The sequence below is a fragment of the Dryobates pubescens genome, chromosome 24 (assembly GCF_014839835.1).
Source record: "Dryobates pubescens isolate bDryPub1 chromosome 24, bDryPub1.pri, whole genome shotgun sequence".
Classification (NCBI taxonomy): Eukaryota; Metazoa; Chordata; class Aves; order Piciformes; family Picidae; genus Dryobates; species Dryobates pubescens.
The window spans coordinates 8,456,541-8,577,342 of NC_071635.1; the positions used below are offsets into that span (position 1 = coordinate 8,456,541).

The following is a 120,802-nucleotide window of genomic DNA, read 5'->3' on the forward strand; positions in this document are numbered from 1 at the left end:
AAAGGTATTTCTAGGTTTTTCTGTCCTCTACTACCACTGAAGTCTTCCTCAACGTTGCAATAATAGACTAATAGGAGTGGCTTCCCTGCATCTTTTTTGCTCTTCTCTTGCCCTGACACAGAGACTATTCAGAGACTACAAAGTGTAATGAACTTTCTGGCAGCATTATCAAGATACATTCAACAACCTAGAGCAAGATCAGCAGCTTGCATTTCAGAACTATGCATGTTAAGCATTAGCAGAACAAGTCATTGACAACACATTCTAGACCAGCACTAATATTTTTTTTTCTTAAATCACTAGTTACAAAGAAAAGAAGAAGAAAAAAGTACATGCTATCTTATTACACAGATTATTTCTAAACCCTCCTGAATCATCACTAAACTTTTCCATATGACCTTGCATCAAATTATTTGACCTACCTATGCCTCAGTAAAACCAGCTGGAAAAATGTGTAAAAGTGTGCTATAAATCTGGTAATGTATCTGAGCTGAGCCCAGGGTAAGAGAGTTGTGAAAGCAATGAAAAGATCTCGCTGCTGCCTGGAGGCAGCCTCCTGCTGCCTTTACTCCTGGGAGGCCCAAGATGCGAAGACTACAGCCAGACTGCTGAATTTGGGTGTTAGGCAGATGGAACTTCATTACTGCAAGGCAATGTCAGAAAACAATAGCAGTAAAAGCTCTTTTTGTTGCAGCAGGTCTGCACCTAATCCTGAAGTTATTTTGCAAAACAACTTCATCAGTCTTTACCTACAGTAGGTAAGAGCTCAGGTAGGAAATAAAAGCCCTTGGTTCTACACTCCAAGGATCACAGGGCTCCTACTCATTTGAAGTGCACCATTACTTGACTGTTGGGCAGATTTTCTGGTCAGCCATGACTTAGAGAAGCTGCTTTAAAATGACTTCATCTTTAAGACCTTCTAGCATATTTTTGATTGGTTCATTGAATTTTTAAACTGGATGTGTTTCTGAGCAATGCAGACATTGAGTTTAAGTTTAGAGAGCTGAACATCCTGTTGTGGCTGTGTAGCACAGGAAATTCACCCCATTAGTTTTCCAGACTTCTAGTAACATGGAACAAGACCTTTAGAGAGTCCCAGCTCTTCTGAAGGCATTGAAGGGGAACGGGAGTGCACAGATGTGTACGTTGTGGGGAGAGAGGGAATTACCCCTACAATGCAAGTGAAGCAGCCTGAAGCCAGCTCTAATTTCAAAAGCCATTCCGCTAGTGAGGATCATAAGACAGTGGTGGTTTTATGACTTCTGCACTCTGCTGCTGAGTCAGGAGACCAGAACCAGGTGGTGTAGGAACAACAGACTTGATCTATATCTCTGAGAAATTCAGCCCCAGAAAGAATTCTCATCTGCCTGAGAAATTCAAACACAGAGGTAGGAGAAACATATAGTCTTTCCAAGTTCATTACAGTCAAACTAGCTCTTCAAAGCTATAGAAATCACTCCTTAAGTAGCTTCACATCACTGATACTGCACAACAGTATTTTGCTACACCCTTTGTGTTTGTAAAAGGCAAGAATAATAAACTGGACATGTACAAGGGTGGCTTTCCTTTCAGTCTTAAATTTTAATCCGTTTCAATCAGCTTGGGGAGAATTTTGCAAGCATACAGCTTTATCAATTCCATTTCATTTATTATTGACTCCTATTTCAGAACTTCAGCAACCTGTTCACACATCAAGAAGAGATGCACCTCTTTCCCTCTGCCTGCACTTTAGCCAAGTACTTTCTGGTTATATTGACATTGCTCCTTTGATCTAAGTCCAGCCACCAGCCTTAAGAAGCTTTATGACTTTCTCTTGGTGATTCCAAATCAGTATTAGTTATCTTTTTAGGTAATGTCTAATTCCTTTACTTACTCATTAACACCTGCAGATTATTGATCATTGTTGGTGTCATTACAAAAAAGGTAAACATGAGAGAAATGTTTTAGACATATGGATCACGCTGGAGGAAGTATTTTTCTCAACTGCAGCACTGTAAACTCTATAGTTTGGATGAATTATTCAGTTTCAGGTCTGAATTCTACCTCAGGATATATGCAACTTCCATTAACTTCTTAAAATAGCCATTCCCCAAAAATTACAGAAAATAACATTCCTAAGGAACTTCAAATTCATCACACCATCATTTTCTGTCTACTTATTAACTAACTTTCCTTCCACTGAAGTATTGAATTAAACTTCCATACTGGAATACATTAAGCCTGAATGATACTTCACATTCAAATAAGGAGAAACCATTTCCTTGCTGAGGATTTGGCTTTACTTCTCTTTATAAAATGAATAAGATAACATTCCTTTAAGCAGGTTTGAGGGGAAAATATGAATAATTACTCTTTACAGTACTGAAGAGGTCAAAAATACTATTGCACTATTTATAGTGCCCAGAGGAGCAAACTTCAAGATTTGAAGTTTCTTCCTTGGTGCACACCAACTGTTAGATCTGCAGACATTCTGGGTCACAGCAGCTGGTGCTTTGTTGGGCTGGGAGCAAAAGAAGGGGGCACAAGGAGAAAGGAGCATTTTAGAAAGTATAGGAACTGAGCTAGCAGCTCGATGGAAGGAGCAAAAAAGGGTCATATCCTCAGTGTAATTAAATGAGCATAGTCTCATTGATATTCATTTGATGTTAATGGAGACAGACTGGGAATATAGAAAGAGAAGTACAGTGAGAAGGCACATAACAGGCTATGTTCCAGGAACCCAACTCCTAAATCAAATTCACCTTCTTCAGTAAATTTCAGCTGTAATAATGACTATTTTGCTGACAGAGAGATCTAATCATTTCACACAGCAGACATCTCTTCTGTCACTGGGTTTGCAGCTTCATTCTATCAGTTACAGTCATCAGCATCCTTCAGTATCTAAAGCCATTTTCTCTGCCTTTCAAGCTGATTACTGAAAGTAATCCCCCATCAAGACCTGGAAGATCACTAGTGCTGGACAAACTCCTGACACAGCCCCTTGTCCAAAGCAATCAGAGTTTTTATAAAGGTGCTGCAGTGTAATTTTGTCTAACTTTTAATTTTCTGATTTGCATTCTGTGGATCACATTACCAGGAAATAAAGGCTCTAACATAGCAGCAGCCTCCTGAGTGTTACAGAGGTTGCAAATAGTTGCTGAAATGGAGTTTTGGCTTGTGCCATGTGCTCTGCTGTCTGATTAGAAACAGTTTTATTGCTGGATTCATGTGCTCTTGGGGATATTGTTTTATGGCAGACATTTCACTGGCTTCTAGTTCATCCAAAAATAAATAAATAAATAAATTGTGACTGTCTCTGTTGACAAACAATTCTGTTTAATGCAAATGGAGCAAGAACCTGTCAGAAATACATCCTTTTTTATTCTAACCTAATAAGAAACACTGTGATATAAACATTCCACAGGAGTAAACAAAACTGCTGTTTCTAAACACTCAATTTATCCCCAAAAAAAGTTCTTTTTAGCCTGCAGGCTGAGACTTAAAATGCAGAAGCTACCATATTACTCTGGAGTAGGGTGAATGCGTGTCACTGGCTCTGGTGTCAGCTCAAGTGTCTCTGTGTGCCTTGGATGTGCCACATGGCAGGGAGCTCACGCTTCCAGTTGTTACCTGTGGAGGCGGGAAACCTGAACCTCTAACTGGAAATAACTGATCCCCCTTGGCTGCCAGCCCGGAGCCATATAGTGTCCCTCTGTGGGCTCCTCTCCACTCCTACAGATACCACAGTGGTTTGTCAATACAGACAAGAAAGGCCAAATGAGACTATAAAATGAAAGCCAGTCAGAGAAAGGAAGGTATAAATAAATGGCATTCAGGCCATTAGTTGTGGCTATATGCCAATACTTTGCACCTGGGTGTAAAGTGAGTGCAAACAAGCTTAAGTTCCCTGGGTACGCTTCCCTATGCTTATTTGCTTGTGCCCCCAGCTACTTCCTTACCTCCTGGAGATATGTCTTCCACATAGATAGCTTCAGAGGCAAAAATCTTACATTCAAAAAGTTGAGTTTCTGTGTTCAGTCAGTTCTATGTGTTTCTATTCAAAGCAAAGAAAGGAAGCACTAATGAAGGGACTTTTCTGGTGGATGAGAAACTTCAAGAAAGAGAGATGGAATTCTTACCCCTAATTTCACACCAGTTCAAGTACATGTTAGAAGGGGAATGGAGACTGTCCTTGGAAAAAATATGACTGGAGCTCAAGCAAAGGCACATAAAAGAAGTTGTTGCAACCATTTCAATCATGTGGGGGAAAAGTGATAAGGCAAGGGTAAGTATACAGAAATAAAAGGAGAATATGCAGCTTTCCAGTGTCAGCCTAAATGACTCTTCAAAAGCAATCCAGTGCTACAGCAGTCCTCTGATGGTTCACACAGCCTGGGATTTCTTTACTTCTCTAAGTAGAACACACTGATGAGCCAGAGCAGCAGCATACATTGACATTTACTTTTCAATTTGAACATGTTCTCTATTTTCCTACAGAAATTTAACTTTTTTACTAACTCCCTGTAGAAATACTTAAAGAAGTATTATGCAAAATAGTCATCTTTGCCTCTCAAGCAATACCAAGTTTAGCTTTTACGTTGGGTTTTATTTTGGGAGCAGGATGGGGTGGTGATTTTTTATTATTACTATTAATTCATACAGAATCATAGAATTGTTTCAGTTGGAAAAGACCTTTAAGGTCATCGAGTCCAAACATTGCCTAACTACCAAGTCTGGAGCTAATCCATGTCCCTCAGCAACACATCCCTCTGCCTTTAGAATGTCTCCAGGGGTGGGCATTCAGCTGCCTCCCTGGGGAGCCTATTCAAGTGTTAGGAGAACCTTTGCTGTGAAAAAGCTTCACCTAATATCCAACCTAAACCTCCTCTGGTATAACCTCTAACTTTGTCTTAGCAGAATTCAATAGTATATGTGCCTTTGCTCAGTGGGATCTAAAGTCCCTTGTACAGAATGCAGAACTTCAACAGATAAGCAGTGCTCCTGAGCACTTAACAATAATATGCTCTAGATCAGTGGCTTGGATCAAATCCTGCTTCCTTCTTTCCCTTGATTCAGTTTCTGCAAACCAGTATTACTCAAAGGCAAAGTAGGCAGTTACTGTGGGTAACTGATGAAGAATTTAAATTCTACAGCCCTGTTCTCCATTTTATGTGCATTGGAGCCCTAGAAAGCCAGACAATGCTATAGATACCATTACAGGAGGGAGGTATTTCCTATGGGACAGCTGTTACTACAGAGACAGGCTGCCTCTTCTACTATTGGATCTCCATATCTGCCCCGCTTCCTCAATTCCAGGTGTTGCAGAGGCAGCTGTGGCTCTCTGGCCTTCCCTCATTCTTACAGGTACAGGAAAATCTGTGTGAGGAATTAAGTATAGTGGAGAAAATGGAATTCTGGGTTTTGGTAAGAAAATAGATTTTAGGACTCCAAAGAAGGAGCATGGGTGCAAGGGGCAGGGAAGGCTGAATACTTTCAGGAAGGCAGGAGAGGAAAAAAACCAATTTTACAGCCCTTCACAGCCCCTTAAAATACCCTTGATTTCTTAGCCTGCTCAAATTCTTCACCACTTCTCTCTCTCCCTTTCTCTCTCCTTCACAACTCCCCTCTTCTCTTTGGCATTCTTCTCATCTGAACCCTCCTTATCTCCTCCAGCTTCCATTGATCCCATCCAACAGATTTTCATCCAACAGATTTTCATCCAACAGCTTTTCACCACTCCTGCCAGAATCCTATCTCCACAAAACTGAACTTTGCTCACACTGTGGAGAAACCCTAACCCAGTTTTGCCTGTGCCATTGAGGAGCCCTAACCCGGTTTCACTCTCACTATTGAGGATCTTTGATCTAGTTTGCAGTTTCCCAAATTTGGGAATGTTTAGCTGGTCTTCAGTTATGCCATATCTATCACTCTGCCCCATACAAAATTATTTCTGCCCAAATAGAAGCCTAAGCCTAAGCCAGGCATTAGGATAGTGATTCACCCTAACAGAAAGCAGGTGAAGTTATAGATACCAGCTGGCTCCCTAAGTCTTGAGTTCCTTTCTTATTCTGTCTTTTAAATTTAGCTTTGACCCTCCTGAATTTCTTTCTCACAGGGACACGTATTCAATCAAATAACTTAGTGTTTTGCTTGGTTAAATAAACAAAGATAATAAATTGCTTTTAATTATAACAAAATCAGGAAGTTGACCTGGCACCTCTTTTTACCAGCTTTCCGACTACATGTGAAATTGTCCCCTCCCCTCTCTCCAGTGACAATACTGGAAGCTTAATTTGCATTATTATTTTCACAAATGTGTGCGTAGATATTTAGATATCAATCAAACCTAGTGCTGTGCAACAGATGTTTCAAAGAATGAAAGCCAAAACACTGAAACTTTTGCATTCCTAATGAACAAACTGTTCCTTTTTTATTGTCTTAGTTATGGTGCACTGCTAGATCCAGATAGCTCTGATGAATGTAATGATCCAGAGATCAGTGTGTACACTGTGCAGGTGTACCTCATTAATGTCAGATATGGAAAGATGGTTCCTGAGAGACTAGAGATTTATATAGCTGAATGCTTTACATATTCTGTGCTGAAACAAGCTAGATGCCATGACTCTAGGCCAAAGCAAAGCCAAAGTTTACAGCTAGACTCTACAATGTAACTAGCAATCAACTATCTTCAAATGGAAAGCAGAACTTTTATTTTAACAGTATCATGGGACATAAATTCACATTTACTTTCAAGTTTCTTTGCAGCCTGAGTCAGAATCTTTTCAAGTTTCTTACAGAAAAAGGTAAAAACATTATTGCAAGGAGAAAAAAAAATAGTGGATTCTCAGAGGAGGACATAACATGCAGTTGTCAGATTTATTTGAACACCAGTTCACTGGAAGAGGGCAATGGGAAATTTAGCCTCCTGTTACTGCCAACTGGTATAACCTGAGATTCCACATCATATGGTGCAGTCACAACCCCATCCTTGGCTTCCTCAGACATGGGGGCAGTGGGTCCTGGTGTATGTAAACTTGTCTGCATTCCTGTCCATGTAAATTGTAAAATAAACAACAGAACAGGTTGTGCTTTTGAACTCACATATTATGACTGCTCCTCCCACTACGGACTAGAATTTGCTGGTCTTACTGCTGAATTTTCCCATATGCTTCAAATCAGATGACTCATGTAGAAAGTTAATAGATCTGATACTGTTTTAGTGGAAATTCCTTCACAGGCCACACATTAGCTCCATCTCTAAGTCACACAATAGTTCAGTAAAGTGTTCATTTTAAAATTCTCTCATCATTTCCAAACACAAGCTCTTCAGCCTGTTTGGGGTTTTAAATTACAACAATTATCTCAGTGGCTGCAAATAATTCAGTTGGACTTTTTGGATTTTAAAATATTCCTGATTCATTTTTGCTTCCAATTTTTCTGCTTCCCATCAAGCTTGCTCTTCTGTTTTTGAGCTGACAGAACTGACAGGCTAAGTGCCATTGAAATGAATGCTTCGGCAAGACTTAAGTCAGTAAGAACTCTTGCAGGCTGTCAGTGCACCAAAATATCACCAATACACCCAGATATTCCCCACTGAAGCAAGTGAGACACAGCAGGTAGGGAATGTGAGAATGTTTTGTGTACTGCTTAGCATGGTAAGGAATCTGTGAGAAGGTGCTATTAGTCTGCAACTGCCAGTCAAGTTATCACTTGTCTATGGTAAAGGAAGGAATCAAGGATTCTTAAGCACTTCTGTGCAGTTCTCCCCCTTCCCTATCACTGCCTATAACTTTTGACATAATCTAGCTGTTAGTATAACTGAATTACTGTGGCTTATATTTAATGCAAACATCTGTAAGTACTCCTGTAAATATTAGAAATTTCACTGCACATGTTCTGAAGGCTGACCTCTTCAAGAAGGCCAAAAAAAAAAGGAGGTTAGATTCCAAATATAGAAGGTGTTTATCATATAAATTCTTAATAGGGAAGGCTGCAGTTGACAAAAATATGCATGTTTTTCACACAGATGCATCCCTCATGGCTATTTCAAGACACATGGCAATGTGAATCGTGTTTCAACTTCAGGAGTGGGCTGGAAGGCTGAAATGTTATTGGTAATATACACAGAATCTTCCTCACTTAAAGAACTATGTCCAGCATTTATTCTGCAGTGTCTGTACATATGCTACAGAAGTTAGGTTTATGCAAAATCAGCCAGATTAGGAAAGGTGCCAGAGATTCATGTAATTTTTAATTCGCAAATTGAGGAAATAATTCCTGTGACAGTGTTCCTGGTCAGTTGGCTGTATGGTTATGACAAATTCAAAGGAATCTGGGACAGATGAATGGTGGATAAGATTCTCCAGGTCCACTTCAATGCTCAAGGCAAATGTCAATAGGGATTATAATCTGGCACGTAGATCCTTGAAAAATTGCTGGAGTGGATGGATCTGTTTTGTTCACAGTTACTTTATGCTGTGTTACTATGAAAGACCAAAGGTGCACATAGTTGGGTTTTTTCTACCTGGTAGAAGCTCATAGTTCTAATTCATTAACTTTTGTAGTTCAGTGCTCTTTTTATAGCTGAGGAAAGAGATTCCCAGCAGGAAAAATGGATCACAAAGCCACTTTCAAATTCTGCACTTAGAGTCCTTTCCCAACCTTTCCTCTGCTTTGCTGTGGTTTTTGTGAGCTGCTAATATAGAAATGGAGTCTTTGTACAAGAGTACTATCTCTAATGCAACCTGAGAAACTCAACTGTTCACACCAAGACCAGCAATTTTTTAAGACTATTGCCATCAGCAGATCTTCTTTGCCCATGTCAGGAAGCACACAACTTTGAAGAGAGAATGTGGAAACAGCTCAGTTATAGAAGAAAAATAACACAAGAAAGTAAAAGAGGATTAGGAAACAATGGGGGAAAACAAAGAGTAGAGTGGGAAAATAATGGGCAAAAAAAATAATTAATTGAGTATGCCAATAAAGAAAAATGGAACAGAGAGAAATTAATTCATCTGTCAGCACCCATCAGAACAGAAAGAGTAGCAACCAGCATCCTGAAGAATAATGCAGGTCTTCCCTGCTGGTACTAACATGCAGTCATGAATGTGGAAACCATGGGAGTATTGATACATTCAGTAATGTGGATCCATAAATTAAACTGAAATTAATCTGAGTGAGATTTCCAAAAGTGTTAATCTCAAGACACAATAAGTCCAGTGGGCATTCTAGTACTCGTGTTCAGAGCAAATTAGCTGGACAATGAGATTTTCTGGAAGCCTCACACATGAGATTTAACTTGTAGCTCAGTTATACTCCTGTAGACCAGACATTCACTCCAGACAGCCAGATGACATTAGATCAGATTCAGCCCCTCACAGCTCTGACTCCTGCCAAGCATACCATTCATTTGATAATACAATCCATAGCAGATTGGGAACTTGGGAGGCTATTTGATCCACCCCATTGCCAGTAGGCAGGATCAGATACACATAAACCATCACTCAGACATGTTTTTCTAACCTGTTCTTAAAAACTTCAGATACACTCTCTCTGAGACCTGTTCCACGTTTATCTGTCTTAGGTACAAGTTGCCACTAAATGCTTCATCTCATAAAAACACAGCCTCCAATTACCCCTAGCTAAATGTTGTGGGGTTTACACATCATGAGTGAAATGTATTTTTTAAATACTTCAAAACTTTGCTGCAATTGGTCAAAACACTTCGAAATTCAAATATTATCAGCTAATTCTAGTACTAAATCATTAAATCTAAGATTACTTTATCCACAGGAACTTTAATGAAACATTCCATTCCATCATTCCATTTATTAATGAAACCATGAATAATGAACACGGGAGAGCCCCCTGAAGAGCTCTAGTTGGCATGTTTTTTCCTTTATTGGGAACTTTTGATGGATCATGTCTTTCCATGGTAGTAATTTAATCAATACCAACTTGTACTCATTTGTTTAGCTGAATGTCATCTGAGATGGCACCAAAAGCTTTATTAAGGTGCATGTGACATGTGCTGCTTCTAATCTACACAAGGCATCTTGCCAGAGATGAAAACTATGTTGCTTTAAAATGATTTACCATGACAATTCTATGTTTGTTCTTTCTAGATGCTTAATTATCTGTAAGGTAACTGCAAGCAGATTAGTTGATTGTTTGTTCTATTATTTTTCTGAGAGTTTTACTTTGGGATATCTCATGTTAATAATTTCCTTGTGAAGACAGGCATGTCTTCACCATGAATTTCATCTCTTCTTTATGAGTCCTCAAGTAGAGCAACCAAAACTTTAATATTCCATTGATATTATATTTCTAAAACAATTTTATATTCAGAAAGAAACCATGAGAAGCTAAGGTACAGCTATATGAATAATAAAAGACATGAACTGTCATTTCATAGCATAAAAGCATATCTGACAGCGCATTCTACAGCTTCATGAATCCCTTTCAAATGCTTACTTACACATTTCAGAAGATCTGTCAGGGTGAGATGCTTTTTCTCATGATGATGAATATGGGTTGCTCACTTTTAATCTTTAGTGTTGCACACAGGAAGTATCACATATACAATGGTTCTGTCAATGTTTTACTCAGAGTGTCTGTTCTAGAATGACTGACAAGCATATAACTCAGTACAAAAGTTTTCATCTTCTTTGCAAGCCAGAGTGTAGCTAATAGCCAAGTAAGAGCTTTTAAGAAAACAGGGAAAAGCAATGTTCCAGGTGAAAGTCTCTCCACATCCCCGAAGTCTCACCCTATTTCTAAAACAAACTCCACCTGAAAACACATTAACTCAAACTGATGGGCTACAGCCACTTGCCACGTTTCATGGAAAAGAGAATCCCAGGTCTGTTCCCTGCAAGCCCCAGGCATCCTTACCCAACAGAACATTTGCTGAAGCAAGGGCAAGCACCAGATTGCCTTCTCTTTCTCCAAACCTTTTGTATTTCGTACTAGACAATTTGTCTGAAACTTAATCAAATGGCTTTCTTTTTTCCCCTTTGGCTTGTAGATCAAACTCTCAAATTGCAGTCATCTCTTAATTCCAATTAAACAAACAATAGCAACAACCATGACCACAAGAGCAACGCCAGTATTCTAGAAAAGATTATCTGCCACAGCCTTTTGTGGGAACACAACAAAAGACTGTGGCTGTCCTCTCAGTGCAACAACTTTGATCAAGAAGTTAATAAATCATTTTTAAATTGTGAAATTCAATGCATACTGTAACCTGCTTTTGAATAAAGGGTGGGGACATGGACAATGAAGTTGAGTGCTACAGACAAACTTGGCCAGTCTCAAAATCAGCGTGTGGAAAGCCTGGCAAAACCATACTTGCTTTTAGGTTTCATAACTCATGAAAAGCCATTCCACCAAAAAATCACTGTCCAAAAGTTGAAATAAAAAACATTAGAGCAGCAATTTCAAATTAAACTGAAAAGCAGATCTCAGATATTATATGACCTGAGTCCATCACAAGAAGGCTTCGTGAATATGTCATTGTCTTTTTTGCGTGACAGTATCATAGGCACGATATAACTGCAGCTGGCTCCCAGACAAATAAACCTACAGACCTGCTAAGAGATGCTCTGTGGAACTATGTGAAAGAAAGGAAGCATGCCAAAGCAAGCATCAGCACTTCAAAAACACTTTTGGAGATGACTTTTTTTCCTGGATAAAAAGCTGAGTGAAAAAAAAAAAAGTGTATAAAAGAAAGAACAGGGCCATAAAAAGTGGAGGTAGAAAGGCAAGAGGAAGCATGTAGATAATATTGCCAAAGAAGTTGAAGTCGTTGCTGAAAGAAGTGATAGTAAATCACTTTATCAGATCAACAAGGTCCCAGCAAGGCAGTTTACACTATCTGGACAGGTTGTCAAGGATAAACAGAAAAAAAACCACCTTTAACACAGAGGGAAAAAAGAAACAAAAAGTGTCACTTTCCAAGGATTACCTCTACTAGCACCACACAACACTTCAACAAAGAAACCACATTCCCAGAACTAAACATTAAACATGTCACGTCACAAAACGAGGACTGGAAGACCTATAAACAGTTAAAATCTGTGAAAGTGAAGGCAGTGGGGGAATGATAGGGGACCAAGACAAACCTTTAGTATAACAACACTCAGAACTGAGATACTAAGAAAAGTGTCTGACATGAGTGTGACAGTGGAGCAATGATTGAGGGGAGCAAAACTATGGACATAAGTAAAGTTATGTTAAGCACTTCTCTCTCTTTTTTCTTTTCCTTTTTAGAGCTGAAATAAAGCAAAAGAACAAGCTGCATCTCATGTGCTGGCCAGATTTTTACCCTAAGTATTATCATCAAAGAGAGCATCAAATACCATTTACCACTCAGCAAAAACTTCATAGATTTCCCCAGCACATGGAGAGCTTATATCACAAAGCACTGTAGAACATCTTGAACTGTTATTGTATTCTAACAAAAAAAATTACCATCATTACAGGGCAGCTGATATGGTTAAACATAGGCTTGAAAGAATGCTTAATGATACAAACTAGTATTAAATAATGATGTATTCTCCAAGATACCATGTTTGGTATTGCCATTAATTTCAATATTAGAAAATATAGACATACAATATAAGCATTCAGTTAGGCAGCAACGTAGATTTTGAAGATTTAGACTTGACTGATGACATGACTTAAGCACCAGCTCAACAAACAAGCAAAGGCAAAAGCAGTCTAGTATTCAACCCCCCATAAATGGTTTTCTGTTATGAGCAACAAAAAAATATAATGTAATGAAAACCAAAGTAAACTGCAACTCAATCATTTCATTAGAAAGACAAAGTACAACAGGAAGTAAGCCAGTTCCATATACTGGCACTGATGAAAAATTCTAGGGGGTTTTCAGAAGGAAATCATTAATAAATGGCAGGTGCATTCACCAATTTAAGGAAGACTTCATCACTAAAAATCTCTAACTTCAAGACCAATCTGTGAAATTACAACATGCTATTTCCATCACACCAGATGGGTCTGGAAGTTAGACATCAACCAGAGGTGTATATGTTATATATATATATATATATATATAATCTTTAAACATATAAAGACAGAAAATGGAAATATTCAGGATATGTTACAGGATGGTCAGTCAAAATGAAAATGATCAAAAGAAGCTTTTCATAATACTCCTTGGAAGAAATAGTGTATGGGGAGCATGCTTCTCCTTCAGTTTTAAGACATAACGGTGAAGCCCTTTTTATGCCTAAACAAAATTCTGAAATTACAGAAAGAATTCAGATTTCAATAATCTTTTTTAAAAAGTTAGAAACTAGGAACACTTGAAAAATATTTACTTGGATTACATCCCATTTATAGTTCTTGCAACAGAATCACTTGCGAGAATTCAGCATAATAAGTACAGAAGTACAACATACTGTGTCGTAAGATATAAAAGAACAGGAGTCCATCTGGCAGCCATGTAACAGATATTAAAAGACTATTTATAAATTGAACTTTAATTTAAACTGTTCCTCATATTTGATCCTTAATTTATTTTTTTCCCCAGTTTATTTCAATTGGGCCAAGTCAGCTTTATAGCATGTATGAAAATATGTAGAAGTGCTTTAGATTATTGCCCAGACATGCTGCCAAAGCCATCCATACTGTATTTGGGATTAAACTTTCCAATCATAGTAGGAAGCTCAGCTAACGAAAAAAAATCTTCACTTACAATTCTCTTCTATAGACTCTTGCTGAATAACCAGCAGTGCCGGCAAGAGACATTGGAACAATCCATGTGCCTAAAGGGTGGCAGCCACGGGGATTTTGGGTACCTTAGGGCACCCAGAGATTTTGCCTGGCTAGGTCTGACACATGACAAATGGAAGAGCTGAAAGAGCTGCCCTTCTATAGCAGCAGCTGGAAACCAGATGGGACACCTCAAAGCACTTAAAATAACACTAGATACTAACACTTGAGGTATCTGACTCATTGTTTTATTATTGCCTGTTATATTCAAGTACCAAAAAAGAAGCATCTCAATCTGATCAAAATACCTGCACAAGGATACTGTACAAATTATAGGCACTAGTTAGTAACTTATATAATTACTTCAGCCCATGCACCTTTATCAAACAAACTGATGGAGAGAGAGAGTTTCAATTTCACATTGCTGCTGTTAATCAGTGTATCTGACTAACAGTTTATCTGCATTTGTGGCACATACCATTGTTTAGATAAAAATATTTCATTTGGAGGAATATGGTTTTGAATAATTTCATCCAGATGTTGGTCAGAAGCTCCCAAAACAAAAGAGTTTACAAGTGCCATATCTTCTGCCCCTTATTTATTATCACAGCTGGGAAGCAGAATGCTGTCACCCAAGTATCCAGTGTAGGACCACCTGGTTTGAGACAGGGAGGCATGGAAGTAACAGGTTCCACTATTGAAGGAGTACACCAAAATGGGATTTAAAGTACTGCTCATCTTGTAGCCAAGATAATATTAGGGAAAGAATGAATATAGGCAGAGAATGACAATAAAAGCAAAGCAAAGCAGGAAGGCAAACAATCACATCCCTTCCTCTGACAACCCATTCATTCTTCAAGAACTTGCTATCCATCCAGAAAGTCCAGACTGTATTTCACTCAGTGAACAATATAAAATACTTCACAAAACTATCATGCAGTGTCTGATCACCAGTTTTGAAGCAGACTAAACAAGATGCTATCAGAAAACTGTAGATCTCTTCCTATTTCCAGTATACTCTTAGCCAAGTTGGCACTGTACTGCAATGACTCCTACTGACAGTTTTGTATCAGTAGGATGAAATGTAATTCTTCTGTATCTTTTACACTTATGACTCTGTAATTCTTCTAAGGACAGATATTCCCTAATGTTTTCAGACAAAAGCAGAGTCCATTTCTGAAATTATTTCATCCCTGTGCCTGTGATGCTTCCCAGAGCATTCAGTAATGTAAAATCTAGGAGGATTCTCAGCATCACAAGTGCATTTTCCTTAATTTACCCAAGTCACTGATGAGTTCATCACAGAAATCTTAATTAAAACATTTATTTTTAGCCTTGAAATAAAAACTCTACATCCAAATCACTCCTGAAGAGGAAATAGTGCCATTCCCTCATTTCTTTCACAGTTCCACTGTGTTAAAAAAGTAAAAAAAAAATTTCCTTCAAAGGCTGACAGTCACAGAAAATAGTTTTCACAAATGGAAAAACAAGTACAGTCCCAGATAATAGCCAACTAAAACTTTGTTATTATTGTTTCCCTGTCCAAAGCATTTGCTTTCATATTTTAATGTAGTCGTTTGACTTCCTTTTCTTTATCAGCACTTATGTGACAGAGCCACATTTTATTCCTACGAGTTCAGATAACTCGCCTTCTACTGCAAATTGCAATCATCTTCTGATACCTGATCAGAAAGCTAAATAACATTTCAGTCCTTTAAGGAATTAAATGTTCAAAGCTAACATGGCTGAAGTCCACCCCATCACTACACTGTACATATAAACAATTCTTAGCAAGTAAAGCACATTTTTTTTAACATTAAAAAAATAGGGTTTTTTCTATACAACAGCCTTCCTTCATGAGATGCAAAAACACTGATGGAATAAAATCAAGAGGTACCAGCCAACAAATTCATAATAACTTGGATGTTTGTGTAAGAAGCTTGTGGATGCCTGTTTTCTCACACTGTAACTCTTTCCTTCCTGGTCTACTCGGTTCCAGTTTGCAGGTTTACACTGCTGCTGCTGTCACCTTTTTCTCCAACCCATACACTCTGAGCATAGCACTGAATTGCATTTCTGCTTTCAGTAAAGGCAGTTTACAGAGCTCTAATTCTTGATGAGCTAGGCCACATAAAATCAGAATCTTGTATCTTGTCCTCCAAAATAGTTTTTCTTACTATCCTAAAAACAAAATACCACCTTCCCCTCTCAGTTACACATGTAGTCCCAGTGAGGTCACTGGTGTTAGAAAAGAGAGCACTTGACTCATTCTTTTGAAAGAAAATAAGAGTGAATGGACTAGGCTAAGGTGCTGCTGGGAAATGGGAAAGAGAAGAGATTTTGAGCTCTGGAATCAGCAGAAGGGGAGGCAGTGACTGAGGTGAGCCAGCTGTGCTGTTACACAGAAAGAGCTGTAAATGGGCTTAAAAACAAAAAGTGCCCTTTCTCACATTCAGAGGTGCGCCAGACACACAGCTAAAGGTGAGTATATTATTAATATATGATACAAATGTGTATGCTAGGAATGGAAATTCTAATGAAAACATGTTACATGTGCTTTTAAAATAATTATTTCTGTGATTTCATAACACTTTTCCTTCAAAAAAGGAAGGTGAAGGTTGCTTTTCCTATATTTAATGCATCTAAAGTGAAAATGGCATTGTTACTGACATCTCTGTGTGCAGCAAGGAAGATGCAAATTGGCCTGTGTATAGAAGAGAGTCGTATCTGCTTCATTGTAACTGTTAAAAGGATTTCTCCAGCAATGCCATTCAAAGAAAGAAACCTGGGGTTTCCCCCTGTTATTGCAATTTCAATAGCTATAAAATCAATAGCTATAAAAGAGAACGCCTTGGAGCCCCTCACATTTTGTCTCAGTCTGAAACAGGACTGCTGATTTTTAGGTAGTGGCTTTGAGTGGCTTGTTCAGAATCCCTTGTAGAATTGTGAATATCCCATCTTGTCTCTTACTAATTTGCTTGAGGCAGTTTGCTATGTTTTTAAAACAAATAGATATTAAAATACACATAGAATTGAGCTGAATGGTGAACACAAGGCAGTGGACTCTGTTCACAGCTCATTGTGATGTCCCACAATTGAGACTTTTAATTTTAGGAAATTAATTTAAGTCTCTGTTTATCAGAGAATTTCTATTGTTGTTGCCTTCTATCTAGATCTGATCAAACCATACTTAACTGAAGCTGTTAGGCTGGTTTAAGTCATATTTCAGCATGATTTTCTCCAGATATAATCTGATGTTTCTGGACTGTGAAGGGAGGTGTGGTACCATTTCACTGTACCTGCAAGAAGGGGAATTTTGAAGGAGCTTTTGACAGAGCAAAGCTGTGGCTCTAGTGATTGTATCTTCTGTATACAATTCTGTCTGGGAAAATATCTTGGAAAATGGCAACATTTAAGGTTAGCTAATTAATTTTTTTTCTGCCCTGCATTTGAGCTCTTGCATACTAACCATGCATGGCTTTTACTTTGCTTTCAAGAAACAGTACAAACCCATTAAAAACATACACTAATATAGATAGCAATTTTTCTGCTGAGCTTTAGTTTGGTGCAGCACTAAAATTTGGAGGTCACATTACACTTACTGATGTATGGCTCTCTCTTCACTAAGAAGTATTCACAGCTCAGTGATTTGTCCTGTGAAACAGATTACTTATCTAATAATGCTTTGGTCATCCTAAATTTTTCTGCTGCCTGTTTTTGCTTCACCTGGAAGCTTTTTAGGGGTACATGAACAAAATTAAGAAGGTTCTGATGGTCTCTGAAACACAAGGGACCACAACAGTGAATTTTCACCTGCTTTCCCTCTTGCTAGATTTAATTTCCTAAGCGGACACTGCTATTTTTGAGGATGTTCTAGAATTCCCTTGCTCCCTTGAAACACTTAACTACCAAAATTTCAAAGAATCATTGGAACAGGAACTGGTTTACTCATAAACTAAGAGTTCTAATCCATGCAAGAAGAGTTCTGACTCAGTACACATTTAAGTATCTTACAGAAAATTACACAGCTTCTACAGCAGCATCTTTACTGAGGTGCAAGCGCAGTGTATGGGGTATGACTTTGGGAGACAGATGATTCAGGGTCAGATACAGATAGGGATAGAAATTCCTTCCATTTCTAGTTTTATACTCCATTAGCTTTGCTTTTAAACTCCACCAGACTAATACTAACAAAAAACCCTTGGTGTGCAATACTTACGGGTATCATGTAATATCTGATTTGAAGCTTAAGTGACTGGGTGACAAGTGAAAAGAGCTGCTCTAAAACGTACACCAAAAGAGAGATTATTGTTAATGGTAAGTTTCAACAGAAAAACTGCTACTACCATCTGTTTCACTTCAACCCCTGGTATAAACTTACTGAAAAGTAACCAGGTCATAGTAAACAAACTAACGTGTTAGTGCCTCTCTCATTCCTCTGAAAGAGGCAGCTGAGCTGGCCGGTTTCTTCTGGAGAAGGGTGCATTATTTCAGCAATGCCAAATGAGGCTAAGCTAAACGATAGACCTTTCCTATCAGCAGCTGGTAGTTACAGCATTGTCATTCTGGACTTGTTGCTAAGGAAATACTTGAATGAGGAAAAAATGAAAACCTCCAATTTCATTTTCTCCACAAGGGCACAGTACGCTATTACTTAACTGGTGAAAGAAAAAGCCCCAAGGCTTGCATCTCTGAAGAGGATAATGAGTTACAGAAGTTGACATTTTAAAGTGAGTACAATTTCAGAGGTGCACTTAAAAAAAAAAAAAAGTTGCCTTGTTTAATATGATGAATTAATCCCAAGCTTGTAGAGTTGATCTCAGGACTGACAAAGTCTCTTCAAAGGAATTTCTTTTGTTGTTCTGAGACATGTTTGATAGATTTTTACACACCATTGCATAATAAAATTAAGCTGTGCTCCAAAGAGCACAACTGAAAAGCACTTATTTGAATGACCACTTTCTAGGGTTATTCTGAGTGAATACTTTGTCTTCAGTCAGTTAACCAAAAATGCCCATCGTTGCCATTACCCATTAAGAACGTAGTTTGGTATTTAAAGCACAGCAAGTTACAGTACGTTGCAAATGTCCATTGTTGACATTACCCATTAGAAATGCAGTTTGGTGTTTAAAGCCCAGCAAGTTACAGTACTTTTCTTTCCAGACACCAACACCATCTAGTAGTGATAGTCTGGAGCTTAAACAAGCCCTTAAAATCTGCTTCTCAGGCAGTCCAGTTCAAACTGCTAGTCTAGATTTGTTTTCTGCATATGGTAACTACGCAGACATGTTCATGAAAAACAGGTGGTCAATAGTTTGGGTTGAAAGGGGTTCCTGACCACTTTGAAGAGGCTTAAAAAGACTAATGAGTGCATCATTTTATTAAAAAATATTATCCCTTATCAACCAATCATGCTGCCCTGTAACATGTTAAAGCTAAGCAATTATTTACCCATATGTAAATAATCACAACACTAGAGCACAAATTGTCACAAATACTACATTTGGTGTCTGGTTACACCTATCTTACTCTTTTGATGCAGCTCGGTAACCACCTTGTAGGATCCAGCACAGGTTTTGTTCAAGACTTGGTGCATCTGAGCAAGGACTTCAGAATTTGTTAGTCATTCCATGTGTAAACACCACAGCCTGATAGTATTTGCCCAAGAAAGCTGCTGGTTCATTCAACAACATCAAGCTTTAGTATGTTAATTCAAGGTTCTCAAATATCTAAGACAAGTTGTTTTTCCCTTAAACTTCCTTTTTGACCTTTTCGCTGGCATATCCTTTTGCCTTGCACTCTATTCCAAATAATCTCAACTTTTTCTTGACTCACATCCAAAATAGTCTTTTTGAACTGTCTCAGCAACAATCCCTCCTCTGCACAATTTTGTGTTATCTGCTCAGTTTTTCTTGTTTTCTTTGACATTCAGTAATCAGCAGGCCTGGCCTCTGATCAAATAAGTGTTAGAGCTGAGTACCCCTGAACACATGGAGTGGCTGCTGACATCATAGGGTCAACCGCAGGATAGATTTTCCTGGAGCTTTTGGTTTAGGGTATCAAACAGACTGTTAATTGCTGTTGTTCTGATAAGTTATGTCCATTTTTGTCTTGGTAAATCCTCATGAGGTCCTGGAACATTTTGTGGGCTTAAATAGATGTGGGAGGGGGGAATTATTTACCAATGCAAGAAGTAACACTACTGAAGTTTTCAATTCACTGTTTCTTCATACAGAAGATTTTAATCCTGGCCTGTTAATAGCAAGTCAGATCCTGACTAGTTTTTATGCAGTGCATAACAGGGGTCTTGACCTGACCCCTTATCCTCCACATCTGCCAACACCTGTATGGGCATAGCATTCACCATATAAATCTCTTGTTCATGTCTGCTCTTATCTTGTCCCAGTCCAATTTAAAACATTCAAGAATCAGAAAGTATGGTCAGTTCTAATGAACAACTTGTATCTTAAAGCTATTTAAGGTCTCATTACTCTATATACACAAATCCAAGAGCTCTCCATGGTCAGTTTAGGAATGTCCACAAAATCATCCAACCCAAACAGTCTCAGAGCGCAAAAAACTTGTGAGCTAATGTTTTTCTCTCTTTTGTTTTTCAGGAAATTTGGCTTATTTATGTAAATTAAATTCAGACATGATCAGCTTTTCTGTGGGCATAAAGAATTTGATCTGACATCCCTGTGGAACCAAAAGAGATCACATACATTTTGGAAAAAAATACAGGGCCTTTGTATTTCTCTACTAACAATTCAATCAGGACAAGGCTTTTCTTTTACATATAGGATAACCATACTTCTTGGAGCTGCTTTCATGAAACTCCTAACATAAAAATAGGCTGACAAATTGAGAACTGAGGATATTGCCCTACAAGGAATATCACTGGGAAATTTACAATAGTATTTACAGTTTGGACAGATGTCTATGCACCCATATTAGACACTGTAAACATCAAAGAAGGATAGGAAGAGTTTAGGTTAATACAGGATACTACAAATCAGGGCAATGGGATTAATATTCTTTGTGTGTTTTTAATAACACCTAACTGCCTTAAACTGTAGGAAGCTGAATTGCTACACACTATCCAGACACAGCAGGTCCTTGCCCTATTCAATCAGACTGGATTTTGAAGAGGAGACATAACAAGTGAGAATAGCATGTGGTGGAGGCTGGCAAAGAAAAACAAAGGAAATGTGACAGTAAGGCACACTGCTGTGTTGGCTGTATAGATATAGACGTGCTTCTAAATCACTTACAAATTTAGTGAAATACTCTGCCTTTTGTTAATAAATCTGGATAGTAGCAACCTTCATTGACTCCTTCCTCTTTTGAAATCAAAGAAGAAAAATGGGGATGGGACAGAGGAAATATTTTCCAACTGTGAGTTCTGTTGGGAGATTAAATGCTCAAGCAAACAAAGCTGAGGATATTTTTATTCCTTCGGTGATTTAAAGTGAAAAGAAACATTGTAAAACAGTTGCCAGTGGACAATTGGGATGAACACAGACAAAAGTAATAGCCTGGTACTCTAAAGAGTCATCTTAACATGCAAGAAAGGGGAGCACTAATGAAAGAGGAGAAATGGGAAGGAAAAGTCCTGAGTGTTAGAACAACAAGAAGGAATGCATGTGTTAGGAGTACAGTACAAGGGAACAAAATGGAGGAAGACAAGCTATTAAAACCTCTGCAAGGGAAGTGAGAGAAGAAATAGAATCAACAGCAAGTCTAGAGGAAGGGCTAGAAGACAGGAAAAAAGAAAGACACATTATTTTTTCATAGAAAAAAAGTTGTTTAAGGACTGGGGAGGAGGGAATAATCTGGAATAGAAAGCCATAAAATTATGACTTATGGCCTGGAATTTTGTCTGAGGTTCTGTGACTTGAATTTCACTGTTAATAAATTAACTTAATAGACCCACCCACTATTCTGATAGAAAAATGGCCCCATGGTTTATACTGAGCTGTTTACTCTGTATTTAATACTCCCTGTAGGTGATGGAACACATGAGACCGCCAACTGTCAACAAAGCAATACGACATTCTGGTATTAATGAGTTAACAAATATGCCCTTTTGGTTATGTATAGAGGCCCAAGATGTTCCTCTCTCTTTGATTTTTCCTATTCATTAAAAACACACAGCCTTTCAAAACATTCCCTGTCAAACAGAGAGAATGGAAGTTTCATTGGCCACCGCCTTGCACATGCTGATAGATTTTCTAAACAAGAGTGTCAGAATGTTTGCACAGGAGGAATCTGGCCAGCTGGAGGGTTTTATTGAATAAGAAAATGCAAAATTAAAGCATTTGTAACTGTTGCATTTAATATAAAAATCTGCAAAAGTTAATGACTGAATGGGGTAATTTAAAACAAAAGAGCCAGCAGTCAGAGAAATATAGCTGAAAGTTAGCAAAGGGAATTCCTGCTCCAGGCCTCTGGAGAGCATAGTTGGAACTTGGAGTGTATTTTTTCAATAGAAAGCAATTATGGGCATCTCCAAATAATAAAAATCCTTTCAATATTTTGGTGTTCTGATTATCTTTTCATTAGATAATGCTGAGAAGTTACAGGATCCCACTGCATGTTGACAGCTCTCCACATCTGATGGCAACACTGGGGAGACGTAAGTGCTTATGTCATCAAATGCCGCACATATATGTTTTAATGAAGCCATTATGTTTACTACAGCATCATGAAAATGAGTATATGAACTTGTAAAAATTGAGAACTGTATTTGTCTCTTAAAGAATCAAACTCAGTGCCTGTGGACATGCTGCAACAGCTCCAAGTGCAGCCAAAACAAGATGTGAACCATCACAAAATAAAATTTGGCTTGTAATAAATCATCTGAACTGACTTTTGCAACCTGCTGTTGATGGTGACCAAATTACCCACTGAGAGAAAATCATCAATCTTTTCTTTGCATTCTGATGAAAACTTTAAATACTCAAAAATAAAAAGGATTTCCAGTTGTTTTGAACCCCATGATGTCCTGCTTCCAGACTCACTCTGCAGAGGCTGAGCCATAAGAATTCATGTTTTAAAGTTTCCTCTCATTCAAGTTAATTGAGATGGGTTAAGCTCCCAAGTTCCTAATAAGTCCCTAGTAGGAAAATACAAATATAAATGAAAAGTTGCCATCACACTCAAATAACAAAAAATACAAATTAAAAATAACAGTACAATAAAGAGAATTTCTGTGGTTCATATTTGGCTTTGGAACAATTTTAGGAGGATATTTTAGGAGAGTTAGGACAACTTTACATAATTATATCAAAAGGATATGTGTTTTATGTTCTGCTGCCCTCAGCACAAGAAGGACATGGATCTGATGGAACAGGTCCAGAGAAGGGCCATGAAAATGATCAGAGGACTGGAGCACCTCTCCTACAAGGACAGGCTGAGGGAGCTGGGATTGCTCAGCCTGGAGAAGACTCCAGGGAGACCTAATAGTGGCCTTCCAGTACCTAGAGGGAGCCTACACGAAGGCTGGAGAGGGGGTGTTTACAGAGGCCCAGAGTGACAGGACGAGGGGCAATGGTTTGAAATTAGAGAAGAGTAGCTTTATGTCGGACATTAGGAGAAAGTGAAACACTGCAACAGGTTGCCCAGGGAGGTAGCTGAGGTCCCATCCTTGGAGATATTCAAGTTCAGGCTTGATAAGGCTCTGGGCAATGGAGGATGTCCCTGATCACTGCAGGGTGATTGGGCTAGATGACCTTTGGAGGTCCTTTCCAACCCAAACCATCTAATGATTCTATGATTCGAGAGGATGCCATCTTAGTATTGCTATCAGACAGAAAATGATCTCTTTTACTCAGAAAGCACTGGTCCATGCAACAGCAGTGAAAGGTGCTGTTTCAAATCTTGCTTAATGACCCACAGTATAGAGGAAGGGAATCAGAACTGGCTCCTATCATTTAGGTGAAGTATTGCAAAAATATGCCTTAACATATGAAGTGTAAAATAATTCCAGACAATTCTTGCTGAATAACAATATACAAAATAATTTGCAGTTAATTGTTTCTTGTCCTCTCTCATGGCCTCAGTACTCAAGCAAGGCTCCCAGGAAGGGTCTGGGGAAGCAACTAAGTGGGACTGTTTTCAATCTTTATCATATGAAGCAGAATTTACTCCATCAAATCCTCTACTTGACAAGTACAGTAATATTGGGTGCAAAGCACAAGCTGGAATGCCTAGATTTTATATCAGATGAAAACAGGAAAGCTTTCCAGTACAGAAATATAATTTAAAGGTTAGCTATACTATAAGTTGTTGTTACAGAGAATGATTTGTAAAATTAAAAATCATTTAGTATAAGTGATGAAATGAGTGCTGGGTTTAAATGTTTGCTCTAGTATATTTTCAAATTGCACAATATGTTTTTTTTTCTTTAGTCCTTTGTAAAATGGTATCGTCTGCATTTTCCAGCCTTTAATCAAGAACACCCTGCTGTTACTGTTGGCCTCTTTTGTGGAGGAGATCAAACTGGGATTCCCTCCAGAAATATAATTCCTTAACCTTTACAGAATTCCTTAACTGGCTAGAGGGCAATTCTTAGTGTTCTCCCCTCACAGAGCTGAAGGAGATGCACATGTTGCCCTGCAGAATGAGGGAAGTAATCAAGGCACAACCTCATCTAAAAAGGATTCTGAAAAGTAACTTGTTAGTATTTTATGTTCTTGTGAGGAAGGGGGGACAAAAGAACATCCTGAACTTACCCTCTTACTCCATTCCTCAGTGCTTAGGAGGAAATCAGATAAATTCTTCTAGTCAGATTCTAATGTATTCCTCAAAAACTTGCACACGCTCCAAAAATTTACTTATTGTGGAACTGAAGATATATAAATTACAAAGGTTTATTTCTTTCTTCATGACAGACCTTAAAGCTGAGAATCCATTTCTCCAAGTTTAACAAGGTCTGACCAGCAGCTGTTTTCACAGATCTTTGGCTATTCCTTTATGTTCTGAATATTCTTATTCAGCAAGATAAAGAGGAAAACTGGATATTGTAACAAATATGTATCCAAAGATATGCACAGCCCCACTATGGTACTTGTCAATACCAAAAGAAGTGTGAGAGCCAGTTAAGATCAGGGAGCTTTAAAGTGTGTGTATATAAGATTACTTTTTTTTTTTTTTAGAAGTATTCTTGAAAACAATGTCCACATGTAATACAGGCAGAAATATAGTAAATCTTTCAAATAATACTTCAGAAACAAAATAGGTGTACTTTATAGTTTACTGTAAGATTCAAACTGGTGCATAATCTAAACAATATGATTGCACCTTACCCTTCCAGCAAATGCCAGTAAATTCATAGCATGACTTCATCAGTTACCAATCAGAAAACATAACCCTAAGCTACAGCATGACTTTTACTGCATACCTTGTCCTTGATTTATTGTCATCGTGAAGGCCTGTTATGATGGAGCTGCCTTTATAGATGTTTCTGGAATGCATTGGTATTATTTTGGCATGCTGTTTTAAATTGAAGAGATGTGCTCTGCTGTAATGAAGGTGAATTTTTCTTCATATAAACCACTTGTGCTTAAGAGAGCTCTAGCTAAACATAATCATAGAATCATAGAATCATAGAATGGCTTTGGTTGCAAGGGACCTCAGAGATCACCTACTCCAACCTCCCTGCCGTAGGCAAGGACGCCTGTCAACTGGACTCATCCAGCCTGGCCTTGAACACTCCCAGGGAAGATCCACAGCCTCCCTGGCCAACCTATTCCAGAGTCTCACCTGGAATAGGTTGTCTCTCACCACTCTCATACTGAAGAACTTCTTCCTAAAATCCAGTCTAAACCTACTCTCCCTCAGTTTAAAACCATTCTCCCTTGTCCTGTTGCTAAACATCCTTATGAAAAGTCCCTCCCCAGCTTTTGTAGGATCCCTTCAGGTATTGGAAGGCAGCTATAAGGTCCATCCTCAGAGTCTTCTTTGCTCTAGGCTGAACAATCCCAGCTCTCTCAGCCTATCCTCACAGCAGAGGTGTTCCAGCCCTTGGACCATCTTTATGCCCTCCTCTGGACTAAAGTGAAATGGTTTGTGCAACAGGTAGCAGATATTACAAACAGTTTTAACTTAGTTTCTTCTTTTATGTTCCAATTGAACAGAAGATTTATCTTTCTCACTGCATAGATCATGCCAGTCTCTTTCAACACCTGTGGAGTTTTCATATCACTTTCCTGTTTGGCAGTATGCTGGTGTGGTTTCTCTTCTGAAAAGCTTCCTGATGAATCCTGGTTTGCTTCCTCACTAAACTACTGAATACCACCAGGCACTCAGACAGGTATTTTGTGCATATTAAAGATGCACAAACAGTTTGCAGATTCCAGTATTAAAGACCCTTTCTTAACATTCTCCAGGGAAAGAGACGAGGCATTATCTTAATAAAATGTAAAGGCACTGAGTACACTATGACTTTAATGTTCAACTCACTGTACATCTTTTCTGAGTGAAGACAAAGCTGTTATAATCAGGTTGGACAGCAGCAAGACTAATTTAATTCATATTGGCTAGGTTCTGGTTATGCATCTGACTCTTCAACCTGGCTACAAATACTGTTCCATGTTTTACTTAATCTGTGGCAGTAACACACGTGAAACCCCACATCACTATGGCTCAATGATACATCTCAGCTTACCATAACAGACCTTGAGTATCAGTTACACTGTCTCCTGTTTTCCAGTGGTATAGTACCTAGTAAAACTGCAAAATTAGGCATGGATCATTGGGGCAGCCCCACTGACAAAAGAAGCCATAAAAATTTTCTGATTAGCCATAGCAAGAAATAAGATTGTATCATTCACCACGCTCTGAAATGGACAGCCAAGCACTGTTAAGCTGCATGAGTCCCTAACTACAACTGATTATGAAATTAAAAATATTTAACTGGTAAAGAAAGCTTTAAGACATATATAATGAGAAAACACATGGTATTTCTGGTGCAGAAGGTACAGATACTGTGTTTCAGTTCCTGAAGCTCTCTCATTTAGTAACTTTCACCAGTATGGGGCTGTAGCTCATCTGCCTACATCTAAATTCCCAGTTGTAACAGCTGCTGGCAAAAAGCAGAATCCACAGCATCTGAGACTCTGAACGGAAACATTTTCAAATCCCATGGTGTAATTGTTCTGGTGAAAAGTATAGCTAGTGGCAGTTCCAGCAGTTTGTCATAATGAAATAAAAAGCTATTCAGAAAAGCCTGGACTGGAGAACACAAATCTGATGCTCCTTCAGTGGGAAACACTATGGGAGTTCTGGTCTTCATTTTGTAATCTTCCCCCACAGATTGTCTGTGTTTTCTCAGAACATTTTTGCGTGACCTCAAGCCTTGCACGTTTATATTGACAACTTGTGAAGGATACAGTGAAGTGTCTGCTAGTTTTATAAAGACTTGTGACAGGTAGATCAAGTCCATTTGATGCTCTCCCTTGTTAAAATTTGTTCTTTATTCATGTTGCTACCAGACAAATCTACAGTGTAGCATAACCTTGTGCTGTGGTTATATTTCACTTTGTGTTTACCTTTCCTTTGGTCAGATTTTTTGAAAGTGAATTTGAAACACTAATCCAGTGATAAAAAAGCTTTCCCTTTCTTTCACACACAAAGCATATATTTTTTTTAAGCATTATCTGCATGTAGCCATAGTCCAGAACTCAGATCTTTAAATAATTGATTTGCTATTTGGTAAAGCACAATTTTAGTTGCCATTACTTTATGTGCAGGCCAAGTACTACATTCTACACTGGATTTTGCATAAAGGCTTTAAAATAGCAACAGGCAATTATCCCCCTATGGAACAGATGACCTGTCTACTTGTTTTCTTATTGCAGAACACACTTCATTGCACTCCCATCTATTATGTCTTCATTCTCTAATGGGACTGGTTTAAAGTCATGGATACAACAGTTTCACTGGAGTTGTCTATTTCTCTGCTTCACTGCAGTGATATCGCTGATAATGACATCAATGTGTGGATGTACCCAAGCTCTGGATGAAGTATGCTTCATTTCCTCTGATTTTTCACGAAGAAAATTCAGTCATAAAAACGAGTAATGTCTGTTTCATGATATGGAAATCTCTAAACCCCTCAGAGCAGTTTGGTTGTGACGATGTTAAATAGCTACATGGGGTGGGTAGTTCAGCAACATGCAAAATGACTAAGGAAAAAGCATCCAGGCTTTTCACAGAATACCAGATCAGAAGAGACTTCAGGGATCATCCAGTCCAACCTTTTGGGGTAAGAATATAGTTTAAATGAGATGGCCCAGCACCCTGTCAAGCTGGGCCTTGAAACTCTGTAATGTAGGAGAATCTGCCACCACCCCTTGCGAGTTAATTCCAATGTTTAATAGTTTGAACGGTAAAACAAAATTTCCAGGCTTAATCAGTTTTGATTTAACACAGAACTACATACAAGTAAACCAGCAATAAAAGCCAGTATTTTGGACCCTGGGCTGTGATGGTGCATAGTTCTGTGCAGGTTTACAAAGCTGATAGGATTCAGACAAGCAGGAGGAGGCTGCCTTTCCCTGCACCACTTTGCATCACTCCCACTGACACTGTAGCAGCATTTGGATTTCCTTAAAAAAAATGCCCCCTTTGAAGTCTGCCATATTCAGACCCACACAGACATCTAAACCAGACAGAGAGATAAGGGAGAGTAAGCAACCTTTCTCCGAGGAAGATATTCCTCTATTGTATCCCATATGTGCATTTCTGTCTGAGGAACTCTTTGCATCCTTTGAATTTTTCCTGCACTATTATTTCCAGAAACAAATATTATTGGCATGGATTACACGACACAGAGGTTTCTGAAGAGCTCGTATTTGTTTCAGGAAAATCAAAGAACCATCTTGCAAATTCTGCTCCTATTACTGACAAACAACTTCTAAACCATTCCTACAAATCTCCACTGTGTGCATACTCACTTTGTCTTCAATTTCCTTCTCTCTTCATAAGAACACATACAATTTAGAACTCACAACTGAAATTATCACTATTTTTGTTATATTTTGAACTGAATTTGTACAATGCATGCAGGGGAAAAATAGATACTCTATTTCTCAGACAAAAGACAAACTGGAATATATAACATTACCAGCTGGCAGTCCCAAGTTATACCATTCCATTTACAGAAATGGCTGCATTTAATACTGTTTTGCTTCCATTTTCAGAGAAATCCATGTGAAATTTCATATCATGTTGGTTTGTATTGTGTATGCTGCATGTTCTTGCTGACCAAAGTGATTATCGTACTTGCCATTTAAGTGCCACAAGTGGTTTTGTTCAGTCTGCACATGGCCTCCACGGCTTTTTCCATCATGTTAGGAATCTTTTACTTGTTAATCAAGTTGAGAGGACTGCTGTTACAGAGAGCACTGTGGAGTTACCAGATGTATGTGCACAGAACTTTCAATGCCCTCTAGTGTTTCTTGCTTGCAAATTAAAATTTATAGTCAGAGAAAATTTGTGAGCACGGTTGGTTAGTTGGATTTTTAAGTCCCTCTGTGGGTACTGAAAACAAACCCATTGTAAATACAGCCATTTCACAGAAGATTAAATAAAACTGTCCTCAATGGAGATAGGCTGTGGAAAGTTTTCAGTGTTTGAAATAAAAACAGCAAATAGCAGGCTGCCTCCTGCAGACTGTAAGACCCTGTTTATTGGTAAACCCCTGCATTCAGGATGTGCTGGCACAAGAAAGGTGATATATCTACGGTCACACAGTGAAAAAGAAGCCATGACACTACGTATTGCTAAGGAGTTAATCTTCCTGAGGTTGAGGGCACAGGATTAGATAGTTTTGTGCCTGCAGTGCCATGGTCTCCTTTCAGCTCTGTGATCCTATGCACTGGAAAAGATGCCAAAGTGCATCTGCTACATGGAAAAAAATGAGGAAGCAGAAGACTACATCAGATCAAAGTTTCCTGATAAGGTGGAAGGCAAACTAATAGCTGAGATTTCAGAGACCGGAAGAAACTAAAATTACATGATAGTTTGACTTCAGTTGTATTATCTCAGTAAAAGAGTGTCCTGTCCAAAACAATTCCATGATCGTCCTGCTTTTTATGTGTCCACAGTGAGAAACAGCATCGATGTTGGAAGACAACGGGTAGTTGAGCCAAGTCATGACACAATGCATTTACAAAGTCCTCTCCCAAATGACAGACATCAAAGACCACATTAACAGCAGGATTTGGTCATCTAGCTGGCAACTATCTAAGAAACAACTATTATTTTTAGAGCTGTGAGTGCTTTGATTTCCTGATACATAGCACAGCAGCAGTAATTTATCATTACAGCACTAGGCTCAAGCTAACCAGCTTTGTTCATAACTTTAAGGTCAAGTAACTATCTCATATTGCTCTTACTATAGAACTTTCTTGCTTGGTAATTGAGAGATCTCTACTCTCCTGCTGTGTACACTACTCATGATGATATGTCCTTGGTATCTCTTTACATCAGCTCCTGGTCAGCAATTTCGAACATAAAGGTGCCTATTTAACCTTTAAAATACCAATTTTAGTTGGTCTTAATACTTCAAACAGATAACATCAAACCAAATTCCAAAACATTTTTTGTGACAAAATCAAAAACTATCCACCTATCATATATGATATTTGTGATTTCAAAGGGTTGTCAAGCCCTGGAACAAGGCTCCTCAGTGAAGAAGCTGAGTCACCATCCCTGGAGGTATTTAAAAGATGTATAGATGTGGTGCTGAGAGACATGGTTCAGTGGTGGCCTGGCAGTGTTGAGCTAACAGTTGATTCAATGACCCGAAAGGTCTCTTCCATACCAAATGATTCTATGATTCTGTGACAGTTAACCTAGTAACTGGCTTGTTTGTTTTATTAATGTATTGATGTTTATGATATGAATGTATTTGTTTTAGAAAAACAATGTTATTTCACCCAAAAGAAAAATCATATGTAAGTCATCTTTAAAAGTATCATTCAAAACAGTGACATAGAGTGGTGTATATGAGACAAAGTCATCATAATGATAGTACTGGTCACTGAGGAGGAAAAAGTGGTAAACTGCGACACAGAAAAACACAGCAGCAAAAAATAAACCTCCTTTTTCCAGGTGCTTCACTGTAAGCAATAGTCAATACCAGTTAACCCTTTTGCCAATATACAAAGTTTTGTGGGTTTGTCACACAATAGCTCTGGCATCCAATAGTTTTAGCAGGAACAAAATTAGTATCAGTGGTTTTTCCAAGTGGTTTTATTTTCTGCTAAAGGGCAAGGCAGGTTAGGAGAAATGCAACTAAGCTTGGGGGGAAAGGTTTTCTTTGCACTTTGAATGATGAGATGTTGGTTTCCTTTTATTGTTTGTGTTGTCTTCAGAATCAGGAAGCCTCCAGACTGACAGAACAGCTGGAGACTGTAATCTAAGCTAAGATTCTAGGTAGCTTCAAGATGTAGCTGGAATTTAGGGTTCCTACTGGGATGTCACAAACAGAATTGTTTCTATACTTCTGCAAGCTTCAGCTGAGGACTGAATAAGTATCAGGCAGGATATAGACACCTTAAATACAAGACACTATCTTCATTTTTTTTATTTGCAGAAGTAAATATTTAATGCCTTAAAATTGAATTCTTAAGGATACATCCTCAGGCACTTAACTTCTCGTTGATTTTGACAGCTTTTAGGCATCTGAAGTTCTTTCAAAATGTAGGTCTTAGCCTCAATTATGCTTTCAATTCTGAACATTATAAGGAAGCCCACAAAGAGATAGAGATAGAAACAAAGACAAACAGTGGTGAAATTCACTTTAAGCTGGCGTTTTTCATCATCCCTAAACCTATAGGGATTTGACCTGAAATCGTGATTGTGAAGCAATCTCCAAAAAGGGATGGGAATTGATCGTAAATTCTTTGCTCAGCACCAGGTGGTGCTATTCTGCTTTTTTTAAAAAAAGCTTGCAAGCCACGAAAATATTTACATTTAAAAAAACCAACAAAACTTTGTAGTAAAACTAAATTGTCAGTTTTGTCAAGCTGTAAGTCAGTCGTGACTGCTTTCAGTGTTTTATGTGATTAGATGGTGTTGGATGATGGGCTGGACGTGATGTCTCTTTCAACCTGGTTTGGTCTATTCTATTCTATTCTATTCTATTCTATTCTATTCTATTCTATTCTATTCTATTCTATTCCATCCCATCCCATCCCATCCCATCCCATCCCATCCCATCCTATCCTATCCTATCAAGCAGAGAATTCTCAGCACACCTGATAAGAAAACAAAAAATAATCCTATTTACCTCATGATTAAACTAATTACCTAAATTGTTTAATCCATAGAAGTTCTACGTGTGTATTTTTTGAGAGTCTAACACAAATATTAAATCCAAAAGCACTGTTTGTGAGGTGAGAATATGCTTTTACTTCTTTAAATCACAGACAAACTGTCTAATGGATGCTCCATAACTTTCCTTTCCTTCAGAGTTAAATAAGATTAATAAACAATCTCAACCCTGCTGTTACACAAACATATGACCAATTTTTTTTGCTATGGGTTACCGTCAATGATTGTATGTGTGTGTGTATACACACACATATATACACTGCCTTGCCAGCCCCAAATATTAATTAGCATAAGTTAAATCATTTTTTGAATAGTGAGGTCTTAAAAATAATAAAAGTATGGGTTTGCTTTCTTATTTAGTACTAGGAAAGCTGAATTTTCATGTTCTACTAGAATTAAGTATAGGAATGATTTTCTTCAAAATAAAATTCCTGTCTCTGGAAGATGGACTTGGGAAAAAAGTGGTAACTTCTGTAAAAACAAAACAGCAACAACAAAATAAAGAGAACAAATATGCAAGTAAAGTTTTTGCACACAAAACCATACAACAAGATCAAACTGCTCGCCCAGGATGAGACAGGCAAACAGAACCTACATGTTGTTTGGAGAAAGGGATAAAGGTAGGAGTGAGCGAGCTGAACACCAAAGATTTTGCCTCCAGAAACTCAGACAAGTCCAAAAGGTGGGGATAAGAGGGGGAGAGAGCTTTAAAATCCATTCTAGAAAATAAATCAAATTTCAAGAGTGTTTTTTTTATTTAGCATATTTGCCAGATACACTTTGCCCAGATGTTCATATAAAACACGAGTTGCCCCTTTTCGTGCTTCTCATCTATTTCTCAGAAGACCAAGTGGTCAGAGACCATATTTCTAGATAAATTTATGAGAACTTTATCAGCTTCAGTTTAACAAAATCTAATTATATCAGCCCTTGCCACATATCAAAACATATCTAGCCTCAATTAGAATAACAAACAAATCCAGAGGTGGATGGCCATATTCGATCCTGTCGGAAGGGAAAGGACAGTATTGCCTCATAGTATTAAGACCGCAAAAGCACATTTGTTATGAGCCCACTTAGCAGAAAAGGCAATGTAACACAGCACAAAACAATGCAGTGCTAAATTATCTGTTTCCTTTATGGGTTTTCACCCCTTGTGCTAAGAGCCTCTGCAGACCTACTACCTCCAAAGACAACCAACCTCCAATTTAAAAGTAGAAGGGAAGGTACACACAATCTAGTCAGATGGTGAAAAAAAATCATTAGGCTATCAAATCTTTGTGTCTTCAGATGAGTTGAAAATGTGGTTCATTGCTCCTGGATCCCTTTGGTCACCATAGCTTAATGCAACAGATATACGAACTTAAAACTCCACTGTCAGTTTATAGCCTGGCATAACAAAATAAATCATAGTAGATGGAGGCTTAGGTTAACATGCTGGTCTACAAATTGCAGCTGTTCTGCTGCCTGTGATACAGGGGTAGTTTCATAAGCAAAGAGGTGAGGAAGAACAGAACAATCAGGAAAATAACCTTGCACTCAAGCAACAATTAGCTGTAGCCCTTAGTTTGGGAACTGAGTGCAGAACAGCAAGACTCAGTCTCCCTCACACATAGGTGTCATTGAGGAGAGAGAGAAAAAACAGTTTTCTACAAATTTATCCCCAAGACAAAAAATGTTACAGGAAAAAGTGGATCTCAAAGAGACAAATCTTCCAAATCCTGCCTGCTCAGCACTCCTCATTTCCATCAAATTCTTACAGTCTTGTCACAACTTCTGTTTTATCCAGATGGAGTCACAATCAACTCACTTTCATTCAAGCCTCATACTTAACCCCATCCTGGATCAGCAGGCAACAACAGCCCACAGCTGATTATTGCCAGGATATTGGCCTAGGCACTATGTGTTGCCTCAAGAGGAAAGGACTGATTGACAATTATCTAGTATTTCCCTCTCCACATTCAGTGGAAGGAATGGAATCTCTTCTGAAAGATTTCAACTCCCCCTAAAGTGCTAACTTCTCATGCCTAATGGTATAAATAACAAATGATACACATGAAGGAATGATAACCTGATTTCCATCTTGTGCAGCCAATGAAAGCAGGTAAGTCTTTGATCCCTAGGTGTGCTGACTTACCACCCAACTCAAGGTACTCAAAGGTCTTTGAACATAGCAAAAGTAGCTTTACTACCTCTTTCAGTCTTTTCCAAAAGAGGATTATGATTCAAAAACTTCTGACCCTGTCAGCATAGGAAATAGTTTCATGATCATCAGCCTAACAACTGCTTCTTTAAGGGAAAAAAGCCACAATACAATCTCAGAAAGAGATCTCTTTCATAAGCACAGCATCATAATACTTCAGTTTCTTATTATTTTAATTTTTTTTACACCAGAATTGTTCTTTAACAAAGCAGAAAGGCTTTCCCAAGGCAGTTCAACTGGCAGTAAAAGTACCACAAAGGGAAGGGAAGCTGAGGCATACAACAATTATTTTGTACGCAGTGTGCCTGTTAAAATTATATATTTTTTTTTTATCATTGCTCTGTTTTTAACCTGGTTAAATTTCTTCCTTCCCCAATCCCTAATGGTTTTGTTTCTCTGCATTGCAGAACTGTTTAATCTTTCTCCAGCTGCACGTATTTGACTGGATTCCGGAAATATGCTGTAATGCCATGTTCTCTATGCGTAGTCAAATACAAGAGCTGACAGACTTCACACAGAATAGGGACCTTCCTTTTTATGTACCCATGCTAAAACCTTGCAGAAAACAAAATGAAATTGTACTCTGTAGTGAAACTTCAGTCTGTAAAACTCAACTAAAATAAGCCTTGCAAAGGTCAAAGGCTGGGAGACTTGCAAAAGTTATGCTAGAGTATTAACACTAACTCAAAGTTTCCACTGTATCACTTCTGAATTTCAGCTCCTCTGTAATTTGCCAGTTGTGGCATCCATAAATATTGAGCCTAGACAGACTAAATATGGTAACAGTTGTAAGTGATATGTAGGAAAGTGCTCTATTTGATTTTGAAATTAGCAATTTTGCCAGTTTATCAGCAGCATAGTGCTGTTGCATAGCGCTGCTGGATCTGCCATTTCATAAGCTACACCAAATCTTACATTACTTTTTTTCATTTGTGTGCTCTCTTTATTTCTATTTGTGTGTTCTACTTTTGCTGATTTATAAGCTATTCTAATAGACCTTCACAATCGATTTTAAGGCCATGCAAAAGTACAACATCAGTAGCAGATGATGCTATCTTCAAGCTCAGCATTAGGTCAGTAGCTGTAACAAGCACAAAAGAAGGGTCTCCCGTGAGAAGGATCCCAGGGACAAAGAAAAGCTGACAAGCATCTTGGAAAGGCCTTCTGGCAATGCAGTGTGATACTGAGGGTAACGTTTGTGGGTTTTTGTTGTTTTCTACCAACAAATGCCAGCCCTAGAAGTGTTTTTGCTGTTGTCCTAAGTGGACTGGGAAAACATACCCCTGTTGTGTACAAAATTAAACATCTCTGCTCCCTTGAGGAATTAAAATAGTAGTAAGGAAAAAAAAAATACAGTAAAGCAAATCTCTGCAGCTTTTGCTCTGCTGGTGTTACATAATGGTGCTCTGAAAAGCACACTATACAGGACTGATGGAAATCTAGCATTGAAGTCCCAGATCTACATGAAATTCTATAGTCTCAGTATGTAAGTGTAGGAACTTTCACTTCTCATTTGCTTGAGGAAAATACACACAGTGCTCGCAGCTCTGGCTCCTAATCATACTATTGTCAGATGCTGAGCTGTGGAAGGCCAGCTATGTCAGAGGAATTACAAAATGCTTTTGGATTAATCAATGCTACCTTAAGCATCATCACCTAATCTTTCCCTTTTTTGTTTCTTTTTTTTTTTCTCTTTTTCTAATGTGGCATGCAGATAAGAGTGAATAGCTTAAAATGTCTGTACTGTCTCTTCCCCACTTTCACAGGGCTTATTCACCATAGCACATACATTGTGAAAGCACAAAAGTAGTTGCATCTGTGAACAGGAGAACTTCTGGCATGGCATCTGAACCATACTTCCACCACCATTTGTATATGAAACACTGTAAGCTTCAGGTCACACTTTACCCACTGGCATAGTCACCTAGAAACAGAGATTGTGCTTAAGTGTTTTTTCTAGAGTACTGGGGACATGACCACCATGCAATTTCCATTGGTTTCCTGAAATAAAGATGTATTGCAAGATGTTCTTTACTCAGCACCCACCTCAGAAGCATTTGTTTATTGTCACACTGTACATCCTAAACCACTTCAGCTACTGTAACTTAGACCTAAACCCCTGGTATACCTTCAGCTTCCCTGGTACCATAGTCCTGGTGTTGAAGTTCATAATAAAGGTTTTATGGTCATAATCCTAGATACAGTACTGCTCACCTCAGTGGATAATGGTGGTTCTCACTTCCTCCCCAGCAGCAGAATTCAGAGCAGGTTGTCCATCTCGTAACATTTCTATCTGGTATTTGAAAAAGAAAGTAAGCAGAATTTTAGAAAGGAGAAAATAGTAAGACACTTAGAGCCACACCACTCGGTGAGAATTCCAGCCAGACTTGTAGTGAATCATCCTCCACAAATTACTGTCTATTGTACTGCCACTGTCTACTCAAGCCAAAGTCTTCAAAAAAGATGAAGCTTTTACTCCATGTAGTGGACAACATCCCATGGAATTGGGTGCTAATATATTCAATGGCTTCCAATTTTTTATCTGTTCTGTATCATGATAATGGTCCTCCTCTTGATGGTCTTTCTGGGAAATTACTTCATTGTGCTGCTATAATTATCTCAGGCACAATGACAGAGAAACTAAAACTCATGCTTTTAATAACTGATAGCAAGACTTTATTGATCTTAAATCACTTATAAAAGACAATCTGAAAGACATGAGCACATCTTGAAAAAATCTAAATACTAAAGAAAAATGATGCCTTTGTAAAAGTGGGCAGAGGAAATAATTATGGTAATTGATTGGTAGGAAATAAAAATGGTGAAGATGTGGATCACACCACTTCTATATATTCACATCCCTGTTTATTCAGCATGCTTCCACAGTTTTGCTGATGGGAAACCTGTAAGCAGTCCTGTAAGTCAGTAAGCATCTGAAAGTGTTTGTAATTATGGTTTTGTAGGAGAAACAAAGACTGGATTAGATTCTGTGGGATTGATGATTTTTCACATTAATGCTTAAGGAAACAGAATCAACTGGGGGATTCCATTATTTTAAGCAACAGGAAAATACGTCGGGAAAAAAACTACTTTCTCAAATAGCAGGAGCTGTGGATGCAGTTCTGGGAAAAAACCCTAGGGTTGCGGTCAGGAATGATTTTACTGCTTTTATATGAAACTGGTGTTTTCAGGGTTTGTTAGCTGCTGAGAGAAACAACGGGAGCCCCTAACGGCAGCCCGTACGAGGTCTGGGACAGCAGAGGGCCGACTCTTTGGGAGCCTCACTCTCCACGTCCCCGGTTCAGGCCGCGGATCCCGGGGGGTGGGACGCGTTTCCCAAGTGCCCCGCGGCGTGGCGCCGGCGGGCGCTAGGACCGCGCGGGCAGCGGCAGAGGCGGGCGGGTTGAAGCGCTCCCACCTGCCTGCGCCCGCCCGCACTCCCCGGAGCTGGGGCGGGCGATGAGGGGGCCGCGGCCGCCCGCCCGCGATGTTCGGGGCGGGCAGGTACAGCATCCCGCGGCCTGTCACCAGGAATCTGGAGGACCTGGACTCGGTGCAGAGCGTCCTGCTGCACAGGTCAGTGGCAGGGACAGGGGAGGCGGTTGCTGCACCGGCCCGCTACGGGCTTCGCGGCAAGCGGGAGGCGGGAGCTCACTTCCCAGGCTTGGGGGACCCGGCGCACCCTCGCTTCCCGACCGCTTACCCCGGGACAGCAACGTCCCTGTTCACCGCGCAGAAGGTAACCGCAGCGCCGGCGAGGAGCTGCCGGCTCTGCGGACAGGCCCCCGCGGCAGTCTGCTGTGGAGGCGGGAAGCGAAAGGGACCGTGTGCTAGCCTCCCCGCACCGTCCCCGGGCGGAGGGAACCGGGGCTGCCCCGGCGCGCTCGGGAAGGAAAAGAGCCTGTGCCCGCGGGGTACCAATGGCCCTCGGCATCCCCCTTCCTTCTTGAGGAGCGGGAGCCCTGCAGGTGAAGAGAGTTCCCCCAGCGCAGGGTTCCCTGCAGCCCACAAGGCAGCCCACTGGCTACCTGTGCATTTCCTACGTTGTAAGGAGACGCGTTGACAGAGGGAAACTGTTGCATCAACTCTTATCAGCACTTTGAGCCCTTCTTTCAGTGGAGGAGGGGAAAAACACCCAACCCCAAGAAGAGCACTTCTGAAGGGGATGTGCAGGAGGCAACCTGCACGAGCAGAAAGTTTTCCTTGCCTTCACCATTTCCCCAGTATCACCTCACAAAGAAATTTCGCCAATAAGACCTTACTCAACAGGCAAATACAGGACTTCCAAAGCCGTTTTCTTTGTGCTGGCTGAGAGCCGCTCAAACTTTATAAGGAAAACACAATCACGTTCAGCGGTACCCAACAGAAGCTCATCTCCAGTTGTTCTGTAAAGTGCCCATTTCCTAATGTGTTTTCTCAACGACATTGATTTATTTCCAACTGCAGAAAAAAAGTAGCTGTAGCTTTCTCACAATGCCAGCTCCAAACAGCTCTTGCTATGGAAACTAGCAACTAATTATTAACTCGGCTTCTCTCCAGCCTAAGCATCAAACTGAATAGCAGCTCAAAATCCATTCCTGTGAACACTGAGGGTGGAAACACTTGAGTGCAGCAAGGGGAGTGTGCTGGAGCAGCCTATTTTTGCACTGTGCTCTGAAGCCACTTTATAAGTAACAAATGTGCCCAGGTGCTAGCAGGGGACCCTCTGGTACCCAGAACCCTGTGCCTGCACTTTTCTACTGGTCTAACAGAAAATGCTCTGTTTCAAAGCTGTATTAAAAACATGCTTTGGTACTGCTTATATTAGTACACTCCCAGTGTAATAAGGTGCTGTTCATACTGGAAACATTTGCATGTTGAGTGACTGCAAATAATTGTTTACTTTCATGCTTGACATGCCTGCTATGTATAGCAGGTGATCCTACAAAAAGCCTGTAGATGTCAAATGAAGTAAAAACAGTAAGAAAAATCTTATTTGAAATCACAGCTGCCTTTTATGCTGGAGGGAACTCATACCTTGGTAAGATTGGCTTGCAAAAGAATGAGATGGGTTGAACCTAGTCTTCCCAAACTCTTCATGGCTGTCTTCTGTTGCTTTTATGTTTGCCTTCTAAAATGCTTTCTGTGACCCAGTTGCATAGAGGGAAGTTTGAAAAGTCAGAAAGATCAGTCTATTTTATTTATGGAGCATGGGAGTGTTTTCTCAAAAAAAAAAATCTATTCCTTTGGTCATAAAGGTAACCTCCATTCTCCATTTAGCCTGTTTATGTATAAATATGCCAATTAAAATGCCAGTCTACTATGACTATTCAAGTCATGCCATGGCATGGTACTCTTAAGTATCAGGCAGAACTCGCTTACAGCAGAGTGCCCCAGTATACCAGAGGCATAACACTGTCCCAGTTTTCATTCCTGTGCTGAGAAGAGCTCAGCTACATCCATGACTCACCCAGCACACCTGCTGAATGTGAGGCAGTGAAATCAATCTGGCATATCATCAGTGAATCATGGGTCCCGGTAAAATTGCTAAGATCAGGCCTGGCTTTACAAAACTAAACACGACAAGTCAGTTATAAACACTAATACTGAATTTCCCTCTGCTTTTCCATCTAGCTGCTGGGAAGACTGTAATTCCAGCCTCATTTCTTCATCATCAGGATGAAAAAATCAGCTGTGTGTAACAGTGGAAAAAATGTCAGTAGTTTCCATTGGACAGTGGAGTAGGGGTTCATAAGTATCCATGAAACAGTACCAAAAAATAAGAGTTATGCTCTAGTTATTTCCTCTTTTATCAGAAAGGACTAGTATATTTCTTTGGTGTGTCCTATACCTGTTCTCTTTTGACTGTGATCTATTCCTGAATATAAACGTGGATCAAGATTTTAAAAGCACAATAGCTTTCAAAGCAGGTTAAGCCAAGAAAGTAACAAGGAACTCTTGTTCTGAAATTCATTTCCACACATGGATTTAGTTCCTTGCAGGAACAGCTAATCAGAAGAACCTTAAGGCAAAAGAGAGTGCTTTTTAATTATCCACTTTTAAATGCTCATTAACCAGTTGTCCAGTGTGAGCAGTAGTATTGATGCCAGCGATGCCCTGTGGCAAATTTTTACCATGTGCTTGTTAAGAATAGCGACCTAGCTTAGAAGGCTTATGGGCTCCTTAGAAAGAAGTATCAGCCCGACTACTTGTACTAAGTGTAAAGACTCTGCCAGAAGACAAATTATTTCAAGTCTTTTCCTAATATTTATGCACAAGAAATGAGAGGCTTTCCTCTCAAGAGGGATTGTGTGGGAAAATCTGTGTCTTCACTAAAATAAAATCCTGCTGTGAGATATATTGTGTCTTGCGATCTTTAATTGTTCCCACAGCAGCAAAAATTCCACATTCAGGAAAATACTTAGGTGGCTCCCAACTACTTCTCTCAGTGGACCAAAATCTTCCATCATCCTCTCCCTCGTGATACAGTGATCTCTATAAAATAGCGAGTAGCATAAGACTGCTGCCTCCTTCTTAGGGAGCCTGTCTTTCTCACGTATTGAGCAAACAACTGGAAACAATCAACCAACTCTTCAACTTGGTGAAATTTAACATAACTAATACAGGACCATCTGGCATAGACAATCACTTCAGAAACATTGCAGTGTGCTGCTCAGTGTGTTAAAAGTGCTTGCAAATAAAAACAGAATTAGGGAGGGTGGGACAGCGTATCTCACCTACCACTATCAAAATTCTACCTCCTGCAATGTGCCTCTTAGGAAAAGATAACTCTTTAGGAACTGCTGTTTATGCAGACTATTTTGTTTCTACAAAGTAAACTGTTTGGTAGGTGAGGTACTTGAGGAGTATTTTTTCCACCTGTTCGTCTGGAAGTTGGTGCAAATGTTAAGGTTCTGACGAGTGGAAACAACCACAGATCTGATTGGGGGGTTTTTGTTAATTTGTTTGGGATTTTTGTCTCTCATGCATGGATTTGTATACTTCATGTGAAGTGGCTGTTGCCAGCTAGGATAGGGAGAAAACCCCTTAAATTATCTGCCACATCCTGTCCTAAACTGAATGAAACCATGTTAGAACAAACATTTGTTCTGTCTCCTGTTTTTAGTCTTAAAATCTATGCGACAATTATTTATCTGTAACATCACATCTTGTACAGGCACCTCAGGATGACCACAAAATATAGGTATCTCTCACACAAAATAGGTATCTCTAACTACTCCAGTTGAAACCTTAATCATATCAATAGGAGTCCAAAACATTCCCATCTGTTACTAGACTCAAAAATCACACTTACTGATGAAACACTGCCCTAAAACAGTTTTCAAGCACAGGAGTTGCATACCAGCAATCAGGGAGTCCTACATAGTGCTCCAGCACTGTAAAATCTTGCTGCTGAAGCTGTGCAAATATCCCACTGTGCAGAGATTAAATCCAATGCATTAAAAATGTTCCAACAATTATTCTCCATCACTTTCCTTATTCACCATGCGTGTCCTGATAGGTTTACTGACATAGCTACACAGCAAGTTGTCTGCAGGGTTGCCATGGGTCTTGTTTTTCATGGATGTGAATAATTTAAGTCCTGAAAACTGAGCAGACTTTTTTCCCCTCTCCCAACTGTGCATGATTTTGCATTTGTAGACTGTATTGAATGCTTTAAGGTGCCAAATAAAGCTTATTTGTGTCTGTCTCACATCCTTGCGTCTCCTTCCTAACCTAACAGCTCTCCAGACTAAAAGATAAATTATTTCTCATGACTTCTTATTATAATGAAGCATAACATAAAGCACTGGAGTATTCCACTGTTAGCTATTTGACTTGAAAATTATTATTTGCCTCACGTTTCTTTCTCCAGATCAGGTTTTGATTATAAGCAATGCTTTGAGGCTCCCCTCAGGAGTATGAGTCTCATTTTGGGGGGACCGTTGCTGACACCTTTATATCAACCACTAAATAAATCGTCTGTCCTGCATTACATGTTTGAGACTCACCTACTGCAAGGATTTCAAGGGACTGGGGAGACTCAGCTGTTTGTTTTGAGAGGAGGTTGGGCACTGGGCAGTGTTTCTTGTTGCCAGCGCAGGGAGGCAGGCGGGCTGGGTATTGCCCTTACCGCGACGGGCGCCGACGGAGGCCTGTGGTGAGGCGAGCTCGCGGCGAGCGCGGCACCGTCCCGCCCGGGCACGGGGCGCCTCCAGGCTTCCCCTGTGTCCATGGCACCCGCCAATGGGGAGGGCAGGGTCGGGTCACGTGGCCGCCCGGCGCGCTGCGCTGCGGCTGTCATGGCGTCCGGGGGGCTCGGCGGGATCGTGGCCGCCGAGGGGATGGAGCCGGCCAAGGGGAAAGACGCTGACCCTGCAGGCGCTGAGCATGCCGGCATCGGCAGCGAAAGCAGCAGCAGCGAGAGCGGCTCGTGTGCCACTTCGCTGTCCGCAAGCTCCGAGTAAGGGCAGGGAGGTGCGGGGGAGGGTGGGACGGCCGGGGTTCCCCGGGGCACTCGCCGCAGCCCAGTGCCGAAGCTTCCTATTGCAGGTCGCTTTCTCAAAAGCGTTTCTCTGACAGAACTCTGAAAGTCAGGTGGTGGGCGGCAGCGTGAGTTCAGCTGGCAGGCAGTGCCTGGGGTAATGCCCTACCCCAGCTGGGCACTGCCCGGCGCAGAGAGGGACTTGTCTGGGACTTGTCTGCTATGTGCCAAATGTTTTAGCACTGGGGCTGCAGCCTGCCTGGCTCTTGGGAGACGATGGGTGAGGAGACAGCTCTGCAATGCCAAAGAATGTTTTAAGAGTCAGACGTGCAGCCACTGAGGGGGAGGCGGAGGTGGGGGGAGGTGTTAATTTGTTCCTATTTTTTAATCTGTATAAAAAATTGCTCTCTGTTCTCTACCTTAAAGCAACTCTGCTTGACACCTCAAGTGTGTATTTCGATGTCTAATCTATGGCATTTTATCCATCCTGTTGTTTCCGTTAGGTAAGGCAAAGAAGAAAAATATTTCAGTTCAAGTGAGGTTTGAAGTGTGTTTAAGTACTCTTCAGTTTGTAATTTCCCATACCTCTGGCTCAGTGAGAGTCAAAGCTGTTGGACATACACCTGCATTATTCTGTTCCTATGCTTATAAGCCAAACTCAGCTATAAGCAAACTCAGCTATGCTTATAAGCCAAACACATCTGCCTGAAGCCTTGCTTTTCCCACCTCACCTGCAAGTTTGGGTTTCCTTATCCATTTCTTTCATCTAGAATAGAATTAGAATTAGAATAGAATAGAATAGGAATAGAATAGAATAAACCAGGTTGGAAGAGACCTTCAAGATCATCGCGTCCAACCCATCAACCAATCCTATTTACTGGTAACCATTTATACTTGTTCAGGTGGTAAAACCATGTCCCACGTTTCATAACAGAACACAAGGTATAATGCTATTGTAGGAACTGAAATCCAGCTTTTCCATCACTGTGAAGCTCAACAGAACTGCAAAGCTTTCATTTGAGGTCCAGGTAACTTCTGTTGGATTTATAACACTCCAGCCTTCTGCATAGAGATACAAGAGGTTAAGATGTGTCTTGTAATGAAAAGGGAGGCAGAAGCAAGACAGTTTTGAAAAGTAGCCATTTTAAGGTAATAGCATTTGTTCCTGTCTAGATAATCTGTGTGTGGTTTTAGAATGAGCTATGTTTTATTAAAGAGAGAAAAACCTGTGAATGGTTTTCTGAATTAAAGCTTACTGACTACCAGACCAAACATCTGACAGTTGAAACTGTGCTAGATACTGCAGCTAGTGTGACAAACCCCAGATAAACTGAGGAGCATTCATGCAAGGGTAGAAATAGGGGTGTGCTGGGAGTGCTGCTTTGTCAGCAAGGTCTATTTTCTGACAGAGCTGTTAAGTGAATGTTTACATATGCCAGTGTGAAAGTAGTATGCTGGGGGGTTAGAGTTGTGTCTGTTTTAACAGAGTTTAACATTTCCTGTCACTTTCACTAACTGTGATGGGTCAGAACCCCTCTAGGCTGCCACAGCCATTCAGAGGATGGCAGCTCTGCCTGCACTGAATTGATGCCTCAGTCTGAAGCTGTACTTGGTCGTTGTGAAGGCAAAGGTTGGGAAAAGTAAAGATTATGATCTTGACTTCTTTAAAAAAATTATATGAGTGGTATTTCATCATACAATTGCTGTCTACAACTACCTGAAGGGAGGTTGTAGCCAGGAGGGGGTTGGTCTCTTCTCCCAGGCAACCAGCACCAGAACAAGAGGACACAGTCTCAAGCTGTGCCAGGGGAAGTTTAGGCTCGAGGTGAGGAGAAAGTTCTTCCCAGAGAGAGTTGTTAGCCATTGGAATGTGCCGCCCAGGGAGGTGGTGGAGTCCCCATCCCTGGAGGTGTTCAAGAGGGGATTGGATGAGGCACTTGGTGCCATGGTTTAGTAGTCATGAGGTCTGTGGTGACAGGTTGGCCTTGATGATCTTTGAGGTCTCTTCCAACCTTGGTGATTCTGTGAAATAGTTACCTCTTGATTTGTTTTCTAATTGTTATAAAGCAAGGCTCATAGATGTTAACTGTTTATTGTTTCTGAGTATGGTTGGGAGAGAAAAGTCTTCTCTTGCTTGAGAATCAGAACTTGGATCGTTTATATCTAGTGTATGTTTCTTCCATACATGGAAAAGCTCAATTGGCACAGTTTTTCAGACATTTACCCCAAAGAAGTGTTTGTGTAGGATCAGTGGAACTGCACTTAGATGGATGTGAGTCTTCCAGATTATTCAATCCTTTTACTAAAGCTCCCAGGCCTATAAAAAGCTCAGGTTATTGTGTGAATGCTTGTTTTGGCACAAAGGAGGTGACATGGAAATGGTATTTTAATTATTTAGTTCTTTTAAGCTTGTTTTAAATCTGTTGTGCAACTACTGCACTAAGAGAAAAAAAAAAACCTGTCACCCTTAAGTGCAGATTTCTTGTTTCAGATTTGACTTTTTTAGATATCTGTATGGATCTGTATTGAGGAAGTGATAGTTCCTTTACAGGATGCTCATGAAAATGCCTTCAAGGAGAGCACTTCATGTCCTTGTGACACTTTTGTAGTCTTCTGTCCTTGGAAGCTTATTTGCATACAGTGATTTTGTTATGCACACTCCTTCTTGATGAGGAGGAGCTGCCTCTGTAGAGTGCTTCTGTTTGAGTGGAGCCAGTGTAAACACCACACCCTGACTCCTCTTTTTTAACCCTTGCTCCATATAGTGAGTTCTAATAAAAACAGACAATGAGGCTAGAAACCATGGATGTATGAACTGACATCCAAGCTGAAATTTGGACTTCTACCCCAAAGAAGAGAGCTTTTCCAAAAAGCACAATCCCTTATGATGGGTAAATAAAAAGGCTAACAGAGACCACAGGAGTTTCTGGTAACTTAAGTGTTACTTGTTGTAAATTGCTTTATGTTTCCTTTATCAGCATTGGGGTTTCTGAGTTTTGCTTACATGCACCAGAATGCAGGAATGCTTGCAGGAAACTTGCAGGAATACTTGCAGGAAACAAACCAAGGAGGAAGAGCTCTGTCATGTTATTTTGTACCTATAACCTTTTGAAAGATGTTGAATCAGATTATTGTCTGCCCTGACAACCTTTAGGTGTTGATATCATGCTAACACTTTTGTGACTAAGATACTCAAGGTCTTGAGTAAGACTTTGTAGAAGATGCAAAGACTGTATTAGCCATGGCCATCAGGAATAGCCCAATTATCACTGGTGGTGACTTTTCTTTTAAAACTATCACCCTGGAGGTGTTCAAGAGGGGATGGGACGTTGCACTTGTGGTGCCATGGTCTAGTCATGAGGTCAGTGGTGACAGGTTGGACTCGATGATCTTTGAGGTCTCTTCCAACCTTGGTGATTCTGTGAAATATAACTTAGGGAAAATAATAAATGCAGAGAAAGTGCTTGACCTTTCTTCCCATCTGCAACATCTGTAGACTTCTAAAGTCACTGGGGTTCCAGGAGGAGAGTAATGCCAGTGTCTTCTGTATGCATAGTCCAGCCAGGTCCTCTCTTTGAGCTTCAAACAATTAATTATAATAATTATGATGTAAGTCTCCATTCTAGTTTATCTTCATTTGATTTTTGTCAGCGTAGGTGCACTCAGGGAGGCTCTGTTTGTCAGCTCATCAGGAAGAATGAACTGACCTTGTTTGTTCCTGAAAATCTGCATGCAGAACATCCTAGTTATTCCTTACATCACCTGCTAAGGCAATTATTTTTGTGTGCATGAGATCAAAGATTTCTCTTAATATTTAGCTTAAATGCTTAGGTAAATTAAACCACTGTGTATTCCTGCTTTGACCATATTGATTCTCATCCTTCTGTAGCAATATGGTGTTGTTCATCTTGGGCATCTTCTATCTGGGATTTTTTTCCTCAGCCAAAAGAGTGTACTTTCCTTCAGTCTGCCTTTAAAACGTGTTTATGAAGTACTTACTTTTTGTCTTTGTGCTGTGGACTTGTTCCAGTTCTTACATCTTAAAATATACTGTGCAAAACTGGATATGGTTGACACATTGCTGTTGCCAAATTAGGACAAAATTTTTGTGCTGTGCAGTGGGTACTCATGTGGCTGTCTTTTCTTTGCAGCAGCTTGTTGCTAGTGACTTAGTGAGCCACTCCAGCTGCTACAGGAAAAGTTGTAGTAGTGCTGCCTCTTCACTTTTTTGGTGCTTTATTGCATGTGGACTTGAGCATGCTGTTTTGAACTTGTCCTAATAAGTGTTAGCTAGATTTTGTCTTGGTTGGGGTTTTTTTTTTGCTTTGGTTTGCTTATTATATTGAGGTGATTTTAAAATGTTTATCTTGCCTTTCCAAAGGTCTTGCACTACAATCCATCTTATACATATGTAAAGGAAAAAATAATAGGAATGAGCAAATAGGATGTCAGTTTTTCTGTGAGAGAAAGCCCTGTCATGGCTATGAAAGTAATTATTAATTAAAACCTGTATGTGGAAGAAATGGTTTGGGGTTTGAGTTTTTGTGTGTTTCCAGACAAGACAATAGTGCTTTTTGCAATAGCTGTTTTCCTGTAAGGCATGTGAAGAACCTCTTTTAACACGTGGGAGGGATGTCTTTCCCTGCACATCCATTGTATGCTTTAGGAGAGCTCACACCCTCATGGCAAACCTAAAGCAGTTGAGCTTTCAGCATTCAGGAGACAACTTTTATTTTTTCACCTTTTTTTTTTTTTCCCCTCTTGCAGTCTCCCTATCCCCTCCTTGCTTGAAGTAATCAGATGTCACTTGTATAGCAATCTCCCTATCAGAGCTCTCACTTATCATTCTTCTTTCTTTCCCAGTGACCTTGAGCCTGAATGGTTGGATGATGTGCAGAAAAATGGAGAATTATTTTATTTAGAATTGAGTGAAAGTGAAGAAGAGGCTCTGCTGCAGAACAGCTGTCCAGAACTGCCAGCAGTGAATCATGTCAGGTTTCGTGAAAATGAAGCTGAAGTTATTCAAGAGGGATCACGAAAAGAAAGAAAGTATGAACTGAAGAAATTGACCAAAATATTAAAAAAGAAGAATCTTTTGCCAAAGCATTCTGGTAAGAAAGGCAGTGGAAGCTGTAATGTGCACTCCACTGGCCCTACTTCCATCCTGAAACACCAGTCCACTCAGAAAATGGGTGTGACTGTTCAACAAAAATACAAAGATGTGTGTGTCTATGTAAATCCCAGAAAACTGAACAGTGCTGGAGAAGATGAGCAGCACAGGCTGCTGGAGGCTTTAGTAGGGATTGTCCATCAGTCTTCATGGAACAGCAGAAGGGCAGAAAAACAAGGCAGGAAGGATAAAGTCACCAGAGGAATCAGTGAAGAGAAGCTTGTTGTTCATGGCTTGGTGCCAGGTAGCTCAGCGATGAAAACAGGTCAAATCTTGATCGGTAAGTAATCAGATGAACAGTTACCTTTGGAGTCTTCCTTTAATATGAAGAGGTTTTCTTCTTTATTTTACTTTTTGAGGTAGCTGACTCTAGGAATATTTCTAGGAAGACAGAAGCAATTACTTACAGCAACTGTTTTGTCAATTTTTGAACAATTATGCATTCTGGTGTTTTGTTACGTATTCAGTTTTACCGTATTAGTGGGTTTAAGAACATGACACGAAGGAGGAGGTGTGAATAGAGCAAGGAGATGACAATCCTTTAAGCATACAGAGAGTGAGCAGCTTGAATCTGAAGTAGCAAATGCCCCAGTGCCACCACTTTTAATTTAATGCAGATTTTGATCAGTAGATAAGTGAGACTGGGGAAAAGCTATAGTCTGCCAAATACTGGATTTTATTTCCGTCCTTTTCCACACCATCCTCTTTAGATAAAAGCTTTACTCTAAAGGTTCTTAATGGATTTTGTAGCATTAAAATGAGAGATAAATACTGAGTAAGATAAATTCATGTGTTAGAGATTTTAAGTACAGCCTTGTTTGGATATTCCTCTGTTTAGCAAGTGTAACAGCTGCTTCTTCAGCAGTTATGATCAGAAGGCCTCCAAATACATAGTAGAGGGGCTGCAGTTTGAGGAGGCAGTGAGCCAGCTGACCATCTCTCCTTTCTGTTGACTTGGCTGTTGTCAAACACTTCCATGAGCTGATGCAACTAAATAATCTGGCAGAAAACTAACCCAGAAGAAGAGCTGCCTTTCTAGTTTTTGCTGGTGCAGTAAGGTAAACTTGGATCAGAGAAGGTCTGACAAGCACCTGAGCATGAGGAGTGGAGGGGAGTGAACTTCTGTGGCTGGTAGTGAAGGAGCAGAAATACTCCAACTTCCAACATCAAGAGGCTAGTAAAAGGACTTGGTACCCACAAGACTCCAACCTCAGAGACAGTAAATGTAAGACAGCTAGCCTACATCTGTGAAGGGTAGAAGGTGGTTTAGTTACTCTTGAAGTTGGGGAGAGAGCAAAGATGTGATGTTGGTTGGAAGATCATGGAAATCTTAACACTATAGTAATGCAGATCCCACAAAGTCAGTGTGAGTGCTTTTCAAATTCCATCACTCTGTGTGTAAAAAGGCAAATCGTGCTTTGACTAGCTGATTCTTCTAGCATGTGTTTTTGGTGGGGATGCTAAAGAATACTCCAGAGGGAGAGCTGGATAACTTTCAGATTTTACCAGAAAGAACTGATTAGTCAAGAAGTAGGGGACGTAGACTGAGGAGAAGGAGGAGGAGGCAGAAGAGAAGGAGGAGGGAATGAGTTTCAGCTTGATCTGCTTACTGGTATTTAGTCTCATTAGTGTAAGAGTGGGTATTTATAACCTGTAAGTTAATTTTTGGACACAAATCTGCACACAACTGCAAGTTTGCGAAAGCAGGCGTGGCGTCAGGACAGTCAATTACAGGAGATAAAGCTAATTTTCTAACTGTAGATGGTGCTTCATCTGTAGCACTTCATGCTTCCTGAAACTAGTGAGGGCAAAAACTGTGGAGTTTTTGGTTGTTTTTTTAGATAAAAGAACATTTAAGTTAATCTAAAGAGTCTAGCAGTTTAACATGCCTTAGGCTCTCATCAACCAGTACATGGGAAACAGAGACTTTAAGCACACTGCAGTTACTCAGCTCTCTTCTGTACCAACAGCATAAGATGTATAATTTTCATATAAAAATACTTTCCAATTACATATTTGTAGTCAACACTGAGTATTCTGTGGTTTTATGTGGTGTTTAGAATTAGGGATGCATTGCATAAATTAGATGGTCAGGTTTCAGTGCTGTTTGTATAAAGAATATAGAGTAAAAACAAAGTAAGTTGTGTTGGTCAAAAAACTCAGGTTTACTGCTTCTGCATTGTACATCAGAGGATGGGATAGCTATGGTATACACCCAAAGCCTGATTCAGCAACTCTCAGCAACTCTGGTTTATTAGATAGCCTCCCCACATCCTTATGTGCTCTGATGTTGGACAGAAAGTTCAACAAAAACACAGTACAACTTTGCTAGTTGTTGTTGTTTTCAAAGTAAGTTTTAGGAATCTTCTTGTGAATTGTGGAAACAGTCAGTAAAAAGTATTCCTGTGGTTAGTCTAAAATTAAAGTATTTGCACAAAATTCAGCTGCTTCTTGAGCCATCATAAATGAGGAACAGCTGATCAGTATTGCATGATGCCTGCTGGTTGGTTTGGTTATGTTTGTCCATCTATATCGACCTGAATATGCATAGAAATTAACCTGTTCTGGTGCTTTTTAGTATTTTAATAGCCATCAGTGGTGCAGACTATTTTCTGCAGTGGTCTTCTGGCAAACAAATACTATGTTTTCCTTTTTAAAATACATGCTTTAAAATGATGTGTTGTGATCTCATGGTGATGTTTTCATGCACTGTTGAGTGGCTTACACAGCCTCAGAACTGGCTATGAGCAGCACAAGGCAGCTCATGTCCTCCTGCCACACAGGTCACTCCTGCAGCATCCTATAACCAAAATCCTGCTGGTTATGCCCGATGGAGTTTACTGACTCTCCCATCTTACTTAGATTATGAGCTCCCTAGATTATTTTTCCAAAGACTTGGATTTGAATTATGATAAATAATAACCAAGTTATTGATTGATTAGTTTCATTGGCAACTTGGTTAATTTGGCAGTGATAAGTATGGTAGTGTCCCTGCTCACTGGAGGTGGGTTGGACAAGATGACCTTTGAGGGTCCCTTCCACTCCAATGCAATCTATGAATCTGTAGCCATTTCAGTGTCAACCAAGGTTCAAGTTTAAGGGAGAGACTAAACTCTGAATTTTTTTTTCACTCTGAATAAACAGTTATGAAGTGATTATTGCTTAAACATTTTTTTAGCAGAAATAACTTCTTTTTCCCTTCCCAGAATAATCACTTTTTCTCAGGTGGCTTCTTCAATTTATTTTGAAATGTGACTCCCTTACAGCTTTGAACACTTAAAACATCTGTTTATTATTTGTGCACTACACTTTATGGTGTGTTTTTTTAAGATTGCATATGGAAGTCATAAGCCTTGTTGCTGTATTTTATTAACCAAGTAGAGTGCAGGCACTGACCAGATGAAAGTAAATACAACATTTTTGCAAGCTAAAAAAAACCCCTGCCTCTTTGTAACTGTAAAAAGATGCCCCTCTATCCTTGTGTTATCAGTTCATTGCTCTTTTTGGTTTATACTTAACAGTGCAGCATCCATCTTAACATGTTCAAAATTAAAAAGCCCTCATTGATTTTTAAATTCTTGCTGTCACTTTCATTTTGATTAAAACGAAATACAGTTGCTTTTATCTCATGGATTTTTAAGGGTCTTTTGTACTTCTGGCAAAATTCTTTCCTTGCTTGAGTTCCTTATTAACAATATGCAAAACCTGGTCTCTTATGCAAAACCTTCTGGTCTCATCTCTAAGTCTATCAGATAAAAAAGGTCCACTAAATAATTTGTTATAATTTTTTTCTAAATTATTTTCCCTTCTCTTCACATTGAATCCTACCCAATTCGTAGCAGGGGATACTTCATTAAAATGCTGATGAGCCTCATCTTTACTGTAGTACAGATGAAATAGTAATTTCAATGACTTTGCTCAATACCAGAGCATGGTATTGTTGCCCTCTTCAAAATTATCTTCTGTTCTTACTACTTTTTCCACCAAAATCTGAAGGTTTTGTATGAATTCTCTCATCAGTAGGTACAGGTGTCAAATTTTTTTTCAAAAGTATCCAGGAACAGGGATTAATCTTGGGTGATATTAAAGATGAGAGTAAATAACCCAGTTTTGAACAAGTACACACAAGATGCAGGCTGCTGTTAGAAGCTTCAGTTGAAAGGTCTGGATCCTAACACCATTTACTGACAAATGGTTTTCTCAGGGTTTCTAATCCAGTAATTTATTGATTGTATGTGGGAGAGTTATTTGCTTGTGTTTCCCAAATAAGGAAATGTTTAAGTAGCAATCATTTTAACAGTAAAAACATAGCTATTGCCATTGGAATTCTGTAGTTTTGATAAACAAAGCTCTGACTGCTGTGAAGCCAAGTGAGTGGTAAAGCACTGACCATCCATTCACAAAATAAAACAACTTGCTGTCATCTTCCAGCTCTCATTCAAATGATCCAAGCATGTACTTGTCTGAGGTGTCTCCAGGTGATTTTGTGTTTGCAGTTATAGACCAAGTAGCCACAGCTTTGTGGGACCAGATAGGATATAAAAGAGCTTTTGATTTCAAAGCAACCCCACCAGATTCTTGAACCTTGAGTTTCTTGGGACCTTTTCTCCACTTCTGAAATGGGTTTTGTGGTTTGGGGTTTTTAGATGCTCCAGCTGGGCAGGCTGCCCAGGGAGGTTGTGAATGCCCACTCTCTGAAGGTGTTCAAGGCCAGGCTGGATGGGGCCTTGAGCAGCCTGGTTGAGTGGAAGGTGACCCTGCCTATGGCAGGGAGCTTGGAACTAGGTGATCTTTAAGGTCCTTTCCAACCTAAACCATACTGTGATAAATGATGCTTTTGTCATTTGCAAGCCATAGAACTAAGAGTCCTGTCAGAAATAAAATGTCCCTGAAAGGACCAAAATACTGCCAGAATTTGAGATTTTCATGAAGAATGACCACATATGGAGTACTTGTTGAGGAGGCTTTCCAAAGTCGAGATGTTGGGCACGCAAGACAGAAACAGCTTGCGTAAGCTCTGCTGTGTTCTCACTGTGGTGCTTGGGATGTCATTTATGTTCTTTTAATCTCCTCTTGAAACTTAACAGCATTGGTTTGGGTAAAAGCAGCCTGCTAACATATAAAGCAAGTAATTGATCTGGCTTTTTTCAGTAGAATGTGTTCCATACTTTGCCTTTTTTGGAAAGGAATATGTGAGCATTTATAAGTACTTCCACCAAATCATTACCAAGAGCAGAGGATTTCATGCAAAAGTGCCCTCAGTCCTCTCCCATGTGAACACTGTGGTTCTGATTTTACTTCAGCCAAAAATGTTCTCATCCCATCACAGTATGGATGTGGTATTCGCTTATCAGTCAAGTCTCTCCTGGTTTAATGCAAAGATCTGCTTTGAGAAATGATGTTTGGAGGTTTATCTCTAGGGAATGAATATTTAACAGAAGCAATAGGCCTGTGCCTCGTGGCAAAGCAATAGGTAGTTCTGAAATGAACATTTCAGGGATGCCAGCAGTCCCAAAGACTTTCTAAACTTTGTCTTTTAAAAAGCAGGAATAATTTGCTCAGTTGTGTGCAAACTAGGTGTTTGAGGTCAATATACACTGTTCTGAGCTACTACTGACTGGATGTGAGAAGTCTTTTCTAAGGAGGCAAAGACAGAACAAGAAACATATGAAGGAATTCCTTCCTCTCTTCTCTCTGTTTCGTTACTTCAGTAAAATTCAGTGTTTAGAGAACATATATGGACATCTTAGAGTTTCTTTGTGGACTGAGAGTCTTTATAACAAGGGGGAGAATTAAAAAGCTTTATTATTATTGTGAGATTTAAGAGAAAATATAAGAAAAATTAAAAGCTAACTTTATTCCTTCAAAAGAAGAGCACATATTTTCTAAAGATAAATTTATTGACTCAAGGTCTGATCTCCTGGAGCTGCCTGAAGACAATTAATTTCCTCTATTGCAGCTGCTGACTATGACTAAAAATGGAACCAAGTGAGACATTCTAATCTTTTAACTTACATGCTGGTGACTCTAATGACAGACAATAGTGATCCTATTGGTGGTAGAAAAGCCAGCCAGTAAGAGAAGATCAAGTGTTATTCTATCTAGTGTTCCACAGTAAAATTTTTGTATGCAACTGTTTTGTTTAAAAAGCCTTTCAAAAATGCACAATTTTATGTTCTTTTATGTCAGGTTTGGGAAAAAAGGCTGTTTCTTGTCTCTCTAAGTGTATACATCCAATTCAGAGAAGAGGAAGAACTTCCCTTTGATCTCTGTACTTAGGAAAAGCCAGTCTGAGGGGTCTTTCACCCACTTCATAGAGCACAAGGATGACTGAAAAAAAGTATTTGCAGTACCATCTGTTCAGCTTTTTTCTACTGCTAGTGAAATGTCTCTCTACATGAAAGTCACCAATGTTTTAGTCCTGGGAAATGTTGATTTTTGCAAGCCCACCAAGTTAGATCAGCTTAAATCAACTACAAACACCATTTACCCTTTTTATGTCATTCAACCTTAGATTGATTGAGTATTAAGTAAATGAAAGTAGATTAAACTTTATACGTTGGGAGTATTTTTTTGGGTGGACTTCATTTCGAGCTCATGTTCTGTAAGTTTTTCACACTGCTAAAATGGAACAAACAATTCTCGAAGAAAATGTAGGTGTGATCTGCCTTATGAGGAAAGGCTGAGGGAGCTGTGTCTCTTTAGCTTGGAGGAGTCTGTCAGGGTCACAGAGCACTGGAACAGGCTGTCTAGAGGGACTGTGGAATCTCCTCTAGAGACACTCAAAGTCTACCTGGTTGTGTTCCTGCGTGTGTGACCTGCTCTAGAAGAGGGGTTGGACTAGATGGATCTTCTGAGGTCCCTTCCAAGCCCTGACATTGTGTGATTCTGTGTATCACTCTAACAAAAAAAACACATTTGCATACATCAACTGACAATAATTACCACACTGGATCAATCTTGTGGTCTTGTTCTGCTTTAAGATACTCTGTGTTCATCATTTCACACACTTCCTATTGTGCCAGCGATGTCTTTCATCCTGTTATTTCATAGTCTCTATGCTTTGAATGCCATTGTGTTTGGCAAAAAGAGGAGGAGGGAAAAATGCAAACACCCCCACTGCCCTCAATTCTGGGAATTCTGTACTGCTACATGTACATTTTCTCAGTTTACATCAAGATAGAGCATTTTCTGGCACAGTGAAGGCAGCCCTGCAGGACTGCTTTGGCTGTGGCATCTGGAAAGCTGTTCCATTTATGGTAGATGATTACATTTTTACAAATTGAATGGAATAAATATTTACTGCTGCAATGAAAGTTTTACATGTGCACATTAAGCACTGAATAAATAAAACACTTTGAGTATATAACAGGGAAATGCTGATGGATCTTCTCCTTTCAAAGTGTATATTCCACTGTGGGAGATGGGGTTCAAAAATATTCCCTGAAGTGCATGTGTCTTCACAACATATGTGCAGCTCCTTTGAATGGCTTTGCCATTTAGGTAATTCAGCTGTTGTCTTTACAATGGAATTGGGAAGTCTCTAGAAAAACAAATAGAACACAAACAACTGTTGTTTGGACAGTGCTCCAGATGAGTACAAGAGGAATTTATGCTTTGTCTTCTATTTGTGATGATGATCTTTATAGTGTTCTGCAACAAGGGACGTAGTAATCCTGTTTGTAATTCCTTGTTTTATTAGTGTGAATTCTCTGCTTTTGATTACTAGTTTTCAAGTCCTGGGGCTCTGGCATGGACTTACTGAGCTTTCCTGACCTTGAATTATTGTTGTGCTGAAGATTTGATAGGCAAAAACTCTGTGCTGTGCATCAGGAAACAAAGAAGTTGGGGAGAGAGCCACAATTATTTGAAATAGACAAAAAACCACAATGTAATCCATTCCAAGGAATAATGTTTCTGTGTGCATATAATCAAACTTAACCTCTTCTTGGCTTTGCTGTAAGAAAGAGTAGGGATGAACTTTAATGTAAAAGGTGAGCAGTTGGTTGTTGCTTAGTGTATTAAAAAGGACTATAACTTGCATTTTGGGGGGATCCAGTATTTTCTTGCTGATAGTCATTAACATTCTTTCTCTCACTGGCCTTAATTGTCTTTTGCAACTATTTTCAGCAGCTGACCTAGTGCCTGGGGGGAATTTGAGTTGGTTTTGATGGTATTTAACAAGGTAGAAGATAGAAATAATGCTAAACTGTCAGACTTGTAAACTTTAGATTCCTTTGTCTTTACTAGATTCTCAGGAAATGGAGAGATCTTAGGGACCCAGATTCTGCTTTTCCTTGGTATGCACATCATTATGATCACTGTTAGTTTGAGCTGAGCAAGTCTTCTCCCTAGAAAGCTTGAAATACATACTGAACCTTAGAGTTGTTCAGTGCTTTTGTTCTGCAGCTGAGCGCATTATTGTTGCCAAATCAAGGCCTGAAATACAGTTACACTAACATGCACATTTGCTGTGAATCCATATCCCTTTCCAATCTCTTTACACTGCCTGAAAGAGTGATGTCACTGCTGCTGCCTGGCTGAGGACTTCTCTTTTGCAGGTGTAGTTGAACAGCGCTGTAATGCTTCCTCTGGCTTTTCACATCCTGATGCAGGAGAAAAGGATGGGTGTCAGCATTGCAGCTTCCAGAATTCATATTATTCCCTGAACCCTGAAAGTTCAAAGACAGGGATTCAGGGATGGTGGGATTCTCCAGGGATGGCTAGACTCAGCCAAGGCGTGAAACTTCTGGTGTAAGTGATGGCTTAGAATTTGTAAGCTGCTACAGGAAGAGTGAGATTTTGAGTGCTTTTGGAAGCAGCAGTGTTTGCATCAGTGGAGGTGGTACTGGAGAAGTGGATTGACAAGTGAACAGAGGTGGTTTTGGAAGGAAAAAAGCTACTTCTTGGGCATAACTTGATTGGTGAAGTTGGTGTTTTCCAGTCAGGTAACAAGAGTATGTCTGGATGGTGGGGAGTAGCTTTGACAAGTATTTTTCTCAAATGCTACAACTGTAGCAGTAAGGCCTTAAGAGCACTGAGGTAATCAGCATTGTTTCTCAACATAATAGAAACCATCTACTTTAATGTAACAAAAAGCGAATTATGATTGTTTGATTATAATGTTTATTTGTAAAACAAAACACTCTTTGCTTTTGTGTTGTGGTGTAACACCATCTAACTTTCTCTTGGTTTTGTCTGTTTTGTCTCCAGGAGATGTTCTAGTTGCTGTAAATGATGTTGATGTGAATTCTGAAAACATAGAAAGGGTTTTGTCTTGCATTCCAGGCCCTATGCAGGTATAGTAGTTGAATATTTATTTCAAATATCCTCTGGAAAAAACTCATCTTGTTTCTAGCCTTTTTTCCTTAGGAAACAGAACTTAGGTGATTTTTTTCATAGAACCTCCTCATCTACTTTTTGAACACCGTGGTTGATGTCAGTCAAACTTAATTTCAGAGTTTAATTCTGGGAAGTTCTGCAAAAAACCAGTGTCCCATTAAAGGACATGAGGTACAGCCCACCTGTTCTATATTTGGGTTGTCATCAGCCAGAGTCAGAAAACACACACAACATTGTGCAAGAGGTAGCAGCATACTTGTAGGTTTAGACTAACCATAACACCTGATCTTGTTGTCATGCTTGCAGAATTCTGAGTATTCATGTCTCTCTGTAAGAGAAATACTCACAGGCTCATAGAACTGTTGAGGCTGGAAGAAACCTTTGCTATGTACATATGTGGGGAAAAAAACCTATTTTATTACTTTTCTTGATCAGAAAACAAATTTATTATTATGGTAACCTTCATATCAAAACAAATTACTTCTGCTGAATACAGGGAAGTCACTCCTCTGAGACCTGAACAAACTTCTAAGCAGCAGTAGTTGTAGTTGTGGGTAAAGATGGCAGGTCTGATTGCTTTGAGGGTTGGGTTTTTGAACACTGTTCTCAGCAACTGAAGGACAAGGTATGTCATGTTCTGATGGTGTGGGTTATTGGGCTGGAGATGTGCAAACTGGCAATAGTGTGTAAGAAGTAAGATATTGACTGTGCCTGCCACAGAATAGTAGTGGCTTTTTTGCAATTGCCATTCTTAAGCCAGTCATAATTACTACAGAAATACTTAAATAATTCTCTCTCCATCGATATAAAAGACTCACAAACCACAGGAGAGTAAAAAGAAGCCTGAATTAGCAAGTAGTGCTGATAAAGCTGTTTCAGGGAATTTAAATAGAAAAGTTGATACCACTTTCATATTTAAAGAGAAAAATTAATTATTGAGTATTTAAAAGCTTTTAGATTAAATGGTTTACATCTTTCAAGACCAAAGTGATGAAGCTTGACAGAAGACAGCAATAAAAACTGATACATAAAGCCCCTCAAAACTGACATGATGAATGATTTTTTTTCTCCAAAATCTACTGTATTTCTCTTTTCTTATACCTAAATAACAATTTTGAAGCTATAATGAAGACTTAACCAATAAAGAATTAGGTAGGTGTTTCAGAATGAAACTAGGAGAGTGTCAATGGTCTGGGATGTCAGTAGCATAAAAATTAAGCATGTTGAGTAATTCTGCTTCAATCCACTTGCTGGTGGACAGGAAGATGAGGTAAAATTTGCAATTTATAGATATGAGATGGAGCAGGTTAAATTAGGGTGACTCTTACAGTATGTAACCTCTGGGTAGTTAGTTTGGGGTTTTTTCAGGTAGAATATATGAGGTGATAATAAGAGGAATTTTTTTGCTGTCCATAGATAAAAAGAAGTGGAAGTTTTGGATTCTGTTAAGCATGCTTCTGTTCACAACTTAGGTAGTGTGCCTGCAGAACTACATCTGCAGCTGCAGTAAGATTCAGTATTAGTCTGTCAGTTTAGGAAGCTGTCCAAGATACTTGACAGTATAAAGCTTGCCTAAGCTACCAGAGTTGTGGTCAGGTATTGGCAGAGCTCCATGGTAGAAAAGCCTTCTCTTGCCTGTCTTTGACTAAATATGGAGTTGCTGTAACTGTTATTAAATAGAAAATTCTGTAAAAAGCAGAGATTATATAGTTTATTTAATTGTATCCTTGCTAGATTAGAGTTTACATGTTACTCACTGCTAAAATGCATTGCAAACCTTTATGCAGCAGTTAGTTTTAATGCAAATTTAATGTTTACATAGTCAGTAAATCTGTCAAGTAGACAGCAATTACTTGAAATGTGTAACTGTTTGTCATGTTGGCTTTCCAAAACCTTTTATTAAAGTGCAATTACTCCTTTTTTACTGGGCAGTTTGAGTCAAGCCAGAAGAGTGATTGCTGAAATAGACCAGTGGAGAATTTAAATACAGAGTTCAGGGGTTTTTTGTGGTGTGGAACACTGCGCTCACGCTGCTGAAGGAACAGAGGGTTGTTGTTTCTGAGATTTAGAAATGAAGACAGCTGTTGGACAGCAGAATTGTTAATGTATTGTCATTCATCATACATTGCAAAACATCAAAAAAGGTGCAGTTTGATGCTGGTTTACCATAGTCTAAAGTTTCTGCTTTTCTGGGTTCAGTGCTAAAAATGACTGGAAGTCATTTCAAAAGCTAACTACCTAGATACTCTCAGTTGCAACATGTGGTACAACATCTCACCTTATTGTATTGCTGGAATTTTGTTTTCTTGCCTTAGGCTCTAGCTTCTAGGGATATAAGGGGTAGTTCAGTGTATTTATTGAGCAATAGCAGTCCAAATGCTACATCAGGCATTTAGCATTTTAATGGCAGAACTGCTTCTGTTTGTGTGCTTACATGTCACCTAATGAGTGAAAAGTCCCAGTTCTATAGCAGTCGATGAATGTGACAGTCCAAAGCATACCCCTCAATCAATGCCTGAGGCAGTGTGATAAACTTACATTCTGCTCTCCATACAACTTTACATTTCTGTAATCAAAAGAGCTGCTGCTGTTTTCTACCACCACAAGACAGAGAAGACGGACTACGCTAAAAGAAATTATTTTTCCTTGCCACGATAGCTGGAAGTTGCAGAACTATTTTACCCAAAGCTTTCTAAAAGGAATCAGTGTGAGGCAGGCATTCACAATCAGATATCTCAGCCTGAAATTTTGAGTTACAGTTGTGCAAACCATAAGCACACGGAAAACAAAGACCTAAAGCAGGAAATGGCAGGCAATCTTAAAAGGCAAGCAGTGCCACCAGCTCTGCCTAATAAAATCCATGTTCTAAGCCGTGCAGTTTTCTTGCAGATAAGCAGAAAGCTGCCTTTGGGGGCAGACCCAGAGTCTAACAGCCACATTGTCTGTTTCTTACACTGACAAATGTTTAAGTAAAGAGTACTGAGAAATAAATACACAGTGACCACTTCCAGTGGTCAGTAGTTGAGGTCCTGTTGGATTACTTACAGGTTTGTACCTTCTCCTTTTTAAGTCTAGTTCTTAAAATCCCTTTGACCTCCACAGCATTCTGTGGCAGTGTTTTACATAACTGATCTGTGCTACATTCATTGTAGTTGGCTTTCAAACTGCCATCTTATTAAGTATTGTTATGAGTAGTTAACTGTCCGTGTCTTATTCTTTGCAGCATTGCATGACCTTAGAAAATCATGAAATGTATGAAAGTCATGAAGTTCATGACTATGGAAAGTCACAAAATGTTCCACTTTCCTGAGTGGAAAAATCCCCAATCTGTGTACCTCACAGTTTGCTGTTACTGTCACCTTCATCAGTGCCTTCTTGCACTTCAATTAAATTCTTTTTGAGAACTGTTCCAAGTATGGAGAATGTGTTCATGCTCTGTATTTATAGAGTGGAACACAAACGTTTTCTGCCTCCCCATGCTTTCCTTTTCTGCTGTGCAGTACAAACACGTTCTAAGCTTTTGCCATTCTTTTCTACTGTGCACTGAATTGATCTTCCTCTTAAAGAAATGAAATTGAAGTTGTGAAAGATGTCACAGTCAGTGTTTGCAAGAAGATAATTCAGTAGCCACATATTTAATGAGATCCTGTGCACTGCTCACCTCCCCTCCACTCAAAAACATAATAGATTTTAGGGTATGTAGAACTGAAATCTCTTGGGAGTTTTCTATCCCAGCATTTTCCAGCCTAGATGGTCTTTTTCACAGGTTTTTTTTTAAGGCAGGAAATACATTGGAACTTTGACAAAAGTAAAGGGGACCACAAAAATGTCCTGTTTCAGGCTGCCAGAATGAATCAAGAAGATTTGGAAAGGAACATGTAGAGACATCTTTCTCAAAATACAGGGACTTCACACCTGAGTAGTGTGGTCTGGCCCACAGTGATGTGAGAGGCAGCACAGATGCCTGCTGGGGGAGGGAGAGTCGAAGTTCTGTTTGGCCCAATTTGTATTGAGCTCTTGTTTGGAGGGCCATATGGTTGTATCTCTAGGACAAGACAGACTGAGTTTGGGATTTGTTTTTTAAATAGAATAAAAGATAGACTGCAGCAAGAATTACATCTGTGCATCATTAATGTAGAGGCTGTAGCTGAAGTGTCATCAGTAAGTGTCCACAGACAAGATGTAATAGAAGTTAAGAAAAAGAACTGGAGCCTTGAGGAAATCTGCAAAAAGTTAAAGAGGGTACAAGGAAAATCCTTTGAAATCTATGCAGATGGCGTGACAAAGAAAGAGAACTGGGTCACAAAGTGCTGGAGAAGAAAATGTGCATCTATAAAACTGTGAATGACCAAGTTACTGGGTCTTAAAAAGCCACTGCTCCTAAGCTGGGTGTTTCTGCTCCTCAAGTCCTGTTAATATGCAGTGTAATGATTTCAAACTGAAATGATGAGGAGAGAGTGAGGGATGAGTTACTGTCAGAAGAGAAAGCGGTAGCACATGGCAAGAGTGCAGGATTGAGTGCAGTGTTACTCCAGTGAACAGGAAGAGAAAAGAGCAAAGAGCTGATAGCAGCCAAAACAGGAGAGGAAAAGATTGCTGAGAAGTGTTGGGAGGGAGTAGAGTTGAATGGGAAGGCGACAGCCAGTGACATAATGTAGATGGAAGAGCTGATGATGGCACCTCTCTCTCTGATCTAGTTTGACAGGCAGTGGGTGTTTAAAAGCATCATTACTTCTTGCTGGAACTACTCGCTTCAAGTGTGTGTATACACATACACAGTTACAGAAATGTAAATTATCTAGATTGAAATGTATAAATTACCTCTGCTTGGGCTCTCAAAACTTAACTGTAACTGGGAAAATATAAACCTTTTTTGTTGCATCAGTCATTGGGCTAAATTCTCACTGCCTTTAAAGAGCAGGATTTGGTGTGATGTTTTCTGTTTAGAACTTCCCAGTCAGTAGGCACATTAGGAATACTTCAAGGCAGACAATCCCGAGTAAAAACATGCCCACTTAGTTCAAATAGCTGTATTTTCAGTCACTTGACCAATGATCAGGTATCAGCCAAGGAAGTAAATCAATTTATTCTCCTCAGAAATGACAACTTTATGCTTAGTCATGAGTTAGGTATTTCTGTCATACCCTTCTTTCATACTAAGGATGAAGTGTTCATTCACAAGAAGTTGCTCACTGCTGGAACAACTAACAAACACAATTTTTGTGAGGCAGTGCTCCTAAAAAGGTCTGTAAAGCAAATTGTGAAACATTTCCACAGCAGATCTGGGTTTTGTGTTGCTTGTGAAGCAGGATATATATATTTGTTCTAAAATTCACATTTTTTCATTTCATTTGGTAACCAAGTAACAGTAAACATACAATTTTTGACAAAGTGAGCTTGATTATCTAAACTATAGTTACTTTTTAAGAGAAAATGCTCTGCTTATGCTTCTGATTTTAGTTTTTTCTTTCCTTCTGAAGACATAGCACAGCAGGGCATATAAAAAAGTCTCATGCTTCTTGCTAGCTCTGCCCAGTTGTTTAATACAGCAACAAAACTCTTGTTTGCTGACTTTTAAGGACAGTTAACAGAGTTAAAGTGTTGGCAGCTTGAAAGAATCGCTGAGTGTTAACAAATTAACAGACCTCTGCAGTCTAAGGTGAATTGATTTTCCTGTGGAAAGGTACCTGTCAGTGTGCTCTCATGGAAGAGCCTTGAGGATATACCCTCAGGAAAGTGCTGAGGTTTTGAAAGAAGCGGAATATTGTGTGTGTGTGTTTCAAAAGCACGGTAATAGGGTTTGTGTTCAAACAAACCCAGCAGAGTAAGTGTATTTTTTTCCATCCTCAAAACTGTAAGAATTTAGTCTGAAAACACACCAAACCACATGCTTGCTCATATGGTTCACAGAGCATGTAATAGCTGGCTTTGTCCTTAATAATAGGTGATTATGTAATGCTGAATATGTAATTGGCGTTCTTGAAGCAGCAGGGATTTCGGAACGCTTACATCTTTGTCAGTAAAGCTAACGAAACCTAATCTCTTAAAGGGCTCAAACTGCATCTATTGCATCTAAGGTATTTGTAAATGCAGTCTCATCTTCAGAATAATTCAATATCTTAATAGGTTAAACTCACACTCGAAACATCAATATTTGAGCCCGAAGAAACTTCTCAGCAAAGGTATAAACGGGCACAGTCAAGCATGAACAATCTGGTTCGGCTCTTGTGGGGAGAAGATAGGACAGACCTTCAACACACTGTGCAAGATGTGCCTCACATTGTTATGTTGCTCACAATGAAGTTGGACTCGGAAACATCTAAGGATGAGGTATGTGGCTAACTAAATACAACTGAAGATGAAAGGTAGCAACTGAGAGCAGCAGCTGCTACGCCTTTTGGTGTAACAAAAACCCCCAAACAAACAAAACAAAAAACCTTCTGGAGTAATCTGTAAAATGTCCATTTTGACAGAAATAAGCCCTGACATTCCAGAGGGGGGGGAAAAAGTTAGCACCACTGCTGACAAACTTACTGGATTTGAAATCAATTCAGTGCTGCTGTCTGTCTTTACATGAAGAACAGGCTAGAGGTGTTAACAGACAAAGTAGAGAGAAAATCAGGAGTTCGTTATTCTCTCTCAATGCTCGCTGTGGTGTTTTCAATACTCCTCTAAAACCTGAACTATGAAATCTGCCTAGCCAAGAAAATGTTACCCAGCAGGAGCTGTTGGCAGTCCCCATCCACAATCTGTCTAGCCCCTCCTGGTGTGTAATGCTAATGTGCCTTTCCTTGAGGACTCTGCATGTCTGCTGTTCACAGTCAGCTGTTGATTCTTGCCTGAGCAACATTTTTAAGCTACTGAAGTACTTTTGCTTTGTCCTGTAAAGCTTCCTTTCACATCTCTTTCCTTTCTGTGTTCCTCAGAAAACTGTTTTGCCAGTGGATGTATAACTCTCTGTAAGTCTGTGCAGATGTTATTCATGATGTAGCCATAGCTACAAATACCCCACTCCGAACACAGGGAAGACACAGAACAGTGGAGAGCAGAATTTGGCCTTTTGCCTGATCTGAAAGTGACAAATGAACAAAGTGGACTTTTTGGGAACAGATATTTGGAAAAGGACTCTTTTCCCTTTCTGTGAATTCTCCTTAGATACAGCACAGTGCCCCCATGGTTCAGATTATCTGTGATGCAGAGACATCGAATCAGTGCTAGTTTGCCAGGCGCTGGGATGGTGGGACAGTGATGGAGTGGGGAGCAGAAGAAAGTGTTTGTTTTCTCTCCCGTGAAATTAATCCTTGGATCCAGTTGATGCTCCATCCCTTTTCTGACATGTCTTTATTTTTTGAATGTTATTTTTCAACTGCTGGAAGTCTGTAGTGCTCTGTTGGTGACGTGTAGTACAGTGAAATATGACAGCTACACATAATGGAGGTTATTGCCTGTAGAAGGGACTGGGGATAAGAGCTGTAGAAAATTACATGGTATCATAATACCACATTAAAAATGTTGTGAAGTTTGCAGAGTTAAGTGCTTGAAAGTTAGGAAATGACAGATTTATGGCCACTTGTGCAACTTTAATTCAGCCCTTTTGTACATGCACAGCCTGGCATCTTGAAGCGTTACATTTGCCCTGAAAGAGGACAAGATGGGCTGATGGGTATGGATAAGGAAGGGCTATTAGGCACCCAAAAAATCCAGTACTTCATCATTCTGCAGCACTTGATTTTGTAATATGAATTATGCTCTTTTAATATATTTTTTTAAGGTATGTATCTTGCTGTAATACACAATGAAGCATGCTAACACTGAGCTGTGATATTCAGTTCTTGCCAGGCCTCTTTAAGAGACCACATTTTTTCATGGGAGGTACCTTCAGCAAAACTTTAGTTTATATCAGTGTCTCTTCTTTTTTTCCTTTTTTTTTTTCCCAAATAAACACAAGATGCTTTATCAGGGTTCACTCACTTACTGCAAATAGTTCTTTATTTTTTTCACTTGTGTTGTCCAAGACTATAATGTTCTGTGGATAGAAAAGCTGTGGACAGTTGCTGCAGACTTTAAGGCCAGTGTTTTCTTGATCACTTTATGAAATATTAAAAGAAAAGTTTATTCCAGGGCCTGTGACTCCTTTGTTGGTAGAATAGATATGCAAATATCTAGTTACAACTCCTGCACTTCAGAGTAAATGGAGTGAGTGTAAAAGTAAAATGTTTTGTTTTCTTTACACTCTCCCAAGAAAGAGGATTAACCCTGAATGTTGAGCAGAGGTAAAAAGAGGGATTGTAATGCACTTGTTCTTGCTTCATACCATGGAAGAATTGTTTCCTGAGAAGTCTTGGCAGTTATGTGGCCCCTAGTCTCTGATTTTGAGAGAACTTTGCTGATGTAACCAAGTTTTTTATAACATTTCCTAACAAAAGAATGTTGCCTTCTTCAAGGCATTTGTATTTAGTTTCATTTGGTGAACAGTAAGCCACAGTTCTCCCTCCAGATTAAGTTTACAGCTGCAGTTCAAAATAGCAGTGAGGTTATTGTACACCTATGCCATATTGCACAATAAAAAGTAATGATTCTTTACCCATCTCCAAAGGGGGTGCAGTATGCAGATGGCATCCATGTAAACAATGGCAGCTAGAACTAGTAACTAATGCTTTCACTTGCGGGCTTTTGGCACCCAAAAATAGAATGAATGAGCTGTGAAACTTGTAAGGTCTGTCAGCTCTAAAGGAAAGCAGTACTAGGAATCATTTGGAATGTCTGCAAGCATGTGGGGAGTGGCCCATGATTTCAGTGAGTAAGGTAGATCTTGTATGTTTCATGGTTTAGATCAAGGTGGGTATGATGATGATAACATCTGCTATTTGTACCAGCACACAGCTAGAACATCTTTGTGTTGGAACTGATGCTGGTGATGCCATGTCCTAAAAGGAGTTGTGTTCATATTCCTCCTACCTGATAGTGTTACTGGAAGCATGTGTTGAGCATCCTGGCAAAACAGGCACTGCTGAGTAGCTGTTCACAGCTTGGCTCATACTGACACTGACTTGCACATCCTGTAGCATTTCTCCTTGTTTCTATGATTTCTATGTTAATCTCTAAGAAGTCATGGTTGTCCTTTATTTCCTGTTTCTTTTTTAATCTTATGAAAGCTGCAAATAAAATCCCCTACTGTCAGTGCACTGTGTTTGAAGATTAGAGATTTTTAGCTGGTCGGCACCATTTGGACTGAATTTCTTTGAGACATTTCTAATGTTGTCAAGACTGCACTAATTCATTTTCCAAAACTGTTATTTAGGTTCAGTTTGAGAAATCAGTAATATAGAAAAGGGAAGCTGTTCACTAAGCCAATAGTTTAGACAGTCTGTCCAGGTTCAGGGATTGGAAGAGGGTTTACATGTTTTAGAAATGAGCTACTTCTCATTTATTAATTCCATTGTTACTGGCCTATGAACTTTCACCTTGCTTTGAAGACAGCTGAACTTGGGTGGTGGTCTGTGCTGAACGTTGCTAACTCATTAATATATAGATGTGATACAGCTATGACCTTTTGTTACAGTTGTCTTTTCTCTCCCTGGGAAAGTGTACAGATGATTCTCAAATGAATTTTATGTGAAGGCTCCAGTTCATAGTGGGGGGGGGGAGGGGGAAAGGCTCTTTCTAGTTCTTTGTCATGCTGTAATTAGAAAATGGCAGAGGTTTTTTTCCAGCTGAGGGATTGATTCAAGCAAAAAATCCTTGTCACTAATGAGTATTTGAAAATAGAGCTAATTAAACTGGGTAAGAATAAAGAGTTTGTCAGGTCCTTCTGTACTGAAAGTCTGCCGCCTTTTAATCATGATGAAGGAAAATTTTCTGACTGATATTGGCACTGGAGGGATGTGCTTAGTGACATAAATGGGAAAGTTAATCATGTCTGCATTTCTTGTGTTGGAGGAGAAAGATAATTTATTATACTCTTTGCATTTGATGTGCTTAGTGTCCCATGCGTTATTTCTGGCCCATCATGATTTGGCAGAAAGGCAGAAAATGTGATAGAACCTTTCATGGGTTTTGAAAAAAAAATAGGTGCCAGGGGGAAAAAATTACCTTGTTTTGTTTTCCATGGGCTTAATTAGTGATTTTGATTGTGATTTTTGCTTTACTCAAGTAACAGCTAACTTTCTTCACAGCAAGAAATTCTTTATCAGTACCCCATATCAGAAGCATCCCAAAAACTGAAAAGTGTGAGAGGAGTATTTCTCACACTCTCTGACATCCTGGAAAGTGTTACTGGTACCCAGATTATCAGGTAAAAGTATTTGAAATGTAATGTATTACTACTTTTATTGTTGTATAGATAAGTACATACATGGGCCATGCATCAGGTTCTAGACAAAACCAGGGTGAGTCTCTCACATAGAAGCATTAAAAACATCCAACAGACAAATCCATCCATTGTTTGGTGAACTGTGTTTGTGGTATCATCAGAAAACAATACAGAAATCCTTGATAGCTTAGATTCACCTTCCCTTTTAAAGTTTTCCTTTCTTATTTTTTGGACATGTCCAGCTTTTAAAAACATCCAACAGACAAATCCATCCATTGTTTGGTGAACTATGTTTGTGGTATCATCAGAAAACAATACAGAAATCCTTGATAGCTCAGATTCTCCTTCCCTGTTATGGTTCTGACTTTCTTATTTTTGAATTCTAAGATACAAAAGCATTTCTGCTGGTCTTCATGAATTGTCTCATCCCTTCAAAAAATTTAATAGCTAATGCCCAGGTCTCCTATGAAGCTTTTCCTATCAGAAGAGTAAATTATGATTGTGTCTGCACATGTATTGTGTATGTTTTGGGATGGCAGTGTTTGTTTCTTTGTACTTAATTGCATTGTAAAACTATCACTTGTTTTGTTTGGAAAGCAGCTTTGGTTATGTGAAGGATAAAAACTTTCTGGACATACTAAGGTATTTTTTAACCAGTTAAATGACAGCATTGGTTTATTCAGTACTGTCAATTTTACAGTATGAGTGACTCAGTGAAGCAAGTTAATCATGTAGCTGTATCCTAAAAGTTACATTCTTAAATCTTTCAAGCTTAAACTAGAGTCATCACCCTTTTCTCACTTTAAAATTTCTAACATGGTAGTAAGAAAGTGTTGCTATAAATTTAGTGTTTGAGACCATTACAGACCTTAGTTTTAGCAGCAACCAGTACATTTAATCTGATAATCTGCTGTGTAATGTACGGTTTACTGCTAATTAGAACATTGAGTCTAATTCTGTTTCATGTTCTATTCCACTAAATGGCTCAAATGAAAGTTCTGTGTCTTTTGGGATTGCTGAGCTTCATAGGGCAAGTTTCTGTAAAAGGAGACAGCCTGAGAGTTCAGGTTTGTTTCTTACTCTGATATTATCTTCAAATACCCCTTGGAGTCTTCTGAAAAGATTCTGCTATGTTCAGACCCTTCATTAGTACCTCGGGTTACCTCGCTGTGATCTGAAATGGCATTAATTTCCTAAGCTGACTGTGTTAAATGCTAGACAGGAAGACCTTTAAAGAGCATCTGAATCATGCAGAAGACAACTGTGGTGCTTCAGTAGCGATTGTTCATCCTTTATATTTGTATCCTTGAAAATATTACTACTGGTGTGATCTGTTTGGAATTGAAATCAGTCAGTCTTGGAGTTCTGTTATAATGAATAATTACCTCTCCCCGCTGCATGCACATGATTATACATGAGAGCAGGAGACTTTGCATATAAAATACATATAAATCATTCTGGCTTATAATGGGGGTCTTTTATCACTTCAAAGTGTTAACAGAAGTACTTCTGGTTTGTTTTTTCTAGTTCTTCCCTTTTCTTGTGTGAAAAACTAGTTCAAGTTGTTTACTGGAAAGAATCTGACAAGTTGCTTGTAATTGGCCTTCCTGAAGAAAAGTGAGTGTAAAGTAAAATGCTTTGTTTTCCTTTTAATTTTATTTTGTTCCCTATTATACATCCCCAATTTGTATTCTTTGGCCTAAAACAAGTTAAAAATAGAGCTCTTTAGAAAGTGAAAATGCTTATTCATGTTAAAGATGCTATAACCACAGCTCTGTGTTTTCTGTTTTTCAGTGTTCCGCTTCCTCAGCTGAGAAACATGCTTGAAGATGTTGTCAGGACCTTGAAGTTTATGTATGGTTCTTTAGACAAGTGAGTTCTTTCCAAAGTGTTTTCAGTTGCTAATTTTCCATTGATGCTCATTGAAGAAGACAGCTAGTAGTGTTAATTTTAATCCTGACATGGAATTTCTTTGAATGTTCCTTTATGCTTGCACAAAAAGAGAGAAGACTCCAGGGGGACCTTACAGCTGCCTTCCAATATGTGAAGGGAACCTGCAGGAAGGCTGGAGAGGGACTTTTCATAAGGGTGTCTAGCAACAGGACAGGGAACAATGGTTTTAAGCTGAGGGAGAGCAAGTTTAAACTGGATCTTAAGAAGTTCTGCAGTACAAGGGTGGTGGGACTCTGGAATAGGCTGCTCAGGGAGGTTGTGGATGTGTCCTCCCTGGAGGTGTTCAAGCCCAGGTTGGATGAGGCTTTGAACAGCTGAGTGTTGTTGATAGGTGTCCCTGCCCATGGCAGGGAGGTTGGAATAGACAATCTCTAAGGTCCCTTCCAATCTCAGCCATTCTATGATTGAAAAAACAGAATTCTGTTCTTCCTGCCTTTTGTTGGTCTTAACTCCAGCAATATTTTTTTAAACAGTCTTTGTTACTTCAGAAACTGTTGTCCTTGACTAGGTTAAATCATTCACATAACCTTAGTCACTGTGGATGTCAGCAGCACTCTGCAAATGTTACCCTTTGTGCTCAAGTCTATAGGACATGCATATGAATCAGTGTTGTAATTTTAATAAACACTCCAGACTTCTCAGCTTTACTTGGCAGAGTCTTTCTCTGCAGTTGGAAATTGCACAGAAAATTCTCTGTCTGACTGTAACCTAAATAAAATTGCTTAGGTAGGCTACTCATATGCTTGCATTCAATTCAGGGTTGAATTGAGAGGGCTGTAGAGAAAGAAAAAGAATAATGTTCATTTCCAGAAGGATGAAGATGATCGCTGTCTCAAGTTGCTGCAGGACATGGGCTGTAATACTATATGGCTGTAGCTTTTCCTTTGTTTGCAGGTACTGCCTGGATGTTAGCCTAGTGGATTTTTTCATGTTTACATGTTTAAAATGAACGTTAAAAAAAATCCAACCATAGTATTGTGCTGTAGAGACTTCTGCAGCACAGAGGGTTATTTAAACAAGCTACAAGTTTCTCAGTGTTATTCTAACTTGGAGTTCATGTTTGTTCAGTGCCTTTTGCCAGGTGGAAAATGTTTCTCGCCTGGATCATTTTTTCAACCTGTTCTTCCAGCGTGCACTTCAGCCTGCGAGACTCAGGTCGAGCGGCAGCCCCAGCGCTCAGCACTACGATACCTGCAGTGCCTTATTCTGTGACAGTCTGCCTGGCCTGCGCTGGCTGACCTTGCCTCAGGAAATCAAGGTCATGTCATTTTCAGATCTCTCTAGAAAAACTTGTGTATACAAGAGGCCAGGAAATTGATGCAGGTGTCTTCTGCCCTTACTGTGTTAATTTACCTAAGGGCTCTGTCCACCCCAGACCACTCATTTTCCTACAAGATCCTTTGTTGAAGTTTGGAACTGCTCAGTCGTTCCCATGGGAACATGCTTTTGAACTTTCAGGACTTAAGGACTGGTCAATGATCGCTGTTAAGTTTCGCATCAGACAGACCTTCTGGCACAGAGTAGATTAAAGATCTCTCCCTTTTTGTTTTTATGGGTATTTTGTTTGCTTCTGTTTGGTTTTGTTGTTTTTTCTGTTTTCTTTAAAAGCCCAGTCCTTGGGGGACAGTGCAACCCACTTGGATAAATAAAGCATCCCCAAGAAATTATTTTGTAGAGCACTAGAGCAAAAATTTAAGCAGTGTCATGTTCTTCAGTGGTTTCAGTAAAACTTACATTAACAGAGAAATTGGCAAGCTGAAAGTGGTGCAGTAGAACAAAGAAAATGTGTGAGAAAGTTTTGGCAATTTCCATAGAGACAAAACCTAAATCCATTGTGAAAAAGATTTTTCTAATAACTCAGTTGGATACAGTAGCTTGCCAGATTTCAGAGCTGTCTCTGGCCTTCAAGGGGCAGTCTCTAGTCCCAATGTTTTAAAGCGCACAAAGTAAGAGTGACAGCTCTTTTATACCCAACAGTGGGTTCAGCAGGCACACAAGCAAAGAAGCGTTACCGTTTCAAAGAGGAGGGAAATACACAGCAATTAAGAAGGATTTTTCTTTCCTCTGCTGAATTGAGGTGTCCCTGATACTTGCTATTGCTACTAAAAAGCATGTGCAAACTTTTATCCCTTAACTTTGTACTTGTGGATCCTAATCTTTCGAGACGGGCAAGACAGAGAGAACTGCTGTTAGTGTAAGTTGATGTGATGGAAGCCTCTACAAAAATGTACTGCTTAAATATTTCAGGTGGAAGTTGACACAGCACTGAGTGACCTGGAAGCAGCTGACTTTGCAGAGCTGGTAAACATTTTTGTTGTTTGCACTGTACAGTATCTCTTTGCCTTGGTGCCATTTTCAGGACTTAAAAAACCACTAATTTCAAACTCATCCACTTTTTTTTAATCAATTGGGAGTTACCTGTCATGGACGGATAAGAACTAAATAGCAAGTTGTTATTTTGAGGTGAAAATTGTTGGGGTTTTTTTTTAGTGACTCAAAAGTCAGTAATGGAGGCTAAAATTTGATACTGTTCATATTATCTGCTCTACTGATAATAAGAAGTAGTAAAAAATGAAAGTGTTAAATCAGATATTGATTAAAATTGACTGGAATTAGTGGACTTGTATTTGGTAAATTAAAAATCTGACTTAAAAGTTAAGTCATGCTTTTTTTCCCCACAGTCTGAAGATTATTACAACATGAGAAGATTATATATGATTATGGGCTCTTGTCTCTTCTACAAGGTAATATTAGCCATGAAGGCCTAAAGATGAGGAAATTTATCTAGAAGTCTAACCCAGGCATGGAGTAACTCTTTTCAGAACCTCACAAATATGAAGAAGATATACGAGTGCTTTAAATGTGCATATATAGTAACAGACCTAAACCTCAAAGAATGCAAGAGAAACCATTAATGCTCAGAAGTGATTTGTAGTGGGTGATCAGTAAGGGTAAAATGCTTGTTTGAAACTGGTGTATAATCCAAGGACTGGAGAGAGACAGTAAGAAGAGAGTAGGAAGAGTAAATTCAGATGAGACTGTGTTATATTCTAATAGGGATTATTTTGTTCATTTGCCATTTTTAATAAAGATAACAGGTGATGTGTTGTGAATCTGTCTTTAAATCCAAGGCTTGAAAACTTGGATTGAGAGCTTTTCTCACCTTGGCCTCAGTTGTAAATGTATTGTTATTAAAAGTAGACAGTGCATTCAGTAGTATAAAGAGGAAGGTAACAGCTTTGCTTTAAGGAAACTGATCTTCTGACAATTTTTATCATGCAATTGTTCTTTATGCTGGTAGTGTTACAAAACTAAGCTGTTAGCACAACTGGAACTGCAGAGTATCTACCACTAACTGTAATGCCCTTAGTGCCAGAGGCACTGTTGTACTGTCTGTGTTCTTTGGAAGTGTTACTAATTCCAGTGAAAGCTGAGTGGTTTTTGAGAGAAAACTAAAGGAGAATTAAAGCACCTTCACTCTGTTGCTGTTTTGCAAGCTGTTAAAGCTCACCTTTGATAACTTTGATATATGCTGATGTTATATTTCAGTACTTTGATTCAAAAGCTTGGTATTACCTGTTGTACAGCTCCATACCAAAAAGATGCTTTCTGCCCAGAAGGCTTTACAGTCTCAATGCATGTAGAGCATAGATATCCTTGTATGAAAAGTACTCTGAAATGAGAAGTGGTATTTCTTACTGAATACATTTCCTTTTCTGTGTTTAATTAAGGGTTACTTGATTGGCACTCACTTGCCAAAGGAAGATCTTGTTGATATAGGTTTGTATTGTCGGCACTATTGTCTGTTACCCTTGGCAGCAGAGCAGAAGATTGGTCAGTTAGTGATATGGCGAGAAGTGTTTCCACAGCACCACATCCAACCATGTGACATTTCAAGTTTTACAGGATACAGGGAACCTGAAGCAAGATACTTTTTACTGATAGTTGGCTTGGTGAGTTCATGTTTGCAGTATGCTCATTGTCTGATACTGTTTTGCCATTGTCTGGTCAGTAAGATCAACAGCAGGGTTGGTGTAGGTTGGATATAAGGAAGAAGTTATTCAAAATGAGAGCAGTGAAATGCCGGATCAGGTCGCCCAGGGATGCAGTTGGTGCCCCATGCCTGGAGATACTCAAGGTCAAACCTGATGGGGCCCTGAGCAACCTGATCTAGTTGATGTCCCTGCTCACTGAAGGCGGGTGGGATAAGATGACCCTTGAGGGTCCCATCCAGCCTGATGCAATCTGAGAATCTGTGAATATTTCCATGCATTTTAGTTACTAATTTTTACAAAATATTCCTATTACAACTGTTTCATGGGATGCAACACCTCTGCAGGTAGCATTTGTAATACATTTGCAAAGCTTGAAAGTTTAAGTATAAATTCTTATTTCTATGTCTTGTCACTTCAGTTGAAAATATTTTAATGTGTAGCTTTTACATTTGCATGATTAACTGAAGTAATTAGGACAAAACCCTGACTCCTCTGGAGATGAGGCAGCAATGTTAAATACAGTGCTGTATTTTGCCCAAGTATGAGACATAAATAAATGTAATACACTATGTGCTGTATATGAAACAAAAGGCTAATGCTGCTACCTCCATCTTTACAGAGACACTTCATGCTGTGTGTCCTGCTGGAGGCAGGAGGCTGTGCATCAAAAGCTGTTGGGAATCCAGGACCAGACTGTATATATGTAGATCAAGTCAAAGCCACTATACTTCAACTGGAAGGCATAGAAGCTAGCATTGAGGAAAGGCTGGATTCTCCTTCTGTTCCACCTTTAGCTTGTGCTGACTCATTCCTTCCTGCTGCACGTGACAAACTGGAGATCTTGACCACCTCACCCATCCTAAGTAAGCTACAAAATACTTCCAAATCAGTAACCACTCCAGCAAGCAAAAGGACTCTGTTTGGTGACTCTTCCTTAACGACACGTAAGCCAAGCCCTACAAGAAGCAGTGGAGGACCTGACCACGGTAATGAAGCTCCTGTGGAAGATGAAAGCAGTAATCCACAGTCTTCCATAGATCAGGTGTGAGAACAAAGATAATTGATAAAAACAGATTAATTGATTTTAAAAAAAGATAGTCTTGAGAAGAGAAGGCTGAGAGGGGATCTCATCAATGTCTACAAATATCTGAGGAGTGGCTATCAAGAGGAAGGTGCCTGGCTCTTTTAGGTGGTACCCAGTGATAGGACAAGAAACAACAGGTACAAGCTAGAACACAGGAGGTTCTATCTCAACATGAGGAGACACTTCTTTACAGTGAGGGTGATGGTGCACTGGAGCAGGCTGTCCAGAGGGGTTGTGAAGTCTCCTTCTCTGAAGACTTTCAAAGCCCACCTGGATGTGTTCCTGTGCAGACTGCCCTAGGTGATCCTGCTTTGGCAGGAGAGTTGGACTCTCTGGAGGTCCCTTCCAATCCCTAATATTCTGTGATAAGGTCCTGGTGGGCTTGGGGGACTTGTAAGAATAGTTCTAATAGTTTCTGAATTCAGTAGAAAATAACTGTACTGCCTTGGGAAGCTTTGGGTCAGCCTCAGAGCCATCACTTCTGAAATTTTATCATTACTTGTAAATATGTAGTTTTTTTTCACATGAGTGAAGGGGACATGGCTGCTTTGGAATAAGCAGAGATAAGTGGAAAATATCCCCAAAACAATAACAGTGTAAACAAAAGTTGCCAGAACAAATTGCTCTACAGTTGTGCAACTGCTTCTAACCCATTTTGGTCTAAAATAGGCTATAAAATACATGTATACAAGTTGATGAAACTGTTAGGCCCTTTTGAAATTGCTATGCTATTTCTCCTAAGTAGGTGATTTATTATTTGACTGTTTTTTCATGAGCTGTGTTTTCTTTGTTACCTCATCCAGCTGCTTGTTTTTCAGGCCACTAGAAAAAAACATACCTTACCAAACCCCTTTCATTTAGGAAGCCTCAAAAAGAACCTCTCAGAGAAAGATACAGAACTTCTAAATGCTATCAAGTAAGAAATTATTTCTCATTAAGTATTTATTTTTCAGGCCCCACTTGTATTGTTTGGGGCTACTTTGAAAAGGCACAGATTGCAGAAGTTCCTGCATGGTTTTACTCTAATTAAAACTTTTCTATGCGAGGTTTCTCAAAAGTGAAGCTCTCAGATGGAGAGCTTCATTAGATAAAATGACTGTTTCTCAGGAATGTATCAGTAAAATACTTGCACATGTCCCACATCTGTATGACCTTGGAAGCTCAAATAAAAGAGGTTTTGAACCACACCGACACCTTGTACCTCCCAGGTGTCCAAAGGACCAAGAAGCCATGATCTTCCCAGTTCCCATTTGTTGCTTGTGACAGCACAGTCTGCTCTGGCCTTTTGTTTGAGCTCTGATAAAAAACTTTTCTTTCTTTTAAAAAAAAAAATGTATGAGCAGTCCAAATCAGCAGTATTTCCTTGGTGTAGAAATAAGCAGCTTTTGATTGTCTGCATCATTTTTGTTGCTGTTTTGTAGTTACCAGAAAAATAATTCTGGAGTAAGAAAGAGAAGTGTTGTTTAACTAAAACTTCTTTCCATATAATTTTAATATGAAGTGAATTCTTCTGTGGGTTTTGCTGTTTTTGTATTTATTAAGGTTGACATCTGGTCCTGAGAATACCCTCTTCCACTACCTATCTCTGGAAACCATGCAAGGGATCTTTATTACTCCAACTCACAAAGAAGTAGCACGGCTCGGTGGCTCCATCCACCCACAGCTGATTGAGAATTTCCATCGTTGCTGTCTCTCGATTCGTTCTGTTTTTCAGCAGTCCATGAGGAAAGAGGTATGAAAGCTTTGTTTTCTGTTTCCATTCTCAGTATTTCACTTTATTAAGCAGCTCCCTAGCAGGAGTATTTACATGTGTCTGGTTGTTTTTAAAGCTACTTGTATTTTTACTATTACGGGCAGGTTCTTTTTCTCACTATCCATCCAAGTGTGTATGAAATGATGGCTCTCTTTCCCAACAAAAATGCCCACACAGTACATACTCCATGTCTCCAGTAGAGTATTTTCTTAGTCTGTTTCATATTGGGAATCTTGTTTGCAATTTCATAGAATGGTTCAGGCTGAAAGGGACCTTAAGAAGTCATATATTCCAACCTCCCCACATCAGCTAGACCTGGCTGCTCAAGGCCTCATCCAGCCTGGCCTTGAACACCTCCAGGGAGGAATCATCCACAACCTGGGCGTCATTTAGCAAAAAGTTTTAGGTGCTGGGTTCAAGAGCTGTTAAGTAGCAAAAGAGGGAATTTTTTTTAACCATTTCATTGCTGGGAGGGGATTTCAGATTGACAGCAGAAGGAAATTTAGGGTGTCTTATTTTCACAGGAAGTGTTTCATATGAGCAGTCACAGGTCAGTCACCCTTCACTGTGCTGCCAGTGTGTCTGAACAATGAGTTGGAGAGGGCCTCTGACAGCGGGCAAGTTTTTCATTCTTAGTGCCTTTCATCTTTATGCTACCCAAGGTTGCTTGTACATTTGCTGTCCACTAATGTCTGTAGTCATTTGTTCATGTGGATATTGGTCTAACAGAAGACTGGCCACAATGATCAATTCCCTTCAATTATGCTGCCACATCTCTTGGAGTTTAGATTAGGTGGAATGCCAGAACAGGTAAGGCTTTTTTCCCTTTACAAAGATACTAATTCAAGCCTTGTTCTAGGCTTGGCTTGAAGTCTGATCCCAGGTGCCAGAGCTTTATGTGGGTACTTCGTATTTAGATCAGACCTGTCCATTTGTAGGTTTAATATCAGCAACTGTACTGCCTTCTGTTAGATTACAAATTTCTGTTTATTTCACATAATCCATCTGGAGTGAGATGCTGGTAACAACAGAGAGATCTAAACAATAGGTACAAGAGTGGATTCATGAGATGCTCTGTTCAGATCAGACATTTTGTGTCCAGCGCATGCTGTGTGGTGCTAAAAGTCTGGATTGTTAACTGCACAGTTGATTTTTATTGACATGAACCAAATTAGGGTAATGTTTCATCTCTGTTAATTTTGTGACCTGTTTTATCATTTTGGAACAGAAGAGAAATAATTAACCATAAACCAAAGTGGAATACTGTCTATCAGTTCCATTTTTTAGCTCCTGAAGTGACAGTCCAAGTGAATTAAATGACAAATGGGGAATGGCAGCACAAATGGAGGGAACACGGTTTGCAAATAGCAGTATAATTGTTCTTAATGTTTTCTTGAAGTTACCGAAGATGTCACTTCTGGTTAGAATGATGTGCCTTGTAAATCATCCAGGAATTTTTAAGTGTTAGGAAAATAGGTTAATTTAGTGGATTGTTTTGTCAGCTTCATGTGACACTGGGCTTTGGCTGAGTAGACTTTGGCTGCGAGTCATGTATTTTGGGCACTTCTGTAGGGAGATGTGGAAACTCAAAAGCAAGCAGAGAGCATATCCAAATATTTCTTATCAAGTTGCCTCTGATGCTGACAATTGTTAAATAGTTTATAGTTCAAGGCGAAAGAGCTGAATAAAGAAACCAGTCTACTATTAGATGTAGCTCAAAGAAATTGAAAAACTCACACTTGAAAGTCAGAACTTCAGCTTCTGGTTTGGCCACAGCTACCTCAGCACATGCTTTTCTGGCTTCTTCAGATGGGAGTATAGTAGGCAGCTGCTGGGTTCACTCTGCTCTGAAAATCAGAAAGAATTGATGAACATGTGCTGCAGAACAAAGTTTGTCTTTTAGAGAAATTTGGGGTATTTTGCATGTTGGCTCTAGATCTTCAGCACCGTATCTTCAATATTGCTGGCAGATTGAAAGATGTGGTTTCTGCTTCTGCATATGGCAGACAGAAGTTCCTTGACTGACTTATTTTTTAACAAAACTTCTCCTTCACCTTTGAAACAACTGATTGGAACAGAACTTTCCTTGATAGATCCAGAGATGCCCCAGCTTAGTTATTTGTTTGAAATAAGATTTATTTCAAAGGGATTTCCTCGCCTCTTTCCATAATCTCATGTCACTTCTCATACTTCAAAAGCAAATAAAAGATTTAAATCTTTGGGTTTTCATTATTATGGAGACATTTACAAAAAAGTAATGAACTGCCTTTGACTTCAGTAGGGAAGGAGTAAGGAAGGAATTTCAGAATTCCTCCTATGTTGATCTCCAAGGGGCCTTTTTTCCCCTCCCATTTCTGGTGAAAGATACCATGGCTTTCATGGACTCACTGGACTGTTGTGCACCAAGGCAGCTAAGAGAGAAAAGCAGTTTCAGTGCCTGCAGTTTGATTCCTCATCAAACAGGTACCAGGAGTTCAGTTAAGAAATAAGTGGGACTTTTGCAAGGCTTATTCAAAGGCTCTGGACAAAACATAGCCCTAAAAGCTCATCAAAACTTGAATATGTCTTTATTTTCTGTATATCTTACACACTGATACTGAGTAAGAGCAAGGAAATGCTGTGAGCGAAGTGCTTCATCTGGGTATTTACAAAAAGAAATTCCTCCCTGGCCAAGTTTATTCAACAGACTTTTACCATCACTGTTCTTAATTAGAGAAGCATACAAAGAAAGATGAAACCTTTAGTTGTTGTTTTAAAGAAGATGTCTTATCTCAGATGTCTTATGAGAGAAACAGTGTTCAGCTCGAAGGAGGGAAAAAAGAAAATCAAAAATGGGAGCATGTCCTCCAAGTTGCATAAGAATGGGAAAGGCAATTGATGCCAAAGTAACAAAACCGTGGAGCAGAGAATCATGTAAGCAAGTTAGTTTTCTCTTCCAAGTGTCAGCAGTGTCATTCATCAGAGATTCCTGAAGAAATCACACACTTAAATTTGCTAGTGTGTATGTAAAAAATCTTTCAGTCTATACTAATATTTCATTTGTTGTTTTACAGAAAATGAAAAAAGCAGGCAGTGGGACTTCAGAATTTAGTAAGGCAGCTGAGGAGCAGGATCTGATAACAGAACACGGCGTTTTGTTTGAGTGCTCTCCTGATAACTGGACCGATCAGAAGAAACCACCACCAACAATGAGTTACTGGGTTGTGGGGTGAGTTTAAAGACAAATGAATGTTTGTCCCAAAGTTTTCCATTTAGAATATTCTTTAAGAGTAAATTTAACTAGCACATTACAGAAACAGCTTATTAGATTGTTGTGTGAGAATGTACCTACCTAGATGCACTAAGCTTAAAAATCAGTAAACTTGTGAATACTGGGGCTTGCTCCCAAGTGCCTTGATTGCACCTTGTAGCCAAGAAACTTGGATTACAGCAAACATGCCACTACCATGCAAACTGATCCTGAAAGCCTGAAGAATTTTTTCCATATGCACTCTTGAGAAAACTGTGCAGAGATTTAAAAGTCTGATGTATTCAAAGAAGTAAAATAATGCAGGAGAAATTTGCTGCCTGTCTTGTACAGCAGTTGTTCTAACATCCTGCTGAAACTGCAAAGTACAACCAGAATGTATCAAACAATTGAGGAGAAAAAGCTAACACCTATGATGATAATTCTTTCTTTTTTCCCCCATTGTTTCTTCTATTTTTCCTTTTTTTTTTTTTTTTGTCTCCAGGAGACTCATTCTACATCCAAAACCTCAGGAGTGTTATGTCTGCTTTCATGACTCAGTCACAGAAGCTGCCGTTGAGCTGGCCTTCAAACTTTCCTTTGGCTTAGCTACATAGATGAACTTCCTGAACATTCAACCATCCTGCAGGGTGTTGTCATCTCTTTGATGTACTTCAATATAAAGAGTAATTAACCCAGTGGTGGTGCCCACCCATGGTATATCTTTGAAATGCTTTCAGAAAAGAAATAGATCTACCTTGTGGTATGACACAGGGATGATCAACTTTGTGATCTCATCAACTGAAGACAACCAAAGTTCTTATTTTTCTATATTGTCAAGTTATTTATCCTGATCATAACTTTACTATATGAAAACATCACATAATTTGTACTGCTGTTCAGTATATCATATGCAATGTAAAATTTTAAGTAGGTATCTTCAGAGTACTCTCTGACAACCTGGTAGCTGATGATAGAGACAAGTTGTGGGGTTTTTTTCCCGTCAGAACAGAAAGAAATCTTTTAGCCAATTTATGGCACTTAGCCACACAAAACTAAGGACTTACCATTTCTGCCAGTATGGTCTCCTGCACACTCAAGCAATATAGTATAGTTGGTATTTTAATTCATGAGTTTTTACTATACATAATACTTCTATTTGTAAAAATGCAGTTTTGAAGGCACAGAAGAAGATGGGTGGGGGGTGGGGAAGGGGATGATGTTTTTAAGGCCTGTGCATGGACTCAGCTAATTTTATATTCATAATTTCTTAATAAAAAATGTGCATTTGGCAAAGGCCAGTAAAGCATTAGTCTGCTTTTCTTGGTTAACCTATTTTCTCTTTTGTTGATTTAAACAGTATTCCTTTAGCTAAGCTTTCTATCATTTACAGCTATTTATTATAAAAAGTACAGGGCAACATCCATGTAAGGCAAGAGAAGGCAAGATGTTTACAAGATGAAACTTCTTCTACAAAAGTTAGCTTTCCTACAAATCATTAAAATGTTTGTGACCTACAGACCAGCTGCTCCTGAATTTTTTGGTTCTTTTTAAAGTGTACTTCAAAACAGATGAATCGGGGGGAGTGTTTTTACACATAGCCAGCACATTTAGCTCTGGTCACCTGCATAGCTTTTCATTGTGCTCCTTGTCAAAAGGGCATTTTTTTCTCCTTCCTGCTGTTTCTACTTGCTTGTCATGATTGCTTTTCATAAAATGCATGACTAAAGTTGCATTTTAAACAATGGGATCAAAAAGTTTAAGTATGCAGGGAAGGAAATCCAGTTCCATAGGCTCTCCTGATGGAGTCTTAGATCTTGTTTTCACTAGTAAATTACACTGTTTAGAGTAGTTCTAAAATAGTCAGTCAAATGCCTGTAACTGCCCACTCTCACAGAGTGATTCACAGCTTGTCTTGATTCACTCAATAGTTGCTTTAACTCCAAGCAGTAGAAGTCCTAGGTCTGAAGTTTAAGCATATGATTGCAGGTGATGTTAACCAGCCAAGATAGAGTTTATGGTTCCTAGAAGATGAGAGACACCATTTCACTTAGACAAAACTGAGTTATATCAGCAGTGATTCAGATTTGTTTCCCATCTGTAAATCTAGTGATGTGAGAGGTACCAAGGATGTTGTAATAGTATGGATGACATCTGAACAGCATCTTTTAAAAGGCTAAAAGAATGTGGAGTTTGAGTACTAGATTTGGTTGCAGATGGAGGAAGGAACACAGAAAAGCAAGCACTCTGCTGCACTGCTTTTAACAGGTTTAACAGAGTAGGCTTAGGGAGAATCACAGAATGGCTCAGATTGAAAAGGACCCTAGACATCATCTACTCCAACCTCCCCGCCGTGGGCAGGGAGGATTCACAACTAGAGTTGGCTGCTCAAGGCCTCATCCAGCCTGGCCCTGAACACCCCCAGGAAGGAGGCATCTACAGCCTTCTGGGGCAGCCTGTTCCAGAGTCTCACCATCCTTATGCTGAAGAACTTCTTCTCAAGATCCAGTCTAAACCTACTCTCCCTCAGCTTAAAACCATTCCCTCTTGTCCTGTCGCTAGACATCCTTATGAAAAGTCATTCGGCAGCCTTTCTGTAGGGTCCCTTCAGGTACTGGAATGCAGCTCTAAGATCCCCTTTGAATGAGTCTTCTCAAGGCTGAACAACCCCAGCACCCTCAGCCTATCCTTTTAGCAGAGGTGCTCCAGACCTTGGATCACCTTTGTGGCCCTTCTCAGGTCTCACTCCAACAACTCTGTGTCCTTCTTATGGGGACACCAGACCTGGCTGCAGTATTCAAGATGGAGTCTCACAATAAATTGATTTCTTTTGCCTTTAAATCATTACTTACAAAAGCTTAGCAAAGCAACGTGGTGTACAACAAACCAGTGGAGCACCAGGGTTAAAACTACTTATGTCAAGGGAATGCAAGAAACAAAAGTTAGCGTTTAAAACCATCAACGATTAAACCACTTTGAACAAACTGGATGTTTCATGCCTCCCTTAGTCATGAGGTCAGGGGATGTAGAGGAGGTAAAGCAAATAAAAGAAATAAATGCTATCAGCATTCTAGAAGGAAGTGGTACTTCTGACCTGCAATGGAATGGGTATAAATAACTCAAGTGAAATTAATTTCCTTGTCACATATGCTTATTCACTCATAACATAACCAACAGCTACTCCGTTACCTGGTTTTCCATTCTCCAGATGGTTGTTGGGGAAGAGGGACCAGTTCCCGCTGCTTACAGCAGCCTCCGAGAAGTTCTTGACAGCTCTGACAGCTTTCTGCCAGCTCAGGGATGGTAGCCCTCTCTGAAGGGATCCATGTATCATAAAGCAAATGTTAGGGTTTCTGGGCCTGGCCGCAAGGCAGGGGAGGGAGGCAGCTCAGCTCCTGGTACCCTGAGGCCACCAGCTTTTAACTTTTGAGGGAAAAAAGCCATTTCAGTGCCTGCCAGCCTGTGCTTTTGAGAAGAAAGGGAAAGAGACGGGGGGCGGGCTGGGCTAGTGCTGTGTGCCATGACTGCCCTGCAGGGCATAGGCCTCTATGCCCCCCTCTCCTAGTAGTGGGTGGTGTGGGGGCCACCATCTCCACGGTGGCATGGGACTGGTGCCTGTTGAGCAAGTGAAAAACTGTGGCTCCAGGTCCAGGCCTTCTGCAGGTGAGTCTGAGTGGGACAAGGAGCAAGGGAGCAAGGCAGGGACCTGCTGGGGAAATCCCAGCAGTACTTCTCTAAGTTTGTTTGGTCATAGCAAATGCTGGTGTTTATGGACAGTGTAAAATATCCTTAATGTTTTCCTTTTGTTACTTTTGCAAAAGCAGTGTTTCTTTGTCTTCTCATGTTAATGCATAGGAAAAGCATGATCAAAACTACCAATGAAAACTCAAGCTTGAGTTTTCATTGTCTTCAAGGAGTCTTTCCCTTCATCTATGGTAACACAAGAAAATGAAAATGTTTGACTAAATACCATGGCTGTACATTACAGAGATCATTTTGTGGTCACTGCTTAGCAGTCTCCAATGTCTGTTAACATCCCCATAGATATTTTTTGCCTCATGATCCATGTTAGACTTGCTCCTGCACTACCTCCTCAGCCCCATTTAGGTTCTTAAGCATTTATCTTAGTGTCCAAAGGGATAGGGATTTATTTAGAAGAAGAATAGTTACAAAAGCCCTACCAAGTGTCTCATAGCTCTATCAGCCCTTCATCATTGCTGTAATGTGGAGTCTGAGCACCCCCTATGGAAACGAAAATGTGTGGGCAGGCTCCTTCAGGAAAACAACTTCTACAATTCTGTTTAACACCATTCTGTTTCCTGACTGCAGCTTACATAGGTATCTCTAGTCTTAGAAATGTAGGAAGGAAGTTGAAAATCTTACCTCATTCTCAGCATTATGGATGTTTCACTTGCAGTTTTAGACTTTGCTTGTGCTAACTGGTTTAGGGATAAATCCTGGTTTCCAGTACCAAGTATCTGAAAAATACAGGTCCTGAAAGTGAACATTTTTGGCCTTTGTTCCAGCTCCTACCGAACTAAAACCAATAGAACAAATATTGTATAATTGTGTGGTGTGCACTTTGGAAATGTTCTAAAGATCCATTTCTTTTTCTATAGGATTTTTCAGCTTTTGGCATGGCATCTGGGGCAAATGTTATAAAGTATTTCCCAGTGCAGACTCTGAACTTTGCTTTCAAGGACAAATACAAATACATTTGCATCTTCCAAGTTGGATAAATGGGTAAATATTCTCTTGCATATTCATTCTGCTTTATGAAGGAACCAGATCTGATCAAGGGCTGTGCAATTCTTTCTCTCACCACGACTGGTAATTAGTGGTGTTATATTGATAAGATTTTATAATGAGCATATTTTCTAACGAGAGGAACTGAGCATGGCTTACTCTGGAGCTTACTGTTGAAGGTAATAAAATCCATAGCTGGATACTTAATGATTAATAACTTTGTGACATGCATGTAAATAACTGCTTATAACTGCAGTCAGAATTTTCAACATTTCATTCAGGCTGTGTAATTACTTCAGAGATAAATGCTGCAAGCATTAAGATGGATATTAAAAATCATGGACCTAGACATCTGGGCTTGGTCAAAACCCTCAATAAACATTCTCGCAGTTAAGGCTGCATTAATCTGTAATTTCATCTCAAAACCCTTTGTGTTCATTAATTTCACTCAGGTGAAATTACAGCTGCCTTTTTTTCCACCCCCTAATGTGTGTAGTTCTTGCATTGTGTCTCATTGACATTTTTTTCACATTATTTTCTTGATAACCATTAGTATGCAACTGTCAGAAAAAAAAATTATAGATAGTAAAATGCATCTTACTGCTGTAAATAAGTAATACTTCATACTGAGAAGTGGTTTCTTATTATATGTGAAGCTAGAAACATCCTTATGAGCAGTTAAAGCATTTTAAGTGTTTTGTACAATGCACCAGAAAAGGAGCCATTTTACTTTGTAGCTCAGAAAGGCCATAAAACTTCTGGGCTCTGCTGCCCTACCTTGCCATTCTGTGTACTTGGGGAAAGTCTCTTAACTTGGACTGATTGGAAAAAGACACAGAAGCCTACACCCATGCAATTAATTACAAGAAATCTTGGTCTTGGAATGTGAAATGTTGATATTGGCATTTAACAAATTGCATAACAATTATTCATATCAGTAGAATGGAAAGTGTGTTCTTCAGAGCTAATTTGTTTCCTGTGAAAATAGCTGGGAGATCTGCTTTATTTGTGTCTGTCTTAGGTTATCTGTTTTAGGATTTCTTTAGTTAAGTTTTGCAAATTTAAACAAGAATCCAGTGCTCTGTGCTTTCTCTTGTTGACAGCTTTTTACTGCTGTGCCAGAAACTTTTCTTGCCACAGCCTTTTTCTGGTGGTGCTGGCACGGAGGAATGCTGTCAGTCAAATTAAAGTTTGATTAATGTATGCTTGTATTGCATGCAAATTCTTAAGCACTCCTTTTTCAATTACAGTCATTTTGTATGTTAAGATTTTAAGGTTGATGTTTTCTTTCTGTTCTTACAATGGAAAAGGTGAAACATGCATGATGTAAACAGTGTTTATAGTTCTTCAAATCTCCTTTCTGTCTCCTAGAAATGTTTCCAGATGCCTTACATCTGTATGGGCTTGTGACTGAAATTATAGAAACATTCCATGAATAGCACTCAAGATTAATTTTCTTTAGAAACACAGTATTTAGCAAAGTAGCATAGCCATTGTTGAAGTGCAGGGTCTTTGGATGCTTTCTTACATGTTTTGTGCAGGATAGGAAATGGAGAATACAGTATGGTTGCATGCATTAGGTTTTGCTCAGCTGCTTGACTTACTGCTTTCTGTGCCCTGCACTTGAAACAAATTAATATGCTTCTGATACCTTCCATATAAGAAGATGCACAGCTTGTAGTGCTTCCTTCAGAGACTGGCACCTGTACAGAATCCCAAGAGCTTGGATGTAGTTACCCTGTGGAAACTGATTCAAAAGCTGTGATATAAAACGTGGACTTGTTAACTCTGTCACGGCTTGTGGCTAGTGTTTTACTATGGGGAAAGGCTGAAATGGGTAACACATCTAATAAATTTGAGTAAGAATCTGTGGAGAGGAAGTGAAAGCATGTAGCAAAAAATTCTTCCTAGAGAGAGGGTAAGAGAATTCAGACTTAAGTGTTCTGCTGAATGAGGTCAGAATTGGAATAGCAGTTACTTGACCTGAAAGCATTTCAGCAACTGGATAGCACTACCTGAATGAACTGTCTTGATCCATCCTTGTGTCCTGAGTTTTTCTTCATGCTTCCTTCATAAGTGAAGGCAACAGTGATCTACTGGTTTTCATGTAATCTTGATAATGTTAAATGTTTCCACAACACAGAACAGTTTGTACTAAAGAGAAGGGCTTCTGTAAAGCATAACAGTGTGTATAAGTTTATTTTATAACAGGTGCTGCTGCATGACAGCTCCAGGGCCTTAGTGACTGTACCGCAACGGCAGAGGGGCTTCCCAGCCTGTACCAAGCTTGTGGTGTTTCAGGTCAGGGAATCCCTGTATGCCGCACCTTCTATTTTGGGTGTTAGGACACCATCAAGGCAACTTTGAGAAACAGAAATGCACATTTTAAATCTTTGTCATGGTATTTTATGTATTTATGGACTAACGTTGGTGTTAGTTGCAGGTTTTGCCTTCACAGTTATTTGTGCTCAACTGAAGCTATTACTGAGGAGCCAAGTCATTTTGGAGTAAGATTAACAGGTCAAAATTATACTTAGTGTTGTTGGATTTCACCTGCACTTTTAAGAATTTGTACAGGCTTCCTTTTTTGTTTTCTTTTGCAGAGACTATTGCCAAATCCAAGCCAAACTCCATTTATGCCTTCCTTTTCCATTGCTCAGGTTTGTGACTGCTTGCTCAGGAATGCTGTCTTATCCTTTTGACACTGTCAAGAGATGAATGATGCAGGTACAGTCTAGTTTGCAATCCTTTCCTCAAAATTACTTAGATTTTTGAAGTTTGTTGTGCTAATTGAAGCACTGTATAGGCTTACAGCAGGTCACTCTATTCAGAGAGCAAGTGGAAACAGCTCCAGAAAGATAAGAAAATTCAAGTAACAGGATTGTGAGAGTCTGGTAAAAGTATGTTCACAGCAGGGCGAGAGCTATCAGCAGAAAGACAAGATCTGTTTTCCTTTTCCTACTCAGAAGCCAGATATTTGGAGTAAGGTTTCTAGAATAATATCCTCTATTAGCCCAGCTAATGCAGTTAGAAAAATGATCTTCATGGCACACAGCTGTTCTTCAGGTGGTGAGCACACTAGTGTGTTATTAGCAATTAATACTGGATTTTGTGGCTAGCTATTCGGTAATCTTGCTAGGCAGCTCAGTAGCATTTGAAGTGCATTTAATAATATAAACTCTTGCTGTGAAGATCATCCTAAATAAACACAAAAATGCCCTTGAAAAATCAGGACATTCTTCTCTGTATTCCCTGAGGAAGTTTTGCCATCTGATAATAGAAAGGAGTTGTTGGTTCCAAAGCACTGTCTCTACATTCTGTTTCAGGTGTCTCTTCTTTTGTGCTGGTATTCCAGAAAGCAGCACCTTTTATTTCTTCAATTAAAAGTGTATTTGCCAGGTGGGATAACTTTCTGGAATAATGAGTACAGTACAGTCACTGCTTTCAGCAAAGCTGATTTCTGTCAGCTAAGCTGTAATAGCCACTACCAAATATGCCTTCTGCACACACTTGTGTGGATTCAAGCCAAACTATCTTAAATGCATTTTTAGCTATGTTACTGTGCTTGCATATGATTTATGTTAAAAAAGAGAGATGTATTTCCTGCATGTATTACATTCAGAAAAACTATTGTGATCTCATACCTTGATCCCTAACAGAAGATGTAACAAAAAGCAACACTGTCTTCATCAGAAAATTTAAACCTCACTTTATTTAAGCTGCAGAGTGTACCTCAAAGGCTAAAGTAGGCAAAACTATGGCATTATGGTTCAGAACCCTGCCTTCACATTGCAGGTGGATTTGGTTTAAGATGTAGCATTAAGACAAATCTTCAACATAATGTTAAAAAAAAGCTACTGTCTTCTTTCCAGTAGAGTTTCCCATAAAGATTGGGATTTTAGATTCATCTCTCCCAGGAGAAAAGTGTACTTGTTTTTCGTTAATGAAGACAAAAACCAGTGTCAGTTCCTAACACTATGCTCAAATCCTGGAGCAACTGCAGTTCCAGCACAGGAGTTATTTGACAGCTCACCAAGCACATCCACAGAGAGCTGCATTGTCAGAGCTGCGGTGCTACTCGCAGTATCTGAAGAGCTTTGCTGTCATCATTACGCGAAGTTCCACAGTGGGCAGAACTTCCTCAGTTCTTCCTCTGCTTTGCTGTGCAGAGAACAGCTACACAATGTTCCTCTGGGCTCTCCCTGCTCAAAATGGAAGCACAATTTTCAGTCATAGAACACTTGGAAAAAACTGAAGGGAGAGTTCAGCACTTCAGCTCTGACTTGTACAAAACTGGTGATGTGGGCACAGGTGAGCATTCACTGCCTCTCATCCTTTATTTCCTTCACCTGAAGGCAACTGAAGCAAGTTTTAGTGACCACGGTGCTGAGGTCTCCAGCAAATCTCATTTTTTTGTTTGTCAATCAAATTAACACTCAGAAACAAGATGGGCTAGATCCAACCTGAACTGTGCTCTTCGGCCTTCCCATGTTTATACATTATCAGGCTAGGCAGGCCTTAACATTTTTGAAGGGACTCTGGATCATTAATGAACTGAAATCTGCTTGGTATAAAAATATTTCAGCGGTACTAAAGAAGGAGAAAACTGAGCTGTGAAAGTTTTAATAGCATTGAAACAATTCTGATCACCCTTAGGACTGGAGTGACCTGATTTAATTCCTAAGCCTTTTACTTGCCCAGTGAAGCTTAAAAGAAGCATCAGAAGGATCACAGCCTGTCTAAATTTAGCTATTGGAACCAGCTAAGAGAGCATTACGTCAGATAAATATTTATTAGTTAAAAGATCACTCCTGTGCAGTAAGTGAAACATGAGGAAAGTTTCTTAGTGTTCTTTACTGAAGAAAGACAAATTTGCTCCGGCATCTTCAGTTTCTTTCTCAGTGCAGTGATATGTCTTTATTTGTGTGCAGAGCTGGGAGAACAAATATCAACATAAAGGCATCTCTGGCTGCTTTATGAACACAGATGAGTGAGAGGGGCTTAGTGCTTTCCTCTTTGAAGCATCCTGCAACATCCTTTGTGGAACAGGAAGAGCCTTAGTGCTTATGACAAAAGAAAGGACATCATAAATTTCAGTGTTTCAGAGAGTTGAGAATCTGATTAAAATAGTGAGTGAACAATCTGTACAGTACTCATGATAGAATTCTCACTGCCTATTTTTAGTTTGGATGTTATACAAGTAATACTTTGAAGAAATTGTTTGGATATTTTTGTGGCTAAGCATGTACTAAATGAAATAATTTGTTTTCAGGGAACTAGCGAGCACCACTTCCATTTCATTCAGGAAACTAATCCAAGGAAATACTTGCCTCTTGTTTAAAATTCTTAGTCTGTCTGGTTTATTCATATTAAATGCCACACAGCTTGCATTTGGAATTCCAGCATCTATCTGAGTATCTTTTGGTAACAGCATTTTCCCTGGCCTGACAGCAGAGCCCACTGTTGGCATGTGTATATACCAGCCATGAGCCACAGTGAAAACAAAACCTGTTCCTAGCCTATTGAAGTGTTTTCATAGTAGCACAAGTCAAGACAGCTAAGGAGTTTATGGGCTTTGGGTTGTTTTAATTGGCGTTAAAAAACACAGGAGCTCACTTTTCTCTCTGACAACAAGAAAACTGTCATCTGGCTGGCAGCACTTAAAAGCCAAAACATACCCAAAACCATGGAGACCCAAGCACCCAGAGCCTTAGAACACTTAACACATTATTTCTTGATGAAATTTTAAATGGCTGAGGGTTTAACGCATACATAAATGAGACTCTTATTTCTGATGTCACAATTTTCAATGGGGAAAGGAGAAAGATAACAAACCTTGTGGAATATTGATAATTTAGGGACCGAGGAAAGCATTTAGGAGGCTTTTATTTAGAAGTTTGGTTTCAAAGAAATTAAGGCTAGCAGCATTTGTAACATTTGTCCACAACCAGTAAGTTTCACACAAAACCCTAAGCTACTCCAGTTAGTATAAATACTTTTTTAGCTGCTAAAGAATTGGATGTGATCTACATGCCAAGAATTGGAAAGACTCTGACAAGGCCAATTGTAAGACTGCTACAGTGGCAAGCATATAATGGTGGTGGGATATGCTCAGGCAAGTTTGTGACTAATCTGACTTGACTGAATTTTGTTCATACTGGCAGACTGGGCAGTCAGTATGACACTGAGGCAGGCAAGCAACACTTGTGTGTAATACTCTAGAGAATAGCTTATCCTGCTTACAATCTCATCTCTATCTCGTAACAGCCTTGCTCTTGACAAAGCAAATAAAAAGTCCATTGGCACTTTCTTGTTACTGTCCTGAACATCTACTCACATCTGTGTTCCTGACTGCAGCCTGAAACCAGCTGGCTTGGTTGCCAGAAACAAGACTGCAGTGGCAGTATGAAGCTGCACACAGACTGAGTTATCCTGCTGAGATGTGAGACGCCAGCACTTCTGCAGTGACAGCTTGTGCCCCTGCTCCAAGGTTGCACAATTTCTGGGCCTGGCTTAGTAATGTTGCATAGCTACACAGAAGTATTTGCATACAATCTCTTGGCCCAAGGTTCCTTTTCAGTCAGGAGTAAGCTTCAGGTGGTACTGCAGAAGTGGAATGCTGCAATTCCTTGAATCACAAAGAATTGGTTTTGTAACAGGGATTGAAACAGCACAGCAGAAACCTGAGCTGGGATTTGTCTCCATAGCTACACTACAGGTGGAACTGGACCTGTTATGCCTTTCTGATCCTAATACTAATGAGGAAAACGAGGTAGTTAATTGCCTCTACCATTAGATAGTAGTTGTGTTATGAATGGCGACTAGAAAATCTCTCCTTTGCATAAAGACTGAGAGAGTTCGGATTGTGCAGTTTGGAGAAGGCTCCAAGGAAAACACTGTTGCCTTTCAGTACTTAAAGGGGCACTACAGGACAGGTAGGGAGCCATTCTTTCTTAGGGAGTGTAGTGAGAAGACAAGGGGTAATGGTTTTAAACTTGAAAGAGGGGAAATTTAGCTATGATATTAGGCAAGAATTCTTTACTGTGTGGGTGGTCAAACACCAGCACAGGTTGTCCAGAATTGACAGAAGCCCCATCCCTGGAAACATTCAAGGTCAGGTTGAACTGGGCTCTGAGCAACCTGCTCTAGTTGAAGATGTCCCTTCTCACTGCAGAGGAGTTGGAATAGATGATCTTTTGAGGTCCCTTCCAAACAAAAAAAAATTGTATGACTCTAAAAAATAACTCCATATGACACTGGCTTCTTTTGCTTCTTGAATTTGTCTTCACTAGGAAAATTCCAGTTGTGAAGTCAACCATTGAAACAATAACATATTGGGAGATAATCACAACTCTTTGACAGGGATGCAAATCTAGTTTAGTGCTTATTTTTAGTCTCTCCAGTGGAACAAAACTGTGCAGCTGAAAGTCATATGCTGTGGCAGAAAGATGTCCTATTGCTGTGTGAAACTCAGATGTCATTTTTAGAAGCAAATACTTACAGAGATTTCTAGCTTGTGGGTAACTTTTGTCGTTTCAATCCTCCATACATAAAATGACACCCATAGGAAGTGGTATAACTGCAGTATTCAGGTTTCATAGTTGTTGCTTTTTCTGGGAAAGAGAAATGACAAAGATGAGGCACTTCTGGGAATACATAGGCACAAATCTGGGACAGCTTTTCCGTATGTGGCAGGAGAAAGAACCTGAAGGCCGTAAGTTTCTGCCTGTCCCCTGCACCAGGCACAATCCCAACATCTGCTCTGAACACAAGTGCCAAAGTTAGGGTTTCTGATACAAAGCAAGCCCCAGGCCTTGAGAATCTTGAGGGTTTTCCACAATGCCCTGGCCAGCCACCCTTCCCGGGAACTGGGGCTCTTTGCCCCTTTCCTTGCTTTAGTGCTGAGCGCGCTGGGCCCTGGGCCAGCAGGCTAGGGACCCTCGGGGGAAGGTTGCCCCCCCCCCCCCCCCTCACAGCTGCTGAGGATGACTTTATTAATTGGTCTAACCACCACCCAGCGGTAATTGCCCTACATTGTTATAATCACGTTAAATTACAGTGTCGCAAGCAAATTTTACACAAAAAAAATGGCAGGCGCCGCGCTCCAAGGCGAGCTCAGAGCCTCCCTACCGCCAGGGGAGCAGCAGCCTCGGCCGCCCCGGCTCCTTTAAGGGGAGGCCCGCCGCGCTGTGACGTCATGGCCCTGGGTGTCGCTGTCGCGAGCGTCTTCTCCCTCCCCTTCCAGATCCTTCTCGAACGCGCGCCGCCCGCTGCCGGCGCAGCCCGAGTCCTTCCGGAAAGTGCCGAAAACGTAGCCGGCGCCTGGCGGATTCCCCGCCGGCCGGCACAGCGCGCCTGCGCACAGGAGTGTAGCTGCCGGTTGGTGGCCGGTGCTCCGCAGTGGGGGAGAGACGGGTGAGAAGCCGGGTCTTAGTAACCTAGACGTTCGCCGCTGCAGTCACAGGTCGGAGGGGAACGGAAAGTACCGAGTGCAGCCATGTCCGTGGTTGGCATTGACCTCGGTTTCCTCAACTGCTACATCGGAGTGGCGCGGAGCGGCGGTATCGAGACTATCGCCAATGAGTACAGCGACCGCTGCACCCCGTAAGTGCCGGCGTTCCCGGGCCGCTTGGCCTCTTATACTTTTTCCACGTTCCATCGCCGTACCGGCGAACCCAGGCGCCCTCCTTGCTTCCTCCTTTGCCACGGGCTTCCCCGAGGCGGCCGGGTGCTGGAGGGCGGGTGGAGTCGTGTGTGTGTCCCCGTAGGGCCTTGTTCTCTCCACGGTCTTATCGCCCCGGCCCGGCGCCGGTTGCTTCCCCGGCTCTCAGCTGGAGAGGTGTGGGGTGCTGCCGGCCGGCACTGAGACTCGGTCAGCGGCTGTGGCCTGGCGAGCGTTCCGGAGCCCTGCGCGACCTCTCTTGCCGGGCCAGTGCCCTTTCTCCGGTAACAGGAGCAATGTTGTAAGCGGGCGCAGAAAGGCGTATGCTGGGGCAGGAGGCTGACCGACAAACACTTGCACCCCCGCGCCGGCTTTTGACTCTTGCGTGTCCTTGAAATCCCGCGCGGTGCTGGATGTGCCGCACGGCTCTGGAGCCACAATGGAAATATTTTTCTGTCCTTGTGACGCTACTTTCTTGTAGCAAAGATCTCGGTTAAGTGCATGTGTTTCCCGAACTCCAGACCGGTTGCCAGGGTTGGAAGCATTTTCACGAGCTAGGTTGTGATGGAGTGGTGGTGAGACTGGGAAGGAGGAGGACGTTGATTCACCGGGGAAACAGGGAAGTGGCGCGATGAGTTCTTTCTTCTTAAACCTGTTCTTACTTGCACCGCCCTGCATCTGCTGCCCGTGAAATATCGAGGTCTTGCAAGAAAGGGGGGGCAGTGGGCAATGTCCGTGATGATGAGATACGCAAGAGTAGGTGGAGATTTTTCTCTTCTGTTTCTATGGGATACGTCTAGGGGGTTTAGAGCTCCATCTGTGCATAATTTTCAAGGAGAACTCAGAAATATGTGTAATACTCATAAAAAAAATGGGAGTTGGATGGTGCTTCTTTCTACAAAAGGAATTTGTAGCCAGCATCAAGAAGTTGTTTCTGTGCTGTGAGGCCATAGTAACTTCAGTATTGCTATTTTCTTGATCCCACAGAGATGTAGGTTTTGGTTTGCTTTCAAAAAAGTTTTGAAATGCATAGTTGACTGCTAAAATGCACGTTTTGTGTTAATGGTAGTACTCTTTAATTTTTCACTACTTAGGAAAACACACTTCTTACGTTAACTGTCAAGGCTTTCAATTTGTGTGCACGTGTTGTGAGAACTGAAACATTCAAATTCTGAGCAAGGAATTCCCCCAGACTGTTGCCTGAAGATTTCTCAGGCAGCTGCACTTTCCTTTCCCCTTAAAACAAAGAGCATTCCCACTTCTTCGCTGTTCGTGGAGTGTGTTCTTTGCAGGTGGGCTTCATGTAGGTTTCCGTGCATTTAATATTTTCCATGTTAATAGCTGAGGAACTGTACTTTCAAGATGTTGGCAAAGTGATTATGACAGGAGTTTGAGGCACATCTGGATTGCACAGATACTTAAAGGCAGTAGTAATGTCACATACAGTGGCATTTTCCTGGCTGTTTTCTGCCCTGTCTCCAAAATGTTACATAGGAGGATATGAGGAATGTTTTTGCTAATGCCATTGTTTCGAATCAAACTGAAGAAGTAAAGAGAAATAAACCAGGTCTGTTAATGTTATGGAAAGCGTATCACAGTAACTAAACCTTACTTCAAACAGGCTTTGAGTGATGTAGGCAGATCTAACTGTTAAATCGTCGGCTCTGCTTGTTGCACGTAGCAACATAATACATTAACTCTTTTTTTTTTATGTGTTTCTGTGGAGGTGCCTGCACACCGTTGAGACACTTGACGTTTGCCAGTAGATACCAGTGGTTGGATATGTCCCAAATGCTTGGCACTTACTCCCAGAAATGCAGAGTGTTAATGCTTGTTGCCTGTGTAGCGCAGTATAAAAATACTCAGACTAGCTCTGGCCAAGCTAGTACACTTCAGTGCAGTGTGTTGTTACTAAGTCATGTAAAGATACTGTGTTAGGGCCTAAAGATAGGACAGTCCTGACTGCTCTACAGGGCTAATTGTGCTTTCTGGGCAAGGCTAATTAGTGAAGCCAGCTTCCAGTTTTGGAACTGGTTCAGTTATCTTAGTGATACTGCTGTGAACATGACAGTGTTGGTGTAAACATACCTCAGTGCTCCAGACAAAAGCAGTGTAGGCTTGCAGAAGATGGGTTTTATCACAGTTTAATACAGCATTCTTAAGTCATAAATCTAGTGTGCCTGTTGTTAAAACATTCAGGTCATCCTTTGCTATTGTTTGCTAGATCCTGCATCCCATAATCTAAGGCATGGGACTGTTAGTGTAAGATGTGCATAGTTTATGATGTTTTTAGCACAAGTGTTTTGGAAAGAAAGGAAAAAGATTCTGCTTAGTAGCCATCCATTTCAGTAAAAGGCTTTTGGCTTTAGTGTCTCTTTGGATGTTAACTGGGACTTGGCTTTTTCTGAGATGGGAACTCTCGCAAGTCTGCTGTATTTGTTCCTGGTGTTCTGGGAGTGTTAAACTCCTGGCAAATGTCCTTTTCAGGTGCTGTGATTTTGTGAAAATGCAGTTGACTGTTGATAGTTCATCATTTTTTACTAACTTTTTTTCAGACCATGTGTAATTAGTGTAAACACGGGCTGTAATTAAAATTGAGGCAGCATCTTCTTCAGGACCAGCGTATGGAGAGGACTGAAATGTCCTTCTGGTCAAGAGAGTTGCTACCTTCAGAAGAGTACCATTCAAAAGTAGGCTGAGCATAGTGTGGGTGACAGCTCAGTTGTCAGGCTTCTGTGCTTCCTAAAGGGCTGTCTTGGATACAACTGCAGTGTTTGGAGCCAAAGAGAGCGTGTCTTATTCTTTGACATCTCTGCTTCCCAGCCAAGGGAGAGAGGAACCATCTGTCTCCTTGTGCTGGCACTGGGCGATTGAAATAAGTCACAGCAGGAACTCTGGGCTGAGTAGCTTCTGACTCAGTGCTTCATCTTCTGCACAGGGGTATGTGTAAGTAAGTAGTGCTGTCCATCAGCAAAGTCAAATTCTGACAACAGAAAGGTGTGATACAATAGCATGTTACTATCCATAAAATAAAGTCAGCTAAACCATTTGCTCTCTTTATAAATAGCTCTTCTATCTGATTGTTTTAAATTACTGTTACAAAGTGTAATTGGGAGCTGTAGTGTTAAGCACCACTAGAAATGGTAAAAGCTGTTTGTGGAAGCTGAAGTACAGACTCGGAAAATGTAGGGCAGTGCATTGTCTGCCTTCAGCAGTGAAATCTGGGAAAGGTTGTGCACATTCAGTCTGGTGGTAGAGCAGAGGTGGTTGCTGGATAATACAATCAAATTACATACAGTGCCTTGATTGTGGTGATGATGGAGAGGAGGCAGGAAGCAATCTACTGCAGTGACCTTTACGCATTCATTAACAATTAAACTTCAACTGTATGAAATGTGGGTTGTAACTGTTATTTACTACTGAATGGTTTAGCCAGCTGGGTTTCCTTTCTGGGGAGAGAGTTCTCTTTCAAATATTTCAACTGAAGGTTTGGTGATAGTAACTTCAAAAAAACCCTCAGCTTTTCCAAGGCAGTAAGTCCGGCGGGCAGATGGTGGCTGGGAAACTGGGCTAGCCTTTGCTAGAGCCATGGACTACTCCAGAGCTTTCCAAGCCCTTCGTGGCTGGGAGCTGTTCCCAGACATCTCTTGTTTTGTCTGTTTGCAGCATGTACCTGTTACTCCTCAGTCACAGGAAGTGCTCAACCATTGGTAGAGTTGGGCTGTTTGGCTACTGTGGGCTTAGATGGGCTTTATTGTTGGTGGCTCTTACAGTGCGGACATGGTACTATCAGGCTTTGGGGTTGTCGAGGCAAGAACACCTGACTGGTGAAGTTGAGGTGATTTTAATAAACGTCACAGACCTCTTTAGCTATAAGCAACTGAATGCCCTACCTTCATGATAAGACCTGTAGCATGTGCAGTCTTTTAAGGAACTCCTTAGAGGCAGTTGTAATGAGAGCAGTTGCGATTGCTTGCACTTCCCAAACCAACTTGTAAATACCGAAATTACTGGAATGTCGCTGGAAGCTCTGGTGCTTCATGCAGTAATTTTGTTAAATACCACATTGAGGTTCATAAATTTTTGTGTTTTCAAGTACCATGGAAATAATTTGAGATGTTTTCTTTTAAAGCTGAATTTCTCCTCTTTCTTCTGCTTTTACTTAGAGCATGTATATCCTTAGGATCCAAGACCCGGGCCATCGGGAATGCAGCAAAGAGCCAGGTAAGTGGATGACAGACTCTCACAGTACTTGCGTATCTTCTCTCCTGTTGAACTATGGAAAGAAAAGTGATGAATAAGTTTGGTGGGTTTCTGTTTTATAAAAAGGCTTTTCTACAGTAAGTGTACATGTCAAAATAATAGTTATTGCTTCAGTAGTATATTCTCTGTACTAAAACTGAAGCTGTATTTCTGCTTTGTTTTGTCAAGAGTAAGAAATGGGAAGAAACAGAAAACCTTTCTTGTTCAACAGAAGGGTGTTTTTTTTCTTCTTTGACAGTAAGAATAGAGTTAATTGTTAAATCTCCATTGGAGGTGGGGAAGGAGTACTGTGCTTATGTTTTAGAAGAGTCCAAACTGAAGTTGAGCAGTGGAAGTTTGGTATGGATACTGGCTGTTGCTGATAATGTGAGACAAAGGTCCATTTCCTCTCTCAATTTGAAACTGAACAGAAGTCAGATTTCTCTATTCCCTGTAAATTCACTTGCATGCTAGGAAAGCCTTCCTGTGGAAGGAAAATATGTGAAAATTCGTAATAGGCACTGTGAATCCACAAACTCCAAATAGACTGGGTGTTACCCTCTTTCTTTGCATCCATGCATCATGTTGGCACACTGAGGGCTTCCTTCCCTGTAGGGTGGAGCATAGCGAACTGGAAGTTTGCCTGGAGGATACCAAGGTAATGGAGCCCAGCAGTAGCACTGTGCACAGTCAGTATATGCAAAGGCTGCAATGCTGTCCTCAGAAACTTCACACTTTCTTTATGAGGTCAGCCCCTGAATTGCACTGGTGGGAGGATGTCCCATCAGTGCTTTTCCCATCTATCAAGTTTGCTGTTTAGACTAGTAAACCAGACTAGGTTACCTTGGAGAGAATAACTCTGGGGTAATTTCTTTGGTAGCTTAAATATTGTATGTGTTGGTATTTGTTCTTTACTTAAAGCCTGTCCTTAAAATAATGAAGTTGAAACACTGATGAGAGAATAGGTGTTGGGGAGGGGAACTTCAAAGTGATGTTTGTTAATATGTAGACACTTCAGCTAAGGTTAATGTAGGTAATAACTTAATTTGTTCCTGCAGTGGGCAGTGCAATCTCAAATACTGCATTGTCAGAATCTTCCTCTAAAATAAAAAATGCAGTGATTTTTTTTTTTTTTTTTTGGCAGCAATCTAATGGATAATAAAAGGGGAGAGAAATTTTAATTAAATAAATTAATTGCAGAATATATCTGGTTGGAAGAGACCTCTCTCACCCTGCTCTCTGCTTTCCAGTAAATGTGTGGGGCTTGACACAGCTTTTCAATTTGTGCATTAAGCCCAATATAACAAGAGTTCCTTTCTGGATGAACTTCTATAATCTGCATGTCATGGGTAATTAAAAAGTAAACTAATCTTTCTGCAGATTGTCACAAATGTAAAAAATACATTACATGGCTTCAAAAAACTGCATGGAAGAGCATTTGAAGATCCTTACATACAAGCTGAAAGGGCCAAACTTCCCTATGAACTTCAGAAGATGCCGAATGGCTCCGTAGGAGTAAAGGTGAGTTAAAGCTCTATGCAGAATATCATTAGTGGTAGAGATGGGCACTCTGGACCTTTGCCACCTAACTTCCTACTTGAACTGACTTACTTTCCTTAAGAAAACTGTAAATATATTCTTAGTCATTTTTAAAAGACATGTCAGGTGATAAGCAGCAGAGTAACACCTCATTTTTCACAGAACCTGCCGCAGCAGTTACTTATGTTTTTCGTTTCTCCTTGTAATTCAAGCCCTTTAAGCACTCAAGATCTAGAGTACTTGTTCTGCCTTACATACTCATGTCATCTAGTAATAACATAGTGTATAAAAGCATTGTTTCCCATGCTATAAAATGTTAATGGCCCTCACTTCAAAAAAGGGTTTGTTTAATTCGCCTTCAATACAATTGACTGTGTAATAAATGTGCTGTTACCAAGAGATGAAGAACATTTTCTTCCCTGCAATTCTGTTCCAGGTGCGATACCTAGATGAAGAGAGACAGTTTGCCATTGAACAGATCACAGGAATGTTGCTGGCCAAGCTTAAAGAGACTTCAGAAAGTGCTTTGAAGAAACCAGTGGCAGACTGTGTGATTTCAGTGAGTTGCGATGTATTGATTGCAGTTTCTTATAGATAAGTCTGTAAGCTGGTACCATTTGTGTCCTAGTGCAGTGGTAAGAGATACAAGTAGTGGACAGAAATCACACCTCCCCAAAACAGGCCTTTATTGCAGGTTTTTACAAACGAGAACTCTTCTGTAATCCTGTGTGAGAAGATGGGAAATGGGTGAAACCAAGAATGTTATCAGAAAGAAAGTACTTCTTGAACCGATCCCAAGTGGTTTACACCAAGTGCTGTGTATAGTAACCCTGATTACTGCAGTTCCTGTTAGAAATGGGAACTGTCCTGTGTGTGAACATTATCTTCCTTAGTTCCAAAGAACCTTCCCAAATGTCTTCACGGTTCAACACTGTTGGGTTGTGGTATAGTTGAGAGTTGCCTGAGCTTTACAGCACTGAGGCTCATACCAGCAATTTGAGAAGTCCAAACTACCTGCATTTTTATAAAGTTCTTTTTATTTGGCTGGTTTGCTTGTGTCAGGTATTCTTAGCTAGTGACCTCACCCATGGTGAGAGTGTATGGGGGGAATCTTGAACAGGAAACTTTTGTTCCTGGTAAAAAATGATAAATGCCTTCTTTTTGCAAAGACTTTGTTTACTACTCAATTCTGCTCTAGCTGTGGTGAGAAGTCTGGGCATGAAGTATTGTGGTTCTCTCTCTGTCAGACAGACATGGAAACAGGAAAGCTGTGTGCTTTAGCTGTTAGAAATCTGCTTTGATCTTTTCCCTTGCTTCCTTATGGTATACAAAGATGCAGAGAATACCTCCCACACAAACAAGGATCCTTGGTAATGTGCCACAGTGGTAGCTAATGAAATCCACTATGAATGTAGTTCTGTGTCTTAAGCTTGACTGAGGCTGAAGACGTGCCAGCTGATTGCAGCCAGTTTCTAAGTGGGCTCTGATTGTGCTTTGGCTTTTTTTGGTGCAACTGAATATATAGCAGACTGTGAGCTGGCACTGTGGTAGAGGTGATAATTGAAACATGGATACAGGTTCAGTTGTAACACAAAGTGTAGTTCCAGCACCACTCTAGTGCTTCTGCAGTCGTTTATTTTGGAGCTGTGTCTGAATATTAATTGTGCTGACTTCGTGCTGCACAAATGTTTTCAGCAACTGGTGACAATTCTAAGATCTAAGATTTCCAGATACATATTTTTTTAATGCATAAACCTGACTCTGTTTCAAACAACTCTGGATGTCACTTCAGTTTTGTCATGTTTTGAAATTGAAATCAAAATATGCACTAAAAATTGCCTAGCTGTTTTATTGAGACTGCTTTAATCATCTGAGGTTAGCTTATACAGTTCCTTATGGTGTTTAAATTACAGAGTTGCTTCATGGGTAAGTCAGACTGCTGCTGTTTTTTAAAGTTCATATTTCATAATATCCTATGCAATTACTTTTTTGGAAACAGGTACCCAGTTTCTTTACTGATGCTGAGAGAAGGTCTGTGATGGCAGCTGCACAGATTGCAGGATTAAATTGTCTGAAGCTGATGAATGAAACTACAGCAGGTAAAGGGCAAGGGCAACAACCTCTCCTTTTCTTCCCTCCCCCTTTCAGGCTATTGAATCCGAGAGTGACATATTCCTGTTACACAACCAGGAGCTTGGGAAAAGCTACCCAGGCTAGCACTCTCAATCCAGCTTGGAAACTGGAAACACAGCAGCTTGTTTTGGTGAGCTGGTGCTCAGCACTTGCAAGACTGAGATGAGAGTTTGACTTGCCAACTTGAACACCACTTGAAAATAGCTGCTGTGCTTCTGGAATAAAGCTGGAGCTACAGTAGCTGTTTTGGGAAGGCCCTGAAATACTTCCAGAATCTCAGTGATCCAGCTGCAGTGTGCACCTGACCTAAATTCTCAATTGTTGTATTAAATATAGTGCTGTATTAAATCCTGTGTCTGTCTGATAGATCACAATCCATACATGATTTATCATTGGTGTGCAGTGGGGTCTTCTAATTTTCTTTCCAGCTTACTGGAAGATGTGTGTGCTGGAATAAAAATAAATCTTAGGAAAGTATTAGAGAAGTTCTCTTTTATTTGAAGTGAAATGCACCGAAAGGAAATGTTAGTGTGTAATCCAAGGCTTTTCCATTTGTAACTACTTAAATGTGGGCTTTAAAAGCTGCTTTTATATGAACTGCATTTTCATGGAGCTTCTTCTGAAAGCAGATTTCCTCATATTTAAAAAACACCTGAATGCCCAAATTGAGTCAAGCAGGAGTCTGGAGGTTAATGACAGTTTAAACTTGTGGCAGTCCTATTAGCTGTAGCATTAGCATAACTATTGTTTCTGTCAAATGATGTGTTTACTGCCCTCCTCCGGTTTTGGTGGATTTTAGGGCAGAGTGCAGAAACAGGGTACATTTCACAGGAACTAAGGCTGCAGCCATTTAAAGCGTTTTTCTTTTTTTAATTTAAATCCTCTTTCCTTTTAGAAAGTGTAAACCAACCTTCTGAACAAGTGCTGCTATTGAAACCTTAGATTTGCATAAACTAGTCTTCTCAAACAATTTTTGAACTCTTGAATGTGCTTGAATTTTGCCAAGTTGAGCTAAAAACCACTGAAAGTAAGGAATGTCAAAGGAGTGGGGCAGGCATGAGACCTCAGTATTTCACAAATGAAGATGTTCGTTTGGCTACAAATGGAGCTGAAATACAAGGGTGATGCTTCAGTAGTATTAAATCTTCATGTGATCTGTTTCCTCCCTTGCCAGTGAAAAATGCATTCAACATAACTGTCTTTGCAATGAGCTACTTCATATATGGACAGTAATTCTTAAATGGAAACAAAAATAACCCATTTTATATATCCAGGATCTAAAAATTTAAACTTAGGGTGGTGCATATGCTGCTGACTGTAAGTTAGTGTTTTTGAAGGTGCACAGCATGCAGTTGTTGGAAAGAGATGCCTAGTTACACAGAATACCAAAAAGTCAGTTGTGTGCGTGACCATTACATAATGTAAAGCTAGAAATGAAACAGTAAGAAATGGACAAATGTGGCACTTTGCAAAGGTCTAAAACTTGTGACCCTCCTGATCCTTATGTTCTGTTTCAGCAGAGTAAAGGAGGTGTTTAGAAAGAGTAAACAGAAGCAGTGTCTGTCTTGAGGTAGCACTTTCAAAGCATGCATTACAGCTCTATGGAGTGGTCCCCTAACTCCTGTGGGTTGGTGTTTTTCAGTTGCACTGGCCTATGGAATATATAAGCAAGATCTGCCAGCCTTGGAGGAGAAGCCAAGAAATGTGGTCTTTGTGGATATGGGGCATTCTGCTTATCAGGTTTCAATCTGTGCTTTTAACAAGGGAAAATTGAAGGTAATCTTTTTAGCTTTACAATAAAATTCCTGAATATTCTTAAGTATTAGGTGAACAATGCTTGGAATGCTGTTGTGTGGAAAGATTAGTTTAACCCCCCCCTAACTAGTAAGTATCTGTAGCAAATATTTTTGAAATGCTTGAATACAAAAACTGTTACTTTTTGGTTGTTTCAGCAAAGCAGTTTTTATGCAGTGCAGAAATGAAGTAGCCCAAAGTATGTTCTGGAAAGTGCTTGGCAATTAAACATACTGCACAATTTTTGTACTATGCAACTGAAATACTGGCATATTCTGGTAGTCTCAAGCATTGTAGTTGTGCAGCTGACCCATGGGATATTGCTGAACTCTCTGGAACTGCACTTGGATTATTTATTTTTTTTTCCTGCTGCCCATGATGGTTCAAAACCTAAATGCAATAGAATGTAAAGTAAAACTGAACTGTCTTGACTGCTGGTTTGGAAGCTTTTGTCTGAGCTACAGATAGCTGAATGTTTTTTGTAACTTGTCCTTGGTAGCAAAATGTCTGAAGTCATGTGGAAGGTGATGGTAAATGTTTCTGTTTTGCGCTAGTGACAGATGATGAAATGGCTATCCTACTCTGCCTTTTCTTTTGGGAGCTAGTAAAGAGGGTAGGGGCTATAGCATGGTAGAAAATAACATGGTAGATGTGATAGCATTTTATTTGAGGGCAGAAACTAAATAATTGAGCAGTGATCTTTTCAAGTCATTTTGTCTGGTAACTGCACCAGACAATGGTGAGAAAATCAAAGAACTTTCCCATGTCAAACCTGTCATTAAAGGTGTTAACGTAAACTGGTGTCTTTATGAAAGTTATCCCTGTATCTAAACAAGCATGGTCTAATAACTTTTAACTCTGTGCAGGTCTTGGCTACTACCTTTGACCCGTTTGTAGGTGGTAGGAATTTTGATGAGGCTTTGGTAGACTACTTCTCTGAAGAATTCAGGACAAAATACAAACTGAATGTAAAAGAGAATCCTCGAGCCCTGTTACGATTGTATCAGGAATGTGAAAAGCTGAAGAAGCTTATGAGTGCAAATGCTTCTGACCTTCCACTCAATATTGAGTGCTTCATGAATGACCTTGATGTCTCCAGTAAGATGAACAGGTACTGTGCCTTATTTCCACTCAAGTGAAGTATGGTCTCTGAGCTGTCAGGTAATGTGAAACACTTTTCTTTGTTCTTGCAGAGCTCAGTTTGAGCAGTTGTGTGCTGCCCTTCTGTCCAGAGTGGAACCTCCTCTGAGAGCAGCCATGGATCAAGCTAGTAAGTAGAAGTTAATTTAGGTACTACTTCTGGTTCAAGAAAGTAACTAGTAATCCAGTTATCCTAGATCTCTTTAATGATAATCTTTTTAATATATTTTTGTATTTATTAGAATTGCAAAGCTAAGTACTGAAAAGTTTAAATGTAAGTTCCATTCATATGCTTGTCATGTATGCATGATCCCATTCCTGCCTCATGAGTGCACATACCACTCTGCAACTGTGGTTTATTGACCCTAATTCACCCTGTGTAATGGAAAAGGTTGGTGCTCTGAAATTGTTCTTTAAAAACAAAACAACCAAACCAAAACCACGATGGGAAAAACTACTATTATTTACTCCAGCTGTCTGGCCAGCCTTTTCCATACACAATTCATACATGTCCTCACTGACCTGAGAATTTGGCAGTATATTCTTGAAATAAGTTACCTGAAGCATGTGCAATAACAATTAATTACTTCTTTTAATTTATTTTTTGCCTAATGTAGCATAAAGGACAGAATTAGACTTCCACAGGAAAAGGTTTTAGCCCTAATTCCAGCACCTGCAACTAAAAGGGAAGAGTTCTGCTGAACTTGTGACTTGGCTAGATAGCTAATATGGGAAATAAGAACCTGAATGCTGAGCAGAGCAGTTGTTTGAGATCATGTCATGCACATATGTTGGATTCAGAATTAAAGTTACCCTGCAAGAAGAGTTTAATACTGAGTATATACATTTAGTTAAGGGGTTTGCTTTTCTTTGGCAACCAAAATTAAACCAGACATAAAATGAGGTATAAGAGGTTTTATTTTGCTCTCATTTTGGGAGGGGTCTATCAGTGCAGGGCTGCCAAAGAAAACCCAGTTTTATCCCTGAGTTTATGCACACCAGAAAGGGGATACACATGGACCTCATTTTAAGAACAGCTGTCCTCACTGATGCTTAGTTTCTGCATTTTCCAGGATTATGCAACTACAAAACTTCCTGGCCTGCAGGAGGGACAAAGGGTTTGACTGGGTCACATCATGACAAATCTGGTTTTAAAGATCTTGTCAGCCATTGACTATATTCAGTGCTTGTCACAGGTCATAAGAGAAAGAACCCTTATCTTTTTTGGTTGTCCAAAGGCAGTTTTTGGTATCTCTATGGTAACTGAAGGCCATGCATTCTCTTTTCTAGAACTTCAGCGTGAAGATATCTACAGTATAGAAATAGTAGGTGGGGCTACTAGAATTCCAGCAGTGAAGGAACAGATCTCTAACTTTTTCTGTAAAGAGATAAGCACCACGCTAAATGCTGATGAAGCTGTTGCAAGAGGCTGTGCCTTGCAGGTATAGTCACTGAAATTGAATTTGAGTGTTGCTTCTTTAACATCATGTACTAATGAAACACAGCTAACCAAAGGCAAAATGTGCTACAGCTGAAACAAGATGCAGAGTCTTGTCCTTTGACTGGCCATGTCAGAAATTACTGCATTACGTTTGTTTATTTGCTGCTGTGTTTTGTTAGAAGTATGGTCTTGTTGAGAGAACTGTTAGATTTGATGACCCAAATTGCACTGTTCTGCTGTGTGTAGTCATTTGGAAGCATTGCTGGATATCTTCACTGACAGTCACTGGGGAATTAGCATCTGTTGCTATTACTTCAGTTGAGTCTTTCAGTTCAATTAACTTTCTGCGAAGAACAGGAAGTTTCTGTTAAAAATTCAATGACTTCAATGTGACCTCATAGGAATTGCAGCTTTTTTTACACTTGGTTATTAATTGTAACACTTACTATTATTTAACCACCTGGCTATAATGAAACTTTGTCTTTGTTTTCTAGTGTGCAATTCTTTCCCCAGCTTTTAAGGTCCGTGAATTTTCCATCACAGACGTTGTTCCTTATTCTATAACATTGAGATGGAAATCATCCTATGAAGAAGGAACAGGGTAAGTTGTATGGTGACTGCTAAGATGTGTATATGTGTACATAATGAAAAATGTTGAGCTATGGAAAAGACCAGGTCTCTCACTTGGAAGATCTCATCCAGTCAAATGGTTTCAGTTTTCTTTTTTATTTTGCATTATACCTCTTGATTCCCAGTTAACTGCTTAATAATTAGAAATATATTTAATTTAAAAATGTTGGTGCAAAACTGCCTCTTAAGATGTGTAACACAGAATGCGTAGTCCAGCTCTGAGACCCAAAGGCCTTCAACCTGCGACCCTTGTTACAGCCTAACTTAAACTAGTATTACAGCTGCTGATCATTAACACACCTTGGTTTTGATTGTCCATTACCTTACATTCAGTAGTTTAACCTTACTTAATATTTCACTGCTTTAGGGAGTGTGAAGTCTTCAGTAAGAACCATGCTGCTCCGTTCTCAAAAGTAATTACTTTTCACAAGAAAGAGCCTTTTGACCTGGAAGCTTACTATACACATCCACATGAAGTGCCTTATCCTGACTCCAGAATAGGTAAGGCTCTGTGAAGAAAACACCCATACCCAACTTGTGTTGATAAAACAATAGGAAACACTTTTCCCATTAAGGTCTGTTAAGTCCATATTTCCCAGGGTACAGAAAAGCCTAGGTTTCTGAGGCTCAGCACAGTCATCTTGGTTTCGAGGCAGTGATCAAACAGTATCAACGTAATCTTTTTGGCAGCTCCTTAAAAACTGCACTTTTTTCATTCTGTCTGCACCATTTCTGAATGCTTTAAAAATCAGGAGGTACAAAGAGCGTACTTCTCTATTGTCTGCTTCCTTCAAGCTCCATAAAATGGATAAGGATCTTACGTGCTTGCCAGCCTGGATATTTCAAAGAAATTGGATCAGAGGAGCTGTTGGAAGTAGGCAGCTATCTGTCATGTCACTCTCTGCTGCTCAACATACAAGACAGACATTTTCCTGAACTTAAGCATCAATTTGGTTTAGCTGTTGCCTTATGTTGCAGAATTGACAAATAAGTGGGAAGTTCAGATAGCTTGAATTACGTTGAAAGTCACAATTTAAATTGACACCCCTCCAGGAATGTATTTTCTCTCTTGCTTCTTTGACTCTTTTGCTGGAGTAACAATTAAAACATGTTTGTTTCTTAAGGGCGTTTCACTATTCAGAATGTTGGTCCCCAACACGATGGTGACAATTCCAAAGTGAAGGTCAAAGTGCGCGTCAACATTCACGGCCTTTTCAGCGTGGCCAATGCTTCTATCATCGAGAGGCAGAACGTCGAGGGAGATCACAATGATACACCTATGGACACTGAATCATCAAGTAAGAACCAAGGCAGAGATGAAGAGCTGGTATGTAAACTTGTAAAACCTCCACTCCTTATAATCCTGACAGGAGAGCCAGTAACTGGAGATTAAGTCAGAGTGTATGGCTTCTGACAAGTACTGCTTCTCCACCCTGAAATTGTTTCTTCAGTTATGTAACATTTCTTCATGTTTATTATGAAAGTACTGGTGACGTGTTACACTAAGAAAGGAAAGAGGAGTGTAACACCTGCTTGCAAAGGAAAGTGATTTTTTTTTCATTCTTTACCATCTCTCTGCTAGCCCTGGTGTTACCTAATCTTGTCATCAAATGGCAGCATATTTAGTGAGTTGACAAACACGTTCTAAAGATTGGTGGGGAGGGGGTGGTTTGGTTGGTTGTTTTTCCTTCAAGTACTGCATTTTCATTGAGTAAAAAGATTAATTTTTCCATATTTAAAAATATTCTTCAAAAAAACATTTAATCACTAAGGGCACTTTTTCATATACTTCAAAAGCAGTGGTTCTTACAAACTGGCTTGTAAGCCCATAGGGGAAATGACTGGTAATAAATATGCAACAGCTTCGATGTTAATACTGGGCAGTTTAAATTTTATGTTCTCTCATTCTAGTGCAAGGAGGATCACCTTTCTTGATAGTGCACTGCATACTGAAAGCAGATCACTGAGGTAGTGAGGTGCAGCTGTTCCATTTGACACTGTGCAGTTGAGGATTGGATGCAGGGAACACTTTGCAGCTAGGACCAGCACACTAGTGCTGGCCTTGGCAGCCTTTCCTTGTGCCTTTCTATAGCTTGGGCTTTTGGTTATGTTACAGCTCCCAGGGGAAAGAAATGATAGCATAGAGAAAAAGCGGATGAAGCAGTGGACAAGCTGGTGATTAACTCTCTTGCAAAGTAGTCAGCAGGGCTACTGCTCTCACATGCTGTCAGGTGTACCAAGGAGGGAGGTTTCCCTAGGGAGTAAGACTGGGAAGTAAGCAAACACTCTGTGGCTTTATTTGGAGGAAGGGGTGAATGTGCTTTCCTGTCGTTGTCTTCAAAAATCTGTCCCCAGCAGCTTTTCCCACTTCAGTTAAATATACTCTGGGAACTGGGGCAAGTGGTTACACAATTAGCATTACATAATTGATATCAGCCACTCCTTATATTTTACCCTGCTTTCAAAGACTTTGAGTATATTTGAAAATGCAGACATGATGTAGTTCCATGTAGACGTGTGCTCTGCGTCTGATGCTTGTAAGTGAAAACACTTGGAAGTAACAGAGTTGGTGTTTAGTGCAACAGGACACTGCAGGTGGAGGTTGCTAAGAAGTATACTATGTTCAGTACAAGAGTAACCACTTCCACCCTCAGGCTTTCAGTGTGGTACTTCCATCTATCTAACACATTTTCCTTCTTACAATGGTGCTTGTCAGCAATTACCTCTCGTTACTGAGGATGATACCCTCAACTCTGAGGAAGAGGTTTGTGGTGTATAATGTATTTTACCCCTCTAGATGTTCTGTGTAGGTGAAATGCTTCCTTCCAGTTCTTCTGTGTGAACAGTAAGAATGGTAAAAAGGAGAATTTTAATTGTGTTCTCCTCTGAAGTAACAAAACTTTAATTTGGTAAAAGTGGCTCTTTTGTTCTCAACATCTCAAAAACTTGTTGATTCGATTACAGCAGCTAAACTGCAACATCTGCATCTGCCCCAGAGTTTGAACTAGCAGTGAATTATTTTACATGCATAAGGAGTTAGTGAATCCAGGAGTCTTCATTCCTTGTGATGGAAGTAATCCTGGGCCTTTCAGACCTCAGCTACAGCTCACTAGTTATTGATGTCCAAGTATTGGAGCCATCCTGAAAACTTCAGGCTTATCCACTATTAATGTTAGTAAAAGTTCTTTGCAATGTATACAAGGAATTGTATTACTTAAACTACATAAGTGATCAGCAGTAGCAATTAGAGATGTCTTCAAGATCCTTACATTTAGAACGAGGCACAGGTGAATTACAGATAAATAGAAGTGAAACTTTATAACTTTTGGGTGTCAGGGAAGGAAGACAGTTGGTTTTGTGCTCCAAGACTAGTACAGAAACAAATGTTTAGGGTTGTGTGAGACAGATGCGGATAACAATGACGATAATTACTTCTGCTTTGGATTACAAACTTCAAAGGTTCAGATGAAAAATGGTATGAGACTGAAGTTCTGGCTGTTCCACAGAGAACCTATTGTTACTGCTTGTGTTAGGAGTGTGTTTCTAGAATGTTCTTAGCATACATTGTAGATGTATTTCTAATTTGAAATGGAATATTCTAATGGGTACAGATGGCAACATCATAACTGTTTCAAGGGGACAGGCAAAATAGAACTCTCATTTAATTTGAGAAAGATGAATACAAGTACTACATCAAAATGCCTGTTTAAAATGGTGGATCCAAAATCAAGTCCATATATTATCTGTGATCTATTGTGATTGACATTGAGTCTAAAATCATAAAGCAAACCTTTGCATTCAGTTATGTAACTCTCTTTCTAGGATAAAATGCAGGTTGATCAAGATGAAGGTATTCAGAAAAACCAAGCTGAACAGCAGAACCAAGCAGATGAGGAAACTGAAAATGCAGGAACTGAAATAAAAGTTTGTATTCAGTATTGATAAGGAAATGTCCTGTTGCATCCCTTAGGCTGTTTTTGTCCTGTATTCTTGAAGTTATTACTCTTACTAGCTGAAAGACATTGACTGTGTTTAGATAATCCAGCTGTACTGAAATGGTTACATGAGGAATCCTAGCTTAGCACTTGGGTTTTCAAAACAGAATAGGATAATGTCTTCGAAGTAAGTTTTTGTTGTTTAATGTAGTTTTACAGAGAAGATGTAATCTAGGTAATGTTAGGAAACATTATCAAGAACACTATGCAGTGCCTTTAGCTTTTGAACAAGTTTTTCTCAGAAGCTCTTTGTGTTACGTTCAAAGAAACTAAATTCCTCCAGTTTAGATCAGAACTAGAGTAGTGGTGGTTCTGAACAGCAGAGCAACAGTTGGGTGCTTCATTTACAAATGAATTATTTGTAGCTGTCTTACAAGTTTTGTTTGTCTCTTTTGAGCATGAATGTAGAAACACTTCTTGAAAGATTAATAGTGTAAATCTCTATAGGCTGCTTCAGGGGACAAGCAAGATCATCCAGCCCAGCCAAAGGCTAAAGCAAAAGTGAAGAGTATTGACCTACCTATACAGGCAACCCTTTATAGACAACTGGGACAAGATCTCATTAATTGCTATATAGAAAATGAGGTAAGCATTATAAGCAGATGACCACTCATATTAATGGTGCTGTAAATAATTGTCCAGAAGGTGTTTGCAACCATAAACTCATTTGTCTAATACAGAATTCTTTGAGGGGTTTGCCTTCAATTGTAAGGGGGTTTGTTTAGGTCTTCTGGTGAAATTCATCAGCTTAAGTAGGCTTAACTACTCATGTCTGATGTTGAGCTGAGAATTGCCAGCACAGGCAGCATAGTATGTTACAGTGATGCCAATTGTTATTGGCTGATCTGATACTGGTCAGGAGTAGCATTTGCCTGTGCTCTGGTGCTTTGCAGAAGCTGGGTCCTCGATTCTATCACTTTTTGGCCTTCCAAGTCCCACATAAGCAGAAAAATATTATGTAGAAAACTTGGCCTTTAGAGAATCCTTTCTGAACTTCCTAGGTATAATGTCTGTGAAGATCCCATCACATAAGCTATTCTCTGAAAGATGGTCAGTATGAAGAACACGGTATGAACTATTTTTGGTAGGGCAGAAGGATTCCTAGTGACTTCCAAGCCAGAGTCGAGACATGCCTACTTCTAGTCCTGTCTGTTGTGGTCAGATCATAATTGATACCTGCCCCATTTATGCTGAAGCACTTGCCAAACAACTCCCAAATACGAACACTAACTGAATTAGGAGGCTTCTGCAGAGTTCTGTGGTGGAGTTTCAAGACGGTGACCATTAAGCGTGACACTTGATATGCTTTTAGTTTTAAATGAGTTTTTCTTCACTCTAGGGGAAGATGATGATGCAAGACAAGCTTGAGAAAGAAAGAAATGATGCTAAAAATGCTGTTGAAGAGTATGTGTATGATTTCAGAGACAAGCTGTGTGGAGTCTTTGAGAAATTCATCACTGAAGAAGTAAGATTCACCTATGTGTTTTAGCTGTGGGAACAAATTCCTTTGTATTTATAAGAGTGTGGGTTATGTGGAGGCTGCAGGGGTCTCTTGGAGTAATTTCAGAGCGAGACAAGAATTGTCTTCACAGAAGTGAAGTTCAAACTACACTTTGACCTGGCATCTGTCATGCAAATATGTAGTTTGTAGTCCAAGAAGTTGCTCTGTGCTAAGGAGGAACTCTGGATGTAGGCACAAAACCTTGTGGTGGGGGTAGGAAAGCAGGGCAAAGCACAATGAGCCACTAAACGGCAAGAGTGGGTAAGAATAAAATGAAAATGAGGCGAAAGGGAGTGGGTGTAGCTCTGTTTTATTGTCTAATTTAATTAACTTGCAAGAACAGAATTTTTGCCTCACCTAAAAGTATTTTTAACATTGCATGCTATTGAACTCCCAAGTACAAGGGGATGAAGAAAGCTGTACACTGGGCTCTGCAAAAGCAGTATTGAAAGAACACTTATCCTGTTATCATTTCTCCGTAACAGCCATCTAACTGGCTGGTACACAAGCAACCAGTTGAGGGAACAAAGGTCAAGCAGCAGTTTTAATAGGTCCCATAAGCTTCACCTACAAATTGGGAGTAGTGGGGCTGTCCAGCCCCTTTTCCATTCAGTAAAATCTTGACTTTGAAGTCTGTTAATTACTTCACTGTCACTTTTGAATATTTTAAACTGCTGAAATCATCATCTTTCAGTAGTGGGTGTTCTATATGTGCTGGCTGGAGAAGTCTCAGTTGTTGTGTTCCCATCTGAACTAGTATGTTTCTCATTTGCTACATAGGATTCAAATAAGCTGACTTTGATGCTGGAGGATACAGAAAACTGGCTTTATGAAGATGGAGAGGACCAGCCAAAACAAGTGTACATGGATAAGCTTCAGGAATTAAGAGTAAGTTCTAAATTTCTAGGAAAATTGTCTGTGTAAATCCATGAACTTTCAAGTGTGGACGTTCAGGTTGTATCTGGATGCAGTTTAGTTCAGAATTGTATATAGTCAGCAATGTAGCTTGTTTCAATGTCAATTATGTTCCTAACTTGGAAATACTTAAAATGAAGCAGACTCACTGGTGACAAATAGGATTAATTGCCCTGGGGATTTTCTGTCAGTCTTGCTAGAGTCTGAAAGAAGCTTCTGAGTAGTCCAACTGCTCTCCCATGTATTCAATATTAGACTCTAAAGTAGCTGCTCTGTTTTTTCTCTTTTCAGAGCTCTTTTGTGGCTGTATTGTAAAACTGATATTTTGGTCTAATATCTGATGATAAAGGCTGAAGGTTCTTTAACAGTACCTTCTGCTATAACAATTTACTAGTAATGACCAAAAAAAATAATTCAGGGTTTAATAAGCTCCTGGGAAAACATGAATTCTTATGAATGACTACTCTATAGTAAATTTAAGCTTGTCTTCAGCTCTTGAGCTCAAACTGCTTTCCCACAAGTCAGGTTCCCTTTGAGGCAGAGTAATGGATGAAAACAGTAGTGTAGATCCTGGCAACTACCTTCTTGCCTGCATGCCAGTATTCGGGAGAAGGGAAAAATAGACAATGGATAAAACAACATGTTTTCATATGAACTACTTATAAACCATCCATATAAATCCTGACTTGTTTCTATTCAAATGGACCAGACTGAAGTAAATCTGTATTTGTCAAGATCTTTGTGCTTATGTTTCCAGAAATTTGGACAGCCTATTCAGGAAAGATACATGGAACATGAAGAGAGACCAAAAGTTTTAAATGAACTGGGAAAGAAGATTCAGCTCCTTATGAAAGCAGTAGAAGCATACAAAAACAAGGTAGAAGCAAATTACTAAGGGAATAATCTATTACAAGTGCTGGAATTTGGCTGTGGGGTTTTTGGTGTTTAAAAATAAATCCTATAGGATTACTTGTTGTGGTAGTGTCAGGCTATGCCTTCAAAAATTTTTTACAGATCTTGAACAGAAAGTAGTAAAATGTAAATAAATCACTATTGGGCATAAAAAGGCAGATAATGATAGTTCTAAACAATCCCATTAGAAAGAAAATAGACTTAATCTAGTAATGTAAACAACTTTGCTCTGGGAGAGATACTAACTCGCTTCTGCTTGACCTTGGCTGCATTGTTTTGGCTAAGTCTAATAGCTCTCTGCTCCTTTCTCTTGTGGGTGGTGGGTAAAGGGGGGCAGGGTGGGAGAGGCTATTAGCTTCTCCTGGTTTTTGGGGGGTCCTTGTGCTGTTCATTAATTGTAAATAGCTGTAAGTATTGTAAATACTGTGCATTTTGTACATATTCATTGCATGCCATTTTAGTTTTGCTTGTAAATACAGCTTTCATTTGCTTCCAACTGAGCTGGTCTGGAAAATTTAATGTTGGAGTGGGTAAATTTCAACCCACCACACTTGTGAAGCTGCTGTAAAATGGCTGTTATGCTCCTGCTCCTGAAACTCTTCTGGATTGGTAGCATAAAAGGCTAGCATGAGAACATGAATTGAACACAATCACATTTTTATGGTGACCTGCACCACTTGAAATGGATATCCCACGTTACGGCTATCGCCATTGTTTCTGTAACTTGCAGAGCTGTCTCTTGGAGTTCATTAGTAAAACTACAGTAAATTTGGGGTGCTTTTTTTTTTCCCCCAACATCCTTACTAATCTGTGCTGCTTCAATGTAGACTGCTGATCAAAATTTCAAATGTCTTAAGATAATGTCCTGTCTGTCTTGTTCTACATTCATGTTTTATATGCAAAGCTGCTTAAAACTATTTCTGTTGGGTTGTAGCAATATTACCCTATTGTATTTGGGTGTTCATGAAATTCTTAGCTGGGTGAGAAGCATATGTTAATTGATGATGTAATCTCTCTCTCTCCTTAGGATGAAAAGTATGATCACCTTGATCCTGCTGAGATGGAAAAAGTTGAAAAATATGTCAATGAGGCTATGAATTGGTTGAACAGCAAAATGAATGCTCAGAACAAACTAAGTCTAACTCAGGATCCAGTTGTCAAAGTGGCAGAAATCATGTCAAAATCTAAGGTAAAGCCAAAAAATTACTGTGTCACATTCTAGTAAATTGTTTTTTAACAAGGTTTTGGCCTTTGTCTTGAGCTAGATTATTACACCTGCAGAGATTTTAAGGCTCGGAATAGACTTGTACAGTTTTATTGATGTTCAGTTCTGGCTCTTGATTTACAGCAGTGCCTCTGAAAAACCCTTTTTAAAATAGCCTGAGCTACAGCACCAGGCTGGCTAGAAAATGGGTTACCACCTAGGCTTCTTTAGGTAGTGAAAGGTTTTATTTTAATTTCTTCAGGCTATTAAAAACCCAAACCAAATTTGAGACGTTCTAGTTCAGTGCAGTTACTGTGCAGCCAAATGAACTTGCTCTCTCATTTCTGTTACAACTAGGAATTGGATAGCTTCTGTAATCCCATCATATACAAGCCCAAACCGAAGATAGAACCTCCCAACGATGGGCAGTCAAAAGCCAATGGTGAACACAATGGACCAGTGAACGGACAGAGCAGTGCTGAAACAAAACCTGAACCAGCGAAGGACAATTCTCAGCAGACCAAACCCCCTGGAGAAATGGAAGTGGACTAAACCTTGCATTTATTTTACTTAATCAAAATAGTGCAAGTAACCACAGGGTCCATTCTTTTTGTCTGGTACACACCTCAGATGTTCAGTTACTCTTAGCCAACTTCTGTCATTTGTTGCTGAGTAGTTTTGGAAGTGTTTTATATTAAGTACACCTCTGATGTTTATTTCCACTGATGCTGCTTATGTGGAGCTTTAGCCAAATGTAGATTGTATAAGTCAGTTTAAGCTTTCCCAATATATTTTATATCAAACATACAGAATTGATATATAAATGGCAACAATCTACCTTATTTAAAGCTTTTCTTGTGGATAAACCTCAGCTCCTTTATTCAGGAAAGGATACTGTATTGCACTACTGATGCTCAAGTGTAGATCTAATTGCATCTTTATTTTGGAAAAATATTGGAATTGAAGTGGCAAAACTTGTCACTCGAAGCACTGACCTTTTCTAGTTATTGTATTGTTATAATTTAAATATTAAAATAGAGGTTAGTTGGCATACGTAGTCCATCTTGTTGATGTACCATGAGAATTGTATGGTCTTTTCCATATAAAGTGAATAATACAAGCTTAAACATGGTTTAGTTTCCCATACCACTAATATGTTAGCTACAGAATACTGGCATAATGGCTCTGCCTTGTGCTGAAATCATCCAAGGTCTCAGCACACATTGCTGTACATAAGGTACTCTGCTTATGGTAGGATGATGCTAGTGGCAATGGTAGGAAGTATCCAAGGACTGTTGCATAGCTTTGCCTTGAAAATGTCTTACTGCACGTGTTACTATGCCTGCTGCTTTTGTTTTGAAGGAAATCTGTATCTTGATCACACCTTGAGCTGGGGAGGAGAAACAACAGAAACTGTGCTGCACGACCTGGATATTAGCACCCTGGGTTTGAGGTTGCGTCTGTGCTGTTAGTTGCAAACTTGAAAATGCTGAGAGCTTATTTAGGCCTTAATACTCAGCACATAAATACTTTTGTCATGGATAGAAGCAAAATACTTACAAACTGGATATTATTACCCAAAGATGGAATCTACTTGAGAAACTTGCATAGCTTACCGGTTACCTTTGGTCATTAACTTCATCAAATGAAAATGTCTGTAACATACTACACAGCTGAGTCACTATTTTTCTTTGATACATCTTGCATATTGTTGAGGTTCAGTGTCTGTGCGTACATTCTGAATGGTCCTGTCAGTCACTGAGGTGCTGAAGCACTTGCTCAAGCAAGTCACTTTGCTGCTGACTTGAAACAGCTCTTCCATTACCAGCGCAGGACTGGGCTACTCTTGGCTGTGCAAAGTGTTTTCTAGGGGCAGCATCATTTGCAGCTGTATATAAACTGGCTCAAGTAGCCCAAGTGTTAGAATTTCATCTTCATGACTGATAGCAAGTGGCCAAGCTGCACATACTTTACTATTCCTACTCTACACAGTCAATTGGGGATGACTTAGCACCTTGAGTTGACATATTTGAAGTCCTTGAACAAAAACTGAGTGACCTTGAATAAAACTGCAGCTACTCGCAACCTCAGTCTTGAATTCTGCCACTGTAACCACTGGTGCTGGGCGGTGACTGCCTTTCAGTGTCCGTTATCCTAGGTTTAAGTCATACACGACTGAGCCAGCTTCAGTCCCATAGGCTTTAACAACATGAATGCGTTGCTGGCCTCACTTCAGCAGTGTAATGAATGGCATTCATAATTATTGGCTTCTTAAAACCCATCTGTACAGTAATTTGTGTGGCAGACTTCCTGATACTTGGCAGAAGAGCTCAACCAATGGAAATCTCCAGTAGCTAAAGGGTCATGTGTAAGCCTTCTGCTGATGGTCATCAGATGCTTAATGCTAAATTACAAATGTTTGAGGCAGTTCTTGTGCATAAAGGCTGGAATAATTCTACAGCAAGATCAAAAGCAGATGGGGTTAACACAAGTGACTAGAGTAGGGCTTTCTTATTAGAATAGGGGTTGTTGTTTTGTTGGGGTTTTTTCTGGGCATCTGCTCCGTCTCATATCCCTGGTGAAGAGGAATGATAGTTGCAGACTGCCCATAGCAACTGGCTGCTGATATGTTAAGAATTCCATTTGGAAAGGCCAAATGGGCCTTCAAAGTTCTCGAGTACTTGCAAAAGCTATGCACAACTTGAAGGGGATGTTTTGTGTGTTGGACTCAAAAAGTGTTACCCTGTGGCTACCCTGACAGCACCAGACTGAGCATCTTGCCACATAAGTTTTGTTAGGGAACCAACAGTAGTACACTATTCTGTGGGTTGTATTTTAGAAGTGGGTATTTGTTGTGAGTGTTTTACTTGAAACTTTTGTTGAGAGCAAGATACATTTCCAACATTTGAAGATACTCCTTCTAGCCCATAAAAGGAAAAAGTGGGAAGCAACACTACCTTGCAGAGGCAGTGGAGTTTAGTTTAAGTATTTCTGGTTGGTCAGGTTTTTCAGTCAGTCTACAACATAATGTACAAGTTTAGCTACCAAACAGCATCTGTACTTCAGTTTTCTTTTACCAGTAGCATCTTTCTTCATTTCTTTAAGGAAGACATCTCAAGCATTAATGGGCCTGCTCAAGAAATGGCTTCAAAATTAGTTTACTTTACTGCACTAAGTTGCTGGTTTACAACTGACTCATGGCTTCCTTTCCACATTTTTTATTATTTCAGGATTTTCTTTTTTTCTCAACCTACCACAACTTCATTCAGATGTAACAAATACTTTTAGCAATTGCTTTAAGTTAAACTTTTTATATTCTTCATTCTTTAAATGGGCAAGGGTGCTACATGACAAAATAACCTAGAACAGCTGCCTGCCTTTTTTGGTCTGACTTTGAATGTGTGTCTGAATTTGAATGAAGAATCTTTTCCCTTCTTGCCTTCTGGCAGTGTCCTTCTTTTCACCATTTAAATATTGCCTTGGGGGGCATGCTTGCAACACTTTGCAGTAGCCACTTGGATAACAAATCCTTCCTAGCAGTTGAGGTGAAGCACCTAATTTGTGTTACCACAGGGATTCACAGGGCAGGTGGAGAAGCTGTCCTTGTTGCAGCGCTGGAGGGGGTGGGGTGGTGAGTTGAGACTTCAGTGCTGCTGCTGAAGTGTGCAGCATTCTGCATGCCTGCTGTGCTGCAGTAGGGAGGTTTTGGAGGTTTCACTTAAAGGTGAAAGCTGTTACTCTAAAGCATCTAGTGTGTGTTGACAAGATTCCTTTATGTCTTCAGCATTTGAAATTATCTAATACTGTTTTCAAACATGCCAGTTCTCTGAACTCAATTATAGATGCTTACTGTTCCTTACTGTTCTCAAACACTCCATATTTAAGTGTTTGGGTTTTTTGCTGTAAGGATTACATTTAAATGTAATTTCAGGAAAGGGGCAAGAAGCTGGCAGGAGACTGCCGTCCTCACACTAGTGTCAAAAAGTACTTAGGAACTTTACAGCCTTAGCAAAACCTCTCAGTTGTCCATGCCTTTCAGCTAACCAACACTCGCTTACCAAACCACTACCCCTCTGACCCACACAGGCCAATGAAATTCGTTTAGAATATCAAAATATTTTATAAACATTTAGCCAGTGTGCCCCTTCCTTAAAGGCACAGTGTCAAACGGTCACATAAAGCTCCAAGCCAGCTGCTGTAAGAAAGAAGCTAAATCCACTTCCTGTAGACGAGTGTCAGCATGAACCTTGTTTCTCAACGCAGAGTTTTCATTTTAATGTTACCACGCTGTAATAAATTGATACATTTGAGTTTTGTGAGCCCTTCCAGGCTGAAGCTTAGGTGCCCATAGTTGTGGGGCAGGGTAGGGTACAGATACTTGAAGGATGCTTACATGAGCTACTACTGGATGAGTTTTCTTTAACTTAATGGAGGAATATTACCTTCCTACTCTTTGTTTGGTTTTTTGTTAAGTTTTGTAGCCTTTCAGGTACCAGAAGACTATCCCAAAAGAAAGAGTAAAAACTGTTGCTTAACAAAAGGCAGTTAATGCCCTGTAAATTTTCATTTCAGTTCCTCAAGTACCATTTGGAGCATCAATGTAAATTCTCAGTTGGACAGAGAAAGTGTTTGGTGGCCAAACTCTTAGCTGAATTCTTAGTTCTCTACAGCTGAAATCTGAAGACTTCAGCCACATACTGTACATGTCACACTGAGTTGTTTGCTGTTATTTACTACTACCACTGCAGAATCCTAAACTAGGACTGCTGTCTTGTGACTTACATGATACAGATAGTAAACTGTTCTACATCTTCCTGATCAGAAGGAAATGTATCCAGCAATGAAAAGCAGGAATCACTGCACTGTCATCTGTGAGGAATCATTTTAAACAAAAATGCAATTAATAGGTATACCCAGAGGACACCTCTACAAAGTGCTGAAATGGTTTAATTAACTCAAAAAGAAAGGTGGCAGTCCCTGAATGTTGCCTAGTGGGAAAAATTCACTTACATAGTCTAAACATATCTCCACAGGACGGGGGGAGGGAAGAGATGGGCATGTTCCAATTCAGAGCAGTGTTTTAAGTATGCAAAGTGTTTCCTCTGTATGTAAATGGGATTCTTATTAGTGACAGATCATGTGCAAATGGACAATACTTCAATTTATTTTTGAATGGCAATATACATTGTCAAGGTTGTGTATAATTATAATAAATATATAAACCACTACTTGAACCATAAAGGACCACCCAAGACCTCATTTTTACACCAGTGTTCCTGAAAGCAGCTGTCCTGCTGGCTTAGCCAGTGTGCTTTCTCTGACTTCTCTGTCCCAGGCAGCTCCAGGCTCTTCACCTGCCATGACCTGTGGGCACTTTTCACATCTGTGATTTGGATGAGCACAAACTGACACATTTCCAGTAAATAATCTGTGCCAAATTATTTGCTGCACATACACAAAAATTCGAAGTAGTTTTATTGCTGCTTTGGGAAGTTCATGGCCTTGGGCATCATTGGTGCTCTGAGCAGATCCTGAAGTGCAGCAGTCCATAAGCTTAGTCCAGGAGTTCCTTCATGGCTTAGGGGTGCAGTGGGACTTCCTCCATCCTCCACCAGTGTGCAATGACTGTAGAAAATCTGTGTAACCTATACAAATGTATCAAAACACAGTATGTCTCCCCATACTTCAATCCTTTTTCCTCAATATGCTTTAAAAGATTTGTGAGGTCTAAGTTTACATACTTGGGTCTCAGTAAAGTACTTCAATGATACAATTCATTGCACAGGCAGGGTTTGGGATTTTGGGGTGGGGAAAGGTCCTGCCTATTAAAGAAGGTGTACATATATAAATGTGTACAAATATACATGTATATATGTGCATATGTAATTGTACAATCTAAAAAAACAGCTCCACATGCTAGGAATAGTACAGGGGAAAATATTGCCTTTAACCTACTCTCCCATCCGAGCATCTCACATGACAAAGTAGCCAATTTACACTCCAGCATTCATCAGATGTGCAAGGATGCTTACCATAAAGGAAAGTATCCCAGACCACAGCAAAAGATGAAAATAGCTATTCTAGCACAAACTCTATCCTCATTTTAAGTCTCTATCACTTACAAAGCAGAACATCACTCATAAGAGGACACAAATCAAGTGCTACCCGAAAGTATCTGCACTGATTGGAAACTCTTCCATCTGTGTTGTGATGACATTATTTTCACTTTGGTGTGAAGAATTCTTTTCATTGATGTAAGCAGGGTTTGTGAAGAATGTGATTAATTTAAATATAATCCCAGGCCAAGTTAGGTCTTCTTAAGAAACAGTACAAATACTGCCACCACCCTTTCTCACAGAATTTACTCTGCCTTGCAAAAATGTCATCTAAT

The 120,802-nt window shown here is 39.8% G+C and overlaps 2 protein-coding genes across 2 annotated transcripts; both read left to right on the forward strand.

The window, feature by feature from the left end:
* Positions 1-42,537: 42,537 nt before the first annotated feature.
* Positions 42,538-80,747, forward strand: INTU (inturned planar cell polarity protein). Its single transcript, XM_054172717.1, has 16 exons — positions 42,538-42,701; positions 47,586-48,172; positions 57,106-57,191; positions 63,361-63,564; positions 67,410-67,528; positions 69,074-69,163; positions 69,341-69,418; positions 70,568-70,757; positions 71,747-71,800; positions 72,181-72,243; positions 73,231-73,452; positions 74,114-74,536; positions 75,397-75,494; positions 76,121-76,310; positions 79,385-79,539; positions 80,063-80,747. The coding sequence occupies exons 1-16, from the start codon at positions 42,541-42,543 to the stop codon at positions 80,172-80,174; spliced, it is 2,832 nt and encodes a 943-aa protein (XP_054028692.1). The 5' UTR covers positions 42,538-42,540; the 3' UTR covers positions 80,175-80,747.
* Positions 80,748-92,590: 11,843 nt separating this feature from the next.
* HSPA4L (heat shock protein family A (Hsp70) member 4 like) lies at positions 92,591-117,517 on the forward strand. The gene is made up of 19 exons (XM_009895951.2): positions 92,591-92,907; positions 97,132-97,189; positions 98,588-98,728; positions 99,183-99,305; positions 100,746-100,845; positions 102,522-102,655; positions 103,540-103,784; positions 103,867-103,943; positions 105,104-105,255; positions 105,749-105,855; positions 106,252-106,385; positions 107,009-107,211; positions 109,707-109,808; positions 110,327-110,464; positions 111,219-111,344; positions 112,161-112,268; positions 113,053-113,172; positions 114,235-114,396; positions 114,769-117,517. Exons 1-19 carry the CDS (start codon positions 92,801-92,803, stop codon positions 114,961-114,963), a joined length of 2,532 nt encoding a protein of 843 aa, XP_009894253.1. The 5' UTR covers positions 92,591-92,800; the 3' UTR covers positions 114,964-117,517.
* The last annotated feature ends 3,285 nt before the right edge of the window (positions 117,518-120,802 follow it).

Excerpts from the sequence above, each read along its gene's own strand:
- HSPA4L (XM_009895951.2), top strand. The coding sequence starts at position 92,801 with ATGTCCGTGGTTGGCATTGACCTCGGTTTCCTCAACTGCTACATCGGA. Across the intron at positions 113,173-114,234 it reads TAGAAGCATACAAAAACAAG|GATGAAAAGTATGATCACCT; the intron begins GTAGAAGCAAAT and ends CTCTCTCCTTAG. Across the intron at positions 114,397-114,768 it reads AAATCATGTCAAAATCTAAG|GAATTGGATAGCTTCTGTAA; the intron begins GTAAAGCCAAAA and ends TGTTACAACTAG.
- INTU (XM_054172717.1), top strand. The coding sequence starts at position 42,541 with ATGGCGTCCGGGGGGCTCGGCGGGATCGTGGCCGCCGAGGGGATGGAG. Across the intron at positions 67,529-69,073 it reads ACTGGTACCCAGATTATCAG|TTCTTCCCTTTTCTTGTGTG; the intron begins GTAAAAGTATTT and ends TGTTTTTTCTAG. Across the intron at positions 70,758-71,746 it reads CCTTGCCTCAGGAAATCAAG|GTGGAAGTTGACACAGCACT; the intron begins GTCATGTCATTT and ends TAAATATTTCAG.